The sequence below is a fragment of the Taudactylus pleione genome, unplaced genomic scaffold, assembly GCF_031769625.1.
Source record: "Taudactylus pleione unplaced genomic scaffold, aTauple2 ptg000236l, whole genome shotgun sequence".
Classification (NCBI taxonomy): domain Eukaryota; kingdom Metazoa; phylum Chordata; class Amphibia; order Anura; family Myobatrachidae; genus Taudactylus; species Taudactylus pleione.
The window spans coordinates 2,123,521-2,267,699 of NW_028284638.1; the positions used below are offsets into that span (position 1 = coordinate 2,123,521).

Genomic DNA, 144,179 nt, shown 5'->3' on the forward strand with positions numbered 1-144,179 from the left:
CACTGCGTAGGTTACATCTGGCAGGGTGTGCAATTAGCGGAAGTATAACATCCAGGCGGGGAGTAGAAGAAAATAAAATGAACAAAATAAATAAAGAGAAGATGAATACAAAGGCATAAAATTGCAGTATTAAAACAATGGTGACAGCATTCTAAAAACAATGGTAAATTAAATCAGAAATTAAAAATAATGAAGTAAACTGCAACAAGCCACGTGACTCGACCTGCGCCCAGTGTCTCCCTCGCTCCAGTGTGCGGTCTTGTCGCATCCAGCAATTTATTGAGTGTGATTGGGCTGCTGCATAAGACTGTCTCAGGGGAGTTGAATGGAGGATAGAATAGTAGCATTCCCGAGCTGCAGTGTTTGAGAAATTGTTTCTCCATAGAGGAGCGGTCACGGAGCCACATCAAGGGACTCCATCAGTAGCCAAGCACCCGAGGAAACTATTGACATAGTAGATCGGCAGAGCTATAGTGGCTTCACCACTGTGGTGCCCCTCTTATCCCATACACAAACAAAACAGAAACATTTGTAGTAACCTACCACAAACAATGTAGAAATTAGTAAATTAATTTATAGAATATGCCATTTTATTATTTGACTTCATTTGTATCACCTAAAAAGCTGCTGAATAAAACAACTGCCTCATTTTGCCTTTTTATAGATAACTTCATAATTCATGAACAGCAAGAAATGAGAGTCACGTTTACTCATTTTAAAATAACCTAATAATAAAGGTACTTATATAAAACACAGTTATTTCTGGTATGCTTTTACTGTTCTATATTATTCAATTATTTTTAATGGCAAAATTAATTTAAAGAATTGCTGCCTAGCATGCACCATGGGTTTTATTTCAAGAAGGACATTATATGTATAGAGTTTGTATGTTCTTCCCATGTTGATGAGGGTTTCCTCTGTGTGCTCCAGTTTTCTCTCACAGAAAGCAATTTGTATCTGTGCTTGCTTATTGTAAGCAATATAATAGATAATAGCAAATAGGCAGACATTAGATTAATAAAGCTGATGTTTCTTATTAATTGCTATAGAAGCTACGTGCATGTGAGGGACAATAAAGCAAATATATTAAAATAAAGATGGACAAATCAATGGCTTCCAATTGGATAAGGATTAGGTAGTTTCCATCCATCATATAGCAACAGAATGCATTTGATTGAAGCGTGTGCATTGTAATTACACAATTGAACCATACTACAAGTTTCCTACATTGCACATGAATGACAAATGGATTTCTGATCCATCAGGTTAAAATTTTAATTTGTGAGAAGCAATCATTCATTACTCATTTTCTAACTTGAGTTACATTTGGATTTTGATGTAGATGCACTGATACAATTTTTGCAAACAAAATAAAATATCTGAGTTGATTCTGCATGGAAAGGTATCTGGAAACATTTACAAATATTGTATATATGTGCAAAATTCTCATAGAGTGACAACTGTGAAGATATACAACAGTGAATGTAAAGCTGTTGTCTATCTCATTGCAGGCTATTCTTCTCTGTTATCTCCTATCTTATACTCTAAAACAGCATCTAGGTCAGAAATAATATGGGTCATGTGTGGATCTTGCTATATAACTGAAATCCGGAAAGAACAATCTTAGAATTGCTGTTACATGTGTAAATAAATAAGAAAACATTATAAAAAATATGCATTTAATAAAGATGTTAGAATGTGGGTGTCACGCTGGGTTGTATTTCACCAGTAGTCAGTGCAGGTTGTATTTACAGTCAAGAAATAACATGGCTTACAGGTCATAATATGCACTAATAAATAGTATTAAATACAAGCTGGAGAAAGACTGTACATTACAATATAATGACCTTTTATTAGCTTACTGACAGGATATTGTTAGTATAGAATTTATATAAATAAATCTGCATGTCTGGGTTCTGCCTCTGCAGGATGAGTTGTTTGGATGCAGGGTAGGCCTGGTCCGCACGTGCACTTATATTGGCAACTCTTTACACGGCACTATGGAACCCTTGTAGCACCTTATACGTGAAAGATAATAATAAAGTATCAATACATCCACTGCTACCTTTCAAGCTATTCACACTGGATAACAGTACCATGAAACATTCTCTTTTTATTTATGTGGCATTGCCCCTATTTATACAGAATAACTGTTTTTTCAAAGTATTGTATTGTAGAAACCAATGATCAAGTGTGGCATGAAGATTGGAAATAACATGTAAATAAAGGAAAGTCTCATTTAAACTAATTTAATTTCACTTAAAACATGATTACCACATAAATACTAATGACATCATAGGGATATCCTTAATGTCACAATCACCTACTAATGCCTCAAATAAAAAATCACATTAATTTTGCAAATATGTCAACAAAGAGTGTTGTATCTTCTACATCCAGAAAAGACACTCTAAATAAATGTAATTTTTTATTAATATTGCTTAGGTTGTAATCAGATTGTCTATATTTTGTGTATATACTTACATTTTCTAGTTTATTTTATTCCATTTAAAATAACTTAGATACAGTATATATTGAACTGCATAGATAAAGTGTGTGTGTTTTCAGATATCTATATATATAATGAAACCATCCTATTATCCTGAATTAATGGAATGCAAGGTAACAGGTAAGATGTAACACATATGGTAGAAATGAGAGAATAATTAATTATAATTAATTCTAAACCCTGGTATGACATGGTAAAGAACAATATCTAGCATTTCATTTTGTTTACCTGTCTGTAGCACTATATACTATAGATATGTAAACCAATCTCAATGCAGAAAAAAACACAAGGAAAATTAAATAAATCCTATGAACTTGGTAAATGGTTATACACACCAATGATATAAATACAAATGTTATTGATTTGTAAATTCATGCATGAAATAAAACATGCCTGTTGCTAGAAAAGTGTTCTAATGACAGCAACAGAATGTCATTTTTATTAGCCTTTAATATTAAATACGCCTGATTAAAAAAAAAAAAACATTTTCCTGCAGAATTGTCCAATTTCAGTAGTTGCAAATTAACTAACTACATCATAAATTAATGTCATTTAAAATATCTGCAAGAAAAGCTATATCAGTGACATCTGACATGTAGGAGCTATTGTCTCACTCAGTAATCATGTGTTCTGTTTCTATTTACAATGCTTTCAATTTAACACCAACTGACATCATATTAGAAAACTACATAGATGTTAACAACAGTAAATATTGTTAAATACAGGGAACAATTACTATTCTTTCATATATTACCCTCCCTCTTTCGTTTACAGATCTGGCCCAAGTGCAGAAGTGATTTGAGAGGAAACGGGTTAAAAAAAAAAAAAAGTATTTTGATGTCTATTTCCCTCCAGCTTTTTCCTTTCCTGCTCTCATAATAATGAGCATCCTTCCCTACAGCTCCTTATCTCTGTATCTCCTCCTCCCCCGAATATTGCACCGAAGAATCCTGCAGGTTTGTGTTGTCTACAGCTGATCCTGGCCAGCTCTCCTGACTTGGTGCTGTAGACATACATCATTATTCCTTTTTTGTATGTTATAGGAAAAAAAAAATCTTAACACCAGGGACTGGGATAATCTGCAGCCCACATGAAAGGGTCTAGTGACTAGAGATAGGGGAAGCTGAGCCAGACAGCATCCCTTCTAATGAGGCTCCTGCTCACCCTATAATAAACACACCCTGCTCTCCTACAACTTCCTCCTCACTTAAAAATAAAAAAAGAAAACAATCCTGAAACGCATTAGTGCATAGAGCACATTGCAGTCTTGGCTATAGGCATCTCCATCAGTTTGGAATAAGACTGCTATAGGGCTCTACCCCCAACCTCAATAACCACTGAGCAAAACGTATCCGCAGCAAAACATTCTCATCACCTCATTGCCAGTTAAGTTGTAACCACTACAAGTACCAACAATGTTATTTTGTATTGAAAATGTGTTCATTTTTTCACATATATTCATTATAGGGCTTTCAAATCCGTCCAATAGACATTAATGATAAAATAGATTGCATAGATTAATCTGATATAACATATGTAGCAATAAGGTATATCTAATATCTCTTGCAATAGTATTTCTAGAATGCTGGTGATATATGTTCAAAATACCAAATTCAATTTGCCTTTCTATCCCCCCAGCCTGCTCACAATATATATCTCTAAATGAATATGTTTACACAGAAATATAGAGTTTTATAGTATTAATCATAAATGTAACAAGTAACAATTTCTGGGGAGGAAATGTATTTAGTTGTGTATCCATCATTTGCATGTTATGTATAATCACGGTTTGCAGAACAATCAGCTTTCTCCCACTAATCATTGTACTGTATGGCGCCTTATATTATTGCCCTATCTCCCAGCTTGCAGTGGAGTCTGGGCAGGGAAAAGGTGCTCTACAAATTAATATGTAAATCCAAGCAATTAGCATGAGGGATAAAATAGGATTTACGTTGGCAAAATGAATTCTGTAGTAATGTGACACTAACTTACAAACAGACACTGGTCCCTTATCTCACCAGTCTTCATCCGAGTGCTTACAACAGTCCCACTTTCCTTACTGCATGACAATAAGCATAATAGTCCCACTTTCCTTACTGAATGACAATAATTATAATAGTCCCACTTTCCTTATTACACGATAATGAGAGTCAGATCACTACTTTGCTACACAATCTACACCATGACTTATTATAAATCTGAGATTTGCAAATATCTATTTTATTTAATTATATCTCTATGATTTTTTTATGGATAAATTAAAATGCATGTTAATACATTAGAGTATTGTATGATCGATAACCTGCCAACATGCTAAAATTCTAATCTATTTGTATGCAGTTATCAAAACACGGTAAGGTACATTTATCAGAATACGAATGTACTGTATATACTGTATCTTCAGTGCTGTACCGATAGATGCAGATGGTGATAGAGATGCTGCTATAATGAAATGCACTCTTGTTTGTTGTGGAGTGGGTGTGAGAGGGACAGTTGGTCCCAATGAAGGAGTGTGTGCAATGGATGTGCTCACCTCAAAATCCTAGATACCTTTCTCCTAACAGGCGCTCACTAATAGAGTTAGCAGCATGCTTCTCCCCGCTCTCTCAGCTCATAATAACTCCTGAGATCCCTAATCAAGGACTATCCTTCATTCAAATGGGATCTGTTTGGTGTTATTTTTGTTTGATCTCAGTTAATACTCTCCAAGCATTAGAATGCTCCTACTGCATCTCTGGGGAACCGAGTTGTTCGAATAGTCTGAAATTGAATACAGCCTGTGGATCGATCTATCTATTGTAGTATATATATATATATATATATATATATATATATACTACAATAGATAGATCGATATATATATATATATATATGTGTGTGTGTGTGTGTGAATAGATAGATAGATAAAATACATAGATAGATGTGTTTGTGTATTTTACATGTATGTGTGTAGAAGACACACACACACACTCTCTCTCTCTCTTTCTCTCTCTCTCTCTCTCTCTCTCTCTCCTGCATTTACAGTATATTTGTTTTAATGATTGAAAATCTGTACAGCTCAAACTGGGAACACACCTTCAGATGGTGTGACCAAGCAATTCAGCTAGTGATGTAACAATATATTGCGCATGCCATATACACTAGACAATCGCCGTACGATGGCACAATGTATTGTTACATCCTGCATGTAACTACACCACAGTTCATTGAATCGTCCCATTGGACAGGCAGAACATCCAATGGAACGATGCAATGAAGGATGGCCGGGAACGACCGATTGGGCGTACACACTATACAATGTGTACAATATATTTTTTCAATCGTCGTTGGGCCAATATATCAGACAATATATTGTATGGTGTGTACCCAGCTTCAGGGGTATATTCAATTAGCTATAAAACCCATGGCCATGACTTTCTGCTATTCAATTAGAAAGCCTGTGATAAGTCAACATGGGTTTCAATGGGAATCTACATGGATTTCAGTTTGCAGACCCTGAGCGGGTGACAACAAAAGTAGGGAAAAATCTTTATTTTAAGGTAAAAAATGTCAGGACACATTGCAGAACCACTAGAACAGTTCACACAATTAATTATTGTGCACTTGGAGGCGTTTAATTACCATAATATGGCCAACAATGATGTTATCTTTCAGGCCATTTTCTATGCATTATGTGCGACATGTATTTTGGGGTGTTGTATACAGGGAGTTTTTGAACTTGCAGAAAGGAGTTACAAGTGCTTTTCCCAATATTTTTGTAATGTGATTCAAAACAATGAAAAATCACAGTAAAAACATTTTTTTTCTGTACCCCAACATATACTAGAGGCTTTATTTTGGTAAAAAAAAAAATAACCAATAAAACCCAACTTTTTAATATTATTTTAACACTGTTCATAGAAAAGGTAAAAATCAGCCATTTGACACCTTTTAAGAACCTGAATCTTAAAAACTTTGCTTATGGCCACTAATAGCCTTCTATATTATTATCTAATGTTATTTTCAACTTTTCTGGTGTTCAAAGTAATTTTCCCACTTTTTCATGCATTTACCCCAAGTAGTGCACTGTAGATTTACCACTCGGATGACGTGATAAGCATTTTCTACTTGAATTGCAATGGACGTGGGAGAGCGCATGCTGAAAATAGGTCAAGATATTGGTGGGATGTACTAACAGCAAAAATGCTGTATTTGGGGTTTTGTTCGCAATTCTTATATGTACCAAGCAATACTTTCCAGAGTTCGGACCCAGTGGGTAACAGAAGCCTATGGGCTTCAATTAGCTTTCTTTTAATCTGATCGGATCCCTCCCAACACCCCCTGTGGCGACACGCTGGTCATTCTGCGCATACACTATCTCTATCACAAAAGACAGGTCTTATCGGAAGAGCTGTCCTTTGCGATTTTAATCGCATTTCTAGCTACATACCGGCGTAACTATTGCTGCTATGTACCCAATAAGTGGCGGGATGTACCATATTGTGGATGTGATGCTAGTCACTAAATGCAAAACTGCTGTAAAACCCCCCAAAATTGTGTTTTGGGGGTGTTACCTCATTCCCCATATGTCCAAAGCACCGGAATGCATCGCTTCGTCCCGATAGGTAACGCCACCTTCCCGCCCCTTTTTTTAAACATACAGTTAATCGAATTTCCCCCTAAATCTTGTAGTTCTGCTAGTATTTGTAAACATTTTTTTGTCTGTATTCATTTTGCACAAAGACGTGAACCAACTACAATTTCTACTTTTAGCATTAAAAAAAGTTTGCTTATGGAGGATAATTATATGCAGTAAATTTGTTTGCATAATATTTACTGTAAAATATGACACCGTGTTGAAGGGGGGCTCTTAGATGACATTATACGGTACGTTCATCTTGCGATTGGCCCCTCTCTATACCGCAGAAGGACTATTCTGTGCAAGACGTGTACACCTGCCCTCCTGATTAGATCTTTCTCTTCTGTTTCCTTAATTGTTGCTATTAGGAGTATTTCATTTTGGGCTGTTTGCCTCCCCCTAGCAGAGCTGTTGCTCTCTCTCCCCCCCTTCCCCTGTGATGATGTCCCCCCCTGCCCTGCTTGCATTTGCTGAGCTGGTTCCCCTCCTCTATCAGCGAGCTGTCAGTCACCGCGGCGGCTTCCCTTTCATCTCTCCCCACAGCAGACACAGGGAGAGGGGGAGAGGGAGGGGGGCACAGGAGGAGGGGGATGTTAAACTTACATTACACAAACAGACACTGCTTGCCCCTTCACATTTCATAGGGATAACAAGCCTGTCTTCTCCCACTCCCATTCTACAGCTAGTGCAGGAGTTTTCCTGAGTTCCAGTGACAGTGTGCCCAAACCCTGACCCAGCGGACACCCACAGACACCAGGAGCCAGGGCCAGGCAGGAGTATGGAATAACCTTGGGAACTTGCGGGTAAGAGGAGACTGGAGTTTTACCTGAGGGTCCAGAGGAGGAGCCCAGCCTCCCACTCACACTCCTCACACAGGCTGAGCTGCTAGTTACTCTCAGAGCAGTCTCACTTGCAGAGAGGTCAGAGGAAACTACAATAATCTTTTTTATTACAAGAACAAAGAGGGCACATTATCCGCTGCCTTATCCCTGCACCAGTCAGAGCGGCAAGCTTCTCTCTCCTGCTCAGACATCCTCCTGGCTTACTCACCCCTGAGTCACAGGCTGGGACAAATCTCCTTGCATCTTAGTCACAACAAACTTTGTATTTTCTCACTGGCATTCCATTGACGCTCAGAAAGGGAAAGAAGAAAGTTTCGATGTAACACGAAAAGCTCTTTGAAGAGTATAGAGGTCTGCAGGGTGACCCCATGCCACACACAGATCGCCTGCTAGACACATGAAGCCCGGATCACCTGGATAACAGAGGAAGGAGACATTTCTGCCTGAGTAGAAGATATTACACCCCCTGCAGCTGGGACACCAGTGGTACAGAGATCTGCATTTCCCATAACTAGGATTTCCCTGCTAACGGTGCTTGGTGAATAGGTTTGGGGGAGATTTGGCATTTTCTTGTTTGTTTCCTGATCCTCTGTGCATTGTAAGTGGTGTGTCCTGTCACAGAGCCATGCCTCAGCTCTCTGGAGCAGGGGGAGGCAATGGAGGTGGTGGAGATCCTGAGCTCTGTGCAACTGATGAAATGATCCCATTCAAGGATGAAGGGGATCCCCAGAAGGAGACGATTTATGCTGAGATCAGCCACCCGGAGGAGGAGGGGGACCTGGCAGACATCAAGTCTTCTCTGGTGAATGAGACTGAGATCACTCCAAACAGCAACAGCCATGAGGTATTTAAACGGGCTAGCCCAAGGAGACACCTGAATGTGTGAGTGTGGTCACTGGGGTATCGGCTCGTGTGTGCAAGGGTAGCTGTGTGTGGTGCACTATTTTACTAGAACACTCAAAGTTTACAAGTGAGCCAAACAGCAGCAACAAGACAGGTAGCAATATTAATTGGTCCACTTATCTGCAGTTTAGAATTTTAGGTCTCCATTGTATGCATTTGCTTTATATTGCTAATCCCAATTTTCTATACTATTGTATGGATAGTATCCTGGGCACACTACATTTGCATGCTTTCCTCTCTGCTCGTAGAACATAGTCAATGTAAAACTTTTCTTTACCAGAAAGCACTTTTGTAACCATTTGGGAGTCTTTGAACTGCTCATGCCCACATTAAAAGCATGCACTCTCCACATGTAGAGCATTTACAAGTCCTAGGCATTCTCCCCCAAAAGCAATGGTCCAGAGACCTGCAGATTCGGACACAATGGAATAAGACATCTTTAGTAGTGGTTCATTTGATATCTCCAATCCAATGGATAAACAGCTCTGGAAACATGAGACTTTTCAAGCTTCACACAAGAAAGTGTTGTTCCTTGACCTTCCCTGAACTAAGGGGCCTCTGTAGTCTTACCCAGTGTCACCACTACTTCCCACGTGAGTGATGGAGAGTGTGCTATAGTGATATGCACTATTATACATACTATAGATATAGGCAAAGAAATGACATTAGATATGTAAAACTCATTAATGTTAATACATTCTGAATAGTTTATAAACACTAATTATTTTTTAAATTTGTTGATATACTATTCCAGAACACTAATGTACCTTATGTAGCATAAAGCTTTCACTCACCCATCACGGCACTCTGCCAAGTTGAGTGTTGTTACAAGATTTCTTACAGTGTAATTCGACAAAGACAATAGTAATGCCTTTATGGATTCATTTCTACAGTAATCATTCTCAAATGAGTATCATCTTGGCCCTAACATTATAAGCACTAGGATTTATAAAAAAATATATATTTATTTTTATGAATTATTTTAATAGAAGTGATTATGAACTGTATCACTATTACAAACACATTTCTCCTCATGTTTTATTTGAGTTAGAATGTTCAGACAAAGGACGGTTTCCCACAGTCAATAAATTCACTGACAGTTAAAAATGACATTTTTGTCTGTCAGTAGAAAAACAACATAGCAATCATGACAAACATGACATTTGATGGACATTACACAACTACACAACTCATGTACCATAGGCATATGGGACCTGAATAGACTGTTAACCCTATGCTGTGCTCTAGATAACTCCTCATTTTATTTAGTACACAGTTGTGTTACAGATAAATGTGTCAGTAAAAGTAGTCTTGAAATTTGACAGCTACATAATACTTGATTGGGTTGGCAACAAAGAGCTAATATCATAGACTTTTAAATATACAATACATATGAATTATTTGCTTTGGTCTGTTTTTCTGTGTAATTAGTGCATTCATTCAGTTAGCACATATTTAACTAATTCAGTAATTAAAATGTGACAATAAATTTGTGTTAAATAAAGGAAATGAGAACTGGATGCTACAGTTGGCCACAGCTGTGCAAATTATAGGTAGTAAGAAATCTTTGGCATCATGGCCAAGGAGGGTGAATAGCGCAGAGTTGTATGGAATGCTAAATCTCATCACTTCTTAAAAAATAATTATTAATTTCTACAATCACATATTGGGCCTATACCTTGTACCCATCCCTCCTTCTTGACTCAGCTTACAAATGACACAACCAATATTGTCTTCAACTCACTGCCCACAATGTGACCTGCCTTGCATATCTGTTATTCCATTCCCTCTATTAGAGCACAGTGTCATGAATTTATGAGCACTTCCATTATTTTTCTAGAAGAATCCCAAAGCCTCTTTTTCTCTATGCAGCCAGATATCAATGAGAGGCTTGCGCTTGGTCATCAGTGCCATAGGTTATCACAATGAGCCGTTCCATTATATAAATAGATATTATTCCAGAAAGTCACACCAATCATATATTGGGATCAGAAATAGTGTCCTGTTTTTAGTACAGAGCGAACCAAAACATGATACTTTTCCAGACTTGATAAACATGATATTCAGCATGTTCAGAAACCGTTCTGTTGGCAAACATGTATTGGGCCCAGGTCACTATGAGAAATCCTAATGGGATCAGTAGCTTATGAACACTCACTCTGCAGAGTAACATCATTTAATGTTATATCAACTGCAAATTGCTGCATTACATTTTCAAAACTGATCAAATAAAAAGCTCATTGGATACCAAGGAACTAAAATGACAGCATAGAGCCTATTTTATTAACTGGAGTCTCTGTTATCTTTTGAAGCCCTGTGTCTGCTTTCTTTTGCCTGTATGTAAACTTTTCTTAGCCTATCTAATCTAAGATTAACCCCTGTAATGATACAGTCATGCCTTGGCTCTTTGAATTTTGTTTACCTCGACCCATTCAAGGAAAGTGTAAAACCCTTATAACCCCACCAGAACATCAAGCTGTGTCTAGTGTATACATATATGTATGAAAAGCTAATTATCCAAGTGGTAATTGAATAAACAGCTTTTACTTTTTATGGGCAATAGTATAACTCCTCCTTCTCTCTGGTGGAACAGTGATAGCACAAAACAACAACAGCCAGACATCACAGGACTATGTCCAGACAGGGAGAGAAAGTTCACAGAAGTCTCGTGCCCTCCTGTGAAGTTTAAATGAGCCAAACATATGTTACAAAATCTATTTTTGTTTTTAAATTAGGACTTAATTATACTTCTCATAATGTATCTCATCAAACAATATACTGAAATACACGCTGAGTAAACAAAATGTAACAGTTCTATATATTTATTTAGCTTCATTTAAAATACAGTATCTGTCCAAATAAACTATTAAAGGGATATTTTCTATATAAAAAAAACTTTAAGTCTAATAGTGAAATACTGGATAACAAAATGAAATTTATAGATAGTATGATGCAAATTAAATGCAAATTCCTTATCATCTTTTCTATATTCTCTGAATAGACAACAATCAACCAAGTGCAGAATACATAAATATTATCTGTTTTATATTGGTGCATATGTTATTGGGCAGCGGCAGTTCTCTCAATATCCTCTTTGTTTTGGAATAGGAACTGAACTGCAGTGTACACAAGGATTATCAATGGTAATTGTTAATATATATTTATTTATAAATTATGTGATAGCAAGAGGCAGATATTACAGTTAGCAAGCGCTGAAGAACCGCACAATGCTCTTATGATACATGGTATAATAATTGTGTTGTAAATAAAGACACTCTGAAGGACTTTTTAAATTTGTACCCGTAGATACATAAAATAATATAGTATAATAATATAAAGTCATTGATAAACCTCTAGTTTATTGTTGATAGTGTCTTTATAAACTTAATATTATACACTAAATGATATGTTTTATTGACCTTTGATATCTTACCCCATATTGGAGTATGTATTATTGACCCTTTGATATTTTACCCCATATTGGAGTTATTTAATTTGGTAGTCAAATGATAACTATTTTTTGCTAGGCAGAGTTCCCATATGATACAGATCTTCTGGAAGAGTTGTATTTCTTTGCTAAAAGACAATTCTTATTTTCACATCTGGCATACCTTCACAGATATTTTCTATGGCCATCTGTGTCACCACAAGTTAAGGAGCTTACATGTAAAACACCATGGACCACACTCGATGTGCATATTGGCATATTTTGCAAATTAGCTCTCAGAAAAATACCGTATGTGTGTATTTGGCCTAGAATAGCGGTATTATCTGCTATATCATAGCCCCCAAATTATACCTAAAACGTAAGTGTTAATGTGTTTTTATAAGTCAACTAGATTTCTAATAAAAAAATGAACACTTCTAGAGTCTATGATAGTAAATACATGAGTCAAGTCAATGAAGGTTGGTTTGATTGCCTACCTTCCAAATATGTGGCAAGTAAATCAAGTCAAATATTATCTAATATGTATACTTGGGAACATAATGACATTATAAGTACATACATAGACCAGCAAGTATTGTAACAAACAAGAATTGTGATGAGGGTACTAGCCAACATTTCTAACATTATTATAGTAAGAAGTCTTTATTTTATCTTCCTTACACACAATACTTGTATGATTTCCCCACAAACATGATACAGAACTAAATAAAGCTCTTCATAGCCAATGCAGGCTGTTGAGGGTTTTTGGGAGATTATGTCCAACACCCATACTCTATTGCAGACATTCCGTTTGGTGGGGTGCTTGTGTCCTTAAAACTGCTTCGGTTTGGTCCTTATTTTTTGTCAGCTTTAATGCAAATTTTTATTATGATGAAGATGGATTCATGTTATTCTTATTCTGTTTCCTGGTGATCTTCGCTAGCTCTGCAATAAGAAATATTATACACATCTAAAACAGTATTAAAATTTAGTCTAATAATTAAATCAATAAATAGGTGACGGGTTGTATTAAACTGTAGCATTTCTCTAGTCTGGTGCGCTGCTAAGTATGACACACCTAACGTATAGGAAAATCACAACATTTAAGTATTTAATATTAAAGCATAACATATCTGACTAAGTAGCTTTGATTTCAGTTTGTAAGAAGGATGATTGCAAGTATTTAATTTAGGTGGATGTAATTGTGGGCAAGCTCAAACACAATGATACCTTTTACATATATTTATGCAGGCCTTAAAGCATAACTTATTTCCCCTGGTACCTAATGGTCTGCTTACATTCTTATTACACATTTATTCAGTTGTCGTAACATGATCAACTAATGAGAGGGGATTTTGTTTTCTAATGCTAACCACACTGGGGCCAGGCCTGCCACACTGCTCAGGGTGCAAACTGTGGCCATGTGGGTGACCATATTGGATAGTAACACACTGGCACATTGCATGCACAGCTTAATAGATGTAGAATCACGGTTGTATGTATATTGCAGTGTACGCGCCCCCTATCTGCATGCTTAGTTTTCTACTATGCATCACCATCTATGTGCACTTGCACTAGCCTATACTAGGTGCACAAGATACCTCTAAAAACAGGCGCATTTACCAGGGGAGTATTAAGAGAGGAGAGGGCCCATGTGTATTCCCCTATTCTCACCCTGGCTTCCGTCAGCGAACTGACAGCAGCAGTAGACTCCGGGCACTAGTCTGTGCCTAGAGTCTACTGTGAATGCGCAGGTCACCGGGAAAATGGCGCAGCAGCCATTTTTCTAGTGATTTTCTGCTCCACATGTGCAAAACGCCGGGAAAATGGCTGCAGCGGGCATTTTTCAGGCATTTTGTGTAGCACTACTCCATGGGACTTCAGAGAGGTAAGTATAACAAAAAAGTATGGGTGCAGGGTGTGTGATGCGGGCTTCCCCCGGGACCCAGGGGTCCGTGTGTCCCTCACACCCTTCACCCATTATAAATACGCCCTTGGAATTGACCCTTCTGTTCAACTCTGTATAGTCCGCAGTTCCAGCAACACACTCTCACTCAGCTTTGCCTACATGAGAACGCAGCGCTCTGTTATACATCTTCAGTTGTAAGTGAAGATGCAAATTGAAGTGCATTTGGGTTCAACTCTCCCATACCTGTGTATGCTCGGTTTCGGAATGTGCACAGTGCAAAAACACACAAGATACGCTTGACCGAAAAGCGTAAATATAATTCCACTTCAGGTGTTGTGGTCTTAGAGTATTTCCAACCTGATTACCGTTCAATGCTGCCAAAGCTACATGGGATGACATCTATAGATGTTGATCAATTCAAAATAGATATGATGCAAACTTTACATAACTTCTTAGATTAGGTCTGAAATTTCAATGTTCACTAAAGAAATTAATTAGGTTTGGTTGATGCAAGGAATGAAGATTGGTCATGGTTTACAAGTTGACAAAGGTTTATAAGAATGCCCCAAATGCTAATCAATGTAATGTCTTACAGATCATTTTAATTATGAAGAAATCCATTAAATGTCATTTCCTCTATGCATCCCTGGCGTGTATAAGATCATTATTTCATACCTTTGCTACCATTAGTCGAACTGCTACTATACTGAACAATCTAATTACTCATTGGTGTATATTTGTTATGCCACATGTATTCAGATTTTCACCATGTATATTAAGGTTTTCCTATCTGATGCCAATAGAAATCTCAAAAGGCTATGTACACTCATATTGACAGATGCCTAAACCATTCGGAATTCTTGACATAAACCCTTTTTAAATATTGTGTTTATATTGGCAAGATCACTTGGAAATGTCCACTTATCAGACATACAAAGGGCCTCATTTATCAACGAGTTTTATCATTCACAACGAGTGATAAAACTCGGGTATGATAAATTCTGCTCCAGCCAATCAGCTCCTAACTGTTATTTTTCAAACAGATGACTGTTGGCAGCTGATTGGCTGGAGCGTCATTATCATACGCAACAAGTTTTATCACTCATTGTAACTCATTGATAAATGAGGCCCATAGGGGCCTATTCATTAAACGTAAAAATTCAATGGAGATAATTAGCTTTAGAACTCTCATGGAGTTCTAGCTAATTATAGGTGGAATTTATCATTCCACCTCTCCATAAGTATCTATTCCGAAAAGCTGTCATTTTTGCGATGACAGCTTTTCGGGAAATAGATACTTTTCCCTCTCTACACTACCTTATCGCGTCTGGAAACAGTGCTGCGCATGCGCTGTTACATCTGTAAAACCAGCGCATGCGCAGCACTGCCTACAGATGCGGTAAGTTTCGTACCCCCCCCCCCCCCGACTCCCCCCCACCCCCCCTCCCCCCTCCGCTCACCTTCCCCCCCCCCGACTTACCTGTCCGCGCAGCAGCCTCCGGCTCCGTCCTGCTGGTCTGTCATGTGGTTTCCCTGCAGACCACATGACAGATTAGAAAAAAAAAATTTTTTTTATTTTTCTAAACTTTCTTGTGCTCTGCTGGGGAGCACACATGTCAGACCAGCCTCCGGAGCCTGAGGACGGAGCAGAGCGCCGGAGGGACTCGTCGGGGGACCTGCACACGCTGATACAGGTTAGTGGATTCTGCTATTCGCCACCTCACAGTGGCGAATAGTAACTGCATCAAATTCCGAAAATTGATAATTTTCGGAATTTGATGAATACCATAATTTCCACATCCCCATACTAATGTATGGGGAGTGTGGGAATTAACGCAGGGGGACTTAGCAAGGAGATATCTGTGATATCTCCTGTGTTAAGTCTGTTCATGAATACCAAAATAACGTTATTTAAGGAAAATGTCCTTAAAAACGTTATTTTAGTGTTGATGAATAGGCCCCTTAGGGCCTATTCAAGGTACGAAACTTACCGCATCTGTAGGCAGTGCTGCGCATGCGCTGGTTTTACAGATGTAACAGCGCATGCGCAGCACTGTTTCCAGACGCGATAAGGTAGTGTAGAGAGGGAAAAGTATCTATTTCCCGAAAAGCTGTCATCGCAAAAATGACAGCTTTTCGGAATAGATACTTATGGAGAGGTGGAATGATGAATTCCACCTATAATTAGCTAGAACTCCATGAGAGTTCTAAAGCTAATTATCTCCCTTGAATTTTTACGTTTAATGAATAGGCCCCATAGTCATGATAACATATCCAGCTATCTGTACCTTGCTCAACACTACTTCATTTCACTTTATTTCAGGATACAAAAGTATATCCTGTAATAAATATTTAGTCAAATGCCACAGCTAAAAAAATGAAAACACAACTAAACGGACAATATTTATTTGCCCACATCTGGGACTACCAACAGCCAGGAAGTGAATTAATGAACAGATACAAACGCTGTAATTGCTGTCAGATGGTAGAACCCTTAGTTTAGTAAACATATTATCTGATACCTGGCTTCAGCACAGGAAGGAAATGCATTGTTAACAGGACATTTTCATTGATAGGGTTATGTCTGTGACATTGTTCATGCTACTTGTATCGTTGCATTGTTATGTGTTTTTTAGTTTGATGTGGACACCATCCAATCTACAGTATGACAAATTATAAGAGGGGCTAAAATTACTGATTAATATATTTATACATCTTATTTCCCCTTTGCATAATAAAAACTACAATGGGCAGCACAGACGGTATAATGGTTAGCGTTACTGCCTCACAGCACTGAGGTCGTGGGTTTGATTCCCACCATGGCCCTAACTGTGCGGAGTTTGTATATTCTCCCTGTGCTTGCGTGGGTTTCTTCCGGGTGCTCCAGTATCCTCCAACACTCCAAAAAATATACTGGTAGGTTAATTGGCTTCCAACAAAAATGAACCCTATTGTTTATGTGTGTGTGTATGTGATAGGGAACATAGATTGTAAGCTCCACTGGGGCAGGGACTGATGTGAATGGCCAACTATTCTCTGTAAAGCGCTAAGGAATATGTGTGTGCTATATAAATAACTGGTAATAAATAAATAATAAAAAAGTTACCTTGGAATGTATCTTATGTTCTGTGTTTACTTAGCACATTGGTTCCTCCTCTCCTGTGACACTAGCACATGTTTTACATTGGCTCCACCCTTTCTCTCACATCAGTAGAAGTTGTCTGCCTGGAGGAGCAAGAACGGTTTGAGCCTTCCCTGTGTGTACTGTATCCCGATATTAGGGTTATTAATTGTTAATTGACAACTTAAAAAAATAATAGTGTTTGAAAGCAAATACTTCCCCAGGTGTAAAATCACAGCCTTATTGGCATTCTACTTTCAGTGAAAGGAACTTTAACCCTATTGTTTCCTAGAAGTCTAGTTTAGTTTGCATACCTATATAACATTAACTGGTAAAGTTATTTGATTTAACCACTATTGTATGATGTCCTAATCATTATAACAATTCACACACTGCTTCTTAAAGAGTGAAAAGTTTTGCTGCTTGAGGCTGTTAGTCCCTAACTGGTGGTAGACATAGATGTACAGGGATCCAGGTTTGAAGTCCTCCTGGAAATTATAATATATCCTGATTAGCCATCTATACCCAATGCTAATAGTGACAAGTGAATTAGTACATTTCCTCTTCTTTTTTCCATATGTAAACACTGACTCTTCAGCAGGAATAGCAGTGATCAGAAGCGAGGGGTACAAATTGAGTTTCTGCAAGTTTTAAGATGCTCTATAACAAATGATAACTGACATCATCAGATGAAGGGAAGAGGGCAATTTTCTGTTAATATAAAGAGATGATGATAAATGTTGAGTGTGTAAACTATTTAGGGTATTAATGAAAGGGAAAGCTATATTAAGACAGGTCTACTGCTAACAATGTCGTTATCTGAAGTCTATAATTGTCCAAAAATATTGTCGAAAACATTATATTTACATCCTAGATTGAACATAATGCATGCCACATCTCTAGCTTTCATTATAAAGTGACACATGCTCCAGGACAGTTATAAGGTGCAAAATGTCAGTGCAAAAACAAATGGGACCTGCAACTCGATCTACACAACACCAGACATTTACCAGGGTTTACAGAGTGAGGTGACAACAGCTGCCGGAGAACAGGAGTTTGCAGAGGGGGCTCTTGGCAGATTTGGGGCACTGGTGCATATAGTCCTTCAGTGCAGTGAAGAAATTGTATTTACAAAAAAAAAAAGATTAAGGAAACGAAATACAGGGAAGGAGAGGGAGCATTTTTTATGGGAGTTTTCATTCCATTGAATTTTATACCAGTGCAGATGCACTGGTCTTTGGGTCTCATCTTATACTTTTAATAAGAGTGGATCCATGTTGCACTTCTGTGGAGCAGAGTACTGCAGGTAAACTCTGAGCAATGTGAGTAAGAGCTTCGCAGAAATAAACCTGTCAGTTCCAATGTAGACATGATTTTTTGAGGCTAAATTGAACACTAGTTAGATTACGTTAGTTAGGTTAGATGTGATGATTACAGCTCCGCAGAGTGTGACTCCTCTCCCACACCAAAGTGCACTTCTGGTTTGCAGAGGTATCTCTCAGGAATGGAGAGAAAGTCTGCACCTTGATATATGCTGGGAGTAACATGCAAGCACAGTGGTGTTTAACAGTACAGCCATGGGCAAAAGTTTTGAGAATGACAGAAGTTTGATACTTTAGTGTTTTTAGACCTTTTTGTCAGATGTTACTATGGTATACTGAAGTAAAATTATAAGCATTTCATAAGTGTCAAAGGCTTTTATTGACAATTACATTAAACATATGCAAAGAGTCAATATTTGCAGTGTTGACCCTTCTTTTTCAAAACCTCTGCAATTCGTACCGAGATCTAGTACACAATCCATACTGTACATTGCCTATACTCAACAATACCGGCAGCAGTTATGCAAGTACAGCTACACACAACTTTATACATTGCATACAGAACCATTCAGCATAGAATGCATATGTTTTCAATGCATGCACTACACTTGGCACACTAAAATCTAGTTGTGTAAGATTTTGTTTACCAATAGGCAAAATTTGCATGTCAATATGCAGTTACTTTATGCTCAATTTCATAATCTGTGCTTTGCATCATTTTTGCCAATACAAATTTTAAGCAAAATAATTTAGACAAGCTAAAGTCAGACTTTTTGAACATCTTTATTTTATATGTACTCTAAATAGCTCTTACTCTTAATTGTATGTCTACAGGTACTGAAGTTTTACAAAAATCATTTTCATTATGTTACACCCAAATAACGCTTTATAGGCTTGAGAGGTGGCAGCTATATCAAGTACTTTAGACCCTTTCCGACCCACTCCATAATATATTTTCATTTGTAACCTGAATATGTAGCTTTCTTTCCAGAATGTCTCCATTGAGAAGTAGGCATACACAATGCAGGGTTGCCTACCTTTAACATTCTCTTCCCGGGAGAAGCCCGGGTAAGAGATGCAGCAGGGGGCCGACGGGGGCGGGGCTTGACGATTTGCGTCATTAAGCCCCGCCCCCTCGCTGTAAAATTGCCGCGATTGGGCACAATTTACATAGGGGGCGGGGCCAAATGCTGTGATTCTTGCAGAATCACAGCTTAAGCCCTGCCCCCTTCACGGAGACCCGCGATTGCCGCGGGTATTCTCCTAATTCTGCCCACTTCACTAGGAAGTGGGCAGAATGCGGGAGAAATGCCTACCCTTCCGGGGGTGCGGGGGGTTACCCGAAAAATCGGGAGCCTCCCGTGAAAACCGGGAGGGTAGGCATGTATGACACAATGTCAACAGCAGAAGGATGATATTAATGATGTTGATATGGGTAAAATGACAACGTCATTAGGGTGAACACCTGCAAAATATCAACATAGACAGAATGTCAACATCTGAGATGTTGATTTTGGCATAATATCGACATTTCCATTATGCTGGGTACACACTGGCCAACATATCGGCCGTTCAATTGAACGGTCGATATATTATGTGTGCATTGGCCAGTCTATACAGATGATATGTCTGTGAACAACGTCATTCACATACATATCGCGTCAGCTGTGCAGTACAGCCGATGGCAGATATATCGAGACGTGGGGAGAGGGGCCCCCGTGTCAGATGGAAATGATGGTTGTTCAGTGTGTATGAACAGCCATCATCTGTAGATATATTTGCAGATCAGTTGATCTGCAGGTAGATCTTTCTGGTGGGAAGCGGTATTATTTACCGCCGGACCCCTGCCCGGCGGTTGGAATCCCGACACCAGGAGGCCGGCAGAGGAGGAAATCCCGATCATCGCAGGTAAGTATTAGCAAACCTATTTCTAACCCCCTAACCCTAACCCTCCTTTAGGGTGCCTTACCCTAACCTTCCCCCCCAGTGCCTAACCCTAATCCCCCCTCTAAGGCCTAAACCTAACCCCCCCTTCCCCGCCGCCTAAACCTAAGTCCCTGGGGGGGTGCCTAACCCTAAGTCCCCCCTGGCAGCCATAAACCTAACCCTCCCCCCCGCGGCAGTCCGCAGCAGTGCCCAGCATCACGGTCTCCCGGCATCGGTAAAATGACAGGCGTCTAGATTTAGATGCCTGTCATTTAACCTTCACTGGATAAAGCAGTCGGAAGCCGGCTGTCGGGATTAGGTCCGCCGGCTTGCCGACTGCATACCTTCTGGTGTGTACCCAGCTTTAGAGTTAGGGTTAGCATTAGGGTTAGGGACATAATAACAGTAAAAAGACTTCAGTGTTAACATTCTGAATGTTGACATAGTCAATGTCGACATTATGAATATGTCAAGATGTCCAATGTTGGCATTAGGACCATCTCGACATTCTCATATTGACATAATGAATGTCAAGAAAATATACCACACCCTTGTGTATTGATTCTACAGGGTGTTTCATTCGCTATTGGCCCCAAAGTTTTTCTTGTAACTATTAAAGTAATTGATGTAATTTAGTAAAATGTGACCCAGACATACCTTAGTCTATGAGAAACATGAGGAAGTAATAGCAAGAGTTCAGCATTAGCATCCAGACCAGCTGTTCACACATGTGCGAAGTGAAGGCCAGCTGTTCACCACCCTAGTCAGTAGCGCAGTCCAAAATTCAAATAGGGGAACCACACCAACTGCCAGCGAGGATAGAACCAGTGAGGATGGCATTTGGTGTTGTTCCCCTATTTGATTTTAGACTGTGCTGCAGCCCCACCTCTGGAGCCCCCACTGCTAGTCAGTAGGTATTCCTGCTTCTGACAGTGGTGTTGTGCACTGTGGTGTCCACATTTATCCTGTCTGTGTGTTACGTGCCGATTTGAACCTTTAACGACTCAGTTTCCACTTTCCAGTATGTCTAGACAATAAATACGTGATGTTCATTTATGTACCGGTTCATATCAGCACGTAACACACAGACACAATGTGGAGCTGTGTCAAATTTCACTAAAGTACGTCAATTACTTTAATGGTGCGTACACACTGGGCGATAAAGTGGACGACTGAACGATAACGATATCGTTATCGTTCAGTCGTCTACTTTATCGTCCATTTTTAATCCCAAAATGATGAACGATAACGACGACGCGTCGTTCGTCATCATCGTTCATCGGGCTGACATGCAGGCCAACCTGACGATCTCGTCAGGTTGCTGCATGTTGGGGAATGGGGGAGAGAGTCCGGCGCTGAATGATATCGTTAATGATATCGTTCAGCGGCTGTGCTCAATGTCATGAATGACATTGAGCACAGCCTGCCGGGGACACACTACACGATATCGCTCAGGGAGCATATCGTGTAGTGTGTACGCACCATAAAGGTTATGACACGACACACATCACAAACTGAGTTTATGTTCTGATTTAACGTGAGAAATTAGAGTTATAGCTACATTGCTTTAAAAAAGGCTAGACTTTAGAGGCATACATTTATTACTGTGTTAAATGAAGATTTGCGGTGAATTCATATATACGAATGTCATGAAAATAATGCCTGGTTTTATGTATTTGTTAGATATCAAGAAGGCAAGATTCCTACCATGAAAAGTCCAGAGGGCACCTAGATGATGGTGAGTCAAACAATTTCTCTTTAAACTTTGAATTTGTGTTAACACACATTACAATAGGTGAAATGACATCTCTGTTTTAATACAGAGGGCATTTCAAAGTACAGTACTTATATAGCATCTGAAATGTTATTAATTTGCAAACATTATTTACTAAATTAAAACACACAACATATAACTATACAGGTTGAATCTCCCATATCCAAATATTCCGAAATACGGAATTATTTTGTCATGACTGAGATAATTAAACCTTTGATTTTTGATGGTTCAATGTACACAAACTTTGTCTAAGGCTAAGGCACAAATTATTAAAATTATTGTATAAAATTACCTTCAGGCTGTGTGTATAAGGTGTATATAACACATAAATGTTTTCTATATTAGATTTAGGTCCCATTCCCAAGATATTTCATTATGATATGCAAATATTCCAAAATACGGAATATTCTGTTATCCAAAGTACCTCAGGTCCCAAGCATTTTGGATATGGTAGACTCAACCTATATTTATTTACTCATACACAAATCACACAGTCAAGAAAGTAGTTGACGTTATTTGCGATGGAATAGCAGAAACGTATTCTGCCATTTTCCTATTGGGCACAGGGCATGGTCCACTGGGCTGGTGGTGAGCCGTGGAACTATACACTGCAGCATTCTGGAGTTACAGTCATTGTTAAATACACTTCCTGTTGGTCTGCGGTGACCCATATTCTCGTACTGTGATAGTAGTAATTTTGTTGTGTAACATATACTGAATCAACAGTATTCTCAGTTTAATGGTTAGCTGTTGTAAAATAATTAAAGATTGAGGGGTCTATTTACTAAGCCTTGGATGGAGATAAAGTCGACACAGAAAAGGTGCCAATCAACCAGCTCCTAACTGTCATTTTTCAAACACATGTGACATGACAGGAGCTGATTGGCTGGTACCTTATCTTCATTCACTTTATCTCCATCCAGTGCTTAGTAAATAGACCCCTAAGGATCACCTTAGCAAGCCATTCTCTTGTTTTGTTCTATATGAGGCATGATAAAGATCAGTTGATGTCTATGTGATGCTGTGCATGCAGGTGACCATGACAATATGATGCCTGTCTGGAAAAGTCCTTACTAGAATATACAATTTAAGGATATCATGAAATGTGTTTGCTCATGTACCAATCTGTGCCATTTAGGTATGCATTCTGTTGCATGAGATACAATTATCACAAAGTTTACCTTAGGAAGTTTCCATTGTGTTTCATACAGAAACCAGGAAAGAAACATTTCAGACAAATCTATCCCCAGATGCCAAAAAAACACCATGCAATTGTTTAGTGCTTTTAAAATGGATCTGTCACCAATATACCGTGCCGGCAGCCATTTTATGGGCTAAGCAAATATTAACAGTCATCTGTTTACGTGGTACTTTGTGGTTAATACCTCAGAGAGGTCACTAGTTACTAGTGAATTTATATGTGCATTCTCATGGATATTTTGGGCTTGTTCACAATTTTAACGACATCACTTCAATTTTATTATATTTAGCAATCTTTAAAGTATTGCTTTTTTTATTACTCTATGAAGACATTTTTCTGGTATAGAAATAAACAGATAACCTTTTCGTTATACCATGACTTCATTCAACAGAACAGTTCTCTCCCATTTTTTCCATGGGAAAGTCTAATAATATATATATATATATATATATATATATATATATATATGTAGGGTAAATGCAGACCACTTTGCATGTAGCCCACAGATTAGAATCAGCCCCCAAATCTAGAATGATGCCTTGATTCTGGATAGGTTTCCAAGGTTGCAGCCAGGAAAAAGAGCTCGAAACGCGGTACAGATAGAACACAGAATATGGATAGATTTTTGGTGTAGGGGGACCTATTATATGTACAGATATTATTATTACCAGTTATTTATATAGTGCACACATATTCCGCAGCACTTTACAGAGAATATTTGGCCACACACACACATTTGTTGGGAGCCAATTAACTTACCAGTATATTTTTAGAGTGTGGAAGGAAACCGGAGCACCCAGAGGAAACCCACATAAGCCCAGGGAGAATATACAAACTCCACACAGGTAGGGCTGTGGTGGGTGTCAAACCCACAACATCTGTGCTGTGAGGCAGTAATGCTAACCATTACACCGTCTGTGCACTATATGTGTGGACCAGCTCCCGTGAAGCATTTCAGAAAGACTATGGTCCACAATGAAACTTTTGTGGGTTCACAGTCATCCTATAGGCAGTGAATTAGCATTCATATTCGCTGGTATTTTTTTTTATGCATTTTACATTAATTTTTAATGCATATAAAATGCATGTATATGGGTCTGACATTAAGCTACAATATTATGATATTCTGTTTTTCTTTTTGTGCATTTACCACATGTTAATGTTTTGAGAAGTCTACAGTGAGCTCTAAAGTGCTAGTAAAACTCAAGTAAAAACATGTTTGTTTGATATGCGCTTTACTAGCATTAAAAATACATGTCTAACACCGGTGTGTATGAGGCCTTAGATGGCTGTGCCATGAAACATCAGCTGACTGGGTTAGCAAACCTGTTCCAGTGAAAACATACCTCTCAGTATAAAAACATTATTTTAGGTAATTTCAGAGGGGCCTCTGATTGAACAGACAGATATTTTTTACAACATTTTTTTCCTAATCAGAGAGTCTGTAAAAGCTTGTATACAAAGGCAAATGGCCAGGCTTTGTAAACTCTGAAGTAGTACTTTGGCCAACACCAGCGGTTGGAGTCAGTGGGGTACTGACTGGAAAGGTCACTTTATTATGAATTAAATCAGCATTAGGCACCCCCGTGGCTTCCCAGCTGTTGTTGAACTACAACTGTCAACACGCTTTGTCAGCATTAAGTCATGACAGTAAGAGCAAAACATAAATGAGTGTATTATTGCAAACAATCAGTTTTCCAATAGATTAATAACATGTTTTTCCTCTGCTGGAATCAAAACATCCAATTATAGCTCTAACCTGACTGTAAGGTTCCTCCCCATGGACAAAACTTGTGGAACACTTTGTACCATAAGAGATTAGCTCTAAATATGTCCAAAAGCCCAACCTGTCCTTTGGACTCTTTTATTAAATTTAGTGGCAATTTAAAGCAAATTCATCACATCCAAGAGTGTAACATCTAGTGCTAGGGATTGTTAATATGCTACAATATACCACTACTACTGAAGAATGTGAAATACTAATACTAGTGGTCAGTATAATCTAACACAAGAGTGAAAACAGTAATGCAAAAGAAAGTGCATGTAAAAGCATCAAGTTAAGCCTGTAATAGTGATAACTGGAACTAAGTACACATTAGTTTAAATTATTCTTTATCCTTATAGGGTTAACTGTAAACAACTGGCTTTGCAACAGAAGGATTGTTGTCAAACCTGTAACTTTTACACACATTTCTGCTGTAATCTGATGATATTTGCTGGTTACGGCTTATTTAGGAATTGTTACAGCTGGTATATTGCATCCGTTGTAATGTGCTTGGTTTTCCTCATTTGTCACTTTGTCTTTCTGAGTCTTTTTGTAGGGAAACGCAACAAAAATATTTTGGAAGAAAACAAAATAGATAAATATATCCAAGAAGGAAGCTGGCGGCACGCTAAACATCTGCACACCCCGCGTGCCCTCAAACACCTCACATGCACACCTGACTTTTTAAAATATATTTATTATTATATATTTGTGTCAATTGTATGATACATCATCATTTACTAGAATAGAGACATCCTTCATTTTTGTACAAGATGCCTCAGCGGCGCCCCCAGATTGAGCCATTTTAATCCATTTGACACCAGAAAGAAGCATAATGTGGCTTTTTATTGACCAAGCAAAGTTTATGTGGCACAGATGTCTTGAGCTTTATTTAGATATCTGAAGGCTCTGCTATGTGTTAATGTAATTTTAGATTACACTTGTGTCACTGTCGGAGTTTAATTGCTGTCAACTGGCCTTAATAGAGTCAATAGTTTATGTGTCAAGTATACATAAATATCTAATAGTGTGATTCCACTCTATCTCGTGTAGTTGCCACACTACACAACATGTATGTAAAGGCCCCTGTTATCGTTTTCATTATGATTATTTGTGGACAGAGTTTCCATTGTTTAAAATATTCATAATGTGATTGACCATAATTTAGTTTACAGTTATTGCCCGTGAGAATTGAATGTTCTACCTAATAATGTGTGTATATAGAATGTGCTTTCACAGTTGGGGCAAATGATATATTTTTAAAATAAACAAATTGTTGGTAAAGAAATAGCCATAAACTCACTAAGCTGAAGAGACAATCAGACATTGATATATCACACACACTGATAAAGACACAGATCTAATCCCAGCCCCTTTGTTCTGTATTTGATTAGTGTTGCCTTCTAGTAACAGGCCATAGCTGCCCTCTGCCCAGGGGGTAAGACGCCATTCATGTCTGTTTCATTTTATCACAGTCACACAATTTGGCTTTTATATAGCAGCAGCTGCAATATAACTTACAACAGGATTGTGAGCAATGGTTGCAAAGCACCATAGTAGCTGTAGTTCAGTCACAAATGATGAAGCATAGTGGTGAATGCTTATCATAGTGGTGAAAGCTTATCATAGTGGTGAATGCTTATCATAGTGGTGAATGCTTATCATAGTGGTGAAAGCTTATCATAGTGGTGAAAGCTTATCATAGTGGTGAATGCTTATCATAGTGGTGAATGCTTATCATAGTGGTGAATGCTTATCATAGTGGTGAATGCTTATCATAGTGGTGAATGCTTATCATAGTGGTGAAAGCTTATCATAGTGGTGAATGCTTATCATAGTGGTGAAAGCTTAGCATACAGATTATGTTTTCTATCTTTCAAAGGAAATTTGAAGAAAAACTACATCATGGAAAGGGTAGTGTATAAGTGGAATAGCCTCCCATCAGAGGTGGTAGAGGCTAAAGCTGGGTACACACTGACAGATATATTGGCTGATCAATTGATATGGCAATATATCTGGTGCCCGTCGGGCAGTGTGTACCAGCGATATGTCTGTGAACAACGCCGTTCACAGACATATCGCATCAGCTGTGCTGCAAAGCCAATGGACAGATATATCTGCAAACATACTGTAAGTGTATACCAGCAGTTTGCAGACCGCCCGTACACAGCGGCAGCCCCCGACCTGGAAGATGATGGTCGTTCAGTGTATATGAATGACCATCATCTACAGATATATCTGCAGATTACTCGATATCTGCTAGGTGTGTACCCACCTTAACACAGTAGAGCTATTTAAAATAAATATGCTTGGGATATGCATAAGTATATACTTACAAAGAACTAAGGATCACATAGGGTTGAGGTTACTAAAACGGTACAAAAAGGGGCAGACTAGATGGGCCAGTGGTTCTTTTCTGGGAATCGGTATGAAATACCGAATCCCGGCTATGCTTGGCCGACAAAAGCAGAGTTCCCGGCAACGGAAGCCCGACAGCGCTGGAAATCCCGATCGTCGCTAAGGTAAGTAAAAACTAACCTAACTACCCCCTAACCCACCTTAGGGGTGCCTAACCCTAACCTCCGCTCTAAGTGCCTAACCTTCCCCTTTCCCGCTGCCTACACCTAAGTCCCCCTGGGGGGTACCTAACCCTCCCTCCCCTTAGCCTAGCCCTAACCCTCCCAGGGGGGTGCCTAACCCTAAGTCCCCCCCGGGTGCCCTAAACCTAACCCTCCCCCCCGCGGCTGTCCGCTCGCGGCGCCCGGCATCCCTTCGATCGGGATGCTGGGCGCCTGTCTACCAGCGTCGGGGAAATGTCAGGCTTCTACAACTAGACGCCCGGCATTTCACCCTCGCCGGGATATGACAGTCGGGAAGCTGGCTGTCGGTATTAAGGCAGCCAGTTTCCCGATTGTATACCCATTTCTGCCGTCAAATTCTATATTTCTATCGTGATTTTTTTATGTATGGTGGAAATGTACATATATAATAGGGTCACTATGACGGAAGAAATACCATGTACGTCAGGACAAACTATTACTGCATGTACCTTGTTATAGCCAATATTCTAGCACGTAGCCATTATATCTGCATATAGCCTCTCACTCCACCAGATAACTAAAATTGCCCATGTAGCAAAACATGCCACTAGGTAACCAGTAAGCTCCATGAAGCCAAAATAGTACCATTTAACTAGATAGCCATTATGCCCATGTAGCCTTATGTGTCACTAGGTGTCAAATTTATCCCCCATATATGCGTAATAGTTTCATGTGCCCTCAATATACTGTATGATTTAGTCTCATGTGCTGACCATCTGTGCTTCCCCCCTGGTCCAGAATAATTACCCCCATTGTGCAGGTAGTGTCCCCAGGTCTAGTAGCAGCAGCTACAGTTTGACTTGAATATATTTATAGACTTAGGCCAGGTCACTTGACTTAAGCTGGGTACACACTGACAGATACATTGGCCGATCAATCGATCGGCCAATGTATCTGCTGCCCATATCGCATTGGCTGTGCTGCACAGCCGATGGACACATATGTCTGCAGACATATCTGTTCATCGGCAGGTGTGTACCTACACACATAGGGGCTGCCGCAAGGAGGGGGGTGGGACACGCCCCCCGCCCGCCGGGAGACACCCCCTGGTCACCGGGACCTGCGGGCAGGCACAGATGATGGTTGTTCAGTGTGTACGAACAACCATCATCTGCAGATCACTCCATCTGCAGATATACCTGTATAGTGTGTACCCACCTTAACATATATTGAAAAGAAAGGAGCAGATCGCCGTGGAGAATTTAGTACATTTTATTAATACAAATAATCAATTAGGAGTTAAGGAGAAGCCAGTTCTTCTTAGTAGAAACAATTTAACAATATAATTGCTAAAAGGACAATATACAAATATTGCACAACAATAAAAATACATAAGAAAATTGTTCTCATAACACCAAACAAATCTGCACATAGAGATAATATCCACCAATGTGACAACAGGTAGGATAATGTAGCAAATACTACACTGCTGTAATATGTTTATAAGTCTTGTGATAATGAACCAGATAGATTGTTTAATAGTAACAATCTGAGGAATATATTGTCTGTGAATCCAAAACTAACAGTCTCAGAAAAGAGATATGTTCAGTGTATCGATGATGATTGAAGCTGTGTGCGCCGTACGGCCTCCGATGATGAATAGGCCCCTGGATCCAGCTGCACCATAGTTGGAACAGAGAGTAATCCTGCTTTCCAGCTTGCCACTGCCACTTGCGGATGCACACAACCTCAATAGTGCACACTTGGGGACTGACTACTGGCGTGTAAGTGAAGCAACGTCCGGAAAAGTACCATATCAGATCTCCTGGCCGGTGGCTGGTATATACCTCCTTCCTCTGTCCATCTGAATAAGGAGTTGCTAACAAGACCGCAGCTCTTAATTATGGAGAATAACACACTATCCATTCTGTTGTTATCACCATAGGGGTGAGTCATCGATATACTGAAAATACAGTATCTCTTTTCTGAGACTGTTAAGGTGCATATCCACTACATGAGAGTGGAACGACTGTACGATTACAACATTGTAATCATTCAATCGCTCATCATCCTGTGCAGTTGATAATGTGCCCACACTGAACGATATGTTGTTCAGTGCAGGCACACTCCCTCATCCCTGAACATGGACAACCTGACAATCTCGTCAGGTTGATCTGCATGTTCAGGTGATGACAGATGCCAACAACGACCAGTGGGAATGCGCATCGCTGGTCGTTGCCGTCATGTTACTGCACAATTAATGAGCGATTGAACGATAACGATGTCATAATCGTTCAAACGCTAATTTTTCTCGTGTAGTGGATACGCACCTTTAGTTTTGGATTCACTAACAGTATATTCCTCCGATGGTTCATCACAAAACTTATGAACAGATTGCAACAATGTAGTATTTGCTACATTATCCTACCTGTTGCTACATTGGTGGATATTATCTCTATGTGCAGATTTGTCTGGTGTTATGAGAACAATTTCCTTATTTATTTTTATTGTTGTGCAATATTTGTAATTAGTATATTGTCCTTTTAGCAATTATATTGTTATATTGTTTCTATTAAGAAGAACTGGCTTATCCTTAACTCCTACTTGATTATTTGTATTGATAAAATGTACTAAATCTCCATGGCGCTCCGCTCCTTTCTTTTCCTTTATGTCTACCAAAACTGTGGGGAGCAGAACACAGTGTGAGAGCTGCCGTTTCAAATTTGGGGTGTTCACAGCAATACACCACCGCACCTATATTTGTGACTTACACCCCTTTTACACCGACTGAAATGTCCCGGGTTGATGCACGTGAACGCGCATAATCCCGGGAATTTCGTCGGTGTGAATGGATCAACCCGGGTCCAGTGACCTGGGGATCCGACCCTGCTCCATTGCAGGGTTGAGCGCGGGTTATTCCCGTGTCACCCTGCAATGTAAACGGCGCGGCCCGGCTCATCGTGATTGGCGGCTTCAGTGGCGCTTGGAGATGACATCATCTCCAAGCGGCCACTGCAAGCAGCGCCTGGCCAAGCGGCACGAAGCAGCGCACCCCACCGGCTCTCCCTGCCTCCGGACCGCTGCAGGATAAGGTAAGTAGGTCGCGGAGGGGGGAGGGAGGGGAAAAGCGCTGCTCACCGTCGCCGGGCAGCCGGGTCAGTTCTGACCCGGGCCAGGTGTGAACGGTGCTGACTCGGGCATAGCCCGGGTTGGCGCCGCAGTGTAAAAGGGGTTTGCCCCGGGTCTGATCCGGGTTGGAAACGTGTTCCAAATCCCGGGTCAGACCCGGGGATTTTAGTGTAAAAGGGGTATTACATATATGTCTGTGTTCCTGTTGCTTGTCTACCTTCTCCTCAGCACCCCACTCCCCCTGCTGCTTTTTAAGGCCTATACAGTGATGTGTAAGAAAGCAGAGGCCTGGATAAAGGTTGTAAAGGAGATAAAGCAAGGTTATTTGGTCAGCTGGTTTCCAAAAATTGTGTGACTTGGGGGTCTATTTACTAAGCAGTGTTAGGAGACAGAGTGAAAAGTGATAAGTCTGTGATAAGGTGCCAGCCAATCAGCTCGGAACTGTAATTTTTTAAACACAGCCTGTGAGATGGCAGTTGGGAGCTGATTGGCTGGCACCTTATCACAGACTTATCACTTTTCACTCTGTCTCATAACACTGCTTAGTAAATAGACCCCTTGGTCCCACACATTACATCATAAGGTGGAACCATTTGTCAGTAAAAGTTACAGATATTGAGAATCTTATTTATCAAGCTCTGGTAGAATAGTCATGTACGAAAGTTTGTCGCAGTGCAATTGAAGGAATCATAGGTAAAGAATTGGGACATACACATGAGTAAAGAGAACTTTTTTATGCATTTCTTAATAGTGTTGGCAAAACCAGAAGAGACTTTTTAGATGACATGTCTGTATAGAATGCCCATCTTGGTAATAGGGCATAATCATTATTTACATGATTATTATCATTTATTTATACAGCACCAGCATATTCCATTGTGCTTTAGAATTGGTGACAAGAACAAGACTGGGTTTAACAGACATCTATGGCTCATTCCATCCCAAGCGCCTATAGAGACAGAAAATACCACAAAATAATACAAAATATGTTTTTCCATTCAATATATCACTTCTGTGTATACATTATTAACTACTCCACATCTTTTTAAAACAGAGTTGTTACTGTAAACCAGTATTTAAGTACGTTTGACAGAACAGTCCGTAATTGGGTGTTGCCAAGACCTAAATAAAAGCTTTTTCATAAGATCACTTTTTTTCTCTTCTCTGTTTTCTTGGGGGTGAATAGCTGGAAAACATCCGGATGGTGGTTTATATAGCAAAGGCCCTTCGTATCCTGGATACCCAAGTTACATCATGATGCCAAATATGAATCATGACCCATACATGTCAAATGGATCTTTGTCTCCACCCATCCCAAGAACAGTAAGTGCACTGTGTTTTACTCTAGTTTGTTTCTTCTCAAACTCAGGCCAGGTCACATTTCTGTGTAACATTTACGAGTCTTCAAATTCTACTTGGCAGCTCAAAGCATAAAATAGGCTCTTTCTGTGTGAACTGTGCTGTTATTGTCTCCGATAGTTCCTGAAGAATTGGAGTATCCTCTCACATCGTTTGTTGATACAGCTCCCAATTACCAGTATTTGTGCCTCTAAGTGGTTTTAGTGAGGTAAAACAACTAAAAGTATGTTTATTTGGGATTTTGATTGATTTTCTTACCCTAACAAGAAATGGTAGGCACCATTCATATTTTATTTTCCACAACGTTTTTGCTTTAGTATAACTGTGACTTTGATATCTGGTAATTCAAGGAAAAAGTGGCACCACCACAAAAGCATACTTTTATTTAGGGTGAGCAAAATGAAAAACGTGTGTAGGGCAAGCAGTTTTGCTGTGAACGCTTTCTGTGTAAGATACAACTGAGTGTGGACGTGGAATGCTGATATTTTGAATTTCGACCCCAGAATGTATCTTTATGCCAATGCCGCAACCGATTCTGAGCACACTGAAACACCAACTTGTAGCGGCGCTAATACATCGCGGTGCACCATCGGTTGCAAAATTGAAGCATGCACCAGCCCTCCGGCAGGTGCAATTTTTCTGTCTGAACATGGCATCCTGTGCCAGATGCAGTCACTGTCAGTGCCACATCCAGGCTGGCTAGCCACCCTTCTGTTACCTCCCAGGAATTCCCATTAAAATGCACACCCTTTGCGTCCAAATTCTATCTGTCTCCCAGCAAAAACCATCAAGACAAATGTGTAGTACGACTCAGACGCATGCGCAGTACAGATGTGCCCATATACCTCTATCCTCCGTGCGCTACAAGTCGCGCCACACATAACGCAGGAGCTCAGTGTGACTTGGTAGTGAAGAGCATCTTTTTGTGCATTTTCTTTACCTTCAAATGCATCTTATTTGCACAACGATGTGACTAGATAGCACAAGCAGCTTCTGCTGATTAAAATGATATGCAGCATGCCTATGTTCTGTGTGTGACTGCGGGCATAACTGCATGCGAAATGCTACGTTACAGTGCTACAGCCTCTGAAACTTAGTGTTTCGCATGCAGAATCACACGCACTCGCACACAGAACATAGGCATGCTGCATATCATTTTAATCTAGTCACATCATTGTACGAATAAGACACATTTGAAGGTAAAAGACACACAAAAAGATGCTCAGCGCTACCGAGTCACACCACGGCATGGCGCGACTAGAAGGGCTGTTCAATGCACAAGGAGGCTAGATGTATGTGGACCCATCTGTACATCCAACATTGTTCAACTGCGTGCGTGCATAACAGCATTGTGTGCAGTTAGGGTGCACCTCTGAATCAGGCTCTATTTCCACATCGACAGTGTGAATGTCAACATTCTCACTGTCAATATTTTGTCCGTGTTGACATTCTGATTGTTAACATATAGTAATGACTGTATACTGATACAACCGTAGGTAACGATGAGCACAACTGATGCAGTTCTAATATACTATTCTAAGAATCTATCTGTTGGGATGAGGGTTAAATAGAAGTCCCCCCTACATATAATAGAGATATAATTACCTAAGTAAGTACCCAGTTTTTGACAGTGATTGGGTCACAACAGATTGATAAAGTAGTTGTCACAGAATGATACCATAACTAATAATATTCCACCTTTACCGTATCACCCTTTTCAAATCTTCCTAGGTCAGATTGTTCTCAAGAATTATATTTTACACTGAAGAATCCCTTTAAATAAAATGTTCCTATATGGTAATGCTGCAGCACTTTAACCAAGACCCATTTGCATCAAAACCCAGTCTAATAATTCCGTCTTACTGGTGACATATAATAAAATAAAACAGCTGCCTTGGAGTTGGAACTGGAACTACATATTCTCTTTGTCTATATGCTATATTGGCTGTGGTATTTAATAATCTGAATTGCATTTATCAATGCATTGAAGTTCGTAATTTTCCTGTACCCACATAGGCTTTACTCCTATCATATATAGCGTTAGTACTAGCTGTGTTTGGCTCATACAGTGGGGTACATTGAATGTTTGTTGAGCAGACAACATTCACATAAACATATCCCAGATCCACAGAATGTGTCCGTTATACTGTAGATGGATGGAACAGCTCCGTCCCTTAGCTCTATTGTACTGAGACCTGTGGGACTCCAGTGCTTAATATCTCTATTTATTTACTCATAGTCTAAAAAACAGCACTGAATACATTTAGCTATTTAAGGCTACATTGTAGAAGATGAACTAGGTTGGATCAATTGCTAATATGTGACAGAAGGTAAGCTTTCTAACACCATGACATAAGGTGATTGTTTTAACACCTCTATATGTTGACACTTTGACCACTTGTTTATCAGGCAACAAAAGTGTCATATCACCTAGGTGCTGTGTGTATACACAAAAGCTTCCTAGGTATACAGACATGTAATGGCAGAGCCTTTGTTCTTAGACGTTTTTCAGTCCTTTCAATCCCACAGCTGTTTTATTGTAAGTGAGAGATCCACGTGTTCCTGGCAGAATTAGAGTAGCGATGGATCTCTGCTACTTGCATCAGTGTGAAAGTGAAGAACGCTCCCTGGGCAGCCTCCCTTAGCCAAATATCTTTTACTCCACAGATGCAGCTCTGTATGTTTCACTACGAATAAACTAAATTCTGATTGAAGAAATTAATACCAGCTCCATATAACACATTGTTTTCATATGAAGAGAGAAATCTGTTTTGAATAATAAGACATCATGTTAGAATTATTTGCTTTCCCTCAAAGTTTGGGCCTACATAGATTTAATTTAAAGCATTTTCCCATTGTGCCACATAGAGCCTGCGTAAAATGGACTGGCGCATGTTGAAAGATACTTAATAGAACAATCCCCCCCCCAGATGAAGTAAAGAGAATTTGTGGCTTGGCAGACTGAGAGAACCAAATTCCTCTCTAACGTATATTTATGATCTGATCTGTTTTCTCCTTTCCAACCAAAAACTTTGTGTAATACTCCTTAAGGTGTAAACTGTTGTTTCCTACTAACACGCACATGGTCATTTCGTAGCCTTTCCTATATTTGTTTCCTTTTGCAGAAAATGCTACAATAACCACTAGGAAGATTCATGCTGGGTACACAGACAATCCTCGATCGTGGCAGATGAGACAACCAATATATAACAATACATTGGTTGTCCATACACACAGAACAATATAGCGCGCGACTGCATGATATATCGTTCAGTGGCTGCATCCAGGAAGATGCCGTTTTGGCCGCCGGATCGCCACATCTGCTGTGCAGTACAGCAGATGTGACTACATCACTGACGACCCTTGGGGGCGCACAATCGCGGTTACACATTACACGATGTGCCTGATATATCGTTCCGTTCCGCGTTAAAATGATATATCAGACCATATATCATCTAAATGTGTATCCAGCATTACTAGTATTGGTCTTTCTGGCGTTGGTTATTACTGTTGTACATTTTGAAGCAATTTATGAGCCGTAGGTTTTGGAACCCTACACCTCAAAATATCAGCAGTTTCATATAAAACAGCTATTTGTGTCTTCCACAGATATATTTCTAACAGTTTCAGGAATGTAGCCAAACTGAAGATATTTGTACTAAAGTGTGAGTGGTGATAGGGAGATAATTCTATCATGAGACTAAAGGCAGTTACTCAATGTAGTTAGATTGAGTTTTGTTAGAGAATATAGCTATGACTGGGTACAGTGATACAGGTTGGGTTGGGTACAGTGACAGAGGTTGGGTGTAGGGAGAATCTAGCCTTTGCACAGATACTATTAGGCGGGGAAGATTTCACGTTGATCATATGCTACAATACTGTAGGTAGTACCAGGTCATTTGCCACATGTGTGGCTGTAAACGATAGTGAGAACTAATAATAGTCTGACTGAATCAGAATGTTATCAAGCATGTTGGTAATAGCAATTGGAAGATGACTGCAGATTAATGCTATTGAACTGTATCTACAGTATGGGCATCTTCTGAATCCAAACATTCCAAATATTGTCCATTATGTATGGTGCTAAACTGGAGATTGGTCCAGGATCACCTTTGTAGTCAGATTTATATCACTTTTTATACTAAAGTTCCGTGTCTGACCCAGGGGGTTGGGACAGGTTTCCAATCCGGATCAAACCCGGAATTTCCCCCTTTGAAACTGCGGCGCCGACACAGGATATTCCTGAGTCAGCGCCGTTCACACCGGAGCCGGGTCTGTAGTGACCCAGCTCTTCCGGTGTTGCAGTGGACGCTTGGAGATTATGTCATCTCCAAGAGCCACTGAAGTCGACCAATAGGGCTCATGTGACAGGATCCAGGTCATCGTGATCCAGATCACGCAGTTTACACTGCAGGGTGGCACAGGAACGACCCATGGCCAACCCTGCAAAGTACCCAAGTTGGATCTCCGGGTCCCTGGACCCGGGTGCATCCATTTACACCGACAAAAATCCCGGGTTGATGCGCATCAACACGGGATTTTAGGTCGGCGTAAAAGGGATATAACTGTGCTGCCTTGTTGACTCATTGCCATGCTGATGAGCAGGCACTGTCACTCTACTGTCTGCAGTTATTATCCTTTTGTGCCACCCTCAACACTGAAGTTCATGAACTCTGCAAAGTATATTTACAAAGTACTTGGTTTTGTACCACTATGGACCACTGGTCTACTCAGCACACTTAAGGGTGCATGCCTTGTATCTGCCCTTGTACTGATTTTAGGGGCCTATGTATCAAGCTTTTTTTCATAAAATTATGCAGAAACTGCAGTTTCTGCATAATTTTATGAATTGTTGCTATGTATTAACAGCACAATGCAGGAGATTTGACATAAATCTTCGGCAAAGTAATTAACACTCGATATCGCAGTCCCCATTATTATCAAAGGGGACTAAGGGCTTCAATCAGAGGCGGCCGTACGGTCTACGATCGCACGGCCGCCTCGATGTTTGTCCAGTGCGCATGCGCACGAGGGAGCCGGTTCCTTCGTGCACATGCGTGAGACCCGCTACGACCGACAGAGCCGGTCGTAGCGGGTCTCTTTCCAAAGGGGGCGAGCTGTCGATGTTGATTGACAGCTCGCCCCGTTTGGAAGGCGGGCCGGGGGGGGTGGCAGCCCTAACTGAGGCATTCCCATGGGAACGCCTGCCGTTTGGGGGAGGCCCCACTGACATCACTAGTGATGTCAGTGGAGAGCTTCCGGCTCTGACAGAGCCAGAAGCTCTCCGGGGCTTACGACAAGTGAGACCCTACCCTAGGGTCTCGTCGTAAGCCCCGATGGTCGCGATGGTCTATGACCATCGCGACCATCACCCTAGCGGTCGTTAGAGCTGTGGGTGTAAACCCACAGCCTAATGACCGAAACAGAGGCGGCCGGTCAGGATGCAAGCGACCGCCCAGTTTCTGAGCGACCGCTTGTATCCTCCGACCGCCTCTGAATGAGGGCCTAAGTTCTCATCCCTATATACACAGCTTTTCTGAGTTTTGCCCTGATAGTTTACACCATTTACAGAATGTGTAAACTGCTTTAGGCCCATGGAGGCTTAGGAAGAGGTGAGATATCTTCCAATCTCTCTCCTGCAGCTTTCAGCGGCGCCGGTAACTGACACTGCGCAGTGTCAGCTTCCCAGAAGGTATCTTTCACAAGACTCTATAAAATGGCGGGGATATAACTCGCAGGGACAGCGGTTACTGCAACCCCTGCGACAGCGGTTACTGCAACCCTACCACAACCCCTGCGGTTACCGCTGTCCCTGCGAGTTCCCCTTTGTACATATCAGAGAAATTTATTTAAAAATTAAAGTATCCGTTGTGAAACGGGTCCTCAGTAATCGCAGCAGTTTCCGCGATTATTAATACATAGGCCCCTTATTTCTTTTTTAATAAACCATGAGAGTGAGGGCACATTATTTGTCCACCAAAGATTTATAATTTTAATAGTACCTAATCAGTGAATATGCAAAGTTGTAGTTACACTCACATCCTATAATAAAACCAACCACATGCACAGTGCTTTGTTTAAATTCAAATAAAGAAATAATTACAAATATACAGTGACACTCCCCCCCTCCCTTCCCCTCCCCTTACCCTCAGATTCTCTGCTGCAAGTCTCAGCTCTACAGTGACTGCTGTAGTGCAAATAAGCTACAATCACCGCACTGAAATATACTGATGCTCTTCCCAGACCCCTTTGGTATAATAGACAGGTCTTTAAAATCCCTGTCCATATGCCACAAATGTTGATAAAATGAAACACATATACACAATTTTCAAATAAAGTTTTAGAATAGACTGGGCTGCACAGATGGTGTAATGGTTAGCATTACTAACACATCGTGTAATGGTTAGTAATGGTTAGCATTACTAACCATTACACCAGCACTGAGGTTATGGGTTCAATTCCCACCACGCCCCTAACTGTGCGGAGTTTGTATATTCTCCCTGTGCTCACGTGGGTTTCCTCCGGGTACTCCGGTTTCCTCCCACACTCCAAAAATATACTGGTAGGTTACTGGCTCCCAACAAAAATTTAACCCTAGTGTGTGTGTGTGCATGTGGTAGGGAATATAGATTGCAAGCTCCACTGGGGCAGGGACTGATGTGAATGGTCAACTAGTCTCTGTAAAGCGCTGCGGAATATGTGTGCGCTATATAAATGATAATAAATAGACTTCTCAAAACTCTTTATAACCACTTTATTGAACACTTTTGTTGTTTCTTTGTCAGTCTTTTGGTATAATGGAAAGATGTGTTATTGTCTCCTCCCCATTATACTGGAACAACTGGATGGACAAAATTGCCACTACAGGGGGTCCTAATCTTCTTATTTGTTATGGCTTCCATAGCCCAAGGGTCAGTGTGAGCTTCAGAGCTTTGCAATATGGTGAGTGTCTTTGTGCCTCCTATCTCACCTACACAGACATCAGCCTTGCACTGACCTGTGTTAGGCTGGTGATTGAATGGTCTCCCTCTTATAATGGAATCCACCCCAAACTGATTAGCACTGGTGCTGACTGAGGATTTTGGGTATCACTGTCCCTTTTTTATTTCTACTCTACATGGGGACTATTTTGTCTAATTAAATGTATAGGATGAGAATCTGCCTTTCTGAGGTGATGCAGAACCCAAATACTCATGCAGAGGTGTAGAGCAAGTTAGTCCACTATAAATATTATCTATTATCTAATTATAATTATGTCACTCCAGATCTCGTTTCTGCCATGCCTCACCAAAAAAAGCTGTTGTTGCCTCAAATATCGTCTTCCTGCAGTTTCAGGGAGCTCCACAAAGCTGGTGAGTGTTAACTATAAAAATGATTACAATAAACAAAGAAGATGTTATTAAGTTATAAATATCTTCTTTGTATTATTCTACTCATTTTATATCAAATCTCAGGAGTATGCTCTCCCCTGCTTACCCTGACTGCACATCCCTGCAATGCTCTCTCTAAAACTGTCCCATTAGTCAGAAGTGTCATCGCAATGAATATTAGACCTAGAATTAGGAAGGTGTAGGTTTACTTTGCTGTTATCACTAACTAACTGTTACATGCCACTGATCATTTATAATGACTAGTCTAGTTAGATCATCAAAAGTGAATATAGAGCAATGTACAGGAGTCTCTTACCTTGTGTATGATTTAAGCGCTAGTGTGGGAAAACTGACAGCTAAACCACAGCCTCAGATATTAGCAGTAGGTCTTTTCTTGACATTTATTTTACTGTGTCTCAACTGTCAACAACTCTTATTATGTTGTGGTGAAAAAGTCTATGCAGGAAAAGGTTTCTTTCTGTTGCCTTTTTCTTGCCTTACGGTTGAGAGATGACACCGTGAATCAATGTGACCGTTTACCCAGGCTACTAGACCTCTTTCACAACATAGTATCTGCTAGTCTTCCTGTGTCTGTGTTGTGTAAGTGCTGGCATCATAAATCACATAGGGCTTAGATAGTATGGGCACTGTATCCCATAGCACCTGTATGTACTTTAACCATGTGGAAAAGGAATACAACTATGGAATGTGTTTGCCTGACATAACTGCTATTTATATTACATAAAGTAATACTTCTTGTAGATGTTTTACAGAAATAAACACAAATATATTATAGTACCATTTACAAATGGTAGCATAATGTGAAATGTGTCTGTGTGCTGTTGCACTCACCTTGGATTCTCCCTATGGTTTGGGTAGAACTCAGCTGCTGATCAGCCATTAGGCTAATTGGACTGCAGTCTAGGGTGCCAGGCCATGGGGGGGAGGGGTTCCTGCACCTTTTGGGTAGCAGACATCTTCTAATAATATTGTGATGCTGTCACAACATACAGAGGAGCAGTAAGGACCAAAATCAAGTATGCAAGACTACATACAGTAGCTTAGCTGAGGAAGAAGGAGTGGACAATTGCCTGTTGTAATGCTGGGTACACACTAGATTGACCCGCCGATCTATCTAAGTGCATATACACCCCCATAGCGAAGCCACTGATTGACAGCCTAGAGGTGGTGGTGGGACTACTCCTCACTTATGTGGTTTCATATATGTTGCTCTGCTACAATGTACCGTGATTACAGTGTCAAATTGTGCTTTTCAGTTACCAAAGTGATGAGCAGTAGTCACCAATGTCCTACAGACATATCAGAGTTCATGTGCTTATAAATTAGGATAATGGTAATCTGTAAGCTTTTTTGTAATGCCTGCCTTGTTACCTACTGTAATGTGCTAGATCCACATTAAGGGCATGTGTGATTGTCAACATCCGGGGCGGAATGTGCTAAAAGGAAAATGCAGGAAAAAATCCAAAAACTGTTGTTTTCGGTACTTGGCCACATTTTCCATATGTACCAAGCTCTGGAATGTATCCGATGGGCATTGCCATCTTTAGATGACTTTGCCCAATAGAAGCCTATGGCCTTCTCTGCGCATTCTGCATTGAGAGGGATACCTACCAGTGTCCCCAGTGAAGTGCTGGTCATTCTGCACATGCACAGAGGGACTTCTGGGTCATAAACCTGGAATCCCTCTATCGCAAAGGACAGCCCTTAATCGCATTTCTAAGTACATACCAGTGTTATTAACACTGATATGTACTTGATAAGTGGCGTAATGTACCGCATTCAGGATGCAATGCTTAGTATGAGGAGTTTTTGGTGTTGATGAGATATTTCTCTGCTACTGAGAGTAAGTTTGGAGACTTGACACCCCTCTTTCCCATGACTGCACAACTGCATAGTGGACTTACACTTGTTGCAAAATGAACTTTGGGCTTAATCCGATTTGACAGCGATGTTGCTGGGAGATAGCAAGAAGAGAAGGGACAGGGGAAAGACACTATAATGTGGATTGTCTAATAGAAAGCAAGGGCAGACACTATCATGCAGGATTTTATACAGGGGTGGCGTGCTACGAGTGTATAGCCTAGGGTGGCCATATAATGTAATCAGTCCCTGCTTTCAGTATACCTTGTTATTTTATTTAAGACAACACACCACATCTGGTGGTGGCTACCGTATTCCTACAGTATGTGCTTATCTGAGCTTAATTATGAATCAAAATGACAGGTAGATAAAAGTACAACACATCATTTTGGAGGCTCCTCCTTCTTATATTGTATGATCTTTAACAAGATTGTGTTATGTGCGGGATTAATAGCTTTACTTATCAATTAGCAATCTACACAACAAACTATCGATAAAGCTGGGATGGGCGCATGGGAAATCAACCAACTCAGAGGAGCACATAGGATATGTTGGCCAGCTGATACATTGTGTGACATGAAGTGTATTATTGTAAGTACCAGAGGAAGAGGAAGCCGTTGTTTTAAACGGACTATCAACTCTAGGGTAAGGCATTGAGGATCTATATAAACATATCAGTTAAAGATTACCCTTTTCACTTTCAAGATACACAGCTTCTACTGTATGTTTCCCATTTTTCTGTATCACTAAAAGACAATTACCGTATTGTGAAATCACAATTAAGTGTACATATATGTAAAGATGTTTCATTTTCTAATTAAAATAAAATTGTTAGTTATTTTTGTGATACACAGACAGATGATATAAAAAAAGTTTCCTGTACAATACTGTGGAATACCTTGGCTATATATATATATATATATATATATATATATATATATCTCATAGCTTAATATTACTAATGATTATCTGAAAGCTGGATTTAAGGGTGTCCAAAAACAGTCCATTTAATTTCCATCTAATTATTTCAGTTCTGGAAATGTTGGTGCCGCGCATACAGAGATAATGGAACAGTTTTTTAATTATTGGCAACTACATTACTGTATTGTGGCCCAGCTTATGGTTATCCCAAGCCATTTACATAAAATTTTGAAGAGCAAGAAATAAAAATAAACCACACTTACCTATAAGACACGGTTTTCTCTAAGGAATGTTTGGATATTAGCCTCACATGTATTAACTATCCCTGTTACCCAGGCCCTATAGCAACATGTTGAAGGGGCCCCTGCCTTAATGCTTTCAGAGAGACATCTCTCACTGCAGCTGTTGTTCAGTTTATGAACCATAGTAGAATCCTATTTAATGTTAAAGTAGTACCCTAGTTCATCTTATGTCCCTTAGTAGTGTCCTAGTTCATATTATATCCCATATTAGTGTCCTAGTTAACATGTCTATCTAGATATTGTCGACCTTTTAACTGTCTATCTATAGTCCGGATACCGAGTTCACCCACACTGTACTCCTGCAATGCAATTACTGCATCAAGAGATCATATAGTCAGCAGAACCCTGACAGCAGATACAGACTTTACTCCCTTACCTGTGCCTATGCTCAGGGACTCTCATCCCTTATTCACTGTCTGGCACATAGGGGATAGCAGATTCCTGAGCCCATAAGAGTACAGACTATTTTCCATTTATATTTGTGAGGCACTTGTGAGGCATTAATACCACAGTTACCTTTTCGCAACAGTTATATGGCTCGTGTTGCAATGTTTTTAATCTGAGTGTCTATCTTTTAAAACAACTATAATACACACATTTTCACCTTAACACCTTTTTTTCTGAAGATATCATTTTTTACATTTTATTTATTGTTTCATTTTTTTCATTTGCTTGGGTTATTTAAAAAAAATATTTTTATATTATTTGTTTTCATATTTCTTCTTTTTCTCAGTTGCGCATGTTTTTTTAGACAATTGTATGGTACCAGGTGTATATATGATTTTTTAATGCAACTTAGAATAAACTTGAATAAGATTTAATATTTAATCATTATTATTTGGAGTGTGCCCCTTTAACCGAGTACTTGCTTTTCTTCTTTTGTATTTACAATTATGTTTGCTTGTGTGAGCACCTGTGAATACTGACTTATGTACTGTACTTTATACATAGTGGTCTGTTGCTCAAATCGGTATTAATTTAATTATTGAGAATCTACTCTTAATAATTTACCTAATTTGTTTCCTGTGCGAGAATCTTCCCCACCTTTCCCTGCGTATGAATCTATGGAAGCCATCTATGGAAGCCATCAGTGAAACTGGTGATTCATTCATTGTATTTTTTACAAATCAGTAAGAGATGTATTGCTTTATGTGAATTTGCTTTGCAGAATATCTAGTTTCACCAGTATATGGTAAATTATGGGGCAACTGTATTTCTTTTCCATATTTAGTTCCAATAAAATAAATTATAACTGAATTTGGAGCTAAGAAAAATATCCTTCCTATAAATTATGGCATTTAAATACCCATATATTTTTAGTATAGTTTATTTACTATTGTACCTTATGGGTTGGCTTTTAAAAATTCCACTATTAAAATGAAATTATCATTAAAAGTTAATTTCCTTTTTTTCTTTTTTTTTATGCATCGGTGCTATAGTAAAATGAGTAAATGAAAGTAAGCAGGGGATATGTCAGATCTACAGGAGAGCATGTGCTGTGCATACAGAGAGCTATTGTATCTGACTGGTGTAAGTAGTAGTGTGTAAAGCTCCCTACAGACAGATTGAGAAAACAGTTCAATCTGTTGTACATAGTATTTTATTCTTTTAGTAAATGTGCTATTTGAGTTTTCTTTCTCAGTAGTGCTTTTATGTAGTGCAGAAACTACAGTCATTTTCTTTCCTGGGAACAATAGTGGAGACCACACAGAAATGCAGAAAAAGTCATGTAAATTCATTAAAATGACTAATCATTTGTGTTTGATAAAGTTTAAATAATATTTTTTGTATCTCTGTCTTGTGAAGCAAAACTGATACTCTCACTCTTTCTGATTTGTCTATTAGAGTTTGTGGTTATCCCAATAGGAAATGTATCTCCACTAAAGGGATTAATCAGCAACATTCGTTATTTAATTACACATATGTTTGAGTCAATCCACTTTAATCACCTTGGTTTTATCATAGATATATACTTCTAGACAGCATTTCTGAATAAAAAAAAAGTATTTACTTTTTGTCAATATGTTTTTTAGATTAAAATATATATATATTTTCTTTCTTCCTTTCTATATGGGCCCCTAAACGTCATCGATATATATGCACTCTAATCTGATGCTCATTGCAGCATGTGTACTTTCTATATCCTTCATATCCTTCTATGGCTGGGGAAGCAACCATTACTAAGCATTGGATCCCCAATATCAGTGGGTCTACCCACTACTTCAAAATGATAAGTCTACAAGGAGTTCCGTGAACATGTAAAAACACAAGACAACAATGACATCAGAATGCACCTTTTAAACAGTTATTTATAGGATTTTATACATATATTAGCATCAAATGCATAATATATTTTATTTTATTTGCTCAGTGTTTCTCTTTCAGTTTACATTTTTATTTCTATTGCATTTACACTGTTGGACCTAGGAGGAACCAATAAATCCAAGTATTGTCCCAGTTCTAAGCCACATTGATGTTTTTTTGAAAATTACAATAAAAATGTGTGATAACAAATGTCTGTTATCTAACTATCTTTTGATTGTTTTGATGAATGAAGGATTAATTAATTGCATATACTTTGTTTGGCTATACATTGATGCTAGGAAAACACCTACTACACCATATGGTAAGCATGATCCCGTCTGCCTTGCTGTGTTAACTAGTGACAGCACAGACAGTGTAATGGTTAGCATTCCTGCCTCAAAGCACTGAGGTCATGGGTTCGATTCCCACCACGGCCCTAACTGTGCGGAGTTTGTATATTCTCCCTGTGCTTGCGTAGGTTTCCTCTGGGTACTCTGGTTTTCTCCCACACTCCAAAAATATACTGGTAGGTTAATTGGCTCCCAACACAAATTGCAAACTGTGTGTGTGTGTGTGTGCATGTGATAAGGAACATAGATTGTAAGCTCCACTGGGGCAGGGACTGATGACGCGCTGCGGAATATGTGTGCGCTGGTAATAATAATAATAGTGCTTGCACTTGCAGTTGGGTGGTTGAGTGGCAAACTCCATTTATGTCAATGCATTAATTTGCAGTGCGCACAAGTAAATAGAGCACACAGCATCCACAAAATTACTGCACTGTCACCACTGCTCCCAACTGCAAGTGCATGTGTGAGGGGCTATGAAGTCATTGTTCCAGTAGGTTCAATTCTCCAACCCATTTGCCTGCTATTACTAGCATTAAAAACCATTGATTGATAAAACCAGTGGCTATGGGGGTCTTAGGCCGTGTCTCCATACTTAATTCTCTGAAGAAAAATTAATCTGCTGGCATGACTGTGAGAATGATGCTACATTGGCAGAAACTCTAGATTATTCTGAAATTAACATTGAATATCCTTGAACTGGGCATTAATACTCGTATGGATGCATGAAACATTTTGGTTGCAGTTGAGGTGAGAAAGAATAATAATACATTTCACACAACTGGATTGCTCGAATATAACTTGAATATATTTAAATAAGTACCAGAGTCAAGACTGATAACTGACTGCTATTGTCAGACTTGAGACAGAATATGCTAAACATAATTCATGCTAAAATCATCTTATATGAGTAACAAATATAGACTTTTGGGGTATTTAGCACGTTATGTTAATTCCTATTTAAATATAGATGCATATATATTAGCTGTAAAATTAGAGCATGAAATTAGATTACTCAGTCAAAGTAGCAGTAAATATGAGAAAAAAATTTATGAATGAGAAATTCGAAGAACAAAATGTGTTTTCAACTTAGTTTCACCACAGAAGTGTCTAGATTAGGCAGAGGGACCATTTGGCGCTTTAGTTGGTGCTGAGCTATATGTTCCAGTGTAGGCATCTCACAGTTATAGAGTTGTTATAGCTTTTTTTTGGTGATTTAGCTACTTATCTACTGCTAGGGGTATATTTACTAAAGTATGGGTTTTTAAAAGTGGAGTTGTTGTCCATAGCAGCCAATCAGATCCTATTATCTTCTAGAAGGTCCTAGATAAATACATACATCTGATTGGTTGGTATGGGCAAAAACTCCACTCCTAACAACCCACAGTTTAGTAAATATACCCCTAATACCACTTCACGCAGAAACACTTAAAAAACCTGGCTTTTACCTGGCATTTGCTGCACAGGTTTTTTTTGGCTGTACCCCCCTTTCGCACAGAAAAGCAAATTGCCAGGTCAAGCATTTGGACCCGATAATTTGCAGATCAACCCAGGGTATTTCTGCTGTGCGAAGGTTCAACCCGGGTTGCAATTCCCAGGACTTCGACCCTGATAAAAAGCTGGGTCAAAGTCCTGGGAAATTTTGACCCACGTTGACCCTTCCACGTAGGAAAATGACCTGTGTTGATCCGCAAATTACCGGGTCCAAATGTTTGACCCTGCAATTTGGTTTTCTGTGTGAAAGGGGTATAAATGTGATAAATCTGTTTTGCCATTCAGCTGCTGCAAATTAGATCTTTAATATTTGCAATATGGAGAAATGTGGTAGAGACATCATCATACTGGATACATACAATGTTATATTTTTGTAACAGCATTTTCTGTTCATTACTTTAGTGTGTAAGTTCTGATCAGGAAGTGTATCTTCATTTTGTATAGTTTTGTAATGGTATTTAAATATTGAACCTTGCCATTTATTAATTGTATAGTAATGTGGCAAATGTTTACACTAGATAAAAGGATAAATAATAAAAATATAACAACGCATATGTATTATTTTACACAAACCTTCTTGTAAACTGTACTAAATATGTATTTTATATATCTGCTACATACTTTTTTTGGTTTTTGTGCAAAAGATTTTTATATCATTTTGTAAAGTTGTTTCTGTTCAATGCAACACAAATAAACAAAACCACTTGGATTTAATAAAAGGTATTAGTGAAAACACAGAAGGCCGTCAGAAAGATAAAATAGAGTAGATAGTAAATGTTAAAGGAGTACATGTAGATACCAATAAATATAATGTGTCTGAAGGTGGAAAACCCCTTTGAACATTGACTAATCATTAACAGACATGAGAGGAGGACAGAGTCAGCAGACCCAGTGTTGTTGCAGCTGTTGGTATATAGGCTGAGCATGTTTTGCGTTTCTGCTCTGTCACTGATGGCTAAGCAAACTCTGAATAACATATGAATACAGTAAAATAGTCAGTATATTTGCTGTTATCAGCAAGAAACTGTGTGAATGTCATAGTACAATGTATTAATATAGTTTAGAAATTAGACTGCAATTGAGTTGAGAGATGCTGTCCTGTTACATAAGGCTTGCTACACACAGTGGGACTGTTCACAAAGTGTAATATTTTACTTGATTCACATAATTTGGGATTTTGCATAATTATATCTTATTAATCATACTATCGGTATTTAATTTTACTGCAACAGTAGGTAAGAGGCACATTTTAAGTGGAAGTATATTAAATGGATTACAGGAGCCTGTCTATAAAGAGAGCGCTAACACAGATTTTTATTTATCACTGATACTGCAACCTAACAAAACATATCGCCGGCGCAGTTTAGCGATTTTGAGTTCCTTAGCGATGCAAGACTAGAAAAGTAATGTTATAGCTGTAATGTGTACATATCTATTATTTATTCATTACCAGTTATTTATATAGCACACACAAATTCCGCAGCGGTTTACAGAGAATATTTGGCCATTCACATCAGTCCCTGCCCCAGTGGAGCTTACAATCTATGTTCCCTATCACATGCTCACACAATTAAACAATAGTGTTAATTTGTGTTGGGAGCCAATTAACCTACCAGTATATTTTTGGAGTGTGGGAGGAAACCGATGTACCCGAAGGAAACCCACACAAGCACAGGGAAAATATACAATCTCCGCACAGGTAGGGCCGTGGTGGGAATCGAACCCATGACCTCAGTGCTGTGAGTCAGTAATGTTAACCATTACACCATCTGTGTGAATAAACACCTCAAATTACCTCGCAAATATGAATGTGTGGCTCATTTTTATTTTATATAATTGTAGCTCATTTAAGTTTTTTGTGAGCTTATATTTGAAACTCTACTCTATGGGGTATATTTACTAAAGTGCAGGTTTTTAGATCTGGTGATGTTGCCCATAGCAACCTATCAGATTCTAGCTATTATCTTCTAGAAGGTGCTAGATAAATTTTCAGTAGAATCAGTTGTTATGGGCAACATCTCCACTTCTAAAAACCTGCACTTTAGTAAATATACCCCCAATATAGGGCATATTCAAGTGCCTATGTATGTAATTAAATGATGGACTACTACTCAGCAACAAGTACACCTATATTAATAGCTGCATTCATTAATAAAGTAGCTATCTTTGCTGCATACATTCGCACTAAACCACATTACAGTACTGTTATAGTGGACATCCATATTATTATGCCCTAGTAAATACAACTGCTGCCTAGTTAGTAGAAAAAGAGTTTTGAAAAAAGTGACAATTGCTAAATAGGGAGATTGTACTTTATATGAGACAATTATAAATTTTTACACTTGTTTCTCTCAGTGTTTACATTTTATTTGCAATAGTTTCTAATTTAACCTTGTTTGTGCCTGTCGGCTTTCCGTAGTTAGCATTTGTTTATTACCTATTGATATCTGATATGCTAAGGATATTTGGCCGACAGTGCTAGTCTGAAAATCTTCAGATTTTATTTATTTTACCACTTGTTTGTAGCAGGTTTGCAAAAAGGTGCCATAGCTATCAAGTTACTGTGTCATGTTACCATATGTGAAACAGACAAACTTGATGCTGGTCAAAAGTTAAACAGCTTGCTTGTTGGAAGCACGTACAGTAATGTTGTTTTGGTGTGGTCAGGCTCTAAAAAAGCAGTAAAGTAAAGTAGCTAGGTGCAGTATGTGTACCTATAAGCTTTAGAATGGAAAGCATTTGTCTGGTTTAGAATTTAAATGCTATAATTGAAGAGCTGTGAAAAAAAGTCATCTTCAGCTTTCTGCTAAGAGAAAACAGCTATGAATGATGTCAGATCCAGTGCTGAAAACATTGAGAGTCCTGGCAGAATGTAATACAGCTGCAGTCCAACATGATGCTGAAATGGGGTTGTGAGAGCATAAAGGCTTTCCGTATTCCCAGGGCGCACAACTGCTTGCGGCCTTGGCTTTGATCTCTTCAAAGGCTGCTGCCTCCTCCTAGATGGGGGAGACTTGGCTGCCGTTCGCTTGCATTGAAAAAAGGCAGAGGTCTCTATTCAGGCAGAAATCAATCACTGTGCAGGAACAATTAAGTGTAATTCAACCATCATGGAACCAGGATGAGATTATGGGTTTGTTACCTGAGTGACTGCGTTGAGATGGGGAGCAGAGGCCTGCTGACATGCCACATTTTGATGACAATAATAGACACATGAGTGATATGGCGGGGAGGGGGAAACACAATGACAAATCATGGCCATGCTGTCCAGCCGAGCAGAAAATGAGGTTACAATTGAGAGATAATGCTTGCATATGTAACCGTATTTTAGCAAGCTGGGCAATTTATGGGAATAAATACAATAGGACCCAATTTCCGTTCCATGTAAAAGGTGACAGCTAAGTGAGATAAAACTCTTTTCATCTTCTCTCTACATGACATAGATGTGTGCGTATATGTATGCTTTTGTGTGTGTGTATATATATATATATGTATGTATGTGTATATATATTTATATATATGTAAGTGTATGTATATATATATATATATATATACTGTATATATTAAATATAGACACACACGGTATGCAGTCGGGAAGCCGGCAGACCTATTCCCGACAGCCGGCTTCCCGACTGCTTAATCCCAGCGAGGGTTAAATGACAGGCGTCTAAATCTACCGATCGAAGGGACGCCGGGCATCGAGCGCGGATAGCCACGGGGGGGGGGGAGGGTTAGGTTTTTAGGGTTCAGGTGGGACTTAGGGTTAGGCACCCCCCGGGAGATTAGGTTTAGGCAAGGGTAGGCACCCCCGGGGGGGACTTAGGGTTAGGCACCCCCCCGGGAGACTTAGGTTTAGGCGGCGGGGAAGGGGGGATTAGGTTTAGGCACTTAGAGGGGGGATTAGGGTTAGGCACTGGGGGGGAGGGTAGGGTTAGGTACCCCTAAGGGAGGGTTAGGGGGTAGAATTAGGTTAGACAATACTTACCTTGGATGATCGGGATTTACTCCTCTGCCGGGATGCCGCTGTCGGGAATCCAACCGCCAGGCATGGGTCCGCCGGTAAATCAAACCGATTCCACACACACATGTACATACACACACAATATGCATTGCACTATTCTTTCCATGAAGTGCTGCTAATGTTCTCCATGTAATAATAGTTTGCTTTGGTTCTTCTTACTGTATGAGTTACTGGTGTGCATTTTATATTTGTGATTTAGATGTTGCTGACTTAGTTAACTAACAGTTGACTTATTTTAATTCTAAGACCAGTATTGCAGTTTCTTGGTGAGAATTTCACTAGAATAAAAGGTTTAACAATCATTATTGGAAATGATTACATACCTTAGAGGATCTTTAATCCTTATTTTTATTATTATTAGCGATTATTATTATTTCTATGTCACTAGTCTAGTTTAATGTGCACTCATGATGAGTTATACACATCTGACGCAGACTTTTATGGACGGGATAATATTCAAAAGATTGCAGTTTTTTGTTTCACTAGGAACTAGTGATATTACTGAGGCACGAGGCACAAGGTGTTGTGTGATGTATGCAGCTTCTAATAATGAACATATTGACATATTGGTTCCGGTAACAAAAATGGTGTCTTCACTTCCTGCAGGCTATAGGTAAAATACTAGTTAAAGTCTTAGAAAATATGTTTTTGGAACACTCTAAAAGGTATGATGGAAAAGTTACAAAACTGTTACAAGGACATCAGATACTTGGGGGTCTATTCTCCAAGCAAAATTTTACATATATCATGCGGAAACAAACTTTTCCCCATAATTTAAGTGTCCCAGCTATGCAGGAATGGGTTGATGGAAAAGATAACGCAATTATCTTTCCCGTTAATGTCCGACTCCTACATCGCACTGTAGAGAGCAAGCCATTGCTTTCTACAGTGGTTAACATTTTCTGCTAGTCAGGTAGCAGGGAAATGTTAAAACAAAATCCTTAAAGCCTTACCTTATATAACGCCATCTGAGAATGACGTTACACAAGGAAACTCCTTATTTCTGCGAAAACTGCAGGGACACTCTCACTCTCTGCTCCCAATCGGTAATTACACTGCTGGTGTTTCTGGCAGTGTAATTGCAAGGCTTTGTAAAGATGCATATATATATCTATATATATAGTGTGTGTATATACTTGTATCATGTACACTATATATACAGCTCTTCCTGGGGTTTGCCTACATAAAATTCATACTGCTCCCCCACATGCTCCTCTGTATAAACTCAACCTGGGAGACTGAGGAGTGTGAGGGGATGGAGCAATATGAATTTAAGGCAGACAAGCCTCGAGAAGGGCTATACTATATATGTGCTACGCAGAGATGGCACATGCCCAGTGCCAAACAGTCTTTCCGGACAACCGAAAAGACTGCCCACATGGACTTCACAGGGACAGCGTGTTAACGCAACCGCTGTCCCTGAGAAGAATCTTGCTAAATAGAGGTGAAAAGACTCTTTGATAAAGTTCCCAGGTTGGAACGAAACGCGTTAGGGGAATTAGAGGAATTACCTGCTTGTAATCGTTTGGGGTATTCACCCATATTGGAACATTTTGCTTTTGAAACTGTCTCCTCTTCTGCACACGTGGGATTTCAGCTGCCCAGTGGAGACAATTGAGACAGGGGCTAGCTGCTGGACATGAACACGTGTGACCAAGTGAGTGCTCCGGGAGCTGCAGCCGGGCACTTGCCGTAAAACAGAGACAGTCAGACGCGGTTGATGTGTGGAATGACATTGCCAGATGGCAGGCACGAGCAAAGCCACAGCTTCATTGTTGCACACAGCCATTCACAGCTTTGTGTACTTGTGGACTTTAGGGAGATCCGTGTAACATGACATGCAAACATGGCTCCCTTTGAATTACCATCTTTAAGCGACTGGATATTTATTTATGTTATTCACTGGAGATCGATTACCCCATACAAGTGGAGAATTTAACAGTATAACGGAAGATCATCATATGTTATCCATTGAAAGCAATCATCTGTGTTGTCCACATATTATATCGTCTATCTTCAGTTGAAAGACAGGTGAAAACTGAGAGGCCAGGTGAACATTAACTCTCACTCGATAGAAAGAGGACAATGGGGGTCATTCAGACCCGCTCGCGAGCACAGGACGCTCGCAAGCGGGTCGATGTTCCCCCACTGCGCATGCGCACGACGGAGGGAGCTCCGTCGTGCGCATGCGCGAGACCCGGCGAGTGCCGGCTCTCCATCGCTCCGGGTCTCGCTCCAAAGGGGGCGTGCTGTCGATGTTGATTGACAGCACGCCCCCTTTGGTGGGCGTGCCGGGGGCGTGCCTGGCAGACGGAGGTGTTCCCATGGGAATGCCTACCGTCTGAAGCCGGCCCCACTGACATCACTAATGATGTCAGTGGGAGTGATTTTGGCTCTGATAGAGCCAAAATCACTCCAGGGCTTTTCGGCAGCGAGACCCTACCGCAAGGTCTCCGTCGCAAGCCCGATGGTCGCGATGGTCAAGACCATCGCGACCATCATCATGGACGCTCGCATATGCTGTGGGTGGTAACCCACAGCTATGCGAGCGGCCAGTAGGCCGCTCCATTTTCATGGAGGAGGGCACTGATTCAGAGCGAGCGCTCTGGTCAGAGCACTCGGCTCTGAATAAGGCCCAATATCCTTATAAAGTTACATAAAGTAATTTGGCTACTATGAGTGATCGTTATACAATTAGCCCAGTCTTATATATTTTTCAGGATTAATATAATTGTGTGTATAGATATATTTATTTATTTATTTTATTTATTAACAGTTTCTTATATAGCGCAGCATATTCCGTTGCGCTTTACAATTGTAAACATTAATAGAACAAAACTGGGTAATAACAGACAGATATATAGGTAGGAAGGCCCTGCTATGTTATGGTTTTATAAATACAGCCGGTTGTTTCTATTTTATAGATTGTATTGTACAAATATATATACTCGTTTATGTATTAGAAATAAAACAACATTTATTGTGTACTATATAAGTATTTTTTATTTCACATATCAGACTTCACAATCTTAATACCAATAGCGCAAATTATCCTAAAACAAAAATAGAGGTGAAAAGTATAGAGAAAAAAAAAACATTCTGTTGATGTTGTCCAAAAATATTCAGGCTAATATCGACACTAATGCAGAATAGACCCCTTGAAATTATATGTGCTGTTGGCATTTCTGACTGTGAAGTGCTTTCCTTTGCATAAATTGGAAAATCACTAATTTTGGTACTTTTTTACAAAGATTAAGGAAAAGGAGAACTCCATCCCTTTGATATACGTTATATTAATGACACATGTCCTGTCACTGAAATCCCTGTTGTGTCTGTCATAAGATAATGTGCAGGGGCTGTGTCCCCTTTTCTCGCAACCATAAAAATTACAAGTAGGAAATCCTTACTAGCCAATTGTAGCAAAAAGTGCCAATTTACTCCTTTATCCCTCTAGGGAATGGCCAATTAGGAAAACAGGCTTTAGAAGCTTATTAGGTTGGCAGTGTCTAGTAATATTCGGTACAGCTTTGTTGTGGCATGTTTTTCTCCAGTAAGTAGATGTACAGGCCAAAGCACGAACAAGTTTAACAAAGGTGGTCATTAAGCTGGAGCCATGAATTATGTCCCACACCATTGTCACAAACAGAACGGACATATAATCAGCTAGAGACAGAACTAGTTTCTAAGGTTCAACTTCTGAGGGTGTTAAAGCTGTCAATGATTAAAATCAAAAAGGAACTACATTTTTTTATTTCACTTTTTATAGCATCTTACTATGGAATAACCTGGACATTAATTCTACAGCCAGCTATATATACTACAGATACTTCAAGCTTGTCCAGCAGATTAACGTTTGTTCGGAACGATTATTGTTCAGTGTATATACATGTAAATAATCTGCCAATGCTCAAATACCGCAATCTTTTGATTTTATCTTTCATGCATAGTTGATCTGTCAGACCTTCATTCTGCAGATTTAACCTTAAGGTAGGTTGTGAGGGAGCTAGGGTTGTTTCGGTATTAGTATATTAGAGTTAGGGGTGAGTGTTAGGGAGGTATTAGGGTTAGTGGTTTGTTAGGGTCGGGGGTTAAGGATGTTTGGGTATTAGTGTTAGGGTATTAGGGCAAGGGTACGTGGAGAGATACTCACAGCCAGGCCACTGTATTGGATTTGCTGGAATTATCTCTAATGTATGGCCTGCTTAAGTATGGACAGTACTTTGCAATATGTTTTACTGTTTGTCCATGTTAGACTTGAAATGATGTCGTTTTGTAAAGATTTATGATAAAATATATATATTCCCAACAAATCAAGACAGTCTACTATGCCCTTTGCTCTGTCTCCCAGAAGAAAGGTTTACCCAAAGGGGCAAAGAGCAAAAATAGATAGATAAATAAATAAAATGAGCTTGTAGCAGAAGGAGTATGAAGATGCATCGATGAGGAGTTTAGTACACAGAGCTGCATTTACCTTTCATGATTTCCAAGCAGAGACATCAGAGGCGTGAGAGCTGCTTTGAGTTACAGATCTTCAAACAATATAAGTCAAAACAAAAAATCAATCCCTCCGGTCCCTGGGAGCAGTTATCTAGAGATAAAAGAGAAAAATAAAGTTATGCTAAAGCAGAGAGGGTAAAGGAACAGATATGCCAATGGTACACCGAGCATGAGCATTGCTGGAGTGGACCTTGCATGAGCCAACATCAATGAATTTTTATCTCATCAAAAAAGTTCAGGCATGCCAACTCGCTTCAGCAAGACTGCAATCTGCTTCAGGGGCTGCCCGAAGCTTCGGCTTCAGTAAACTTCTCTTTTTTTCTTCTATCCTTTTTCCACACTTCTCAAATATAATCACATAGGAATTGTGTTATATTCTACTGAAGGCATGAAATGTTCCTGAAGTCAGGTTTGAGAAAACAAGATACAATTGACAAGTAATATATTCTAAGCATTGATAGTGCATTTAGAACATACTGAAAAGGTGATATTCTGTAGGGTGTGTTCTATGTCCCATGAGCTGATACTTAATAGCTTTACTATTATGTAAAATGTGCATAAAGTGGTAATGGTAGAAAATACAGTATGTTGTGTGCATAGGGAGGATCAGTGCAGCGTTGGTCACCGGAAGTGCTGCTGTGGGCTCTCGGGCTCCATGCTTTGCATTGAACAGAGCAGAGAAGAGACCTATTCTGAGCATGCTCAAAAGACCTAGGGGCCTTGGGGAGTGCTGCAGAGCCACACCCTCTACGCCCATGGCTTTATGCGCCAATTTGTTCTTAATTTAAAAAATCATCAGCATAAACAATTTTGCCAACGAATAAATGTTTGTGTTTATTTAATGTACATGTCTGAGATATGTATCCCTGAATAGTATCAATATACATTTATTAGCATTTTGGATCCATCATTTGCCATTGTAATTCTGTTTCAAAGTCTTTCCCCAGCTTCCCACCTCTCTCTTTCCCCTCTGTATTCCATCTTTCTCTCCTCCTCCCCCATATTTTTCTCTTATGCCCATCTATTTATCTTTCTCTGTATCCCCCTCCCATGTTTTTGCTCCATCTCTCTCTCTCTCTCTCTCTCTCTCTCTCTCTCTCTCTCTCCCCCATGTCCTTGCCTGTCTCTATTTCTTCCCCCTATGTCTCTGCCCATCATTCCTTCTCTCCCCCCAAGTCTCTGTGTTGTCTCTCTCTCATTCGGGCAGATGGAAGAATGAGATACACCTGTAACATCTTCTCTTTCTTTTAATTTAACATCCTCCTAACCCTAGGTCAACTTTCCAGTGTGGTTGGATTATACAGCCCACCACGAACATCTGCAATCGGGCTGGACCACTTTGCAATATGTAGCACCTATCCTTGTGTATCAACACCTATTTCCCTATAGATTGTAAGCTTGCGAGCAGGGCCCTCTTACCGTTATGTATGTCTTTTATGTATGTATGTATGTATATATGTATTTACAACCCAGTGAAATGTTAATTCAAATTGTAAAACGCAACGGAATTTCCTGCGCTATATAAGAAACTGTAAATAAATAAATAATAGTGTCTTGTACACACACGAGGGGGGTATTTATCAAAGCTGGGAGTAAGATAAAATGTAAAAAAATAAATTACCAGCCAATCGGCTCATAACTATAATTTTTAAACACAGCCTGCAAAATGTAAATTGCAAGCTGATTGGTTAGTACTTTATCTCTCACAATTTGATCTCTCTCCCAGCTTTGATAAATATCCCCCCAGGTACCGGTTAAGGTATACAGTATGTGGATGTATAGGTGTCAGGGACCTTCTCCTTCTGAGGGAATGTAGGGAGGGGGCTTGTTTGCTAGGGGAGAGGAGATGCTGCGTCTGGCAGCAGTAAAAGCTGTGAGTAGAGGGAGGGGGCGGGGCCTCCCTCCAGCTCTCTACTTGCCTTGCGCTAGACACAATCCTAACCTCATTATATAAATCCATAATATGGGATCTGTAGCAAAGCTTGTGGTTACATATTTAATACATTTTGTTGAGTCACACCGGTCTATATAAATTAGTCCTAAATTCTACCCCCGATGCTGCTTTGAAGTCTTAGCTTATTTGGACAATGAAAGTGTGTCTGGATAATGTCAGCATTATTATAGAAAATGTTAACATTTTCTGGATAATGAAAACATTCACTGCTTCATTGTCCTTGCTGGTCTTACACTAGTGTTGTGTTTGTTGCTACTGTTCACCTAAAACACACACACTCAGTTACACTCTCACTCACTCTCTCACTCATTCACCATCATGACCCATGTGTCCAGGGACAAAGCTGTTCAGCGCAGATGTGAGATGATATTTGTGGGATATGAGATTTTTTTTCATGAAACAAAAGTATCTCTGCAGCAGAAACGCCTGACCTTTCCCAGGCCTTTCATCACACTGGCAGGCAGCAAGATAATGAACACAGGGAGGAAAAGAAAGGACATTTGGAAAAGCCTCATATCTTCACACCAGTGGGCTGATTTCTGTATTCAAATATGTCCGATAAAACAAAACTAAAACTCCACCATAGGTATTATACATACATGTGAAAGGATAAATGTAGGATAATTGCAACTAAAAGGAGCAAAAAAATTCAGCCTTATTATCTTGGTAGAGTGTCATTGCTTAAAACATGTTATTTACTTTAAATTGGGTAAGAATTATTGACTAGGATTTATATATAAATAGCTGAATAGAAAAGAAAACCAAAATCTCTGCATGTTTTAATGTGTAACATTTGTAATAGATGTTATTGGCTGCAGTGGTAGCCAACACCCAGGGGAATGCTTGATAATAACCTATGAACCAAGAAAGTTTAGTACATGGGAGTTGAATCTTGTTAGATACTACAATTACAATGCATGCTGTCTTTGTAATTAAGTGATACCCTTTAAACACAACATTCTTAAGGTGCCCATCCACTAGACGATTAAGTTGAGCGATTGAATGATAACGATATCGTTATCGTTCAATCGATCATAAATCGTTTGCAAATTGTTTGCAAATTGTTAAGTAAAATGTCTTAAACGACCAGCGATGTGCGCTCCCGCTGGTCGTTTAGACACCTATCATCGGGCAAACATGCTGGACAACCTAACGATAACGTCAGGTTCAGCATGTTTGCAGATGATGGATGTGCCTACACTGAACGACTGCTCCCTCAGTGTAGGCACATCACAGACTGACAAACGACTGCACGATTACAATGTCATAATCGTGCAGTCGTTTTGAGGGCTGCCAGTGGATGTGTTCCTTTAGTCTTTAGATTTCCTGCAATTACAAAGTAAAATACACTCATTTGTACACAGACCAATAAAACTAGTTCTGTTCATTGTACAGAGTTTGTTAAAGGCGTATACAATACAAATAGCCATGGCACAGACATAAAGAAATTTAGGTTACAGAAGAAAAAAAAAATTCTGTCTCTCAACAACATTGAGTGTCAAAGGTGAGGAGACAAGGGTTCTCCCATGGATAACAGAACAATGTCCTATATTTGTAGCTGTGGTCAGTAACAATAGCTTGTATTCCCATATGCATGTAACCGATGCATTGGCTCCTTTTTTCTGTCATTCATATAATTTGACCTCTTTCCCCACTAGTTGGACATGCTAAATATAGGGCTATTCATTCCTTTGTTAAAATCGAAGCACCAGTGTTCTACATCCTGTGAGGTCACAGCGATACAAAGTAGGACCGCTGTCCTCTCTTTAGTCATACATGTATTACACTCAACATGGACCACCCCACCTCATTATGGACATTAGCATTAGATTAAATATACCTATATATGTTTTGAATATGGAGCCTATGGTTCATTCCACTGGCAACCCCTGACTGCAGGGAGGTAAGCTAGCTTCTCCCCTGAATTGATAGGCTACACATTGAAAAATGACTAACTTTATTGTCTGCCTACGCTGAGCAGGTTTTGCTGTGCTGTTACTGCTTTCTAGTGAATGAATAGACTTAGCCCACAAAATGGCTTCATCTGCTGTGTCCAGACAGAGGGTGCACTTAATTCTAAATTATATTATAAATATCACCATTAGTGGGAAATATTTCTGGAAAGACTAGAATTGTATTACTTCTAGCTTTGTGTATGTCTCGTTTATACCTTGAGATTTGCTGTTATATATTCCCATCCAATAACTGCAAGCTCACTTCCCGCTAAGAAGTATTAACTATAAGAATGAGTCCACTGAGAGGAAAATAGATTAATTATGGAATGTGTGGAAGAAGAACAAACATTTTGTTTTGAAGATGCTTATTTCCTTTTGTCTTCTTTTGACCAAAGAGACTTTGTAAATAATCATGTAAGGCCTCTGCTATGTGCATTATGCACAAGGGATTGCATATCCAGAGTATTGCCTTAAAAACTACACACATAGGGGAAAACAGATGTGTTAATAAATCATAAATTGTTGCCGCTTAGCCTTAGCTTCGTGCAGTACATCAGAGTGTGGAGATGGGAGCTCGCAGCAATTTTTCCAAAGGAGAATGAGCTAGTTCTAGTAATTACTTCTGTTTATACATCAGAAACTTGTGTAGCTGACAGTAGGTCATAGGCCAGGTCTTTCTGGATCATGTCACCTAAGGGGCTTTAAGGCTTATTTCTTCTGGGGCAGCTCCCAGCATTGATCATTAGCACCAATATTGACTATGCTGTGCGCTCATTGATGTCTTGGACATCCATGCACACATTTTAGGAATCTTTTAATAAGACATTGTCAGAGGTAACTGCTTAGATGGACTATTTGTGGCACACATTTCTGAAGAAAATCTGGTGTTCCCATCTATATGTGTTGTTTTAACTGCTGATCAATGCATTTGCCTCTAATCATGACTTTGGATTGTATGATGTTTGATAAGGTTCCTTATATTATAATGTGTTTAAGTAAATGTCAAAATCTTGCAGTTGTTATAAGACACTGTATTACTTACTTACTCTGTAAAGCACTACAAAAGATGTTGCCACATTAACAAAAATTAATGAAATAAATAATGCTTATAAGCAACAAAATTTGACAAGTCAATCCAAAACTCTTGCTAAATTTTGTAGTGTATTTAGACCCTATGGGAAACTAGGCCTCTTCACCCCCACTGTGATATCTTGGGTTCCAGCTTCCACCAGGGCCAACTGGGCCCTAGTAAGGAGTCTGGGTTGCGCAATGGATCATCCAGCTTTGAGTGTAACAGTACTTTATATGTCAGGAAAAGGTAATTGTGATTACTAAATAATGTGCATAGATTAATGTGCATTTAAGCAACTGTATGACTTTTTGATAGGAAGGACAGTAAAATTAGGCCAAAATATTTATATATGAAATCTACAAGGAATGTTTTAGGAACTTTAACTACAGGGCACCAAACAGAGCAGTAGGGGCACCACAATCAACATTCAACAATGACTTAAGCTGGCCATACACGGTCCGATATGCACCGTGCAACGCTACGGGGATCCGACGTCTGACAATATCGGGTAGTAAAGCAAAAGAGAGTAACTCTGCATATTGGCAATACCATGTTGCACTGCAGGTTGGGCAGATTTAATATGTGCAGATTTAAGCTAGGTATACACTGCGTGATTTGTTTGATCGGACCGACAAATAGGGCGATTTTTCGGCGAATCGAAAGCCCCAATATCTGTGCTACACATTATGTGGGGTTTTTTTATTCGAAGTTACAGATTTTTGGCCACACAATACTGATTTTGCATATGTCCGCCCACAAGGAGGCTGACATAGTCACAGGAAAACGTAGAAAATATGGGCAGATTATTGAGTTTGCACACACAATGCTCGCTATCGGGAGATTGAGGCCGAGATTTTCTGTCTTGGACAACCAATTGGATAATCGAAGGAGTGTGGTTTTGGAAGTTTTTAAACTGTTGTATCGGTGAAACGCAGAAACGATTGCTCATACCCACTACACAATAAATGAGGCCGATCATCCGATTATTGGCAAAACGGCCCAATAATTGTATAGTGTGTACCTAGCTTTAGACTAGAGAGCAGGATGATGAAATGCAAATATAAATTGCAGTCAGGTGCGTATTTATAATAGGTGCAGGGTGTGCAGTGCACACGGGCCCCTGGGTCCGGGGGGGCCCGCACACCCTGCACCCATACTTTTTTTTTATATACTTACCTCTCCGATGTCCCATGGAGTAACTCTGCAGAAAACATCTGGAAAATGTCCGCTGCAACCATTTTCCCAGCGGTTTGCGCAGGCGCAGTAGGAAGTCCCGGGAAAATGGCTTAGTCGCCATTTTCCCAGTGATCTGCGCATGCGTTGTAGACTCTGGACACACTCTAGTGCCCAGAGTCTATCGCTGCTCTCAGTTCGCTGACAGCAGCTGGGGAGAGAGGAGGGGGCCCCAGAAGGGGAGTGAACACGGGCCCCCTCCTCTCTTAATATGCCCCTGATTGCAGAGTAAGAATAGACCTGTCCAACATTTGTGGGCTACGTGCAACAGCAGCCGGTATTCACCCTGCATATAAAATAAATGTATCTTACTCCCTTCCCAAATCTGAATCAGGCCCTATATTTGGAACTTTGCCCCAACATTACCAGTGAACATGTAGAGAAGCTATGTAGGAAATAGCAGGGACCAATCTGCCAAGTATATTAAAAGCATGCAAAATTATAAATAATAAAATAATAAACATTACATGAGATCAGTACAACTTGACATTGAATGCAAAACATAATCAGTGCGATAACAGGAAAAAATACTGTTTGCTGGTGTATTTCATTTTATGACCAATAATCATTATGATTATATTATTTCCATGAACTTTAAAACTGCTTTAAATCACAATGCATAAAAAGGACAGGGTAGGGTCATGTAAGATATTTTCCCAATGGAACTCATACATTTAGCAAGATATTATAATTCTTTTGTTATTTAGTGACAAAAAAAAAGAGATCTAATACATGACACACCTACCAGCACTGCGTTCACTTTGCAGCCGGCAAAAATATAAGACAAGGCCAAAGCTTAAATTAAAATCCTTAGGTTCTTATCTCCTTCCCACAGGAAAGCAAATCTGTGTTGAAAACCGTAAAATTAGGAGGAGAGCTAGGATGGCATAATTTAGTTAGAATTCATGGTGCTGGATTTTTTGAGCTTTTATGACTGGAGGGAAAGGCCAGACGTTAATAAGATACAGTAATACAACTTCTTATAGATTGTGGTTTGTAAGAAAAAAGGCCCTGGAAATAAAAACAAAATAAAAAGATATGCTTTTATTTTTCTACCTTAGAGTCATTTGTATTTAAAATATAATTTTTTAACCTTATTTTAAATGTAAAAAAATGTTTTAATCCTCTAACATTCTTTTATTTAATTCACAGACTGGCGTCCATTATGAAATCAAGTTAATACTCTAAAGCTGGGTACACACTTGTAGATATATATCGTTCGAATGACAAACAATATATATCGGTAGCGGATCGGACGTTGTTCACAGACATATCAGGACGACCCTGCAGCACAGTCGATGCCCATATATCGGTACACCTGCATGTGTGTACGGGCGACCCGCCGCCCTCCCGTACATTGGCTGCAGGGAACTCCGACATCTTAACTGGGCGGGCAAATATCTTCACCTAGTCGTGATGCCTGGCCAGACATATCGAGGGGAGGATTGGTGTTTATAGCTTACTAAATTGGCCGCTCGGTTGGAGCGACAGCTGGTTGGTCGTTTCATCTGGTAAGTGTGTACCCAGCTTAATATATCCCTGCCACCATAGCCTGGGGGATAATAATGTGAACTGCTAAATTTCCTTTCTGTTTTTTAATATACAAGCAATTGGACACATTTTTATTGATTATTTGATGTTAATTACTGCGGGTAATCCTGAAATGATGCTGAATACTGCATATTTTTGTATGTGATTTAGCTAAAATGTGTACATGTTATATTTTTCATTATTGTTTTAGTCAAACAAGGTTCCAGTGGTGCAGCCATCGCATGCAGTGCATCCTCTCACTCCACTCATCACGTACAGTGATGAGCACTTTGCACCAGGAGCTCACCCCTCACATATACCATCAGATATTGGCTCAAAGCAAGGTATGAACTATTATACCAGTGTAACAACACAATTGTAATTTATGGGGCTGGTATGTAAGTTCTTATTGTGAGGCTCAAGGAGTAACTGTGGATGAAGCATTATAGAAATATAAGGTTTATATTAAGTAAAAGTTTATTTTTTTTTATATTATATTATCTGTAAAGACCTATAATCATATTTTTATGTAATTGCACCTAGCGGGAGAAGGGGAAGGCAGCGGACTCAGGACCCCGCCGGCCCCTCCAGCAATCCCGGACCCGTGTAATAAGTACCCTCTCTGCACCCCTGAGCACATGTGATAGGCTTCAGTTTACTTAGCATGGAATACAGTTGGGAATTGGGTTATACCATAGGGATTTTATTTTCCCCTTTTTGAGGACTGCAGAAATTTATCATAGAGAGGACTAGATACAACCATTTGGTGCTATTTGTCATCAAAATAACAGTCTATGCTCAAATAGCTTGTTTTTACAATTAGAATTTATTGAAAAAGTAATGTAAAAAAAGCAAACATTAATCGAACTTGTTTTCATTAAACAAATAATGAATTTTGACCAAGCCATTGCAGTGACATGAACTGAGGACCCATGTTCCACTGAATAACGAGATAACGATATATGGGATAGAGGAAACCCACTTATATGTGGGAAGAAGATACAAACTCTAAGTAGATTTATTGTTTTAAAGAGTAGTATATGGAAGCAATTTTTCATAATAAGAATAATAAATTGTCAGACACCCCAAAAGGATGTTTCATTACCATGATATTTGTTATATCTTTAAATATATTTTCTGTTATTTAAGGAACTCATCCTGCTCATAACACTAAAAATTTGAAAAGATTATCCCAGCCCATTTTACCAGCCTGTGAGAGAGAAAAGGAAAGAAAATAAAACTGTGAAAACTTTTCCAAGTTAAAAACTAATATGTGAAAAATACAGGGAAAAGTAATATTTTTATTTTCAAATATATTTGAGTTAAAGTGGAGAAACCTGTTTTCTACACAGACTGGTGGCACCCGTGACCATGTTGTACCTTTTTCTGTTTTGTTGGGATATATTTTTATTTCTTTTGTTTCCCATAACTGCTCCTCACTTTATGAACTTCACCCCATAAACTCTGTTGTAGAATTACTTAATTTTTAGAACCCCCCAGCCACCACTAAACTAAACAAAGCTGAACTCATAAATAACTTCACACTACCCATAGTGTTTTAAGGAAATCCTATTTAGAAGCATTACTTCACACTATTCTATTAAATCACACATTAGGTAATTGATCATGTTTTGAATAATTTAGTTAGTAACCAGTTTCCCATCTTTTATCCTTTACAACACTCAGTTAAATGACCATTAAATCTAAAATAAAAGCAGCTTTCTAATACCGTAGCTACTATAGCTACACAATGTAGATGTATACAAACACAATTTTTATAATATTTTGGTTATTTTAAACTAAATGTTAGGACACTTAATAGTTTGCTGCACTTAAACTACCGTAAAAGATTTATCAAACCCCATACAGTTTGATCACAACAATTAACTTTTTCAATCATTGTCCCCAAATAAGTTTGATTAAATATTCATCCACCAGACTTGAAAACTTGGTCTTCTGGTGCTGATGCCAATAGCCAACAACAATGCATGGGCCCCTTATGAGCCAATTTATAGCAGGTGATCTTACTGAGTGAGCGCAAATTAACTACAGGCCTGATCTCTTAGGGGTCTGTTTACTAAGCTTTGGAGAGAGATAACATTGACACAGTTATAGACTGTGTTTGAAACATGACAGTTAGGAGGTGATTGGTACTTTATCTCCATCAACTTAGTCATCAACTTGAACTAAGGGATCATAATTCACAGTTGCGTTCCTGCTACATGGAACAATAAAGGAGAATAATGCATTACATACTGCATTTTCCTTTACAAAACAAAGAAATGATGATAACAACCATTATTGAGTTCATTATTTGTTTTGTTTTATGTGGGAGTGACATGTCTATTTTAATATAAAAGTAAATTATATTGCAAATATCACAGAATCACAAAAAAACACTAATTAAATAAGTAAATCATAACAGTCATTCATCATGTTGTTAATACCAACTCTTCTTATTTTTGTATTAAGATTGTGAATTGTGGTGCAGGAAATCTGGTATCCATTTGGGAATGCAAGGTGTTTGGCCTACTAGTTGTAGGTTTTCATGTCTCGTATAGTTAGAGATGAATAATCTCTTATTGAATTTTTCCTCATATAATTTTTGTTCTACTAAAAGTTCTACCAATGCAAATCAAGTTGACCTTGCCGCCCAAAGACGTCAGTTTGATGATGAGCTTAGTAGAAGCCGGAGTGACAATTGGGAGCCAAGTGAATCATATCAAGAGTTAGCATTAGAAGCCTAAAAATGATTCCTAATTAGTCACTGATCCTCTGTGGTTGAAAATGGAGAGGAAAAAATGCAATACAACCTTTAGGGAATATGTGTTAATGGACAGGCCCTAATATGATGTACCTAATCTACAAGCCGTATTTTAATCTTATTTTTGAGCAGCTGTTTATTTAAGAGGTTTCGTCTTCTCCAACTTTTATTAAAATTGCAATATCAGGTCATACTAAAAACAATCAAATATAAATAAAACTGTTGGTTATCAGTAAAAAGCAAATTTCCTATTGATGCTGGGCCAAAGTTACTCACTTTGTATTGTAAGAGTTAAAATCAAAATCAGAAATTGCCTAAGCACCTTATAAATGTAAATTTCATGGTTATTGCATTATGCATGCTGTTCATGTATATTTTTCCTCATCCATCAAAAAATAGAACAGAACTGGAGGACAGTGACTAATCCATTGAGGGCTGAGAAGGAATTAATGTCCTCCAGGGTAAAATAGTAGCACTTACCACTTTTTTGGACTGGAATAGAACATTATTTGGTGTACATTATTTTACAGTGAGGGAAAAAAGCATTGATGTGGCTGTCCTGTGACTGTGTCTATGTACACATAGTGTATATGTAGTCTTTGGCAAAATGTTTGACATTCTACTTCATTAACAGGCATGCACAGACATCCTCAGGCACCTGACCTACCTACCTTCTACCCACTGTCTCCTGGAGGTGTGGGCCAGATGACACCTCCTCTTGGCTGGTGAGTTTATAAGAACATTGGTATTTGGATTGTAACGATGTACAGGCATTTATTAGCCTGCATACAGAATCACTGTTATATGTTGTGCAGATGGTGTAATGATTAGCATTAGTGCCTCATAGCACTATGGTCGTTGGCTCAGTTCCCATCACGGCCCTAACTGTGTGGAGTTTGTATATTTGCCCTGTGCTTGCATGGGTTTCCGTCATTCCTCAGCTCGTATTAGGACACCTGCATTATGGTTTCACAGGTGAACTGCCTCAGTCAAACACCGGTTTTCTCCCACAAGTCAAAAATATACTGTTAGGTAAATTAGCTCCTGACAAAAAATGAACCCTATTTTGTTTGTATGTGTATAAATGTGGTATGGAATATAGACTGGAAGCTCCCATGGGGCAGGGTCAAATATTCTCTGTAAAGCGCTGAGGAATATGTGTGTGCTATATAAGTAACTGACAATACATTAATAAATATGGGCATGTCTAGTAATTGTGTGCTGTCTTAACCACCATTGAATATCTCTAGGCACTCATCCTGGGAGCTTAACAAACTCACACTGAATTGCAGGAGCACAGTGTTAAACTTCAGGATACTGGACTTTCATACTCCTGCTACTGAATTACTCAGATCTGTGATCAAGGTCTCAAATTTAGGTCTCTTTACACCACCTTTCCATTTACTCACCATTTCTGAGTCATGTGAAACAGAGATTAATCCAGTATGCATAAGATTATTTATTATGTCTGCTTTGAGTAAGGAGATGAGACAGCAAGGTGACTAGATTTATCTAAAGAAGAACCCCATGTAACATTGTTCTTTTATTTAGTTATGAATTATTTTTTTAATCAACCTCCATCTTGTTAACTAGCTTAATCATGAGTTTCTCATATCTGTGCTGACAGCATTCTGGACAAATTTGCACTGCTTGTGTTTTTTATTCATTTAACGTTCTCCAGGATATCGATCCCATGAGAACTGACCATTACCGAGCGAGTCAGAGGTGAGTAATCCTGGAACTGTGCAAGGCATCAGAACCTTGAGATTATGCTGGTTTGAGCAGGATGTTGCTTTATTAAAAGTCTATTTATGTAACGTATAAAAACTTGAGTAATATCCATTATTTCATCTGACTAATATAAATTAAAATAGACATTTTAGATAACAAGTCTCTACCCAGTACCAGAAACAATCTAGAAAAGTCCAGCATGAGTATTTTATCATGGTGATTACAGGAGACCGATGGTTGTCTTGCTCAGTGGACCTGTGAAACAATAGTTTGCTTTTGTGAAATTCCCCTCTAATAAGTTGTTTCAATAAGGATGACTTATGTACAGTTTAATATATTTACTGTTCTCAATGTGAAAGTATAAAGCAGACTGTTTTTGTTACTATATTGTTATAACGCATCAGATTTAATACATACTTAACATAATGAATATATCCTTCAGTGTGCATCCATTTCCTGTGCTTTTCGCTGGATATGGCATAAGCCTAATTACGTGATTGGAATAAAACGAATACTCCGACTCCAATTGCATTCATAAGTGAAATTGAATTCAGATGTTTCTTGTGTGTTAACCACAGCTTTCTGGGAGTGCAAACTAGTCCTTTTAAAACAAGTATTTATTTAATGAATTCATTTATTCCTGTTTCATTACTGGAAAACAACCTCCCCTCTATGCTGGAGTCATGGGAAGACGAGCTCATTCCCCAGTCCCAAGCATGAAACAGATCTTGATGACTTTGCAATCTGTTCCTAATTTATATAGAAAGAAAACCAGGTGATTTCCAAGTATTCTAGTCATTTAGGTTTTACATGGAAATCATATCACCGCAACATGGTTCCGATTTGGAGAACAGACCTGCGCTTTAGGTTTGGCCATTGGCAATGTTCTGTTCTTTTTCTTTTCTTTTACCGGTACTTTTTTTAGCATTCAGATTCAAGCACACATGTATCAGTATTTAAACTTAAGAAAGCTTACAAATGGCAATATACACTTTTTGTAACATTATTTATTAACTTACTGCAAGTGGCTGCAATGCTGTTATTAATAAATGTTGGGGAAAATACTTGACTCTATATCACCACCTATTGGCCTCATATGATCCTGCAGTAGTGTTTTTTTTTTCTTTATACAATTCCCTATGCAATATTTCTTACTTCGGGCACCCATAAAATAAAATCACTATTGCTAACTTCACCTTGCCCTTATTGTGTATTGCAATGTTTGGTTCTTACTTCATTTTTTGTCATGGGCTGTGTCATAATTTAACTGTAATATTACAATGCCAGAGTGCTTGACCTGTATGGGGCATGGCGGTGATGCCCAATTTGTAGGAGGTCCACCCATCTACAAACATGGCTTTCTCTGGAAAAGTTGCAGCTTCTCGTATGCTTATGCTTAGAAGATCACACCCATGTACACCACTCCCAAATTTTGCTATAACAAATAATTATAATAAAACACATTTATAGTAATTGACAATTAAATAAATATAGGGTTTTTTTTAACTGTTATTTTTAATTGTTCTCTACATTTTTACTTAAGATGCTCCTGATAAAACTGCTAATTTTAAAGTAAGCCAGATGGATAAAAAATGCATTACCTATAATTTTATAGTGAATGTGAATTGATTCAACAACAACATGGACAAAACACACATATTAGAAGTCCGTCAAGATGACCTTCCCTAATGACATCAGTAGGAAAGATGTGGTATATTTTTAAATGCTTGGACAATTTTGGAGAAGGGCTAAAGTTTTCCTATTTATATTTACCATTTCTGCCCAGATGTATCTCTGCCTTGAAATAGAACAATGGGTTCAGTTAGGTAATATTTTATATGCACATCATAATGAATTCTGCTTGATTCAAAAGCTCTAATAGTGTCTAGTATAGATTGTGTACAGCATTCTATAAGAAGAGCAACCAGTGGATTGACCATAAAAATCCCTGTTCAGATACATAGATAAGTTATAGGTACAGGTATTATTAACATTTTTGAATACAATAAAATGCAGAAACTCACTAAATGTAATGCAAGATTTTTTTTTTCTTAGAAATTGTAATGTTTTTTAGTTACCAGTTTTTCTGACACCCTGGTAGTTTACAAAATAATGTGTCCCAAATACTGTACTTGTTCAGAGGAATATGTAAAGGGAGATACAAAATATTTCCATTATGTTTTAGGGGATTATCACAAAGTGCAAATTTACAAATGTGTAATATCCCACAGCAAACAAACAGTAGCTTAATTTAAACTACATATATCAAAGTTTATTGTTGGTTGGTTGATATGTGTTGCTACACTATTATAATTTTACACTTTTTAGAAAAATAAGGACAGTCAAGTACAGTTTTTCAAAAAAATAGTAACACCAAGGTAAATAAGAGACATTAAGCATGTTGGACGTTTGGATCAGATGGACAGTTTCAACACCAACACTTTTCGCTCAAACCTGTGCTTGAAAATACACTGAATGCTGTATCTTCATCAATTAATCCATTCTATATGACAGAGGAAGAGAATATCTGGCAGGTCGGTTGGGGCGTTCCTTGTAGGCTGTGGTTAGTACCTACCAAAAGTGGTCCAAGGAAGGACAACCGGTGACCCGGTGACCGGATCATATGCACCCAATTCTCATTGATGCAAGTGGGGAGTGAAGGCTATTCTGTCTGACAGAAGAGCTACTGTATGACAAATTACTGAAAAGGTTAATGCTGGTCGTGATAGAAAGGATTCAGAACACCCAGTGTATTGCAGATTGCTGCATATGGGGCTGCATAGCCACAGACTGATTAGAATGCCCATAAATCAGAATTGGACCATTGCGCAATTGAAGAAGGTGGCCTAGTTTGATGAATCACATTTTCTTTCACATCATGTGGCCTGCTGTGTGCGTGTGCGTCATTTACCTGGGGAAGGATACACTATGGAAAAAAGGCAAGCCGACGGAGGCAGTGAGATGCTCAGGGCAATGTTCTGCTGGGAAACCTTGGGTTCTTACATTCATATGGACGTTACTTTGACATGTACCACTTATCTAAACATTGTTGCAGACCAAGTACACCCCTTCATGGCAACTTTATTCCCCGATGACAGTGGCTTCTTTCAGCAGAATAATGCATCCAAACTGCGAAGATTGCTCAGGAATGGTTTAGGCACATTACAAAGATTGAAGTTGTTGACTTGGGCTCCAAATTCCCCAGATCTCAATCCGATCGAGTATCTGTGGAATGTGCTGGAAAAACAAGTCGAAGCCATGGAGGCCTCACCTCGCAATTTACAGGAGTTAAAGAAACGTCCTTTAACGTCTTGGTGCCAGATACCACTGGATACCTTCAGAGGTTTTCTGGAGTCCATGCATTGATGAGTCAGAGCTGTTTAGGTGGCAGGAGCGGGGCCTACAAAATATTAAGCAGGTGTATTTAATGTTATGTACTGTATATTAACTCACACAAAAAAGGGCAATCTAAATGGACCTGTATGTTTTTTTCTGTCATTAATTTCTATGAAGTAAATGTAATAACCTGCAAGTTACAGGCACCCATGAGTTGCAGGTGATCTAGCTGGTAGATTTAAAGCAGCAATAGTTTAAAATGCAAAACCATTTTGTTTGTTTATTTTTCTATTTCACAAACGGCTATAGAAGATTGTTTAATACAGAAATATTGTTGTATTTCCCTCTTTGTCTTTGTGTTGAAATGGCCTGCAGTTATCCCTGAAGTACAATAGCTGACAATCAAGATGTCTAATCTTCTAAACTAGAATAATCCCAATCCACTATTTGATGTCTGAGTCCTATTCTCCCCAATAAAGACAATTCACTAAGTGTTGGGATTGTCAGGAGAGAGGCATTATATATGCCTGCAGCTTCTAAAGCCATTTTTACATGGAATCTGTCAATCAATAACCCTGTTTGAACTGAATTGATTGAGCCAAGTCGGCTAGGAATGAATCAATTATTCTGTCTGAACTATTCTTTTTAAATATGTTAATCCAGTTCAAAGTGTAAAGCAGTTCCAATCAAAAGGAAACAAAATGTAATGTAAGCAGTTCAAAGCACACATACAACAATAATACGTACATTCAATATTAGACTCTTAATGGTAATTTATAACCGCTATGACGTGGATCATCACAGATGTATAGTTACCATTACAGTGTCCTAAATTGATTATTTTATATTGACATATTCATATATTGATGATGGTTTCAGTAAAAATAAAATCTTTAATATCCATTATATGCTTTCTACTTTTTATTGAATTTATTTTAAGAAAATAACTGTATAATGCTTAGATTGAGTTTCCAGATTGTTGATGCTTGTCCAGATTTTAATCATAATTGTTTTGCAAAACCTAAATTAAATAACAAATAGGGGGTTACGTAATAGATTGGGCAATGTGCACAACTGGTTCGTAACTGATAGCAACTAATCAGACGCTTGCGATTTTGTACTAGACAAATGGCAATTATAATGTTATTGGTTGCTCTGGTTTGCAGCACATATGTGCAGACTTCACTAGTTTACTAAGTAAGCACCTGTATTTATGGTACAGCAATCACTGCTGAAATGGGGAGGAATTATTTGTCCATACGTTAACTCTTTATAAAGCCCAGTAATTAAGTATATTTCTTGATAATTTGTCTACAGGGGGTATTGTTCCTTTGAAGTCTTTGGATCTGAATGATATTTCATGTATATCAGCATAGGCAGTAAATGACATTTCTTATTTATGGTAAAACATACAAATTTGGAGAGAAATATTCCTCTTGATGCATAATAATTTATACATTTATGTTCCTCTGATTATTTACAAAATAGAAGCAGAAAATGAACTCTAATGTTTGGTGAATACGTGTAGATATTTTGTACAAAGATTCCTGCTGTTGAACTTATAAACAAATTCATATATTGAGCAAGCAGTTAGAAGTGGATTTGTTTAAATCCGTTGTATTTTTTTTTTCTACCTCTATGTTTGTTTTTCTCTTAGGTATTCTCATCACATGGTTCCTGGTCCTCCAGGTCATCATACAACTGGAATCCCTCACCCTGCTATTGTCAATCCTCAGGTTAAACAAGAACATCACCACAATGACAACGACTTAATGCACATGTGAGTTTTCTTTTTATTGCAATCTAAAATACTGATGGTCACACATGCTGCAACTACGATGCCATATAGTAGGCCAATTGGTATTTAATTTATTTATTGTTATTTATATAGCATATACAGAGAATATTTGGACATTCACATCAGTCCCTGCCCTGTGGAGCTTACTATCTATATTACCTACTACTTGTACATACACTAGGATTTTTTTTTTAAAGAACCAATTGACCTACCAGTATATTTTTGGAGTGTAGGAGGAAACCGGGGTACCCAGAGGAAACCTAGGCAAGCACATGTGGAATATACAAAGTCCCCAGACAGCTAGGGCAGTGCTATGAGGCAGCAATGCTAACCATTACACCAACAGTGCTCGACACAGCATCTCCTCTCCCACAGGGAACAGGAAGGAAGGAAGGAAGGAAGGAAGGAAGGAAGGAAGGAAGGAAGGAAGGAAGGAAGGAAGGAAGGAAGGAAGGAAGGAAGGAAGGAAGGAGAGAGGAGAGAAGAGGAGGGGGAAAAGAGGGGGATAGAAATGGGAAGCTGAGGGAAGACAGGGGAATAAAACTCCATCAACGCTGTGCCCAACATTTAACGACCCAGTGAATGACAGGTCCAAATTGCTAGTAACATATTGTGCATCATAGTTGCTTACAGTGTACATATAAACTCATTATAGCCCAAATTTGAGGAACTAGAAGATGAACAAATGGTATGGAGTGGAGGAAATGGTTGAGAAAGTAAGGATATTTCAGTCACATATATTTAAAAGAATAAATTATAATATTTGATCATTTTTGTGGTGGTGCTCATCTCTGTCTCTCTTTACCGTTTAGGAAATCTCATCATGAACAGAGGAAAGAACAGGAGCCAAAAAGACCTCATATAAAGAAACCGCTGAATGCTTTCATGTTGTATATGAAAGAGATGAGAGCAAACGTTGTAGCAGAGTGTACGCTTAAAGAAAGTGCTGCTATCAATCAGATTCTCGGCAGAAGGGTGAGATTTTAGGTTTTTCATTGCCCTTTCTGTAAACATGAAGTTTACTTTACAAGACACTGACAACTGTACTCTTATCACAGTGGCTCTCACTGATGAGTGTGCTATTGCTTGGCAATCTGTAAACACAGAGTAAATAAGGAAGTGAACCGTCAATGTTTTATTTGCCTCTGCTCCTTACATATCCCTGGAGATTAATTTATAATGTTCCAAAAAAATAAATTGTTCTAGAAAAGTACTTTGTACGCATTCCAACAAGATGTCCTGCCTGCTGCCTGTGTTGGTGATATTTGGGCATTCCGATCTTTCAATACTGATATTAACTGAAAGAATGAAAATAACAGTAGAAGGAAATGCACTACCATGCAGTTACTTATTTTGTTTTACTGTATAAAATTACTTGTAAAGTCATACATGCCGACAAGCAGCCCCCTCCTTCCGGGAGGGAGCTGATTGTCGGCTAACAGCGGGGGGCGTGTCCAGCCAGATGTGACACGTTGGGGATGGAGCCGGGGGCGGGGCCGTGCGATCGCATCATCGTGGCCCCGCCCCCTCTTCACAATGCCGTTATTTTCGGCACTGTGAAGCAGGGGGCGGGGCCACGATGATGCGATTCAGCGCGAATCGTGTCACCGGCCCTCCCGCTGTGGGGATTTCTAGTGGATTCTGGGGGGAGGTCGGGAGGGTTGGGGAATGTTGAGAGGCTTGCCTGCCTTTCCGTGGGGCCGGGAGCGGCACCCAAAAATCAGGAGGCTCCCGGCCAAATCGGGAGGGTAGGCAAGCCTGTGTAAAGTTAAACAGTTAAGTTATATTTAACACAACCTCTTACAGTACATAAAGCACATACAGTACTGTTTTTGCAATTCCTCATCATGAACATATGCTAAAACACTATGGGCCTGATTCAGCGTTGCACTGGAGTCTAGTTTGCAGATGTGGGCGTTTTAGAATGGCATACATCTTTATTGCATTGCTATTTGTCACTAACTGGGCGTTAAACATGTAGGCTAAGTGTTCTCTGGGCTAAATGTTCTGTGGGGGCACCGTCGGCGTGCAGGTGGTTCCGTGAGCTTGTCAGAGTTGAACAATTGTAGAGGTCTATCTGCTTTCAGACAAATCTCTTGTAGCAGTATAGGGCTGATGCAAATGTGGGCTGATAGTGATGACAGCTACTTTCACAGCTTCAGTGCATTTTGCCATAGCTTCTATAAGCGTGTGGCTCTCTAGGGGAAGGGGTGATATGCCATCCTTCCACAAGAAATTTATCAGTTGAAGAGTTTTTATAATGATAGAAAACACTGTCTGAGGCACCCGATCCAGTTATTCCTTCAAATTTATGAGGGATCTTCCCTCAGATTTCCATGCCAACATCATCTTGGCCACTGTTACGCTTAAATCATTATCATGTTAAACTAACAAACATATCCCATAATGACAACGACTTAATGTACGTGTGAGTTTTCCTTTTATTGCAATCTAAAATTCTGATGTTCACACATGCTGCAACTACGATGCCATATAGTAAGCCAATTGGTATTTAATTTATTTATTGTTATTTATATAAAATATACAGAGAATATTTGGCCATTCACATCAGTCCCTGCCCATGTAGTAATGCCATAGTTAATTTTATTTCCAATAGTAGTGCCGAAGTTAATTTTATCAACAATAGTAGTTCCATAGTTAATGTAATACTCCTTATAGTGCCTTAGTTTATATTATGCCCATATTATTATTGTTATCCTTTATTTATATGGCGCCACAAGGGCTCTGCAGCACCTTACAAACTACATAGTAGTATCTTACATTAACCTATTTTTTCCCATTAGTCCCAAATCAGAACACTTTACTTCTTGTCTTGGTAATCCCAAATGGGAAAAAAGGATACGACCCCATTCGATTCTGGTGTTCCCAATTGGGAACAATGTTTTTTATTGAAATGGCTCTCGAAATCAAAGAAGTTTTTTGTTTTGTATCATATACGTAGCAATAATGTCATTTTGAATTAAAAACTTTGGCAAGAATGGGTTAAACCACACAGTGCCCCCAGTTCATATTATGCCACATTGTAGTGTCCCCAGCCTCTTATGGAGCTATTTTATGCTCCCCTTCTGCCCTTCTACTAAATTTGCACCGCTCATGCCGGCTAATAAAAGCCAGAGCGAGTGAGTGGAGCAATGGCATGTGGCTCACCGTGTCCGTACCGGATTTGGTATCAGCTTGCGTCCAATGCCAAAATTTTAAAAGCACCAACGTCTTCTTTGTCTGCACTGGGATATGATGCCAGCGTCTTCTTTGCTAACAGTAGGTAATGATGCCAGCCCAGTTTTAGTGCCGGACTCATATGTTTTCCCTTGAGACAGATCTCTACACCTGTCCGGATGTCTGGAGTAATCACAGATGGAAAGAAACTCTAGATGCCCCCTCTGGAGCTTGGTTGTCCTAGGCAAGTGCCTAGGTCTCCTATGCCCATGGCTGGCACTGTTGCATTGATAAGCTCAGCTGTGCTGAGATCGATAGATTATATGAGTGTGGAGTTTTAGTAAGAGGGAGAGACAGAGACCACCTCCTATATGAACACTGACAAGTTCCTCTTTTCAGGCTGGGCAATGGGTCAGACCCAATTACTTACCAGGCAATTCTGGAACCTTGTTAAGACAGCTATATGACATGGGTTCAGGATACCTACTATAGCTCTGCTCAGGGGCTGAAGAGCACACATTCATTACAAACTGTTACATATTACACGTCTCCTTTTTTTGTTGGTCTAATGACACATGCTGGTGCTGTAGCTATATGTGGGGGGTTCCAATCAATAGATTTACAGTATAAAGGTTGACAATGTCTAGACAGACACCAAATGGTAGAAAGTCAATAGGTAGACAGGGACAAAAGGTTGTCAGGTACAAAAAGGTTGACATAAAAAAGGTCGACATGAGTGAAGATAGACAGGTACAATAGGTAGACTATGAAATGGTTGACACAAAAATGGTTGTCATTTTTTTTTTTGGTGTGGGGGGGGTTTAGGCACTTACCAGTAGGTTAGGGTTAAGCTCTAGGAGGGATGGTTAGTGTTAGGCACTTACCCAACGCTTAAGGTGCCCACACACATAGCGACATTTTACACGATCTGGCCGATTCCGACGAATCGTGACGACAGATCGTGTAAAATATGGCCAAATCGTGAGAAAATCGTGAGCCCCACTCACGATCACGATGCGATGCGCGTCCCCGCTGGTCGCACATCGCATCGTCAGATCTGCCGTGCAGTAGGGCAGATCTGACAATCTGGGACAAAATGCACTGGGAAAAATCAAAAATTTAAGATGCACGATAGATCTTACTGCTTTTTACTCCAAATCGTGTGTAGGAGCTGCCGGGGAGCTGCCGGGGGAGAGTTCAGGGGAAATCGCACACATCGTGGGATCGTGTGCAGATCGGTATATGTGTGGGCACCTTTAGGGTTAGGCACTAGTTGGGAAGATTAGAATTAGACACTTATTGGAGGGTTAAGCACTAGGAGGGATGGTTAGGATTAGGCACTTACCTTGACAGTTATGGTTAGGCACGAGAAGGGAGTGTTAGGGTGAAGATTAGAGTTAGAAAACAAAAAAAAATCATGTGTCGACCATTTTTGTATCGACCATTTAAATGTTGACTTTTTGACCCTGTCAACCTTTTGTTCCTGTCTATCTTCATCCATGTCAACCTTTTGTACCTGTCAACCTTTTGTGCCTGTCTACCTATTGACTGTCTACCAGTTGGTGTCTATCCAGACATTGTCTATCTTTTTACTGTAGATCTTTTTTACTAAACCCGCTATATGTGGGGCCCCCCTTACTGCTCTCTTGTTAATCCGGCACTGGATCTGAGTGATCTCTGAACTACATGTGACCTATGGCATTCAGCATGCACTTGAACTCCTTGCAATATTGCATTTGTATTCAGTTTTATACGGGCGATATAACATGTTATTTTGAGCTGTTGCATTCATGAGAAAGAGGTTTTGAACTTACAGATGGGAGTTGAAAGTGTTTTCCCATTCTTTTGCAGACTTGTATATTCACCCTTAAAAATCACAATAGACATATTTAAATGTACCTCAATATGCTCTAAATGTCTTTAATTGTTGAAATACAATTGGGGGCCGTCATTTTACCTGCACTTTAAATTTGTAAAACTCAACCATATGACACCTTTTCAAAGTCTCTAATACTTTTCTTCTTATTTAATTATTTACTAATTAGCTACTTGTTGGGGCTCAGGATGATTCCCCCAATCTTTTATGCACTTCACACTGTTCTCAATATCAACCCAATGCCTACAACTTGCTGTTTCTAATTAAATTGTGCAAGTTCCTATTTTGTGGGCAAAATATCCCATGTTATGCACAGAAAATTACTGCAGAACTTCACAGTATAGATTCACCCCAAATGCTTTAAGATTGATGACGCCATATGAAGATGTTGCCACTTTCCCTTATGGGTGTAGTCCAGTCGGCGACAGATATTCTGACCCCACACCAATGGGCTGGAGTTTATCGCAGTGCCCATTGTACATGTGTTAGCTATCACTTTACTTTTTATTTATCACTGTGAAGGGCTCCTATTGGCCACTGACCCTTAATAAATTGCCCCAAAATTACATTACAAGTTGCTGCGGTATTCTGCAATAAAGAGTGTTAGTGTTAAATAGGCATTTCAGCGAAGAGTCAGTGGCTGTTGTGATGTTTAGATAATAGTGGATAGGTCTTTGCAAAGACTGAAATACACCTGTTACTTACCCAGCTCATTATAACGCTGTTGTGTAAACATTCTGTCAGCTAGATACAGTAACCAAAAGTGGCCTTTTTAAAGAAAAATAGAACAAAGTTACAATTAGAAACAGATTAGCTAAAGCTGATAATACTCAGCTGGCTATGAAACAAAATGGTAATACTTACACAGGTTTAATGCTACATCCTTTATATACTTTAATAGTTTAAAAAACATTGACTAATTGTAGTAACTTCTCAGGCTGAAATGCACATCTAGAATAAAAGTATAATCGATAGTCAGACCTGCTCCAGTTGTAAAGGAACGCTAATATCGTTATTAAACATCGGAATGTAATTGAAAGTGGTGCACTACAATGAACTAATAAAGTGTTTTTTACATAGTAGGTGTAAGGTATTAATGATTGATGCCATCAGATTCTGGTCACTGTGGAAAGCAATAATTACATCAGTCACATATATTACACTAAACTACATTTCTGGTAACACCATTTGCCTTATTGATTTCTAGTCCCTTTAAATGAGAACCTTATAATGTACCATTTACAAAATGCATGTTGCCTGGGATAAGTGTTTTTTCTCCCACCTTTCAAATATATGATCTCCACGCCTAGGGCAGTCAGGCTTTTCTGTCTTAAAAACATTTGCGTGCAACATAGTACTTTCCATGGCAACATAACGCCTACTCACTTCTCAAGTACGTCTCTGTTGTGGCTGGAAAGACGACCATATAAGTGGATTAAAGGTGACGCATTTTAGAAGGGTTTGCCATCGATGTTGTGGCCTAGATCATTTATGCTATGTAAAAAAAAAGGTGGACCCAGTCCCATACATTTTAACATTATCATTGTTCCAACAATAAAATCATACTGTTTAAGTCTTCCATTTTCACTTCACCTTATGATTTAGTAGGCTATGAAAACTCACAAATGCCTCATGATTTAAAGTAAGGCCTAAGTATTTCAGACATCAGTAAACAATCATTAGTTATCTGCTTGCAATTGATACCAGGCAGAATTCATCAGTGAAATGGCAACTTATTCTTAATGCGAAATTATGAACAAGAGTGGTACCTGTTTTAATGGAAGTAGTAAATGTGTGTTTAGCTTCAAGTTGATTTCATAATACAATGTTTATTTTCCATTTTTACTCAATGAAAATGATGAGTTGAAATAATTGATACGTTTTTTTCAGATTTTTGAATGTGATATATATTTTAAACCGACTTGTGATCTCATCTAATTGACATATTCTGGGCGTTTGGGGAATTGTTTTCTGTATGTGACTTATCTAGATGTATATATTAATATTGGAGGTTCCCTTATTATGCCCCTTATCTATTATCCTCTTTCTTGCAGTGGCATGCTTTATCCCGTGAAGAACAGGCCAAATATTACGAGTTAGCACGCAAAGAAAGGCAACTACACATGCAGCTCTACCCAGGCTGGTCTGCAAGAGACAACTATGTGAGTAATTCCTATTATATTTCCTGAAAATTAGTCCTGGCTCCACAAGGTCTATATTGATTAATAGGTACTGCACAGATTAGTACATTTCAGCATGATTAATCATTCAGTTCATTGAAGCAGTTGGGGTATTTTCCAATAGAATGGCACAGGGTAATGTGTGATTTGGAGAAATTTGCAAAGTAAAGTGTTTTTTTTTATTTTGCTCCAAATTATAGGCAGTTTGAGTATTTTGTAGACATGATATTCTAGTTTGAGTTTTCTACTGGTAAAGGTGACCAAATGAATTACAGCTAAATGAGGGTCAATTGGGAAGAACATATGTTACACTGCAAAACACGGTCCTCTTCCCTTGTTCCCTCCGCCTAGCACTATCCCTGTAACTAGTATGCATTTGTTCCCCTGCCTCCATTTTTCCCAACGGTGACTCTGATCCTGTCTGTCCACCTCTTCTGTATGTTGCCTATCTCCCCTTCCCTTTTTGCAACCATCTTTGTTTGCTTCAATAAGCCATAGTGAGTCTCTCTCTCCTACCCTATATACTCCCACTACCCTTTCACTGTTTTTGGGTTTGATACTGTGTTTATGATTATACGTGTATGTATATATGTAATATTTATGCAGTTGTGGTTTTTATCACTGTACAGTGCTGCGGACAGCTTTTGGCATCTTATAAATAAAAGTTAATTATAATTGCTGTTATATAATCCTAATTGTGCATTGTATACAAATTCTGGAGCAACAGTGCAAACCTAAACAAAGCATGCTCATAGCCATGTACTGTATGTACGTACATGACCCCCCCAATATGTTATAACAACTGACAGTTTTCACTGAAAAGTAATATCTTTATGTTTGACTAGTGGGAGGTAGATGATCCATGGAGATGCTGATATAAGTGGTTAATAACTGCCTCTCATACTGCGTCCTATTAGTATACAGAAAGACCACCAGTCCACTCTGTCATATCAGCTTGCAGAAATGAAAGAAGGTCCTCAGCTGGATATTTTAGGATGCTGTCAATCACTATTGTTCTGTGTGAAGTGAGACAACCATTGATTGACATCTCTGCTTGTCATTGATCTGCCACCAGTTCTGCCACACTGTTTTCTGTTATTACCGTGTAATGGCTTTAGCTAGTAAATGCATGCCAATCAGCCGGCATGCTCCCAAGATTATCCTAAGCAGGTCTGTAGTATTTTTATAATTCAAGATTTTTATGGCTGTCTAGTTAAAATCTGGGTCTTCTAATAAACTTCTGTCTGCGTTGCAGGAAATATTCAATATAGCCTATTTAATATTTATTATCCCGTTATCATTTTTTATATGTTCACTAAATCATGCATGCTAGTTATTCTGAAAAGAGAATAGTAATTAATTTCATATATACTGTATATGTTTATGAATTTGCATAGGAGTAGCCATATTATTTGCCAACCAATAGAACATAAGGGGACAAACTGAAATAAGGTATATAATTTATATACACAAGAGATCCTTTCCATTATTCTAACTTTAATGTATGTGTGCAGTGCAAGTAACAGACAAATGGTAGATGGCAGTGAAGGTGTCTTTAGAAGCTGGACAGCGGGTGGAAGCAACAAATAGTATGAGGGCATCAGGTTGCCTTACACCAGGGTTTGCAGCAGCTGCATATCTGGGCTTCTCCCCAAGCAATTTATTAACCCAGTGAGTAAAAGACAAGGCAGCAATCTAGTATTAGCCTTTGTTGGACGGCTGTTTTCTTGTAACACAAGTTGCCTTGTAAGCATCTCACTCTATTTTTTAAGTATGGAGAATTGTTCCAAGACTCATAGAAAACAAAGTTTGCAGACATACAGAATACATGGCTGTGGTGCCTTTGTTCAGACTAGCAGTTTTATCTTCTCACTAAAGAGCTGCCTTCACAGACAATGTAATAGTGCCCTTTTGGCTATCTTCATCACATGAGGTACTGATTTTCCAGGGCATTGCCTGATTTGCCATGAGAAATTTTTCACTCCAAATACTTATTTCCCGATGCTGATTTCTGTGCATTTGGTAACTGCATTTTACTACATTTGGTATTAAGCTAAGTAAAACCCATGCAATATAAGTGTCCAAAATTTTGTGACCCATACATACAGTATATGAGCCCATTACCTAAGAATAAAATGCTTGTTGAACGAGCTTTGGACCACCTAAGAGCCTTGAGCTTAGGTGCATGAGTGTAAAGTCTATGGAGCATGATAACACTATATTTGGGGCAGCAGGAGTCTGAATAGGCAGAGAGACAGCATTGGGATGAGTGAAGGCATTCTAAGCAAAGCACATAGTAGGTGCATGAGTGTACAGTCTATGGAGCATGATAAGTATATTTGGTGCAGCAGGAGTCTGTATAGGTAGAGGGAATGCATTGGGATGAGTGAAGGCATTCTAAGCAAATCACATAGTAGGTGCATATGCACTTTGCTTTTGGAGCAGTACAGAAATTACATTTGCTTTTGCAGAGCTCGATTATTGAAATTAGATAAAGGGGTGTAGAGAATGCATTTTTAAGGGCATTCCGTGCCATGTGGAAGGGAGCACAGCAATTACGGTGCACAAGAACATGAATTGTGCAACAGCTATAATGTTGTTTGCTACTGAATTTTGGGGATATCTCCCAAACTCCCAGATCCCAGGGCTTGATGAAATGTTTTGCGATGAATTGCATCTTTGTGGTCTAACACCCTGCTGTTTAATGGCTCAAATCGCAGCATTGATCAGCATGGGGCGATTCCATGATGACACCATTAAGTGCCCCACAATTCCCAACTGGACCTTCCTGGAGGAACAACAAAAAAATGGATGTAACCAGCTCAGATCCTTAGGGTTTTATCCAAAACGTTTAATGGGGCCAGTTTGGCGCCTTTGGTGGAGAAACTCAGTTCCAGACATACACACAAAATTGCTGGCTTTAGAGACAGATTATTGAAATATGCCCTGTTTACCTTATACATGCAATACTTAACCTGATTTCAGACAATGATCCCTGACTTTTTGGCAGCTGCTGACTACTTTAAATTTAATCTAGGAACAATAGGACTAGGAAATTAATTAGAGATGAGCGGTTCGGTTTTGAATTGGTTCTTTTTGACAAATTAGTGCAAGTTCGCATTAGTTTAGATTTATCGGGATGTAGTCAGGATGCCGGCGGTTGAAATGCCGACCGCCAAAATCCTGACACTGAAAGCCCAGCATGGGACTAAAGATAGGCGTCTAAATACCGATGCCTATCATTAGCCCGACGCCAAAATCCAGACACCCAGCATAATGGACGTAGGTTATCCGGGCGTTGCAACGTGTTAGCCGTGGGGGGGAGAACCTAGGGTTAGCCGTAGTCACACCTGGGGAGGACCTAGGGTTAGGCACCTCCCTGAGAGGGTTAGGTTTAGGCTAGGGAAGGGGGAGTTAGGCACCAACGGGGGGGAGGTTAGGGATAGGCACTCCCCCACTGGAGGGTTAGGTTTAGAGTGCGGGGAGGGGGGTTAGGGACCACGAGGGGGACTTAGGGTTAGGCACCCATCCCCCCACCAAAGTTTTAGGGTTAGGCACCCTCAAGGGAGGGCTAGGGTTAGGGGGGGAGAGGGGATGGTTAAATATACTTACCAGCTGGTGACGGGATTATGATGTGTCAGGCTTCCAGGGTTGGGATTTGAAACGACAGCTTTTAAGCCATCTGTATTTCATACCCAAACCGATTTATCTTATTGGCTTTCCAAAACATGTGAGAGCTGTTTTTGAGTTCCGAACATAACCGAGTAAAACCGAACCGCACTTCTCTAAAATCAAAACCAGCTATTTATTATTGTTATAAATAACTTAAAATGGCTTGAAGGTTAATAAGTTATCATGCAGTGCACTTATGTAACAATACTTTTTCTGATATTGTAGGGCAAAAAAAAGAAAAGGAAGAGAGAAAAGCTGCAGGAATCCACATCAGGTTGGTGGGATGTTTTCTTTCTGCTTTTTGGAGCAACTGTAAATCTATAACCAAGTATTGCCATAGATGAAGCAGTGATGGCTACACCTTCACATTTCATGCAATTTTAAAAAGGTGTTCAGCAAAAGTATAGAAGATAAGTACAATACATGTACTTCTTTCACACACACAGCATGTGTAGGCGTGTGAGGTCAATTATTAAATAGCAAAGTGAGGTCAGTCAGTGGCTTCACATGGAGAACTGAGGTCACTGCACTTGGAAATCCTCACCTATGTAGCAAAATAACTCAACAGTGTGTTTCATGAAAAAAGTTATTTGTCACTATTAATACATTACTAAGTTTCTTTAATTTAATTTATTTTACCAAGAACTTTTTTTTAGCTTCTTCAAAGTAGAGCATGTCCTAAAAAGGTCCCATTTTTGTGTAAAAACGTGTTGCAGCTAGGGCTTTTGTAGTTACGGAATTTTGAATATACTGTTTCAAACATGTTGCAAACAAGTTTATCTTGCTTTGCGGTCAGTGATTCCATTTCGTAATGTTGCCCTATTGACAGTCCATGATTGGAAACAGTTTAGCGTCCTCCATGCCGTCATTAATACATCTAAATCCCACTTTGTACATAAATAAAGGTCCACACAGGCTGAATATTCATTGCTGACATTCTCTATTTAAACAAACGTAACAAATACTTAAACTGGTATACATTCAGGATGTCAACATTCAGTATGTCAACACTTACAGAATGTCGACAGATGATCTTAAGGTTAGGGTTAGACTGTGGTTTGGGTTAGGCTGCGGTTAGAGTTAAGGCGCCCGTACAATTGAGGAGCATTTCCCCAACTGCCCAATCCGAACTGTTCCGCCAATCAGAAACACATATCGGCAGCCATCCGTCTGGGAATTGGGAAAATTCTAAATGTTAAAAATCCCAGATTTGCAGAATCTGACCATTTTCGGGTCAGGATCAGAGAATTGAGATCTTTGCATATGTTGAATATTTCCAATTCCCCAAACCCATGGTCAGCAGAACGTGGAATTGCCCCAATCTGTCTTAGAGGTATGAGGCCTGTGAAGTCAGTGGGAAAACGCATTGTCAAAGTGGCAACTGTCAACATTCACAATGTCAAAATTATATCAGTGTCGGCATTGTGAATGGCGACATTTGACATGTCGTCGCTGTCCATTTAGACCATGACGACATTCTGGTGTCCACATTCTGAATGTCAAGTTACAACCAGTAAAAGAACTAGCAGCATATTGCAAGAAACTAAAATGGATTTTGGACAGGTCCAGCTCAGAGCTGGTGCCAAAACCAAGCCCTTGTAGAAATGGAATGTCTGACCGTCCTTCTGCACAGTAAGTATCCCTATAACAAAACACTCTCTAAACTCCTTTATCTCATTTTCAATAATCACATAAATGAAATGTTGATTTTTTCAGTAATCCAAAAATTTATGAAAGCCAGTTGAGATATACAACTCCATTGAAGAGGATTTTACACTGCGCCTCGGCTGTTCCACATTTCATAAATAACGCCCACTGTGTTGTAGGTGAAAATGCCCTCACGTTCTAGTTCTTCTTATTGGCTTTAGCAAACGTCAGCTCCATCACATATGCAGCCATCTTACTCCCTAAAACCATGCAATTTGTTAAACACACACTGCGTCAGCAACCATTAGTCTACCAGCATCGTTTCGAAATGTGAGAGAAACTGAAACACCTGGAAGAACACACAAACGCCACACAGATGTTTAGGTTTTTATTATCCTATATAATGCATGGATATTTGAGCACCATTCATTATTACCCTAACTTTCTAATTAATCTCAGCAAAATGGGATGGGATGCTTTTTTCCCCTTCATGGAAAGGAACCAGCCTCAGTTTCAGTAGTTAAGAATAACCTTTAAACTTAAAGTAATATTGATGATCATGCTGCTATCATATAGGAGAATTTCAGGCAATCACTTTATTGTGTATGGTTTAGTTCTATTATCCGATATATCAGCAATGTAAGACAGAAAACGTTTGTTCCATATCTAAGATAGTTTTGAAGCCTCTCAGATTTCAGAAAAGATGTTGTAGAGACTTGAACCAATTTAGTTAAGCAGAAGCACTTTGTCTATTACAAGTAAAGTATCAATTAGGGATGTGCGCCGGACCATTTTTGCCGGATTTGGATTTGGATTTGGTTCTAATTCGTCGTCCGGCTTTGGATTTGGATTTGGATTTGCCAAACTGCGGTGACTGGCTTTGGATTTGGATTTGGATTTGGATTTGGATTTTTTTACAAAAATTGACAAAAAAAGCTAAAATCACATAAATTGGTCTTTTTTTTCTTCCTAGAGTATTATTAACCTCAATAACATTAATTTCCAGTCAATTTAGACCATATCACAGCTTATAATATTGTTTTCAACATTATTGGCCAAAGGTTGCAGTGAGCTGACTGGTTACTAAGCGACAAAGCAGCGGCACAACGACACAGACACCACAGTATAAAGCACATCTATGACACATTGCCACACAGCAGTGGCAGAAATGAAAAGTAGTGCACCCACCCAGTGGGGTACGGCCAGCAGAGTCACAGTACTTGTTTACAAAGTGGGCTACGGCCCTAGGAGTCACAGTGCACAATCTTATTAGCATTACACCGCACATAGGGCCTGATTCACATTAGACACAAAGTAGTGTCTCTTATTTATGTTACGACACACAGTAGTGCCCCTTTTACACAATGCCCACAGTAGTGACCCTTTTACACAATGCCCACAGTAGCGGTGTCCCTTACACAATGTCCCCCAGCAGTGGTGCCCCCTATGCAGTCCCCTTAGTAGTAGGGTCCACTATGCAGTGCCCCCAGTAGAATGCCCCCCAGTAGTATGCCCCCCATTAGCAGGCCCCCCCCAGTAGTATGTCCCCCATTAGCAGGCCCCCCCAGTAGTATGCCCCCCATTAGCATGCCACCCAGTAGTATGCCCCCCCAGTAGTATGGCTCCCCCAGTAGTAGGCTGCCCCAGTAGCAGGCCCCCCCAGTAGTAGGCTGCTCCAGTAGTAGCCCCCCCTGTAGTATGGGCCCCCCCTGTAGTATGGCCCCCCCTGTAGTAGGCCCCCCCAGTAGTATGGCCCCCCCAGTAGCAGGCCCCTCAGTAGTATGGCCCCCCCAGTAGCAGACCCCCCCCAGTAGTATTGCCCCCCCAGTAGCAGGCCCCTCTGTAGTATGGCCCCCCCAGTAGTATAGCCCCGCCCAGTAGCAGACCCCCCCAGTAGTGCAGACCCCCCCAGTAGTATAGCCCCCCCCCAGTAGCAGGCCCCTCTGTAGTATGGCCCCCCAATAGTGCAGATCCCCCCCAGTAGTATGGCCCCCCCCAGTAGCAGACCCCCCCCCAGTAGTATAGCCCCCCCCAGTAGCAGGCCCCTCTGTAGTATGGCCCCCCCCAGTAGTATTGCCCCCCCCAGTAGCAGACCCCCCCCAGTAGTGCAGACCCCCCCCAGTAGCGCCCCCGGACCTTTGACAAGTAAAAAAATAAAACTTACCTGTATCCCCGCTCCCGCGCCGTCCGCTCTGTCACACGCTGAGGAGGGAGCCGGAAGACGGAGCTCATGTGTGAGCTCCAGCCGGCTCCCTCCGTGCAGCAGCCAATGAGAGTCTGTGTGACTCTCATTGGCTGCTGTAACAAACACACAGCTGCCGCTGGCGGCTGTGTGTCTGTGTCTGTGTAGGGCAGAGCGCTATCACTGCGCTCTGCCCTACACGCGAGGAGACCTGATGTCGGATTCTCTAGTGAGAATCCGACATCAGGCGGCCGCCGTTCGGCCCCGAACGGGGATCCGAGTCAGGCGGTGAACACCCGAACAGGGTTCGGGTGGACTCGGATCCCCAATGTTCGGAGCGGTTCGGATTCCACAGAATCCGAACCGCTCATCTCTAGTATCAATATTACTAATACACCCTCATTGATTATATATATTATTTCTGAACAATTACCATATACAGTATATGCACATGGACGGAGACTGAAAGTGAGGTCGGAGTGATCTGTCCATTGTCAGATCTCTCTTCTGTGAAATGAATGTTTCTGGCCGGCAACTGGGTAGAATAGATAAGATCTGTCTCGTTGGACTGTTGTAGGCATGTAGGACACCTGTTTGTGATGGTAATGTCTAAATCCCCTTCACGGAGAGGACCCTGACGTCATCAGCCAGTGTCCAGAGTAATTCCCTGCCATCCAAGTGGGCATAGAGGGGGAATATAACCATGTGGCGAGCGCAGCGAGCCACCGTGCCCGAAGCGTGGCGAGTGTAGCGAGCCCGCGAGGGGACAACAAACTTGTTTAAGTGGGGACAAAGTACTTCTGTAGCTGGCTGTCATGGGCAGGAACTGCACTTCTGCCCTCACTCACATCACTTCCAGGTCCGTCCCTAGCACGAAGGGGAAATACAGCCTACCGTTTGTGATGGATCTTTTGTACTTAGCATAAGGATGGTGTAAGTGCTGATACTAATGATGACGGAAAAACCGGCAGAAGGAAAATCCGGGCCGGCCATCTGCATGAAGAAGGACAGATAATTGGCATAGACTCTGCTTAGCATAATATAGCGAGCAAGATGGCGGGGGTATATACGGAAAAGCTCCTGCAGATGTGTCTGATTCAGAATCAGAGTTTTGTAATTTAGTCAAAACTTGTCCCAGGATGTACTTAAACCAGAATCTCGGGTCTGACCAGTATTTTGAACATGAGTCGGAATTTAGAACACGGCTCCAACCCAGCCACAGACCAAGGACAGACCCTGTTCACATTGCAGCTCCAACACGGGTTATTTCCAGGTCCGTCCGTTTACACTTCGCACGGGTGCAGTGCTAACATTTCTGTCAGCGCTTAGAGATGACATAATCTCCAAGCACTGGTGAGCCGGCTGTTCCTAAGCTGTAAATGGGATCTGGGTCAGATGACCTGGGTCACCTGTTCACATTACCCCTAAACTGGGTGTTTCCCGGGTCCAACCCTGCTCGCTACCCAGGTTGGACTGCCGAGTCACCGGACAACCTGGGTTAACAAGGCTATAACCCTGGTTATTCATGAATTCTCTGCTTAAATCTCATAGTTACTGTCTAATATATTATACTGCACTGTACATGACTCAGCCACTTTGGGTTTATCTTTATTTCTATTTGATTTTTTCCCACTTTCTATTCTCAGTGGTTTTACATTTCCTCTTAATCCCACTCACATATCATTTTATTTGGAAGTAAAAGGGGAATGGGGCTATCATTGCAGTGTGTATATATTTTATAATTTTATGCTAACAGTGTAGTTACTGCACATTTTCCCTGTCACATACGTAAAAGTTAACATCCACTAATAGAATATTGCAGGTATTATGGGTTAGATATAAAATGAATGTCAGAAACATTATGGCTACTGCCACATCACACGACGTAGAAGGATAAGTACATTTTAGAATTCTGTTCCGTTTTGACCTCCAATGACCTTAATCTCTGTTCCGGCATGAACATTTGCTTTGCATGTCTTATATACTGGCTGTTAGTTTCTCTGAACAGCTGTCAATAGATCCCAAACATTATGTAATATTATCGGATAGGTTGAAAGTCACATTTGTTCTTGTGGAATGAAAAGCATTGCTCCTGCAAAAAGAAAAAAAGAAAAAAATGACACAACTGTACCTCTTGTAATAATCAAAATGCATAACCTACATACTGCCTGGGAAGGTGGGTGCAGGCAGCTTGGTACACACACTGCAGGCCTTTCATATCTGAAAAGTCTTCTTAAACCTGTTCAGCACATTTGTGACCTAGAACGCTCTTTCCCTACATCAGATATGTAGAAACACTCCACTGTGGTTTTATATCCTCTTCACAGCTTCACTCTCGCGTATTCTGGGGCCGATGCAGAGATAAATGCAACTTATCCATAATTACACCCACATTGCGTGCGTGGAAATAAATGTGGGAGTTTGCTTGTATGCTGAATTATACACATCGATTACACCACACTGCTCCTACCCATATCCTTGCTTTCCTAGCCATCATCATTATCAGCAAGCACTTGCCCTATTCTTGGTGAATTCATCTGAAACATATTTGCTACACTTTCTGAATGTCCGAGAGAGTCCCGAATTTCAGCGGGCTCTCCCAGACTGCTGAAGGAGTGGGCTAGTCTCCGGCATGCCGTCCACTTTACTGGTGCTTTAATGACGCGATTTGCATTGAATCACAACACCATGGCCCTGCCTCCCTTTGAACAGTGGGTGATGGGGGAAAGGATGCCATGGTTTTTAAAAGTCAGTAAGCATGAACTGAAAGCAGTAGTACTATAGCATATGCACATCTCTCTATAACTCACAATTCCGTTGTTAAACTTTGCGTAGGTGCAAATACCCTGTTGTCCCCCACTTATGCTCTTATAGCCACAAGTGGAGAAGCATCTGAGCTATGTACAGAGCACGCACAGTGAGATAACACACAATAGTGTTCAACTATTCTGTTTGTGCCATACTTGCTTACTCTCCCGAAATGTCCGGAAGAGTTTGGGGTGGCTCTCCCGGATACCCAGAAATTAGATAAGTCTCCCATAGAAATTCAGGAAGTGTTACACCCCCCCCCCCCCCCACATCGCCTACCAGGCTGTCTTCTCCCAGCCCAGAAGTCGGCAAGTATGATGTGTGTCAGTGTTTGTGTGTCTGTGTGTTTGTTTATTTGTTTGTTTAAGAGCAGCTTTTAGAATATCTACTGTTAAAGATTTATTTTAATTAGCAGTTACATTATTTAAAATGTTTAATCTTCTCCTTTCTTAAACTAATTTTCACCTTCAAATACCTGTTAATTTTATCAACATCCTTGTTTTGCTATAGCATTTACTGATTTAAGAGCTCTGAGAGAATACGCAGAAATAACTATGTCTATTATAACATACTGGACACATCTACTGTAAATATTGAATATTTCATATATTTCAATTGTGAATAATGGATGATAATACTTGTACTTTTCATACTGACCAATTTTCATTGGCAAATTCTCCCCCAGCAGCACTTTAGAAAAACTGAGTGATGCGTGTTTTTTTTATATAAGTCACTGTGCCAAGCTATAAAAAGCTTATTAGTAATTTCCTTTTCCCCTTGGTTTGTTTCTTTAGACTTCTATTAATTTTCAATCATTCTTCAGATGTTTTCCACAATGTACTATGACTGCCATGGCAACCACAGTCGCATACATCATGGCACATGATTTAGTGATTAGAAACACTTTAAGATTTGTAATGTTTTCTGTTCAATATACAGATAATATTCAGATAACTGTATTGCAAATTTGTATTACAAAAAGACATCTGTGATTTTCAAAATATACACAAGTTTTTACATGTACAGGTTTACATCTCATACTCTATAGCATAATAGTGACAGTATACATATTTTGAGGCTCACACTATACATATATTGAATGTCTCAGTAGTGACTTTGATGGGATCACATAAGAGGGCAACACACCTTTTAGAAGGGATGTAGTCTGTATCCTGGCGTGTGGGATGCTGACGGTCTTAATATCGGCGCCGAAATCCTGACAGGTCGGGATCCCAGCACCAGTATCCCAACCGTCTGCATCCCGAAGGTAAGTATTGGGGTGCAGGGGGAGGGTAGCGTTAGTTAGCGGGGTTAGGCACTAGGTGGAGGGTTAGGGTTAGGCACCGGGGAGGTAGGGTTAGGATGAGGGTGCGGGGAGGGGGGTTAGGTTTAGGCACTAGGGGGGGAGGTTGGGTTTAGGTATCGGGATGGGGTGTAAGGTTTAGAGTAGAGGATAGAGTAGGGGTTAGAAAACAGGTCACCATTGAGTCCTATAGGTGTCAGGATTCTGGCTGTTGGGATGCCGCTGTCGGTATTCTGACTAGCGGCGTCCCGACAGCCGGGATATCATACCCAACCCCTTTTAGAAATTTCATCTTTATTTTGTTAGGTAGGCAGTGTTACAATGTGGCTGTTGACTACTCACATAAACCTCCACTATGTGTAGGTGATCTATAAAGACACTACTATTTGAGAAGGATACTTACAAAAAACTGTGAATTTCTCTGTTACAAATCTATCTGTCTAGTCAAGATTTTCCAAAGGTTACTAAGGAGTATATTTGTATATTTACTAAAGTGCGGGTTTTTAGAAGTAAAAATATTGCCCATAGCAACCAATCTGATTCTAGCTATTATCTTCTAGAAGCTGCTAGATAAATGTTAAGTAGAATCTGATTGGTTGCTATGGGCAACATCTCCACTTCTCAAAAAACGCATTTTAGTAAATATACCCTAAAGGTTGAGATTTATCAAACCACCTAAAAAGGACAAATGGAGATAATAGCCTTAGAAAGTAATCAGATTCTTGCTATCATTTTCTATAATATAGTAGGTAAATTACAACTGGAATCTTTATTTTAGAAAATATTAAAAATCTCTCTCTAAAAGAGTCGCCATCTGAGGTTTTCTGCCATTTGGCAAGCAGTAGCTTTTCATACAATATTAACTATTCACAAACTGATTAAGCCCTCTATGGGGGTATGAAGTCATTTAACTTCCAAGTGCTGTATATATTGATTTTCTGCTTATCATATAATATTATTTTATTGAATGCAAAGTGATATGGAGTGAGAAGAGCAGTTACTGTTGGATGGCTTATCTATGTATGAAAAATCCCCAGTGGTTCTATATACATTAGACATAAAGAATACACTGAGGCAAAAGCATGAAGGCTGGTATAACAACCATTAAAAATAAAATAATACAATGACTGTATAATTGGACAAGTATATGCATTTTGCAACATTTCAATCAACAATTTTAAAAGACCCAAATTTTCTACAGGTGCAGGCCCACCAAGAATGACAGCTGCCTACATCTGAAGCATGGTAAGAAGAACCTCTCTTTAGCTCTCATGTTGTTATTAGATGGGATAAGCCCTGTTTCTGAAATGCCCATCTACTTTAATGTAATTCATCAGCTGCTAAAGAGACCAGGCAGTTTCCTGAGGCAGACAGTGCTTTGTCAGGTTTATTCTAAAAAGTGATTTAGTTAAATATCAACAAATTAAAGACAGAAAAAGACTTTTCCATAATGGTTTTTATACCGGCTTTGTTATAGTTTGTAGGACTATATTGTGCTCCAAATGAACTTAGATCAGTATATTTTTAAGTTTTAACAATCATGCCAAATTGTGTCTCATACTCTCATCAAATTACCTGCAATAATGTAAGCACCAGTCACACACAAATTTTACCACGCTTCGCAATTTGGAGAATATTGTCTCTGGAACCAATTGAGTAGCGAATCTAGGTGTTGCCCTGTGGAGATTGCTTTACTCTTGCACTAGATACGGGCAGCTGTCCCTATTGTAATCTGGCTGGGGTTCTCCTTTAATAGTACCCATTTCCACCCTTTGTTTATGGTCCTGCAGAGAATTTCACCATGCCACAAGTCAAAGCTTGGCTTTTCTGGGTTACAGATTGTCTAGAGCAGGGGTGCTCAACAAGCGGCCCTCCAATTCTTGTGGAACTACACATGCCAGCATATCTTGCCCAGTTTTAACATTGCCTAGTATCAAAACTGTGGCAGGGCATGTTGGCATGTGTAGTTCCACAACAGTTGCATGTTGAACACCTCTGGTCTAGAACAACTAGTCATTTCCAGCAATTTCCATTTCTGTAAATATTATAGGCGTTGGTTGCTATTTATATTATTTAATCACATACATACATACATACATACACAGTACATACTGTCAAAACTATTTATTGATATTTAATTGATTATTAATTTGTATTAATTTGATAAAGTATTATATATATTAAAATCCAACACAAAAATGTTCATAATCATCAGACCTGGGCATAATTGTGTCATTATTCTTCCTATTCCCATCGTATATTATCTAATTATTTGTTTTGTTTTGGTGCTGCTGTAACAATAAATAGGTGGTATATACAGATATGTGTACAAATATATTGAATTCAAGATTAATGTTCAGTGTGCTAAAGTATATATACAGTAATATATCAATAATATAAAAAAATATGTATAGAAGTCTTCAGTAAATCAGTAGACTTTCATTAACAAAGTCCAAAAATCCTGAAAACCTGTCTCTGATAACCTAAAAGGAGCCTCCATATTGGCTACCATTTCATACTTACATTGCCAAGAAACATTCCAGACCACTGGCTCCAGAAATCTTTAAGGTACAGCCAAAGATATGTTGATGCATGATTCTGTCAGCCAGGACATATTTGCAAATTTATGTACATAATTAGCAAATTTGTTTTACAGTTGTTTAAGCACTCTCTCACTCTTTCCTTGCTCAGTCTATAAAATGGAAGCTAGAATGGTAGGCATTTCCTTTCATCTGGCACTGTTCCATTGTTTACGGTCTGTGTGGTCTGATTGCTTGCAACATGCCACTCTCAAGAAGGGCCCTCTCTTTTTAATAAAGACATCTGTTAGATCCTGTACAAAGACGTTCTGTTAAGAGTCTTCTAACACTGCAGGAAACTACTTTGCAGTGTGCTGAGGATATTTCACACAATTCTAAAGTTCCATAGGCATTACATTTTTGAGAAATATTTCTTTGGCTGTTTTGTGCTTTTTCCCAAAATTATTTCCAAGGACATGATGTGCTAATTTTATGTCTGCATACTTGCTAACCTCTTATTGTGTACTTGTTTGACATGTGGGTACCATGTGTGTATTTACATGAGTTATTTTATAGTTGTGACTTGTGTACATGATGCTTCTATCCCCTAGTGTGCACAGAGTCCTAGATGCTTGACATATATTATGGTGCCATTTCTTTTTCCGAGGCAGATTTTTTGATAGTGCAATGTTTATTGATTGAAGGAACATGTTTAAAATGTGAACTGCATTATTACCTCTCATAGCAACACAAAAGTTAGTGTATTTCAATGTGGGAGGCGTGCAGGGGCAGATTGGGAACTTATAGTATTCCTGAAACAAAGTATGAAAGTTGTCTCATGTAGACTGGACAAAATCAACTGTGGTCTGGACCAATCTAAAATATTGGCATGGTTATAAGGGGAAGATAGCAATTAAGAGCATTTGTTTTGGCTTTCCGAAGACTACCTACCCACCAATCTCTTTATCATCATCTGATCATCTTCCTAGTTATTATGAAGTAAAACCATGATAGTTAAGAAATCATAGTAAAAATGTACTGCACTAATTATAGGGCAAAACCTGGCACAGTTTTATATGTGGGAAAGTAATGATGTCATTTATATTATTGTCCCAAAGCTGGTTTCACTGTGTTCATTTTGTCTTTAATCATTGTAGTAAGTTTCCCCTCTAATTCCAGGTTTTAGTTGTGGGTGCTAATGAATTCCACAATGGATCTTCTTAAGCCTCAATTCATAGCAGATTTTACAATGACTTCAACAATATGACACATTTTATTTTATTCCATTATGTTATTGAACCTTTCATGCTTTTTAGCAAGATGTTTACTGGGTTCCTAATTACTTGACCAAGTTTACACATATTGGGCCAAATGTAATAGGATGAGAGTTTAAAAACTGTGAGAGTTTAGTATTACACTGTAACACTTTTTATACTCGGCCAATGTAATAGAGCCCGAGAACAGGCAAATTCACATGTTTTTCAGACTCAAAAAACTCTCATGATTTAAACTCTCATCCAGATGTTTTCCCATTTTGAAGCTAAAACTCGACCAATGTGAGAGATTGCTGCTAAACTGTCACATTTTCTAAACTCTCACCCTATTACATTTGGCCCATTGTGTCTGTACCCTGCATGAAATACTCTACTGACTTATTATCATTATCTATAATACTGTAAGACAGTGGTTCCCAAACTTTTTTGAATAATGATGCCCTAGAGTATCAGCATTGTTTTCCCGGCACCCCTAAGCCAATAGTTTGTTATTGAGAAATTCAGAAAAAAATGTAGCGAAGTAGTAAAGTGAGGTAAATGATGCTTACCTGTCATCCTTAGGTTCAGTTATGTGGTGGTGGTGGACAGGTTTGTGCTTTTGTTTGTCCACATATTTACATTACATTGGCACCCCTGCAAGTGTCCCGAGCAGTGGCGGATTTTGCCTAGGGGCTGCGAGGCTGCAGCCGCCCCAGTAAAATTTGCCACCTTAGTGTAGACAGTGCAGTCCGTGACTGCACTGGCTACACTGTGACTGACAGTGGCTTCCTGTTGGAAGTGTCACCTACCAGTCACATATTCAACAGGCAGTTTCAGGGGGAAGTGTCTCCTCCCCCCTGGGACTGTCAGTCCGGGCTGCTATTAGCTTTTCTGCCAGCCCTAACCAGCTCCTTTGGGCTGCAGACGATGCAGCCCTTTGGAAGCCGGTGATGTGCGCAATGCGCGGAGTGGCGCCCTCGATTACGCAGCACATGCTGGGACCACGGCTCCTGCTGCGTAATCGATCTGACAGGTGCCGGGGACCTGTGCACAAGACGAGTAATTCTCAGCGGCGACTGCCCCCCTCATCTAAGAGGGTAGGAGCCGCCACTGGTCCCGAGGCACCCCAGGGTGCCACGTGCACAGTTTGGGAACCACTGCTATAAGTTAACCTTCATCATTTACTTTTCCATTTACTTTTCCATCACAAGTATGGATTGTGTTGTGCAGCGATTGTTGGGACATAACTTTAATAATACTTAACAAGCAAAGCGGGAGATGTATTATAGCAGCACTTACATGCCTCTATATAGCTTCCTGCTTCGCCTCTTTACCAAGGCGAAGCAGGAAGCACTAACAATGAGATGTATTAACATCTCATCGGCCGGAGAAGGGGAGTGATCCCTGCCTGAGTACACAGCGCATTAGCCTAGTGCTGATGCGCTGTGTCTCAGTCCCGGCCGGCTCCACTGAGCATGCGCGGGGTCTCGCAAGTATCGCAAGATCAAGCTTGCAGGCCTGGAACTGGCACGGGTAGTGCTGTTCCTGCTGTGACAGAATGGTCAGGCGAACTGACCATTCATATCGGTGCTGCAATCTTGTGTCTTGTCATTTACCGCCCAGCCCCGCAATCATACATGGGGGAGAAGCAGTATCAGTGCACATAACGTGTGCTGATGCCGTTTCGGCACTTCATACATCTCCCCCAAAGTCGTGGAGGTGATCACTATGCCTGTGTACTGAGATACTAGAAGTTGTAGTTTGACATAAACCTTGGCAAGCACAGGTTTCACACTTATATTCCACATAAAGGAAGTTATTTCTGAAATATCGTATTTTCTTATAAATAATTGCCAGATAAAAAATTAAAAAAATAAATTTTTATAGTACTTATTGCTGTCCTAGTTTGTTTTATTATATTGCATCTACTATATTAAACAGTGTAAGTCTTCTCTTCTTACAGATCAATAAAATGGAGGGACACTATGGCCCCTGATTCAGAGCCGCTCTGAATCAGGGCCCTCCTCCATTAAAATGGAGCGTCCTCCTGGACGCTCGTATAGCTGTGGGTCACCACCCACAGCATATACGAGCATGCAAAAAGATGGTCGCGATGGTCTTGACCATCGCGACCATCGGACTTGCGAGGGAAACCCTGCGGTCGGGTTTGCCAGCCGCAAGGCCAGGAGTGATTTTGGCTCTATCAGAGCCAAAATCACTCCCACTGACATCACTAGTGATGTCAGTGGGTCCGGCTTCAGACGGTAGGCGTTCCCATGGGAACGCCTCCGTCTGGCAGGCACGCCCACCAAAGGGGGCGTGCTGTCAATCAACATCGACAGCACGCCCCCTTTGGTGCGAGACCCCGAGCGATGGAAAGCCCGTCGCTCGCCGGGTCTCGCGCATGCGCACGATGGAGCTCCCTCCGTCGTGCGCATGCGCAGTGGGGAACATCGACCCACTTGCGAGCGTACTGCCGCTCGCGAGTGGGTCTGAATGACCCTCTATGTCCCCTCGGGTGTGGTATATCATATCAACATTTAAAATGTCGATACGAGAATGACGACGTGGTCTGAATATCGACATGCTTACAATGTCGATGTCTGACATATCGGCATTGACAATGTTGACACTTACATAATGTTTTCATGTTCAAAAGTCAACATTAAGCATGTCGATAGTCAACAGTCTTATTTGACTTAAGCACAGCTTAACCCTAACTATATCCCTAGTATAACCCTAACTATATCCCAGCATATCCCTAGTATGTTCATAATGTTGTAATACATGAAGGAACATGTATTGTAAATTTTGAACATGTCAACATTTTGTGAGCGTTGAATGACATGTTGAATGTAATATAATGAACATGTGAACATTCTGAATGTTGAAAATCTGGACCTGTCGACATAAATGTTACATGCCAAAGCAAATGGATTGGTTTAGCATTACATACATAAAAATGCAGAAGGGTTGTTACAAGTGTTCAGTTTAAATTGCATGCTTAGCATTTGCTGACACCTGCTGGTGAGTGTGTTTATAACTTGCAGTTATTTGTCTTTAATAAACTGTATTTAGGCTGTGCAAACGTCAGCAACTGTTTAAGGAACTAGACTAGAGTTTACCAACTTTGTGATATTTGACAAGTGCTGGACCTTTTTGCTTTACTAAAGTAACATTAAACCCCCACCAGCTATAAACACATTCCAACAGCAGATCTGTATAATATTTGTTTGCATCAAATAAAAGCCAACCATTTTAAAATGTGTTGTCTCCCATATTTAGTAGTGATGAACACTTTGACGGTAATGTAATAACTTCCAATTTTGCAAAAGTCGCATGTTTCCGGTTATTTTCCAGTAAAGTGTGAATTGCTATATGTAATAAATTGCAAATAGCTACAAAATCTCCTGAAATAGCTACTATCGCCACTAAGCTTTTCCAGCGGGGGCTGGTAGTGCTGGAAGTGGAGAGCACTACTGCGCCGTCTCCAACAACATAGCTTCTGAAGGGATACTTCTGTGCCCTTACCAAGATGGACACCGATATCCTAGCTGTACATGTGCAGCGCCATGTTGCTTCACTATGTATGAACGATACAATGGAGGATAGCTGTCCTCTTCCTAGCTCCTGAGTCTGACAACAGTAACAACTTAATATCACTGTTCCAGCACCTGCACCATTGCCGCAGTATATGAGACAGTCATCGGAATTGCAAACTGCCTAACTTTGCTCCACTTCATATATTGGATGAAACCAGTGTAACAGTGAGTACAGCTTACACAATAGACCAAACATCCTGGTTAAGTTCCACTGGACTAGTTGTCTAGGTTCTTTATATATCCACTGGTGTATACACAACTCTTTTAGGAGAAAATGTAACTACTTGCCTGGCATGGACGTAAGCTTCTGTCCACACCAGGCAGTTCTTTATCTGTACTGGACGTAAAATTTAGTCCAGACAGATAAACATGAGGGAATCTGCAGGAAGAGAATCTTCCTGCAGCTGCTGCTCTCAGAGGGACCGTCCGGTCCCTCTGCTTGTCAGCACCCTCTCCCCCTCTGTCTGCTGTGCTGCCGATCACTACTGATCGGTCATCAAAGCAGGACCCCCTACCCAGCGCCTGCAGAACTGAGCAGCCGTTGAGGAAAAGTAAGTAAACTTCCCCCCTCATTCCTCTTACGTACCTGGTGCCTGGATCCAGTCTCAAATTGAACGTTGCGATGGTCACGATGTTTACGATGTTCCGATGGTGGTTCCGATTTTCCGGTATTTGAAAACACAATTTTGAAAAAAAAATCTTAAAAAAAAAAAATACATAGATTTTTTTTTGATGAAACCATTTTAAATAATTTAAAATGGATGTTCCTCACCTAATTCACTAAAAAAAAAAAACGACAATTTTGGAGTTAAGTGGTTAATAAAGCTTAGAGAGAGATAAAATTAAAGATAAATAGCACCAACCAATCAACTCCTAACTGTCACTTTATAGGCTGTGTTTGAAAAATGACAGTTAGGAGCTGATTGGTTTCTATTTACCTCCAATTTTATCTCTCTTCAAACTTTATTAAATCTCCCCCTTAGAACACTAAGTTGTACATACGTTTCCTACAGGTACCACTATAACATTCAAACTCACCAAAGCAGCCATACATCTTTTTTTTTATAGTGTGTTTTTACAGGTGGGCTACAGGTTCCAGCAGGTCCAAGATGCAAGGTGCATGCTGATACTTGTGGTTTATCCAAGATCCAGCCTGCCGAGGGAGATATAAAATTTCGGAATGGCAGAAAGTGCTGAGATTGCTTGGACCAGCAAAAATAACGCTTTTATCATGTTATTAATACTTATTTCTTACACCACACCCACTGCCCATTGGTGTGGATAGATCACTAGTACAGGACAGAGCTGTTGTTTCTGTTCTGACCAACTTAGGGCTGGTTTGTCATGATTGCGGGTAGTTGGCAAAGCCTAATGCTTGTAGCAGCTTTTTTAGGAGGACTTTATGATCTATGGGCCTGATTCAGAGCCGGACGCAATTAGCCCTCGCTCGTTCAGAAAAAAGGGGTGGCTATTCAAATGAACCGTTCGCTCTTTGCGGTCTGTTCACGCCTCTATGTCTGAACGAGCGAACAAAACTTGCGGTCGTTTTTTGGATAACTACGCCCCCTGGCCGCTCGCATCCTACGTCATGTCCGCTATTTATTAGATTAATCGAGTACATCGACCAGCGTATGAACTGCTCGCTATTCTTGTGGTTGGTTTTTCCTACCACAAATTTGCGAGCAGTTCTGACTATAAAATAACCCAGTGACGTGGTCAATGACGCTGCTGTATTAATTATGCACACCCATAAAACGCCCGTTTTGACCTTTAAGCACGCCTGCGTTCTGATCTCCACTCCCCATTTTCAAGCACCTTCCCCTGTTACCACCCACATACGCCTCCTCCTGTCACTCATATTAGCAGGCATTCGCTATTTAGCGAACAAACGATTTTCGGCCGCACTGACTGGTTCGCACATGCGTATTACGATCCGTGCGCATGCGCAGTTGGGCAAACATCGCTCGGAACAAACGAGCGGCCGCTTACGAGCGGCTCTGAATCAGGCCCTATGTTCCTCAATTTTGTCGCTACCAGCCTAGGCTTTTAGCGCTTTGTGCTGGTTACACTTAGGGGTGAGAAATACTTTTTTTCCCTTTTTTCAAAGAAATTGTGTTTGTTTGTAAAAATAAAGCTCCACAAACATGCCAGAATTGGTAAAGCTGCTGTTGAAAGCCAGCACACATCACCGGCAACTTGGCTGTTGGCTTCCCAGCCTTCGGTACTTTATAAGTCACCACAAATACAGTACTTATTACATTTCAGCCTTTGTATACTGAATTTATATTAGAAGCAGCTATAGTGAGCTAACAGTCTGTCAATTCACTAGAAACTAATGACCTCAGTGACAGTTTTGGGCAGTGAGGGATAATTGGTAGTTTGGGCATACCTGCTTTGATTGGAAAGACCTGATTTCAGGGCTCTGCCTCGCCTTCACAATTGGGACTGCAGTTTGGAGGTATGACCCATTCATGCTAGTCTGCATAGCCACGCCTCTCTGTCCAGATCCATGTTGCCAATACGTTGAGAGGTATGGGATTGGGAAGGCAAATGCATCTTAAAGCAATCACACACCTAACCAGATGTTTTGGTCCTTTTTCCTAGTAATTCTGATATCACGAAGGGTATGATTTAATAAACATGCCCAATTTTACCCAAGCTTGGAAGATTGTATTTGTCTCCAGTGAATAGATAAGCTGAATTCTAATAAATTCAGATCACACAATCTTATCAGCCGGCCCACTGTCCTAATTTAGGTGGGACATTCCCAAGTCAGGGGACTTGCTGGCAATATAAGCCCTGTTCATCACCTACTGTATCTGTACAAAATAGCGGTGGTGAATAGGTGACCACAGTAATGTAGAGATGTCTGCAGGATAGGGGGGGGGTGTTGTTGGGAGTCATAGCACTCTAGAAGCACTAAACATGCACAAGGAACATGTACACGTGCCTCACCCATTTTCAGAGCCCTGTTCTAATCTCAAAAAGTTAAATTATGTGATCTGTGCACAATAACTGCCTCCACTCTGTTTAAGGATTCTAATAAAGGATTCTATATTTGTATGCTGCCCCAAACCCCATCTTCCCTCCCCTAAAAACATCTCTTCTATGCCGCACTAGTACATATAGCATTAAAAAAAACATCAGGCATTGCGGAATCTCCCATATGTAACCTACCCAATCAGGACAATGTCCTGATAATCTGGATGGTGGGACAGTCCCTTCAAATTGGAACTATCCCTCCAAAACCAATAGTAGGGTGCTATGTAAAAAAAAAAAAATGCAAAGCCAGAAAACTGCTCTGGGAACTCACAGATGCTCCTACAAAAATATTCTTGGGATCACGTTATAAAACCAAAATGCAGTTCCTTTTTTACATTTTTTTTTTACAAATATTTATTAGCTTTATTGTAGATATTATTTAAAGCTGCAATTGTCCTTTAACAGTCTTTAATTATTGTGTTTTTTGGCTAAAATACAAATTAATGGGTTGTTTTCAGTCTACTTTGTATTGAGACCTTGAAGGAAGTTGGAATCATCTGCACTAAAACAGAACCTTTATTGTGAGGGGTAACTGTAGAATACTGTAAATTAGTAATTTGCTACTGTCAGTCTGCACAAGTCATTACCCTATCTTAGTTCCCACAGTCACAGTACCGTCCTCTTTTTGAGAGTGCTGATTTACTATTTGCATATAACTAGATCTGTGTATGACGTCTCTCCCAAGGGGAATGAAGACTTTCCCCTTGCGGCTACTCCTATCCCTTATGGTCAGTACACGTCAGTGACACCCTGCAACTAGGGCTTTTCATATTATGCTGAGGTTTTGGTCTGAAAGCCACTGACCTCAATCACTTGGGTGCACGGACACAAACAGCTGCTACACTGTACTCACAGGTTGTAAAATGTAATCTCTGTGGTGCTCACTGCTTTGTACTGGTACAGGTCTAAAAGGAACTTGGCAGGAATGAACCTCTGATTTGATACATAGGAAATCAGAATACACATTGGGGCAGATGTATGAAGCTCTGGGAAGTGATAAAGTAGAGAGAGATAAACGACCAACCAATCAGCTCCCAACTGTAAGTTTTCAAACACAGCCTATAACATGACAGTTGCGAGCTGATTGGTTGGTCATTTATCACTCTGCACTTTATCACTTCCCAGAGCTTCATACATCTGCCCCATTGTGTCTAGTTTGGAAGGGAAAAAGACACAAAATATGATTTGCTTTCCTGAAGTACATGTGTTTTATCCAATAAGCAACAAGGATCAAATTTGTACCATATAGCAATTCCATTTCCACCCTCTTGTGGTAAATGTATATATAATATTTACCATGTTTATCATATTAGCCATTTTTATAGGTTACAAGTGAGTCAGCTGTCAATGTACACAAGTTTATTAGTGTCTGTATATATGCATACATACATGGTTGTTGTTATTAAGTGCGACTAATATTGATGTGATAGTCTAAGGTAAAACGTGAGATAAAACGCTCTATACTACAATACTTGTAATTCATTTGTTAAAATAGTAATTTTAAAAATAAAACATGAAAAAAAAAGTTTTGTACAATGTATAAAGGGTGTAATAATGATTTTACATCAATGCAGTATTTGCCTAAATAATTACAAGTGTATGGATTCATGAAAAGCTGTTTTTCTCTCTGAGAATGCTTTTTGGTTTTATCAGTAAACGCACAGCAGTGGCATTAAATATGAAGCGCAAATAATAAGCACAGAGTGACTTTTATTTAGCACTGATTCTAGGGCTGCACACATGTAAAATGTGACTTGCAGCACTCTCTTTGAAGCCTAACCACAGTCAGGGTGCTGTAATTGCAGCCTTTGATTGTGCCGACTTTACTTGTGGATTGGGCTGTGCAGCGGCATGCCTGGCTTGGCAAGACTTCAGCAAAAAGTCCCCCAGTGAAGTCTCAGATGTGGGCAGTCCTTAGTCTGCTAGCTGCATGCCTGTGGTTTCTTGAAAAGAATCCTGATTTGACCTGTTTTTCTGTCTACATACTAATGCCAGAATTTCTCTCAAAGGTACTTCTGATTTTGACTGGGGGACTTAGAACTCCCTGCTGTCTGCAAATATACTACAGGTTGCAGAGAATTGATATTTTTCACCAGTTATATCTGTTGATCCATTTTGCCTTCTATTTCAATTAGGCTGCGAAAAGTCGGAATCGGCGATAAGTTATCGCCGATGACATCATTTTCTCCTATTTCAATTATCCCTGTATTCAATTTCAAAGACTTTTCGCAGGTTCGAAAAGTCTTTGAAAAAAAACGGGGATAACTTTTCACCATGTTTTACATGGTGAAAAAAGTGCAGAATTGGGGTTTAGGGGTGCAGGCTTCAAATAAATAGCCTGCATCACTGGGAATAGCCCCTAAAAACGAACTTTGTCAAAAAAAGTAAAAAAAAAGGGACACCCCAAAAAAATTATTTTAGTTTTGGGGGTAAAAAAAATGGGGAACAGTGTTTAAAAATAGGGAAATAGGTTCAGTGCTATTCTGCAAGTATGCAGCAGGTGTTTTCTAGAATAAAAGTTACTTTATGGACTTAAAAATATGCTAGTACCCATTTTCATGTACCCCAAATTTAATGGGGCCACTTAAAAAAAAAAATTAAGTGCTCTTCTGCATCACTTCTTCAATGTCGGGAAAAAACACCTGCCGCAGCTATTTAAAATCCCGACTTTCTTTTGCAGGCAAAAACGGGGGTATCCATAGTGATCTCCCATGTCTGGACATCTTTAGGGGGGTCCTACAATTATTTCCCGAAAATTCCCGTATTTTTTTTCGTAGATCCCAATTCGCCGGGTCCCGTTTTCGCTCATTTTAAATTGAATATGGGGATAAAGTAGGCACGCGCCTGATACTTTATCCCCAGAAAAGCTCCGATGTGCTGGACTTTTCGCTCCCTAATTGAATACGGGCCTATGTCAGAGAGGAGCTGATGCCTATGTGTTTAATCAAAAACATACATATTTGTCACCAAATTAGTCTCCGGATATTTTTAAAATATACCTCATTTCTGTTATTGACCAATTGTACAACACAGTGGGTCAGTGGCATATATCTGAGGAGCTTCCCAGTCTATGTTGCAGTGCATTAGTCAGGCTCCATCCAACTACAAAGGCTGCTGAAGGAAGAGGTGGGGTGGCCAGTACAAAGTACTTGGGGCCCTGGCAGTGGTGGATTATAATGGGATTCATTTGCACACAACCAGCTCTGTGTGAGGCGGATTATAGACGGAGGACCAATGATTACCTATTGGTCTGTAGTAACACACACCTTTGCCAGTGGCAATGGGGTAAGAAGTTACAGCGCTAAGGCCCAGGTTTTCTCTCTACAGCCAGCCTACCCATCAGCCTGTGCCCATTTCCTACCAGTTGTGACTGTTAAATGCAACATTGAAAGGAGTTTTTACAGTGTTACATATGTTGGGAGCTCTGCAATGGCATCACCCTACAGTTCTCCATAATCTTCCTCTATGCAAATACCTCTTAACTGGTTAAAGAGTATTAGGCCCTGGAGAAAGTGTACTAAACACTGTATGACCTTTTTTTCTGAGCAAGAAATTAGTCAGCAGAACTGGACTCCCAGATTATTGAAAGTCAGGGGATCTATGTGGCACAGGACACGAGGGCTCCCAGATACTTGGTGTACTGCTTCAGTTACACTATTAGGACTATTTCAAATTTAAAGATGTACTTTATAAGTAAGGGCCTGATTCAGCAGAGGACGCGGGAGAAGAAACCATGCAGATTCCTGATGGTAGGGAATCTGCGCATGCGCCAGGCCCATACTGTGCATGTGCAGTACAGGTCTGCAATATCAGTTCCGCAGTGATTGACAGTCTGGTGCCATTGGGGTGGGTAGGTGGTTTCCCAAAACTGCTGACGGAGATTTTTGTGCATCTGCAGCGGCCGGCTTGCATGGGTCACTTAGTCAGCTGATGATCATCAGATGAGCCAATGTTGCATTGTACAATGCAACTTGGATCAGTAATACATGCAAGTGGAATGACACCTTCTGCTGCATTACCTTATTAGTGCTATCGCAGCTGCTACCATATTAGCAGCTGCGATAGTAAATGTGAATCAGACTCTAAGTTCAGTAATTGCTCAGTAGAAAACTGTTAGGACACTTGAGAAAATGCACTAAAAAACACATATACAGGGAAGCAATTATACAGTATATTCAGAAGTCAAACATACACCTTTGTAAAACAACAGGTTTTTTTTATAAGCGGTTGAGGATTTTCTGTCAGAAAAAACCTCACCAAATAAATGTTACTCAGAGTTGCTGTTGAGGGTGTAGAGCGGTTAAAAGTCAACTAAAACTAGAGGTTAGAACTTATAAAGAGGTTACACCCTATACATGAAAAGTTCCAAACCAGAAAGGTCAATAAATTCAATCCATGGAAAGTGACACTCTGTTCCCATGGCCCAACAGATTCCTGTGATTCTTGTAACCCCATTGCTTGTTTTACCTCTCAAATATGCTGCGGCTTCATCCATGACACTTAGCTTGTTAAAGACATGCTGGAATTTCACTTGTTACATCTCTGTCTTTATATATCTTCTATATATTTAGCAGATCACTTCAGTCTAAAGATGAGCGCAATTTCTGTATAATTCACACAAAAAAAGTTTTGTGGCAGAACAGGTGACGTTCTGTAGATACAGCCTTGGAGTTGCAATATTGCCCCGTCTAAGTGACAGAATGCCAATCTGCACTGTGGGCCTCATTCAGCGTGCACTACTGAATGCTGATTCCCGATGGTCGGGAATCTGCGCAGGCACCAGACCCTGTTCGCACGTAGACTGTCAGCAGGCTGTCAGTGAATGACAGTCTGCTGCCATTCGCGGCGGGGAGGGGGCTGCAACGTACTCTGTTTCCCAAAATGCAGGTGTGTTGCCGCCGTTGGGGGGGGGGGAGAGGGAAGAGGCCAGGATCTCCGTTGCATGCAGGAGATGTGATGCCTCCTACTGCATTACCATAATTGCAAGGACAGAATTGCAAAGCTGCTTGCGTGCAGCTTTGCGATTCCATCCTAAGCTAAATCAGGCCCTGCCTTTGTAGATTTGCATCTTACAGTACATAAGTTCTACAAACAGAACTGTGTTGGTGACGTGCAATTCTCTCTGCTGTGTGGTGTGATTGTGACAGAACTGAGAACACTTTATTTCAATTTCTGCCATCAGAACATTCAAAGCAAGGAATCACAATAAAATAAGGAACGAAGCGAATAGTTACCGAAACAGTTTTAAAAATGTTTTACTCCTGTTTGCTTCTCATACACCTAGCTTGGCCTGAGGGCCTGATTCAGAGCCGGACGCTCTGACAGAGCGTTTGCTTTGAATCAGGGCCGGGCATTTTTTTTTTTCCAGAGCGGCCTCCTGGCCGCTCGCATAGCTGTGGGTGACCACCCAAGACCATCACGACCATCGCGACCATCGGGCTTGCGACGAGACCCTTGTGGTAGGGTCTCATTGCCGCAAGCCCCAGAGAGCTTTCGGCTCTAACAGAGCCGAAAGCTCTCCCACTGACATCACTTGTGATGTCAGTGGGGCCGGCCCCAGACGGTAGGTGTTCCCATGGGAACGCCTCCGTCTGGGAAGCCACGCCTCTGGCCCGCTCACCAAAGGGGGCGTGCTGTCACTCAACATCGACAGCACACCCCCTTTGGTACGAGACCCGGAGCGACAGAGTGCTCGTCGCTATCCGGGTCTTGCGCATGCGCACTACGGAGCCGGCTCCATCATGCGCATGCGCACTGGCCTACCATCGACCCGGTTACGAGCACACAGCGCTTGTGACCGGGTCTGAATGAGGCCCTGAGTGAGCTGTGCTAAGTGGTGTAGAGTCTTTTTCAGTCAGATGTACATCTTGCAACAAAACAGAGTCTTCACGAGATTGCACTAATTAATTTGATATGCGACTTTTGTATATCTGTGTGCAACTGAGTCTTGGAATGGAAAAAAGCCGTGGCCGCTGCATCATAGCACTCTATATACAGATCCAGACTCAGTCGTACACAGATATATAAGTGTGGGATATCAGATTAATCAGTGCAGTAACATTAAGGGGTTTTGCTTCATCGCATTGCAACTAAGATGCACATACTAGCGAAAAGACATGAAAAAGTAATTCAGCTGAAGCAGAATTGCGTGAGCCCTGGCATGCCGAGAAGAGCTGTTTGGCGCGATTGCTGCAATAGTGTATGAGGAGGACACATCTGCATGGCAGATAATGTAGTTAGCAGAGAGGCTTTGGAATGCACCTCTCAGCTCTGTTTTCACACTGACATCCAGTCCCTCCTCCCCCTCTACCTTTCTGTGACATGCTGAGTGCTGTAAGTCTGTGTCATCCGGGATGTAGTCAATAAACCGACGTCCGGGATGCCATCTGTTGAAATCCTGGCATCGGAATCCCGACCTGTGACTAAACATAGGCAGCTAAATCCCAATGCCAGCCTACACACTGTTGCTGGGATCCCGACAGACGGCATCCAGATCGAAGGTAAGCGGGATGCCCTTAGCTGCAGGCGGGGGGGGGAGGGTTAGCATTAGGCACCACGGGGGTTAGGGTTTGGCTAGCTTAGGGGTTAGGGTTAGGCACCACTGGGGATGGTTAGGCACTAATGGGGGACGGTTAGATTTAGGCACCAAGCAGGGAAGGTTAGGGTTAAGCACTAACGGGGAGGTTTAGGGTGCAGGGTGGGGATGGTTAGGGTTAGGGTGCAAGAAGGGAGGGTTAGGAAGAGAAGGGGGAGGCTTAGTATACTTACCTGACTCCTGTCGGGATTTCGAGCATCGGGATGCCACTGTCTGCATTTTGACAGCAGGGATCCCGAATGCCGGGATATCATACTCAACCCGTATCAACCATACTGGTTTGCACTCCAGAGAGGTATTGTAAAAGCATATCAGTATTTGTAGGAGGACAGCTAAGAAAAACGATTGATGCATGCTCAATAGAGTTTTAACCCGCTATTGTATGAGGGAGGAATCCTTCTACATGGTATTGCTGCTTTACAACACCTCAGAGTCATTTGCAAGATTGTATTTTCATCAATCATTTCAACAGGAATGGGGAATACTACAGAACAATGATAGAGTAGGATAACTTGCGCCCTCTAACTGCAGCTAAGCACCAACTTAAAAAAGGACACCAAACCTCATAAATATATAGATACAAAGTAGAGTGGTTCACAAGCGCTGTTAGAATCAAATTTATGTATAGGACTCTTGATTTCCTCTGTGATGGATTTCCTATATATTTCGACAAATCAAAGGAAAATAGTGATTCATCAGCATACACAGTTCCTTTTTTTCAATTATATATCTGTGTTTCCAAACTCACCACAAATAAATACAATGTGTACATCAAAAGGTATCTTTGTTCTTCTCTATATATACCAAATATAGTCTAGTACTCCCAATGGAGAAGAACTCACCAAATATTTTGCCGCTACATGCACATAAAGGTTTCTTTCTCGTCTGGATGAACTTATCATCAGTGATAGTCTTAACTCATTCCAAATGGAACCAAAACTGAGCCGCACTCAAATAGGAATCCACTCCTTGTTACTCCAAAGAAGATTTTTTAATATAAAAAAATATAAAAAATAATACAATAGTATCCCCCACACCAAATATGGTTTGTTCTCCTCTACTCCACTAAGGCTGAGAACACATTCCTCTCACCACTCATATCCCGGGCATAGGAATGGGATATGGAACCGTTCTATAAGATGAAAATTCAGCCTAAATAGGAGGTGAGTTGATTCAAAACCTGTGGAAGGTGAGCTGGAGGATGTTTGCTAGACAAATCCCCAATTTATGTAATCAAAGTTCTGTAGGTGAATGTCTCATCTTACATCCAGACGCAAGTTTGTGCTTTGTGTTATAATGAAATTTGTGTGTAATCAGTCCTCATTACAGTAAGATTTGCTTAGGATAATTTAACCAGATTGACCAACCATTGTAAAATGTGTGAGTTCATCACAGCCAAAACACAATATGATCCAGGAGAATGGATTTGATTCTGTATAACCAGAACGAACAGTATCCCACATCATTGCATGCACAGTTTCATCATTCACCCTGGGAGTGCAGGCGACGGCAGGCGTACATGCCAACTTAACAGGCTGCTCCCATTAGACATTTCAGTGGATGACCCAATATATGCAATATATATATGCTATCTATCTATCTATATTTATATATAAAGCTGTACATACAGAGACAGATATAGTCGCTTGGCCTAAGCCTTAGAATCTGGGTCTAATTTAGACAAATGAGGGAGACCAAATCAATAAGTGAAGATGGATAATGCAGTCAAACACACTGTTAGATCATTGTCTTGGAATTACCAATTTCTGATTAGTTGTTATTATACAGAAGGCATCTATTCAGACATGAAAAATATACAAGGTTGTTATCTGGACTAATCTCACTTATACATTTTCCACTTTACATTTCTTTAGGGTGTCATTATCCATCAAAGTGAGGATTGAGGTGCATTCCCAATACAGTGTAGACATATAATCCTATAAATAAGGTTATACTTAAAATATGAGAGAGTGTTAAAGAAATATGGAAACATGTATAGAGCAACTTTAAATCATCTGACCAATAAAAGCAGTTCTAATATCCAATAATTAAGTAGACAGGTCAGGAGGTCATATTTGTACACAGTACAAATTTGTACACAGTTGATGCTTTCACAGACTCATCAAGTCTGCTGGGGTTCCAGTCAATAGATCTACATTAAAAAGGTCGACAATGTCTATATAGACACCACATGGTAGACAGTCAATAGGTGGAATGAAATCCCGACGCTGGAAGGCCGGCAGATGAAGATCCCGACTGAAGTGAATAACTAGCCTAACCCTCCACTCCCCCCCTCACCCTAACCATCCCTTAGGGGTGCCTAACCCTAACCTCCCCCCCTAGTGCCTAACCCTAACCTCCCAGGATTTCACTGTCAGGCAGCCGGTGGTCAGCATTTCGACCGTCGGCTTCCTGACACATCCCCAATAGGTCTTTAGGCACAAAAGGTCGACATAGAAAAAGGATGACATGGATGAAGATACACCGGTACAAAAAGTTGACATGGTCATAAAGGTCGACACTGAAATGGTTGGCACGTGTTTTTTGTTTTGTTTTTAAAGTTAGACACTTACCAGAGGGCTAAGGTTAGGCACTAGGAGGGACGGTTAGGGTTAGGCACTTATCCTGATGGTTAAGATTAGGCACCAGGAGGGAGAGTTAGGGTTAGGCACTAAGGGGAGGGTTACGGTGAAGATTAAGGTTAGAAAACAAAAAAAGTGTCAACCATTTTTATGTTGACCATTTTTGTGTCGACCTTTTGACCCTTCAACCTTTTGTCCCTGTCGACCTAATGTCTACCATGTGGGGTCTATCTGGACATTGTCTATCTTTTTCATGTACAAAACCCTTCTGCTGGACATTATTTGGCCAGTGAAGTTGTACTAAATAAAAAAAATTAAAAAATTCAGAGTGTATGTACAGAGTAAATATAATTCACATTAGTTTTTCTATAACACTTTAAAAGAGATCATCAGAGAAAATAACTTTAAGGCCTATTTCACTTTCATTCATGTTCAGGCTAAATTTTTGCTAGGTAATGATGCTGATAATTTGCTGAGAATTGTACTTTCTTTACACTTTAATTCATAAGTCGGAAGGATTGCTATCACTGGGTATTTTAATTCCATCAAATTTCACGGCCTCTCTCTTATAGCAGAGGCCTGCACCAGGTCCGCCATAGTTATTATAACCTCCTGACTTCAAAGGCAGCATGGTTAAGAAATGGTCTAAACACAGCAGAGCTGTATTTCTCTTGGTGATGCAGACATTCCAAACTCCTAATCGGCAGCAGTTCTGAAGCACAGCTCTTGTATCAGGCTGTTGTGAACCTACGGCCCTGGCGCCTCCAGGACATTCCTCAACAGGAAGCCCAATGTTTTAATATTAGGCTGAGAGGAAAACCTTCCCAGGAAGAGCAACCTGGTCCAAACCCTTTGAACGTCTGGGATGAAAAGGCTAAAAGTAAATAGAATCCGTGGGGTGCTCTTGCTAGTATTTCTGTGCAGTTTGCTCAGATAGAGGTTAACTGCTTTTAAGTCAAAACTGTTTATTTCCCCGATAGTTGTGCTGTGCAGCAATTTTGTCAATTAACAGATTCTTCAAATTGAATTAAACTCAAGAAATTAACGCACATTCTAAAACAAGAAGACCGTGGCTTCTGTTCTATTTGAAAGTGTTATACAGAAATACTTGGGAGAACTATCTGGTTAAATATTGCACCACTTATTGTATAAAAATAATCCTGGGATGATCTCAGAAAAAAAGGATATTTACCCCATCCGTAAGGTTTTCACTATGTATTGAACTGAAAAATCAAACAAACAAACATTTTTTATATAGATCTACCCCAATATGATGCAAAAAGAAATCCCTGTCCCTCCCAGAATAACATTATAATAATTAGTAGAGTAAGAAAAATAAAGTTATTTCCTGTATTGGCTGCCATTTTCCAGTATTATTTATCTACATTAGTGGAGCTGAAATTCCTAATTATCATCTTACATAACAGGCTGCGTCCCTACTGAGGAGGCAATTTAATGATTTTGGTCATATCCTATGAAGCCTCTCTCAGGTGGTTAAAACATTAAAATATTCCAGATGAACCTTTATGTTTACTTTATCACCATATCATTAGGAAGCTGAGGAAATATATTTACATTTATATATTAATACAGTTTTTTCAAGTATCAAAATAACTGTAAAAGTATGGTTGATTGCATTTTAGGTGCATTGCATTTCATCACCTGTGATGTCATAGCTAAAGGAACGTGTAGTTCTGGTGACATGTTAATCACGAGAGATAGAGCCAAGCTCTATACAGTGGGCTACTGAAAAGCATGAACAAATGTACTAACCTGGACTGTGACTCTGTATTGGATGTTGCGCTGTATCATTGGTGATAGTCATGCTACTTCCTAGTAAGCATTTGTAATTAACCTTATAAGTGCCAGCACTGTCAACAACATGCACTATAAATCTACTACTGTGTTGATACATTGAAATTATTTTTATTGTTCATCACTTAATTGTAAATAATACTTTTTGTCTTAAATAGTCTGACATTTTCATAGAATCATAAATATGACTTGAACATTATTGTTGTAAGTTTATTAAATGAGGTGTTTAGCCATCTTAGCCAGGCATTTTCCCACTGATCCTGAGGACCACATTATCTAGAGTAACATTGTGCAGGACTAACTGTGGTCATTAGAATTTGAATTCTTAGTTTAAAGTGCAGAAGACAGTGTAATAACTATATGTTTGTAGTTAGCCGGGGCACTGAGTTTTATGTTTGTTGCATTAAACTGTCCCACTGAACCTAGGGGCTAAATTTACTAAAATGAGATTTTCTGAAGTGGAGATGTTGCCCATAGCAACCAATCAGATTCTACTTATCATTTAACAAGCACCTTCTACAAGATAATAGCTAGAATCTGACTGGTTGCTATGGGCAACATCTCCACATCTAAAAAGTCTCACTTAGTAAATATACCCCCAGGGTTGCCAATATTCTGGCTGCCCCTTCCGAGAGGAAGGAGCCAGATCGGCATAGCAGGGGGCGTGGGCAGCACAAGGGGGCGAGTTCAGACAGATTATCGATATTTGTGGGCGCAGCGGGGGGCGTGGCCACATGATTGCGCCATTTACGCCCCAACCTCCACTGAAACCACTTTCCTTTGTGGCATTCAGTGTTATGAACCAAATTAATTAGCTGGTACAGAACTGGCTGGCTACCAGGGAATAGTAGCAGCTCCCCGAGGCTCCGGTTAGAGGGAGGCACCAGCTTAGGGCACCAGCTTAGGGAATTATTTTCCTACGTGATAATGCAGCTTTAGGTAGCAAAAGAACAACCCAAGAAATAACCATGTATACCAACATATCCCAAAATGATTCCAGAGGAATATTGCTGGCATTGTTTTGGGGGCAGATGCTGCAATAGAAGTCCTTCCACATTATAATTCCAGATCCATCCAGTTTGATTACCCAGCTGGACTCAGGTCTGGTTGTCCAGCACTCAGGTCTACCTACTGGAACTTCCAGCATATGGGCAGCACTCAGCTGTTACTAATATTTACTTTTATATAAGACAACATGTATTTTAGGTTTAGCTGTGGTTTAGATGTTGGATTATAGTAATGAAGAAAGGATGTGCTCTTTTAACTATAAATTTGACAGTGTGCCTTTAAGCACTTTGTATCAGGTCTCTGGAATCTTAAATAACATGCACATTTCTTATGTCCATGTTTTCTTTATATTACAGGAGGGAAAAAGAATTCATTCTCAGCGTGTAAAGCAAAGGCAGCAACAGCAGGAGGACTCCTGGAGATGGAAGCTTGTTAAACTCCCCAACTTCTCTATAACCGGCACCACAATTCCCAATGGAGCCTGCCAAGGACATTGATATGCCACTGCTAGAGACACTGTACCTTATAGACAATCACTGCCTGAAGTTTGGCACCACTGGTACTGGGGCCTTCGTGTAATTCAGCTCGATCCCCAGGGATGGAAGACATTGGAAGATCATCAGGATACATAATTAGCTACCGTTTTCATACTTCCTGTCTGCAGAGGTCACAGCGTATGTGACGTTCTTTTACTAAGCCAGCCACAGACCAAACAGCGTGCTGACAATGGACACTATACATGGACAAGACAAACCTCTTTTATTTAAGAATGGAGCAAAAGGATCAAACTTTGTTTTTTTGTTTCTTTTTATCATTGTTTTGTTTATTCTCCATAAAACTTGAATGCTTTTATATATCAGATTTACGGTTGATTGATGTATATTTTATTGGTCAGGGTCGAAACAAAACCCCCCTTTTCCTGCAAAAAAAAGTAGTTTTTTTGTGTTTTATTTTTCTGCAGATTTTTTTTAACTTTATTAAAAAAGCAGCCTTTGACACTACCATTGTTCAAAAACATAATTACTGAAATATTATGTATTTAAAAATATATATAGTAGAGTTCTTATTTGCTGAAAGAAACGCTATCTGCCATTGTTTTCAAATATTCTTATTGATAGAAGCTGTTCGTTGTTCGACCAAGCAAGTATTCTTTCATTTGATTATATGACACTAGAAGGTAGTGTTTGGCAGCCCCCACTAATGTTAATCAGGGCAGATATGCAATATAAGTTACACCCATGTATTTTCAGGAATACTTCTCAGAAATAAAAGTGAAAATAGCCTATATTCCTTGGTGTAGATATGATATGGTTGATTGCTTGATTGATTGAGGAACATGGGAGATGTTCTACAACAGTCCATGTACCAAAGGTTGTCCATTCATCCTATAGGCTCATGGCTGTCTCTAAAAGACTATCATTGTGCTGTATTATTTTATAATTTTGTGCAGTGACAATGAGAATGTGCCCATCTGCCGTACATCTCATAAATTGTCACAGATAGTGCAGGTCCTTTATCCTTTTGTTGCCTCATCACCCAGTTACTGTATTTCAGCAGTAAAGTTTAAAAGTTATATCTTGTTTTATACATAATTATGTTTTCAGTCTTTTCTGTTTTTATTATGTCAACTACATATATTTAATATAAGATTGATCTTGTAGGATGACTGGCAGATTCTTATATTTAGCCCAATTGGAAAAGCATCCCATTAGTCACAAGGAACGAGCAATGCAGTTTTGTGTATTCTCCTTCCATACATTGTGAAGAAAGCCCAGCACTTGGATTCATTGTAACAATGTAAATTGTTCTGTATTGTATTTTTATTATTTTCTTCTGCTATCCTATACTGGGATTTGGATGCCAGTTGTTAAAAAAAAAAGCATTTGATGTATCCCTATTATTGATAGCAAAGGGCAGGCTTTGCAGAAAGAAAATTGTTCATTCAACTTTTTTTGTCATTCCAATTTGAGTAAATGTGCTGAGCATATGTTTTTAAATAAAAGCTTTGTAATAAAACAGAAAATATACTATAATATTTGTTGCTAAGGAATTATATTGTGTGGCCTGTTTGTTGATATGATTAATTTTCTATATGTCAGTCAAATAGTTCCAAATTCTGCACCACAGTCCTGAAATCTGGCATCAGACAGAGGTGTAGATTTGTCCAAAATAAATGTGTGGTTGAGTGGGTAAAGGCATTCAGATAGATGTGGGCTAAATTGTACCCGTTTTGGAATTGGGAATGTTGGCAATTATATTATACATTTTTAGTTGCCCTGTACACATACCTGCCTACTTTCGAAAAAGCTTTTCAGGGAGATTGTGAAAGCAAAACCTACAGTATGAGTATGGCGGTAAAGTGGACTTGGACTGCTACACCTTAGAGGCGTGCCATAAAACTGATTTATATCCAAATGTAAACGAGCCCCAAATGAGTTGGATAGATCTATAGGTTGATGAAAACAATCTGGTACTTTTCAGAAAATATATGTAGCCATAGGGATCATTGTGCTTTATAACCAATGGAAGGGAAATGATACTAATGATCCCATTTAAATGTATATATATATATATATCGGCCTCATAATGGGGGAAAGGTGCAATCAGGGAGATTCCTATTTCAGGGAGAGTTGGCAAGTATGCCTGTACGTAGAATTTTTCTTTTTTAATCCCTATGGAGTTTACAGTATATTTTCTATGGTATCTACAACATAACGTCAATTAATTATCTCTCTTTGTAGTAACATAATGGGTTTAACCATTTGCTGACTGAGGCGATAACAGCAATGACATCCTTGAATCCCTGATACAAACTAACATAAATAGCTCTGGTACTCATTATTTACAAATGTTCCCCTCTTGTGATCTTAATATATTTGCAAACGCTTAGTAACTACATTTTCTGCATGTAATATTTATATTGGATGTATGTGATGTTATCAATTGGGTCTGATGGATTTTTTCTCTTTTGCATTGTGCCACCCTCATGAGCACCTGGCTATAAATGAATTAGAGCACCATGCTTTATTCTGTTTTGTCCTGGTGAGGACCACTTCTGTAATATCATTATTCCTTGATAATTTTACTTTGGTCATTGACAAAATATGTAGCTTACAACATCTGCACATATGAACCTAACAATGCGAAATGTGTCAGTTTATGTCAATAGTGGCAAAGGATTCACAACTACACATACAAATTATGGATTATCTCTGCATTTGTCTGGTTTGTAAATGACTCCCAATTTTTTTCTTTCTAGGGACTGTTCATCTTTTGTCCACAAAAAGATTTTGGGCTGAATGCAGTATTATCGAGGAAATCCAGTGAAGCCCAATCTTTGTGCATTTAAAATATTGTATATTCACCTATTCAGGGGTGGGATGGATGGTAGGCGGGAACTAATTATCCGGGCCCAAGCCTGTTGGAGGAGCCTGGTGGGGGCCCGTGCCAGCTGCTGATTTGTCCCCCTTTGCAGAGTGCATTGCCACTTTTAAATATTTTACATTGAGTTTTTTTCCAGAGGGGGTGTGGCCACATCTCCTGGATATAGCCACGCAACCCTAGCACCCAGGCCCCGTGGATGTCTCTACAGCTATGCACCTATTTACAGAGTTGTACAGGTGCCAAAGAAAAACATACAAACAAGTGTATCTGGATTTATGCCCAACTCTCGAACAATTGCCGTCACTGAACTTTTTCTACATGGGCATTACTTCAATTCAGCATCATCCCCTTTATGTTCATAAAGAGCCTCTGAGCATTCAGGAAAAGTTGCTGATCGGTGAGAAGGTAGTATATGAGTTATGTAATGTAGAGCAGCCATGTATTGATGAGGTCTAGATAATAGGTAGCTAATGTACCTAAATAATAGGTAGCTAATGTAATCTATATAATTATATATATGGAAGAAAATACATTGAAAAGTATTTAAATAGCTAGAATGGAATTTCTGTATTGATAAGGGAATACTGAGATGAGTAGCACATGTGAATTTGCCCTTTGTTCTTTTATAAAGCTGTGATTTTCAGTTCTGAGAGGAAATGTTTGTTTTGGAATTTTGAAATTGTGGCTACTGATTCTTGTAAAATAATAACAGTAAAAAATATGTAATGTCAGCAAGGGCGCCACTACGTTTTCAGGTTGGCGCTCCTATAACCCCATTCCATTGATCCTGAAAAGGGCCCCACTATTTACTAACATGCATGCAAACAGTGATGAATCTACCGTGGGTGCAAGGGGTGCGGCTGCTATGGTGTCCAAGTTGCCTCTGTGACCTGACGCTCCCCCTGCATCCAGTCGCACACACAAGGTGGGCTGGTTCAGTCAGGGCCACCGAGGGGGGCCCGGGTGGCAGCGGTTTTGATTTGGTGCTGACACACCAGCTGTAACCAGCCGGCAGGCAGACATGGAAAGACAGCACCACCAGTCGCGAGGCAATCAGAGCTCGCGGACCGGCAGCCAATCAGCAGTGGTGGCTCCTTGAATTGCACTGGCACTGTCTGTCCATGTCTGCCGCCTCCTGCCAGTGAGCCAGCTGTGATTAGTTGGGGCCCGGCACCAAATCCACACCTGCTGGCTGTTGATGGCACACAGGGGGAGATGAGAGGCTACTGGAGGGAAATGGGGAGATGAGATGCTGGGAGGGCGTAATGTGTAAGGGCATAATGTGTAAGGGGCATTAGTGTGTGGCATAATGTTATAAGAAGCATTACTGTGTGGCATAATGTGTAAGGGGCACTACTATTGTGTGGAATAATGTATTATTTGGGCACTACTACGTGGCATAATCTAAAGGTAAAGGGCAGTACTGTGTGGTATAATTTGTAAGGGGCATTACTGTGTAGTGTAAGGGGCTTTACTGTGTGGCATAATGTGTATAAGGTGTGTGGCATAACTTTAATGGACTCTGTGTGGCATAACATGAATGGGCTCTGTGTGGGAGCAAATGTATGTGTTTTTTTTTTACCTCTTAGGGCCCTTATAAGATCTTGCTATGTGGCCCACAAAGTTCTAGTTATGCCATTGCATGCAGACAAAAGAGGGCTGACTAATATATATGGTAACTTTAAAAAGGACTAACTCTGGATTTAATATGAATTTGCACGAGTCACAAAGTTTGCTCAGACTGTAAGGTTAAAAGAATACTTTTGTAGGTTTCACACAGGTTTTTGGCAAACTGCTAATTTCCACTGGAGCCAGCCCCGGAACCTGTGTAATTTAAAAGTGTCCCCATTTTTAGGGATTGTGTAACAGCGTGTGGCCCTGATGTAGTTGAAACCTAGGCAATACACACACACGTGTATATATATATATATATAAGCAAATGGATGGCGGCAAAAATAGACACTTGCAGCAGTGTTTAGAGAAGCAGTCTCTCTAAACACTGCTGCAAGTGTCCTAATTTCTGCACTGAGTGCCGCCGATCATTTGCTTATGTACAAGTTTATCTGACCATTGATGGTTGACTAGGAGGGCACCTGCATTACATTATCTCATTCTATTCATTGAGGAGTGCTGCCTGCCATTGGACTGTTTATATATATATATATATATATATATAGCTGGGCAGTCGGGTGACTCTCCGGAATTAGAGAAATTCACATGCAAACAGTAGTCAAGTGGTCAACGTTGACTTCTCTCCGGTGAAATTGCTGGACACCATGTTAAGAGCAAACACTATGTGAAACAGGAAGGACTGAATAAAAGGGTTATATGAAGATTGATAAAGAAAGCTTTACGTGCAGACCTTTCACCCATTAAAGGTGAGAAATCCCCGAGTACATCTAAAACAGCTGTCATTGTGAAAGTGATATTAAAACCATTTGTTATACTTTCTCTTTCCTTTACAGAGATTTTAGAAACACATGCCAGTGCCAGCTGGCTATCTCATATTGTGTGTTTGGGTTGTATGAGGTGTGGTGATCCTGAGTTGGACTCTGGCAGCAGGATCAAACAAAACGCAGGTTATACCTTTTGTAAACTGTACTGATAGGAGGCTGAGTAAGACTGAAGACGTTCAGGAGCAAGGTAGTAAGTGTGATAACAACAACTAATGTCAGGAACAAGTTAATAGGAACACTAGCAAAGCTAGAAGCAGGAACGCTAGAGCAAGGTATGAGATACGATACTCTGGCACCTATCACCTGTCTCAGCCGCTCAGAATCTCCCTTTAATAGGTAGGAAATTCAAAGTGATGTCACATTCGGGGCGCATTTCCCCTTTAGATTTTAAACCGGTTAGCGCGCATGTTCCTATGGGAGCCACGGCCACCTGCACCACACACAGTGGGGGAGGTCAGCAGAGGAAAAGCACCGGCTGCCGTCATGTCACTGCAGCTGGCGCTGCCTGGAGACCTGGCCGCTGTGGGAACATGACAGCCGGAGAGACCAGCGCCACCGGACCCATCATTTTTCAGAAATAATTAATAAAAACTTCCTTGAGAAATACACCCATTAAAGTACCACCACAGTCCTGTAACTGCCACAGCTCATGTATTTGTGTTCTACTGGACACACCTAGTTAAGGATCTTACACAAGGCATATAGATTTGTGGAAAGGCCTAGGGAGGCAGAATTACAGCAGCTCTTGTCACCATCATTCCCATTGGTAGTTATTAGTTCAGTATTTCATCATACTGTAGTTGCTGCTTGGTGTAGTTTAACTAAACATAGCCAAAGTAGTAATAGTAATATAAAAAGTAACAAAATAATAATAGATTTTTAAAAATTGTAATTTCCACAACTTATATCTGGGACTATTGCAATTGTCCGCTGTATGCGGGAATATTTTTCTTCATACAGAAATTGCATTTCTGTAACTATTAGATCTCATCTGTCTTCCTCTAATGGAAGGGAGAGAGGTCACCTGTATCTCAATAATATCTGACTTTGTCCGTCTATACAGGATCAAACACTTAAATGATATCGCCCCGTGGTGCAATCAGAAGATATTGTGTATGATGCCATGCTGCCGAATGCAACATGGCATCTTACATGGTGCCGTCTCACCCTGCATCATGCAAGTGTGTATGCACTTACCAATCCAGGGTCCCATCATCCGTCGGATCGACAGTCTACACATTGATGTGTAGCCGGCTTAAGACTCTAAGGTCTATGTACTGAGCAGTGATAAGTGACAGGTTGAAAAGTGATAAGTCTGTGATAAGTGCCAGCCAATCAGCTCCCAACTGTAATTTTTTAAACACAGCCTGTGAGATGGCAGTTGGGAGCTGATTGTCTGGCACCTTATCACAGACTTAAGCACGCGAATGCTAGAATAAGCATGAGAGGAAATAAGCATCCTGTTTTTTATTGTGCTAATACTGGTTAAAACTGGTTTGGGGGGTTGCAGTCTCGTTATAGGTTAGGTTAGTGGGTCAATCAGTAGTGACAGCCTATCAGGGACCTGTTTGGGCGGGCTCTGTTTATGAATATTAGGGCGCTGGGAGGAGTCAGCTTTCTCTTTTCCAGTTGTGATCTCCTCTGGATAAGTACCTCAGTACCTCAGTGTCATAATATTTATCAGTTATTCTTGCCACTGTTTTGTTTTACCTTCCTTTGCTATCCGATATATTCTGCCTCTCCTGTATTGCATCTCCTCTATCTTTCAACCCTCCTCTGTCTCCCCCCCCACACGCTCCTCAACTCCCTCTGCCTGCTCTTTGACTTTGCATCTCTTGATACCCCCACTCCTGTGCCCCATCCGCCATGCCGCGCCGCAATGCCCCCCCCCAGCGGCTGGCAGAGGCAGCCAGACAGCTTGCATTAGCCGCTGCCTCCCCTTACACGCGTGGTGCGCGCACTGCGCCCGTGCGTGTGTCATCGCGGATGCCGGGGGCGCCCGCTCCCAACGCGGGTAACGGCGTCCTTGCGCCCTCACCGTCGGGCCTGCAGGCATGGCTGGCCCGCGGTGGGGGGCCTTCCCCGAGCCCATCCCAGGCATCAGGGGTTGGCGGCGAGAGCGTTGCTGCGGCAGCCGTGGCTCCCGTCGCTGGCCCCGCTCTGTTGGCAGCGGCGGCCATTTTAGGTGCGCAGGGCTTGCAGAGCCCTGCGTTAATGGCCGCCGGCCGACAGGACCCGGCTGGCAGCGCCGGGATGGGGGGATTTGTGCCCTCACTGCCGAGCCCGCAGGACTGGCTGTACTGCCGGGAGGGCCCTTCCCCCCATGCTTTCAATGCAGCAGGGGCTGGTGGCGGGAGCGTCGTTGCGGTGGCCGCGGCTCCCGTCGTTGGCCCCGCCCATATTACAGCGGCGGCCATTTTAGATATGCAGGGCCGGCAGAGCCCAGAGTTAATGGCCGCCGGCTGTCGGGATTTGGGGAGGGCGGGATCGCTGACCCCAGTACCCGGCCCCGCATGCTTTAATCCACAGGCGCCTGCAGAGCCACAGTATCTGCGCAGCCCTTTTTCTGCGACCTCCACTGCTTTAGGGGCAGGGAGGACAGAGCGCAACACCCCTAGCAGAGCGCAAACCCCCTCGGGTATTGTGCTTTTTTCCAGCCCGGCTGGGCTGCAGGCGTATCCTATTAGGCGTTTTGCTGCGGCGGATGGACGCGGTGGTGTCTCCGCTCGCAGCACCCCCATTAATCAGCAGTATGTGCTACCTCTCGCTGCGCCATTGCCGCAGGCTCCCAGCGTCGCGTTTTATGGCCCTGCGCGGCATAATTTGCCTTTGCACAGCCCAGCATTGGGGGCGCAGTGGTCCCCTTATTTTGCTCAGGGCCTAGCGCAGCAGGTGCTTCCAACCATCCCGCCAGCGTTTACGCAGCAAGGCTTCGACCCACGACTGTCTCAGGCCGCGGGTCAGTTCATGCATCAGGTGATGCCGCCCTATGCGGGGCAGCATTTTTATTCTGCCCCTTCATGGTTCCGCTTGCAACATCCAGTTTCACACCAGGCGCCAGACTATTTTGTAAGGCAGGAGCCAATACAGCGGCCCCTCCTCCGGTTAGGCCACCCACCCCCCCATGCTCAAACCACGCGCAGGCGAGGGCTTCCCCGTCAGCAGTGGTCCCAACCCAAGCCCCTGCAGCGACCGCTGTTGCGCACAAGATCGTGTCTAACGCTGTCGTTCCAAGTCCACAGGGTTCATCTACCTTGGCCGTCATTGCTGGTGATGCTGTCTACAGAGGATGCCCAGCCGTCGTCAACCCCGAACGCGATGGGCGTGCCACGCGACGCAAGCCAGGAGGCAGTTTCTTCCGTGGTGTCAGCTACCCCGTCGACTTCTGGAGCAGGTGAGATACCATTGCACCACAGCCACATTGATTTGTCACACTCGGAGGATTCCTCCGACTCTTCCAGTTCAGCTGATAAACCTCGTAAGCTAATGCGCTATTTCGTTCAGCAGTTGAAGGGGAAGCGTAAAAGCCCGAATAGAGCGCGTAGTTCTGCAAGCAGCTCGGTTCCGGATGCGACGGGTGATGCCGTACACTGCTCTAACACTGCCATTTTAAGAGGCGTTAGGTCGAAAGTGAGGGAGCGTAATAGAAAGGGCAAATACGTAGACATGTTTGCCATTACGCATGACGCCAAAAAAGCGTTGGATACAGCTAAATCTGGGGGGGCAGCAGCGGAGGAGGCGCGGTGCAGCTACGCCAATTGGCTTTGCGGGATGTATATTTTTGCGGCTTGCTATACCGAAACTAGGCCTGCCGAGTTTCTGAACATCCTGAAGTACTTACACCTCGTGCACAGTATTCAGTTGTCCGCTAGGCACAATGTGTGGCGGCAGTATGACGAGGCTTTCCGTAAAAAGCAGGATGGCCAGAAAATTCTTAGCTTCGGCTTTAAGGACGTGGAGGTCTGGCTTGAGGTCACTCAGCAGAACAAACCCACCACGGAAGCACCAGTTGGCCGTAAGCAGCCCTTTGTTGCCCGTCCAGGTTTTAACACGGCAGGAAAGGGAAAGTGCTTTGCCTTTAATAACGGGCAATGTAACAGAGGAGCCAGCTGCCGTTTTAAGCACATCTGTCTGTCGTGTGGAAGCAATCACGCAGTTAAAGAATGCAAGCGCACAGGCGGGCAGACAGCGGGGCAGGGCGAGCAGCGAAATGCTAAATAGAGCCGTTTCACCAATACAGTTAGATGTGTTGGAACGGTTGTTGGGCCGCTATCCGTTTAGGGCGGAAGCAGCCTTTTTGTTGCAAGGTTTTCGGGAGGGTTTTAATTTACCAATAGTTAGGTCAGTTGCGGCGTTAGCAAAAAGGAACCTTAAATCGGCTAGGGATTATCCTGATATTGTGAGGGCCAAAGTAATGGCGGAGGTGGAATTGGGCCGCATGGCTGGCCCTTTCTCATCTCCTCCTTTAATGGATTTGTGCATTGCTCCCTTGGGAGTTGTTCCCAAGAAGGAGGTAGGTAAATTTCGGTTGATCCAGCACCTGTCCTACCCGGAGGGAGGATCAGTTAACGACGCTTTGGACCCAAAGGACTGCAGCGTCACTTACCAATCTTTTGAGGACGCCCTCCGGATGGTGCAGGGGTTTGGTAGGGGAGCGCTATTGGCAAAAATAGATATAGAGTCGGCTTTCAGGTTACTTCCATTGCACCCCGACTCTTTTAGATTCATGGGTTTTAAGTTCGAGGGTTCATATTTCGTGGACAAATGTTTGCCAATGGGTTGTTCCATTTAATGTGCCTTTTCGAATGCTTTAGCTCATTCCTGCAATGGTGCATTCGAGCGGGTTCAGGAAAAACTGGGATAGCCCATTACTTAGATGATTTTTTATTAGTTGGTCCAGCTGATAGCGCTGTCTGCAGCGAGCTGCTTTTATCAGTGCAGGCTCTTTTTCGCGTTATGGGCGTGCCCATTGCGGCGAAAAAGACAGAGGGGCCTACCACAGTTTTGTCCTATTTAGATATCGAGATTGATGGGTTTATGTCGGTTGCCCCAGGATAAAGTCACTAAGATGCGCGAATACTTAGGACTCTGCCTCTCTGCAAAGAAAATTTCATTGAGGCAGTTGCAGTCGTTACTCGGCCTACTTAATTTCTCTTGCCGAGTTATCCCTATGGGTAGGATCTTCTGCCATCGGTTGGAGAGGGCCACGGCGGGCGTTAAAAAGGTGCACCATTTAATTCGTTTGACTAGGGAGCTTAAGGAGGACGTACGTTTGTGGTGTGCCTTTTTACGGGATTTCTATGGTGTGAGGATTTGGTTACCCAAATTGGTGGCCAACTCTGAACTCCAGCTTTATACTGATGCGTCCGGAGTTTGCGGTTTTGGGGCCTTTTTCGAGGGGCAGTGGTGCGCTGAGCCATGGCCAAAAAGCTGGCAGGATGCCGGTTGGACATCTAATATGCTCCTTTTGGAGCTTTTCCCGATTGTGGTGGCAGTGGAGATTTGGGCTGCGCCGCTTAGCAATCAGAGCATAAGTTTCTGGTGCGATAACTTGGGGGTAGTCCAGGCCATTAACAATCAGAGGTCAGTCTGCCCTCAGGCTCTCAGTTTACTGAGGCATCTGATACTTTTGTGTCTCCAGGGGAACATTGATTTCAGGGCGCGGCACGTCCCTGGCGTGGATAACGAGATAGCGGATGCTTTATCTCGTTTTCAGTGGACTAGGTTTAGGTCATTGGCGCCTGCAGCCAGCGTTAATGGCTTATCTTGTCCCGCTCATGTCTGGCAGATCATCGGGCCGGCATCGATGGACTCGCATTGAGAGCTTTGGCACCGAGCACCTTAAAGTCATATACGGCAGCATGGGATTCGTGGCTGGCTTTCTTAGCCGAAGTAGATCGGGGTAAGAATATTGAGGATAGCATGTTGCAGTTTGTTTGGATGTGGCATGAGCGGGGCCAGTCTAAGGCCGCAATGTCCGGCGCCTTAGCCGGAATCTCGTATTTTTCGCGCTTGCGGGGATTGGTAGATCCAACCAAGTCGTTCCTACTGACCAAGGCTTTAAAAGGATGGGCTAGAGAACAGGCAGGGCCAGGCGATTCTCGGAGGCCGGTTGACACCGGTTTGTTGAGAAATCTACTGGTGGCAGTAGCGGGAGTAGCCTTGGGACAGTACGAGGCAATTTTGTTTCAATTAGCTTTTGTTTTGGCTTTCTTCGGAGCGCTGCGGGTAGGCGAGTTAGCGTCCGCTAGGAAGAGGGCAACAAGCTCGGGGATTCTGTTGAATAACGTAATGGTTAAGTCGGATTTGATCTTGCTAAAAATTCAAAGATCAAAGACCGACCAATTAGGTAGGGGGCATTGGCTGTCGATCCCTGCGCATCTGGACCCGAGCATATGTCCAGTAAGCATAGCTAGGCGTTACAACTTGCAGCGTCCGCAAGGCGGTTTGCAATGGCTTGTTCATGAGGACCTTTCGCCACTGACACGTTTTCAGTTTGCTGCAATTTTTAAGCGATGTTTGGTAGCGCTTGATTTGCCGGTTGAACTTTATGGCACACACTCGTTTAGGATTGGCGCGGCTACTTGTGCGGCAGCAGTGGGCTCTTCCAGCGACGCAATCAAACGGTTGGGTCATTGGAGGTCTTCCGCTTATAAAGGTTATGTGAGAGGCGACATGCTGCCAAATTAGATAGCGCTTCTGGCGAGTTTGTTTTTTGGGAAACCCAGTGCCTTAAGCTACCCGCCGCTAGGGGGGGTTGGAGTTCTTTTCACCTTTTGCCCTCCATTGAGGTTTTGGTGTTGTTCACCTCCATCTGGGTCACTCAAATAACTCAGTTTCCCCGACCTGTTGTTGGTTATTTGAGATTCGACTTAAACACTAATGTTCTGTTAAATAATTTCCCCTTACAGGTGGTGGTAGGGTGTTTGATAGGGTGTGGATTGTAGGCCATTCGTATGTTTTTTGGGCTTGCAGGCACCCCCTTGCTCGTGATAGCCCCGGTAATGTACGCTGGATTGGGGTGCGAGGATTTCATTGGAGTGGTCTTTTGTCTCTTCTTTGGGACTCAGAGAAGAAATGGGGTGCCCCGGATTGCTTGATCATACATCTAGGCAGCAATGATTTGGGCACTTGTAAAGGCGTTGAGGTTATCCTGGCCATTAAAAAGGATTTCCAAGTAATTGACGAACGTTGTTCGCAGGTGCATTTGGTGTGGTCGGAGGTTATTCCTCGTAGGTTTTGGCGAGGGGAGCAGGGTGGCGCGGCTTTGGATAGGGTGAGGAGGAAATTGAATGCCGCAGTGTCTCGTCATGTAGAGGGTTTGGGAGGGCGTGTCATTAAACACCCACGTATACGTTTTGAGGAGGTTGATTTCTACAGAGAGGATGGAGTGCATTTGGCAGGGGAAGGTTAGGCATTGTTTGTTTCGGCTCTTTTGTCGGGCATTGCTAGAAGTTAGTGGTCCTGTTAGCTGGTGGCGGTTCGTTGTCTAGGGACACCGTTTGGCGGAAAGCAGTGCTCCTCGGCGGCTCAATTTAGTGCAGCTGAACTTGGCTAGCATCCCCCCTTTGAGAGAGGCGAGTCGGTTGCTGCCTTAGGGGAGGACCAGGTCTCCATCTTATGGAGGGATCAGCACTGTGCTAGTTTAAGGGGGGATGGTACTACTCAAGGCAGCTCACATCGGGTGGTGGATTATCCACCTCCTTCTTAGTAATACTCTTAGATGGGCTGTAGCTGAGGTAGCACTGCTTTTTCGCCACCATGCTCGATCATTACAATTTTAATTCATAATCTGATTTCAATAAATTTGGCTGCGACCTCTTTTTTGCAAATCTATATCGTTGTCAGTGTCTTTATTTTAGTTGGATAAGTTTAAGTTAAGTATGGTAAAATAATAAAACTATGGGTGACTTAATCACTTTTCACTCTGTCACTTATCACTGCTTAGTACTTAGGCCCTCATTCAGAGCCGTACGCTCTGAGCAGAGCACACGCTCTGAATGAGGGCCGCCCTCCATAAAAATGGAGCATCCTCCTGGACGCTCGTATAGCTGTGGGTCACCACCCACAGCCTATACGAGCGTGCAGTTTGATGGCCGCGATGGTCTTGACCATTGCGACCATCGAAACTGCGAGCCGGAGCCTGCGGTTGAGGTTTTCAACCGCAAGCTCCGGAGTGATTTTGGCTCTATCAGAGCCAAAATCACTCCCACTGACATCACTAGTGATGTCAGTGGGCCGGCTTCTGACTGGAGGCGTTCCCGTGGGAACGCCCCCGTCAGGGAGGCACGCCCCCGGCACGCCCACCAAAGGGGGCGTGCTGTCAATCAACATCGACAGCACGCCCCCTTTGATCAGACACAACGAGCGAAGGACTTTCCTTCGCTCATCGCGTCTGGCGCATGCGCACGACGGAGCTCCCTCCGTCGTGCGCATGCTCAGTGCAGAACATCGACCCACTTGCGAGCGGACAGCCGCTCGCGAGTGGGTCTGAATCAGGGCCTTAGACCCCTAAGATGTCTTGAAAGGGCATTGACATTAATTGAGGGAATCCTTGTGCCTAGGAGAAATTGCTAACACGCACACACTATAGCACACATTTTCTGTGTATAAAAAATGCGTGTGTGTGTGTGTACATGTGTGTTTTATAGAAAGGGCACTCACCAGACCACAGAGTATTTGAATTTCAAGAGACTTTTTAATGGCTTACTTGATGCCTATAGTAGTTATGCTGCACAGTATATATAGATATGTGATTTTTGTATATGAAAGGTTAATATATTCCCCCATGACGGATCCTCTTCTCTGTGGCTGTTAAAGTGCACGAAGTCCGACCCTCCTTCCTGGAATTATTCTATCTGAGAAGCAGCCACTATCAGAAGTGACCCATAAAAAGGACTGGCTTAAAAGCCTTTCAGCAGCTGGCTAGAGTTGTTTTCAGGGCCTATGTGAGCACTATATAATTAAAATAAATATAGGATCCATGGAATCAAACACTCTCTTTAGTGTCTACCACTTTAAGCCAACACTAAACTGGAAGTACTTCCACTTGGCAAAGTAGACCTTAGTCGTGTGTAGTATTACAGTATGTAAACAAAGTAAATTAAAATGCACCAATATTGCAAAAGTAACACATTTTTAGACTCAATGTAAAAATATATCTATTAACTTCTTTATTTTCATTCCTTAGTTTACTTTCTCCAGGTGTCATTATGGTTCCTAAGTGTTATCTGTCAATCACTCTGATAAAAACAGTGTTACTCAGCAGGAACACAATTCAAAGGATCAGAAGAGAGGTATTCCTTCCAAGCAATACTTAACGCAACTGAGCACTAATGCAGACTTTGCTGATAGCTACATTTATTATGTGTGGTTACTGACCACTTTCAGGAGAAACGGTTTCCAAAAAGTGTAATTTTCCATACAAGAAGGTATAAAATACCTATAACCACTTTTTCCAAAACACTGAACTGATATCCTGAGTAGTCGGAATGACACCTAATAATGCAGCACAGCTGACCAGGCATGAGGGCTTTGGTAGACCAAACATTACAAATGAATGTCATCCCTTACCGGACGTCCATAAAATATACAAAGCAATGAAATGAACCCCAGTCCTTGGCTACAGACTGCAGAAGTTGAATGTGCTGCTGTCTAAATAACTGGCAGTGGTTTCCTTTGCCAACACATTGACAGTGAAATGATACCCGCAGTGTTCTCAAAGAACGATCATTAAGACTTGGGAACGGGACAGAAAACTGCAAGTTATATAAGATCCAAAACAAGCAGAGAAACCCAAGTAGAAATAAAATGCTTTGCTTACATTCACTTGGCTTGGAAATGGCTGATGAAGTAAAAAAAATCAAAATAAAACAACCTAAAGCAAACAGCTTTTTCTGTACTAAATATAGAATATAACCACAGAAGAATAATATATTCACATGAGCCACTTAGTGCGTATTCAAGATACACAGTTGTGTTCTAAATGTCATTTTAAGTAATACGGGCCTGATTCAGAGATGAACGCTATTGTGGCAGCCACTGTGTCTTTATAGGCAGCGGCTGTGCGACAATATGCAAATGCCGCAGGAGGCGTCTTGTGTAAAAAAAACGTCTCTGCCAGATTCTCTGAGCTGCTGCTGGGTCCAAAGATGCAGCATTGGATCAACTGCATGACCATTGGACATCTGAGTTAGGCCACTTACACAGGACGATATCCATGAACGATATGAATGATATCGATACCGGTCAACTATATATTGTTCATATCGTTCATATTGTTCATATGAATATGCACATATCCTTAGTCAGCTTTACAAGAAGAGCAATCTGGGGATATCGTTAACGATGCCATGCTGCCGAATGCAGCATGCCCCCACCCCCCACCGACGTTCGTTGTGGCCGGCATCGGCAAGTGTGGATGTACTTACTGATGCCGGCACCCCCGCCAGGCCCGCCGCTGATGACATCACCCCGTACACACATCATTCAGTGTGTACGGGCCATTACTCAGAATGTCTGGGTAATTAACGTTGCCTGGGCCAGTGAAGCTGCATCCAACGACGTAGCCATTGGCTTCAGGCCAGGTGCAGAACTATGGGAGACAATGGAGGTGCCTGCCGCCGGGCTCCAGCTCTGAAGGGGCACCTTGTCCACAACATATTCACCCCACTTAGGGCTGTAACTATGTAACTGGAGTGTACCCAATACATGGCACTCCTTCCTGGCACCTGAGAAGCCACCATACACTTAGTGGAGAGCTCCATGTCAGACCAGCATCTGCTGATTTCATCTATCAATAGCCTGTCTGCATGCAAATTGCTACAATACAGTGTCAGCGGCTGTGATGAGGGGAGGGGCACCAAATTATAACTTGCCTCCAGTCGTCTGGGATGAACTTACACCACTGCTTCAAGCATTCCAGGAAAAAGAGGTCAGCACATCCCCATTTTCTGGAACGCTTATCATTGTTGCTCTCAAAAGCAGATGCAGATATGCAAACATCGAAGTTATAAGGAATTATTGAATTTGCATCTCGGAATTAGATCCTGTGTGCATTAACCAAATTTTGGTGATGTGCTATTGGGAATTTTCTAGCCTTTACTAGTCAATACTTAGTATTGTAACAATAAATAATTATTTTGGCACCATCTGAACTAGGTTCTGGAGTTTATAATTATTAAAAGTGACCATGTTGCCTATAAACAATGGTGGCAGCTATTTTGATTGAACAATAACTAATTTATGAAAGGGAGTAGTACTCCTTATTAACCATTCATGTGATGACTATTGCAGGGTTTTGTCTGCAGTTGCTATTGCAGGGGTTCTTTTGCTACTTACACCTTATTGCAAACTTATCAAGGATAGCTTAGGAACCTGCACTGCTATTACTGACTTGGGATGGCAATAGCATGGAATGATACAGGAAATAATAACATTTATATATATATTGTGACAAGAACACTGGAATAGTGTTTGGGGGCAGGTGGATTTGTCCTAGGTTTCTGACTTACATGTTTTAAAACCCCAGGAAGATGTTTGTGGTACTTCTGCTGAGAGATTTTTGGGCTTTAGTAAAAGCCGGACAATGGTCGCTGGGGTTAAAGATGGAGAGTGAGGGCAGGCTCCATCCAACAGGCCAGGATGTAGTTACTTTGCCACCGTACAGGATGGTGATGGTGGAAATCCCATCACCGGAATGTCGACCTGCGGCCAGAACACCAGCGCCGGAATAGCAACATCAGTTGATATGCAGACGCCAGAATCCCGACAGCTGGCATCACGAACGTAAGTATAGCGGGCCAGGTTAGCTTTAAACCGCGCGGGGGAGGGGGGTTAGGTTTACCCACCACTGGGGGGGCTAGGGTGAGGTTGCGTGGGGGGAGATAGGGATAGGCTGCGGGGTAAGGTTTAGGCACCTACTGAGCTAGACATGTTGAAACCGTCTGCACAGACAAGATATTTATTTTGAAGTTTTATTTTTCAGCCTAATAAAACTGGCTGAGGCCGGTTGCACTATAAATCTTGGGCTTGTGTCCAAAGTAGTGCTGTGCACTACGATCTGTCCCAGGATATGGTACCTGTTCCCCTAAACCTGGTACAGTTGCACCATAAACCTTTGACTCAGCTGTTTGGCACAACTGTCTACCACAGGAGATGGTAGCCTGTTAAATAAAAATTAGATATATACAGTATATATATATGTGTGTGAATATATATATATATATATATATATATATATCTTAGTTTGTAAAAACAGAGAAAAGTTACACAAAGTGGGATACAAACAAAATCAGTAGCCCTCCCAGAAATAACAGTATACCATAGTAAAATAGATCATGAGCAGACTGGTGATATATTCCATAGAACAGGGAAGGGGAACCTCAGGCCCGGGGGCCGTATAAGGCCCTCGGTATCATTTGGTCTGGCCCACAGAGTTTTTTTGCTAGTCTCATCTGGCTAGCAGGGTGCCTAGAATGGCACCCTGCAGCCAGAATCTATGCAGCAGTGCCACCTGGAGCGTCCTTGGGACGCTTCAGATGGTCACACCGCTGCCCTTACAACTCCCTGGAGCATCCTCAAGAAGCTCTGGGCATTGCTGAAATCACGAGCGATTGTGGCCCCATCCCCATGTGATGTCACAGGGAGGGGGCGTGGCCTGCACCAGGCCCGCAAATAATGTTATATATATCAAAATGGCCCTCGGCAGAAAAAAGGTCCCCCACCCCTGCCATAGAGGCTACATACCAAACTTTATTAGTAAGAGCTGATATAGGTGGACTGTATCTTTCAATTGGTGACGACTGATAATTTAGCGCTATTTAGAACATGTCCCAATAAGTTATCTGAATGTTTTGGGAGGGCTTTAATTGGCTGACAGAGAAAGGTTTTCAGGGGGTCTTTTAGGACTGAAACCCCAAGAAACTGCGAACAAAGACAAAGGACAGAGGGCCTGATTCAGACCCGCTCGCGAGCACTGAGCGCTCGCAAGCGGGTCAATGGTGGCCCAGTGCGCATGCGCACGACGGAGCCGGCTCCGTCGTGCGCATGCGTGAGACCTGGATAGCGACGGGCAAGCCGTCGCTCCGGGTCTCGTACCAAAGGGGGCATGCTGTCGATGGTGAGTGACGGCACGCTCCCTTTGGTTCCCATGGGAACGCCTACTGTCTGGGGCCGGCCCCACTGACATCACAAGTAATGTCAGTGGGAGTGCTTTCGGTTCTGTTTGAGCCGAAAGCACTCCAGGGCTTGCGGCAATGTGACCCTACCACAAGGGTCTCGTCGCAAGCCCGATGGTCACCCATAGCTATGCGAGCGGGCAGGAGGCCGTTCAAAAAAAAAAAATAGCCCGCCCCTGATTCAGAGCAAGCACTCTGTCAGAGCGTCCGGCTCTGAATCAGGGCCAGAGTACCAGAACTGTGAGATTAAGAGTCCCACCAGTATGGTGTTATATAACCCAGATAGCACAGCCCCTCCAGCACATATTGCAGGGTAGATTTTATGTATTTTATCAGCCAAGCGTTTATCAGCCAAGTGTAGATTTTGAAAGAATTTTCCCTGATGGCATTATTAATAGAATGCTTAATTGTGTAGTGTTTGCACTAGAAGAGAAAAGGGGCATGCCCCAATTGTACAATATCTTAAATAATATACAATAGTGCTCCAAAATAATGTGTACGCTTCATACCAAAAATAAAGAAATGTATTTTATAATAAGCAAGAATGCATGTCTGTCTGTCTGGTTGTTTGTTCTTTATACATGGTCAAAGTTTACAACCTAGCTCCACCAAAATTGGCATGGTGGTGTAGTTTGACCAGGATTAGGTTTTTGCCCTAGGTTTAAACTTCGGGCCACAGACTGTCATACAATCCCTAAAAATGGAGACACTCTCAGATTACACAGGTTCCGGGGCTGGCTTAAGTGAAAATTGTCAAGAGCCTGTGTGAAAGCTACAAAAGTATCCTTTAACCTTGGAGTGGGCAATAAGCGGCCCTCCAGCTGTTGAAGAACTACACATGCCAGCATGCCTTGTCACAGTTTTGCTATTTGGCCTTGCTAAAACTGTTGCAAGGCATGCTATGAATTGTATTTCAGCTTTAACCTCACAGTCTGAGCAAGTGTAACATTTTATGACTCATGCAAGTTCATATTAAATCCAGAGTTAATATTTTTTAAAGTGTCCAGATATATTAGACAGCCCTCTGTGTTTGCATCCAAGGGCTTAACTAGAACTGTGTGGGCCACATAGCAAGATCTTAAAAGGACCCCCCATAGGTAAAAAAAACCACATACATTTGTCCCCATACAGAGCCCATTTATTATGTTATACCACACAGAGCCCATTCAGGTTATGCCACAGTAGTACCCCTTATACACATTATGCCATACAGTAGTAGTGCCCCTTATATGTTATGCCACACAGTAATGCCACTTACACTATACAGTAATGTCCCTTACACATTATAACACACAGTAATGCCCTTTACAGATTATGCCACATAGTAGTAGTAGTTGCACCCCTTAAACATTATGCCACATAGTAATACCCCTTACACATTATGCCCCCCCCAGCAACTCACCTCCCTGTGTCCTCCTAGAGCCTCTTACCTCCCCCTGTATGCCATCAGCAGCAAGCAGGTGTGGATTTGATGCCGGGCGGCCAGCAAATTACAGCTGGTGCACCGACAGGCAGCAGCAGACATGGACAGACAGTGACGGTGCAGTTAGAATCAGGCGCCAGTCGTGAACCAATTGGAGCTCATGGTCCAACAGCCAATCAGGAGCTTCCACTGCTGATTGGCTGCAGTTCCGCTCCCCCTGATAACCTCGTGACCGGCAGTGTTGACTTTCCATGATTGCCTGCCTGTTCGCCAGCTGTAATTAGCTGGCGGGCCAGCACCAAATCAACACCTCTGTCACCCGGGCTCCCCTCTGTGGTCCTGACTGGACCGGCCCACCTTGTGTGTGTCACTGGGTGCAGGAGGAGCGGTGGCCCACAGAGGCAGCTCGGGCACCATAGCAGACACACCCCTAGCACCCACAATAGTTACACCACTGTTTGCATGCATGAAAGCAAACAGTGGGGTCCTTTTAGGATCTATGTAATGGGGTTATAGCTGAGGACAATGTAAACAAATAAAGGCTGCTGGTGTACTACAGGATCCAATCTTCAACCTGGTATCCCAGCTAGTACACAATACAATACAAAAATAATCCTCAAGATGGCACTACTACACTATTAGCCAGCAGCTGTGAGGAGGATGTAAAACTTTGTATGAATACCAAGTCCCTGAGTGCCACCTCTGCTGGGAAACTCTAACCGGTCTGAGGCTACACAGCCCCAAAGCAGCAAGCTGCGATGCACTGTGTGTGTTCTTACACCTGTTTATCACAACCAGCATTAACTATTACAGCGATTTGTGCTACAGTAGCTCTTCTGTGGGATCAAACCAGGCAGGCTAACCTTTGCTCCCTACGCATCAATGAGCCCTGGACACCAATGACCCTGTCGCTGGTTCAATGTTTGTCGTTCCTTGGACCACTTTTGGTAAATAGTAACTACTGTATAACAGGAACACCCCACAAGACCTGCCATTTTGGAGATGTTCTGACCCAGTCCTCTAGCCATCACAATTTGGCCCTTGAAAAAGTTGCTCAGATATACACACTTGTATTTTGGACCCATCATGCGCATGGTTGCGAGAATGCCAAATGTATAAAATATGTAATGATGTGATGTGCATGGGTACCTGTAGCTATTGCTGCCCCAAATTCCCATCTTCCTTCTCCTCCTATCTGTCTTCTTTGTTCCTCTTTGTTAGTCCATCTGCCTCTCTGTCCTTCTCACTCCCCCATCACTTTGTTGCCCTTCCTGCCTATCTGTGTCTCTTTGCCCTATTTGCCCTCTTCTCACCCACATTTCTTCTCCTGTTGTCTCTATATATTCCATCTATCTCCCTCTTGCACTCCCCCCCTTTGTTCTTTTCCGAACTCTTTCCTGTTTTTTTAATCTCTTGGTGGACATATGTTACCACATGGTCGCATGTCACCACGTAAGCATATGAAGTGCAATGCTGTTCAGACAGAAGTAGTTCAGGGATGGAGGTGGGGCAGACACCATTAGTTATAGCCACAGTCAGACAGAGTGCGAGGGAAGATGGGGCAGGCCCAATATGTTTCCAGACAGTGGATTGTGGGTGGGAGGTGTGCCAAGGTGAGGTAGAAGCAGGCCTGGCTGTTCCTATGTCTGTCTAAGAGCTCTGAAGAGGGGGGGAGGCAGTGGCATAACAACAGCCCCCACAGACCCCGTGGTGGCTTGGGGGCGCTGGATTAAGGGGGGCGTGGGGCCTGTTCCTATGCCACTGCATTGTACATTCTACACAGCATAGGGTGACTCATATGTCAGCCAGTGCCAGCTGCCTCTCTCCCGGGATTTGCTTTCCCCTGTGGTACACAAACCGGAAGCTCTTATATGCAGTGTAGTGCCGACCGCAGTGTGTGCAGTCAGCGCTACACATTTACACAGGACCGGCACTAGGCATCCCAGCACCCAGCACCGGTCCTGTGCTGCACAGCCGAGCCCCCTTCCCTCCCTTTGAGCGCTTACCCAACAGCGCCAGGAGGAGGGTGGGAGGCGGGCTCAGGCTGTGCAGATTAACACACACATCGCCGCCAGCGTGGCATCGATGTGTGTGTTAACCGGCAGCCAATGAGAGTCATACTGACTCTCATTGACTGCTGCAGCGCCCACTGCAAGAGCTGGGCTGGAGCTCACTCATGAGCTCCACCTTCCGGCTCCTGCAGTGGGTAATGGGAGAGTCATCATGACGTCTCTCCCATAATGCAGAGCGCACCAGCCTGGGATTCAGGTAAGTGTGGTTTTCTAATTTTTTTTAACTTGTGTGTCTGCACTACGGGGGGAAGGCACTGCATGGGTGGGCTACTACTGGGGGCACCATTACTGGGGAGGACCTCTACTGGGGGTGGGGCACTACAACTGGGAGGGTATATAGGGGGCACTGCATCGGGAGGGGGAACCTCTACTGGGGACTACTACTGGGGGGGGTACTACTACTGGCTGCACTATATAAGGGGCTTGCTACTAGAGGCACAAGGGAAACTACTACTGGGGACACTATATAAGGGGCTTACTACTAGGGGACCTCTACTGGGGGCACTAAATAGGGAGGACCACTACAGGGGGCACTGTATAAGGGCACTGGATAGGGGGAATCACTACTGGGGGTTTGCATAAGGGGGACTACTACTGGGGGCACTGCATGGGGGGACTATGGCTGGGGGCACTATATAAGGGGCTTACTACTAGGGGCACAAGGGGCACTGCACTGGAGGGACCACTACTGGGGGCACTACTGGGGGCAATTCAAAGGGGGGGTACTGCATAAGGGGAAGTAATAGGGTGCTGCATTAGGGGGTACACTACTGGGGGTACTGTATAAGGGGCACTACTATAGGCCTGCATAAGAGGGACCACAACTGGGGACATTGCATACTGGGGGTACTGTATAAAGGGCACTGCTGGGGTTAAGATGCATATGGAAAGGAATGTTCAGAGTGACGATAAAGGGGTGTGTGTCATGTTGACATGTCCCAGTTTTAAGTGACCACGCCCACTTTTTGCTGCGCACCCCTTCGGAGCGCGCACATGGGGGGGGCTCCATTTTAAAATTTGCCCTGGGCTCCAAATACCCTAGTTATGCCTTGGGCGTAATGTATGGAGCTTGCAAAGTTTTTCACTGTATTTAGGGCCTGATTCAGACCCACTCGCAAGCGGCTGTCCACTCGCAAGTGGGTCGATGTTGTGCACTGCGCATGCGCATGATGGCGGGAGCTCCGTCGTGCGCATGCGCCAGACGCGACGAGCGAAGGAAAGTCCTTCGCTCGTTGTGTCTGATCAAAGGGGGCGTGCTGTCGATGTTGATTGACAGCACGTCCCCTTTGGTGGGCATGCCTCCCTGATGGGGGCGTTCCCAAGGGAACGCCTACCGTCAGAAGCCGGCCCACTGACATCACTAGTGATGTCAGTGGGAGTGATTTTGGCTCTGATAGAGCCAAAATCACTCCGGGCCTTGCGTTTGAAAACCTCAACCGCAGGCTCCGGCTCGCAGTTTCGATGGTCGCGATGGACACGACCATCGCGGCCATCAAACTGCACGCTCGTATAGGCTGTGGGTGGTGACCCACAGCTATACGAGCGTCCAGGAGGACGCTCCATTTTTATGGAGGGCGGCCCTCATTCAGAGCGCGCGCTCTGCTCAGAGCGTACGGCTCTGAATGAGGGCCTTAGTTCTTAACTATAATAAATATGTATCTTTAAATGTCTTCTTTGGGGGTTTTTTTTGGGGGGGGTCACGAGAAACTTTTTGGCAGGGGGGAGCAAAAATTATAGTTACACCACTGGGGGGGGCTCAACTCATCCCTAATGCACAACTGCTAAAAATAGTTTAAGCTGATTATAAAATATATGTGGTATATTATTAACAATATAAAAATTGCCATGTGTAACTTTTTATATCAATATAGACATAATTAACACAAAAAGAGTTAATGTATCTAATAAAATAACTAAATAAAACATAACGGGTGAGATACATTGTTTTTTAAATGTTATTGTTTTAAAAGAGAAAATTAGACCAAAAACAGTTATTTGAAACCTTACAGCCTTTTTCAAAAGTGGCAAGAATTATTATTGTTAAACCTGTTTTTAATTTTGATACATATCCGTTTCGCATTTGGTGTCTTTTAAGAGTAAAACAGAACCATCTGTTATTCAAGCTAAGGGTAGTTTACTACACAGCTTTTACATGTTTATCTCTCCATGTGCCCTTATGGTAATGCCTCAACTAATGGATTTTATATTGTTATAGTTTAGGTTCAAGGAAAGATTGTGGGCTAAATCAAAAAAAGACATCAGCTGGGAGGCATAAGAAAGTTTTATGTTATGAGGTGAAAATTATTTTACATAAGGAAGGTTAGAAGCAGCACAAGACTTCAATTATTTGCTTGCAAAACTATGTAAAACATGTTTTGGGTTTGTCAATAAAGATAACACATACTGTATTTTTTGTTATTATGAATAAATAGGCTGCACCCATCTCATGGCATTACTGAGGAACATAAGTGTCAGCTACGTTGGCCGCACAATTAATAAATGCAGTTACATTTTATAATTATAGAGCAGCCGTTCACATCCCTCGTGCTCCTGGTGACTTCCACTACGTCACCATGGTGGCAGGCAGTGCTGTAACAGGGCAGTAGTGCACTCTGTGCTGGTCCCGCCTCTTAAGCCAGTGATGTCACATCTAGGGGACAGGGCCGCCAACTCTGATAAGTAGAGCTGCAGAGTGCCTGTCTGGAGTGTTCCTTGGACACTGCAGGCAGCTCTGCAGTAGTGCTAGTGGCTGCAGGGTGCCCGTCTAGGCACCCTGCAAGCCACATGCAGGTGCCGTGGGGCAGTGACAGTGCCACCCACAGGGCCCTGCGCTCGGTGCACTGCTCGCACACCCCAGAGAGACGAGACAGTTAAAAAATGTGGAAGCTGTGTGTAGCCTCCGTGTGTGTCCTCCCTGTCTCACCGGTGCATGATCCCTGTAGGCACTGTGACAGGGTCTACTGCACATCTGTCAATCCTTTTACCCGCTGGGTTCTGTGGTGCGTATGCACAGATCTTCGAAAACGCGGCACCTGTACCATGTTCCTGTTGATATCTTCGGCGCAGACTGAGAGGTAGTATTGTGAATGGGTGCAGGGTGCACTGCATGGGCCCCCTGGACCCAAAGACCCATGTGCACTGCACATGCTGTACCTATTATAGGCGGGGCTACACAGGGTGCCGCTGGGTGCGACTATAGCCGGGTATCAGGATGTGTGTGTGTTCAGGACAGCGAGCGCCCAAGATCCTTCCTGCAAACTGATTCTTAATCACAGATGTGCCACTAATCCCCTTTCCCCATGTGTGCCGCTGATCCCCCTTCCCCATGTGTGCTGCTGACCCCCTTCTAAATGAGTGCCACTGCCCCCTCTGTGTAAAACGGCTAAACCCGTCTAAAGTCCTGCTTAGAGCACCCTAACTAAGGGATTATCGCTTGCGCACTCCTGAGGGTGAGCAGAAATGCTGGCGCCTGTCATGCTCGAACGAAACAACAATTTATTTGCTCTGTTGGGCACCCTATAAAATTAGCCACCTTGTAAACAATTGAATTGCCCCATTAGTCTATTTTAATCAAGATATACATTGATCATTTACATTCCATGTCATTAATGAGAAGCTGCAAATATTTTGCTATAAACTAATATTACATAACCCTTGGGAGCATAGAGGAAGGAAGCATGGGACAGGTAAAGGCATGAGAGAATCAGTTGGATTAGAAGAGCACAGTACTGCTATTCGATATTCTGTATTTTATCTTAAACTGTTTTGTATGTTAAGATAAAATACAGATTATTGCTTACCTGTAACACAGCTTTTTCCAAACTGCAAGGTCACCCAAAAACCTATAATGATACAATGTTACCTTCTTCTATGCTGCAAAGGCTTGTCTATTGCACAGGCAGAAATCATTTTCCGTGAATATGTGTGTTTGCCTTATGGTATGTACAGACGAGATCACCGTGGTGTCCTGGCTTTCTGTTTCAGAAACCTGGAAATATATATGGATATACAGAAGGTAAAGTTAGAAATGTTATTTGTTCATTGCATGCAAAATTTCTAATTTTCGGAGATGTTACATAATAAACGACCCAAGAGTAAATTGCAGCACAAGATTTTTGCAGGAGAGATTTACATTAATGAAGTTATGTATTAATTTAATTACTGCATTATTTCTGGAAAATATGGTGCAAAGGTAATAACAGCTCTGACCTTTGTTTTGTCATTTTTACCTTATATAACAATGTCTGTGATATGGGAGCTGAACTGTTGGCTGATATACTCATGACATCACTGGAGGCACTACAGTAAGTGCACAGGCCCATAAAGGTTTTTCAATTAACTTACTAAAAATTAGATTGTAATGTACCAAACGGGTTGGGTATGATATCCCGGCTGTCGGGATGACGCTGTTCAGAATACCAACAGCGACATCCCGACAGCCAGAATCCCGACACCCATAGGATGCAAGGTAAGTCTTTCTCTACCACTACCCTAATCCTTACCCCTCCCTCCCCAGTGCATAAACCTAACCCCCCCTTCCTAGTGCCTAAACCTAACCTCCCCCCCTAGTGCCTAAAACTAACCTCCCCCTCCCCCCTCACCATAATCCTAACCCTCCCTCCCCGGTGCCTAACCCTAACCCTCCCCCTAGTGCCTAACCCTAACCCTGCTACCTACTGTTACTCTACCCGTTCACCCCATGTTAGATCTGAGTTTGTTGTGGACCTGGGGTGGAAATAGGAGCAGACACCTGAACAGATTTAAATTGAAAAGTGGGTTTTTTTAATAAGTGAACTTGCAGACATGTACACGGATAATAAAATAAAGTCCAGAATATTAAGAGGAGGGTGATGATTAGAAACTGTAGTGAAGTATGTATAGGTAATGTCCAGATAGTGGCAGAACAAATAAAAGTCTTTGTAATCCAAATAGTCACTGCAAGGCTGCAGACAGGAAAACAGTACTGATTGAAACTGGTGAGGTGAAATCCGGAGAGGTAATGGAGTAATTGGAATAGCAGCAGCTGATGAATTGAGTGGAGAGTTGTACTGAGATGGCTCAGTGTAGAAAACAGAGAGCTAGGTAAATGGAGGCAGTGTAGGTTCAGGGTTAACTGTACATACAGGTCCTTTGGCAGGGAAAGAGTAAATAGAAGGTGCAGGATGGTTCCAGCAGAAGACTGGGAGCAGGCAGAGCAGTGCAGTCTACTTGGAAGCTGGGATTCAGCAGGAGCACAGGCGAGCACTCAAACAGGCAGGTATACAGGAGCACAGGAACTCTCTCACAGCATACGCTGTGAAACATGTTGCACTGGCAACCATGGGAAGCTCTGAACTCCCTTAAGTACCCAGTACAGAATCATGATAGGTCAGAGAGAGTACGTGACACACCAGGATTGGAGCAGCTAAGTCACATGACCAGAGGCAAGATGGCAGCGGAAAGGAAATACCACCAGGCCTACCCCAGCCAGAATGACACAGTGCCTCCAGAACACTTCACCCAGCCAACGCCTGCCACCAGACACCAGCCCCTCTGCCGGAAGGACCACACCACAGCACCCTCACAGGTAATACCCGTCGTCCCCTATGCTGAGAAACCCTGGTCGTGACAGTACCCCCATCCTTACGGGTGGCCTCAGGACACTTACCAGGCTTCTCTGGATGGGCAAAGTGAAACTTCCTGATGAGTGTAGGAGCACAAATGTCTTGGGCATTAGCCCTGCAGCATTCTTCCGGGCCATAGCCTCTCCAATCCAGAAGATATTGCAACTGACCCCTTCAGACATGGAAATCCAAGACTTGGGACACTTCAAACTCCACACCTCTCTCAGTTTGGACACCGGGAGGAACTGGAAGGACTTTGAGGAACTTGTTGAGAATCACTGGCTAGAGTAGGGATATGTGGAAAGAATTAGGGATTCTTAGGTAGGAAGGAAGTTGGAGATGGTAGGAAACTGGATTAATTACTTCAGTAATGGAAAAGGGTCCAATGAATCGTGGGGTGAACTTCAGTGATGGAACATTGAGGCGCAAATCACGGGTGGATAGCCAAACTTGATCCCTGATTTGCATTTGAGGCACTTTCCTTCACTTCCTGTCCACCTGAATTTTGTAACGTGAGGAGGTCTTTTCCAAATTTGTGCATACTTGGGCCCACATTGAGGCAAACCTCCATACAGTGTCATCCACAGCCGGTACGTCAAAGACAGACAGACTCCGGAATTCAGGGACTCGAGGGTGAAGACCGTACACAATAAGAAATGGAGTTTGATTTGTGGAGGAATGGTAAGAAGCGTTGCGTGCAAACTCAGCCCAGGGAAGAAATTCAGACCAATTATTTTGGGAGGAGTACATAAAAAATCATAAAAAGGTCTTGAGATCCTGGTTTACTCTCTCATTAGATCCATTACTTTGTGGGTGATAAGCCATAGAGAAATTCAATTTCACTTGTAAAGCAGAACAGAGCGCTCTCCAAAACTTCGCTACAAATTGTACACCATGATCCGAGACAATCTTGGCAGGAAGTCCATGGAGATGAAATATGTGTTGAACAAAAAGATGAGCCAAATCCGATGCAGAAGGTAATTTCTTCAGGGGTACATAGTGAACCATTTTTGAAAATCGTTCTATCACGACCCAGATGGTGATATAGCCATCAGAATTTGGTAAATTTGTTATAAAATCCATGAAGAGGTGTGTCCACGGGCGAGATGGAATGGGCAGAGGTAATAGTTCACCAGCTGGGGATTGACGAGAAGACATGTGCTGTGCACATAAGGTACAGGAAGAAATTAACTCCGCTACGTTAACTTTCATTGACGGCCACCAGTAAGATCTTCTTAGGAACTCCAGTGTTTTCCGAATTCCAGAGTGACCTGCGAACCGTGAAGAATGAGCCCATGTAAGTAGCTGCTTCCTTAACTCCCGGGCCACAAAAGGTTTCCCAGTAGGAGGTTGTAATTGTATTGCAGCAAATATTTTTGACTCTAACACTGGAGTACTATGTAGAATCTCAGAATTGTTGTCACAGGACAGGGATCTTGACAAGGCATCAGTAAATTGGAAACGAGCAAAAAATATTGCCCATCGGGCCAAACGAGGACTCAAGCACTGTATATCTTTTAAGAAAAGTAGATTCCTATGATCCGTGAAGATGGTAAAGGGGAATTTAGCCCCTTCCAAAAGGTATCGCCATTCCTTTAATGCCAATGTAATGTCTAAAAGTTCTTGTTCTCCTATGGCGTAGTTTTTCTCTGCTGGAGAGAACTTCTTAGAAAAAAAATGCATGGATGGATTCGTTTTTTCCTCAAATCGTTGGGAAAGAACAGCTCCCAATGCCTCTGAAGATGCATCCACTTCTAACAGGAAGGGTCTATCCAAGTCAGGTTGTCTTAAGACTGTGGTTGTTATGAAAACCTGCTTCAAAAGTTGAAAGGCTGTTTCTACCTCAGGAGGCCACAGAGCGGGGTTGACATTTTTGCAGGTCAAAGCTGTAATGGGAGCCATTAGAGATGAAAATCCCTTGAAGAAACGTCTATAATAGTTGGT

The 144,179-nt window shown here is 41.3% G+C and overlaps 1 protein-coding gene across 2 annotated transcripts; it reads left to right on the forward strand.

Annotated features, from left to right (window-relative positions):
- The first annotated feature begins 7,763 nt into the window (after positions 1-7,763).
- On the forward strand, positions 7,764-116,169 carry LEF1 (lymphoid enhancer binding factor 1). 2 transcript variants are annotated; one of them, XM_088479493.1, is made up of 11 exons: positions 7,764-8,813; positions 22,261-22,315; positions 32,176-32,312; positions 63,441-63,573; positions 66,628-66,718; positions 72,718-72,840; positions 73,671-73,833; positions 79,966-80,073; positions 83,989-84,037; positions 92,905-92,948; positions 114,476-114,563. In XM_088479493.1, exons 1-10 carry the CDS (start codon positions 8,595-8,597, stop codon positions 92,940-92,942), a joined length of 1,116 nt encoding a protein of 371 aa, XP_088335619.1. In that variant the 5' UTR covers positions 7,764-8,594; the 3' UTR covers positions 92,943-92,948; positions 114,476-114,563. The 2 variants fall into 2 exon arrangements, with proteins under 2 accessions (XP_088335619.1, XP_088335618.1); XM_088479492.1 differs by lacking the exon at positions 92,905-92,948 and having other exon boundaries at positions 114,476-116,169.
- The last annotated feature ends 28,010 nt before the right edge of the window (positions 116,170-144,179 follow it).

Bases quoted from the DNA above. Each gene is read 5' to 3' on its own strand.
- LEF1 (XM_088479492.1), top strand. From the start codon at position 8,595: ATGCCTCAGCTCTCTGGAGCAGGGGGAGGCAATGGAGGTGGTGGAGAT. The intron at 22,316-32,175 runs GTGAGTCAAACA...GGGGGTGAATAG, and splicing joins CAGAGGGCACCTAGATGATG to CTGGAAAACATCCGGATGGT. The intron at 32,313-63,440 runs GTAAGTGCACTG...TTATTGTTTTAG, and splicing joins CTCCACCCATCCCAAGAACA to TCAAACAAGGTTCCAGTGGT.